We start from the raw sequence: 127,738 nt of genomic DNA, 5'->3' as shown, positions 1-127,738 counted from the left end.
TTTCTGTTATCTCTTCTCTTATTTTCTCTTTTCTTTCTTACCGCTATTTTTTATTTTTCTTCTTCGTGCTACCGCTATTTTTATTTTTATTCTTCGCGACAGGGGTTTGCTTTGGCCTGGGGAGTTAAGTTCAGCATTCGCTTTAAAGATATCTGGCGCTATCTAGTGTTGTGAATGGGTATAATGTCTAGACCCCGAATGTAAGACGACCCCCACTTTTTCAGTCTTATTTCAATGCAAAAAAACACCGTCTTATATTCGGGCCAATACAGTGTGTATATATACATATATATATATGTATATATACATACACACACTACATACATTTTTTCTTTTGCACAATTTATTTATATTGTTCAAAATTACCAGTTTAAAAGGACTTGTACTGAAAGAGTACAACACGTTAACATGAACATATCAAGTGCTATAAATAAACATATGAAGCATATAACATGAAGTGCTGTAAATAAACATAAACAGGCAAATATTTTTAAGATTTACTGAAATTTACAAAAATGAAATAAAAAGACAAATGTAACATAACATAAATGTGAAAATGTCAAACTTCAAGAGCAAGGCACCAGGGGAGAAACACGCATTCTAAATACAAAGAGGAGCTACTCGGTATGTTGGAACAACAGTGCGATGGGGGGGCGTTCATAAAAAACTAAAAACAATTCTAAGAACTCTAAACAAAAATGTATACAAATCTTTGCTGCACCCTGGTACACAAACGAAAGTGGAGAAGGAAAAGGACTACCGTATTTATCGGACTAAAAGTCGCTCCAGAATATAGGTCGCATTAGCCATAAAATGCACAATAACGTGAAAAAAAACCATATATAAGTCGCATTTTGGGGGACATTTATTCGACAAAATCCAACACCAAGAACAGACATGAACGAGCAACAACAGGCTAAACGATAGGTATGCTAACGTGACATAAACACAAACGAAGAGCTGAGAACGGGCCTTACATAACATTCAGGGTTACTCAAATAACTATTACATAAATAACACGTTTATAAAACCATCTGTGTCACTCCAATTCATTAAATCCATCGATCGTCCTTTATGTCAACAATGGGTGCGTGCCGCTGATGGCGCTTGCACTTCAAAATATTCCACAGGCCCATATAACAATATATAAATTAGATATCAAATAATGATATAAGCAATAATATTAAACCATCTGTGTCACTCCAAATCATTAAATCCATCAATCAAATTCCTCGTCCTTTGTCAACAACGCCGTGCGTGCGCCCTGATGTTAGCCTCGTCGTTATTCCACAGATCTAGTATATAACTATATTGTAGCGTTAACAAAGTACAAGGAAAGACGTGGGTTTGGTAAACGGCTCTTTATTTAACAAAACAAGAGTTCAACGAGCCAACAACTACTGAACTGTAACGATAAAAACATATACACGTTGCTACACGAAATAAAATATATCAAATAACTATAACATAAATAGTTCACCGCCACACGGCCCCAAGCACCGGCGTCGACTTCCAGGCGTGTGGCGGCGTGGACTTCCATCCCCAGAGGTGGCACTTCCAGCCACGGAGGTGGAAGAGAGCTCCATAGAATAGGACCGGGCGTGCGTAAAAGCCATGTCCGAGCCCCATCCACCGTTCCTGGACAGCTACGCGGCCATGCGCCGGCCCCCAACTTCCATCCACTGAGGTGAAAGAGAGCTCCGTAGAGTAGGACCGGGCGTGCGTAAAAGCCATGTCCGAGCCCCATCCACCGTCCCCGGACAGCCACCCGGCCGAGCGCCAGCACCCGACTTCCATCCACGGAGGTGAAAGAGAGCTTCGTAGAGTAGGACCGGCCATGCGTAAAAGCCATAATAGTTTTTGAAACCTTCTGTGTCACTCCAAATCATTAAATCCTTCAAACTCTTCGTCCTCCGTGTCACTTACAAACAAAGCCGCTAATGATGCCGGGAGTACGTGGGGCCCTTCGTCATCTTCGTCATCCCGTGATCGAATCTGTCGTTCATGTAAACAACCGCCGCGCCGTGCTGCTGACGTCACTTGAAATTCAAATTACAGTAATCCCTTGCTACATCGTGGTTCGTTTATCGCGGTTTCACTTTTTTTTTTAATTTGGAAAATTTATGAAAAAATTCACATATAAGTCGCTCCTCAGTATAAATTGCCCCCCCACCCAAACTATGAAAAAGAAAACGCGATTTATAGTCCGAAAAATACGGTACTCTGACGACCTGCTGTCCCGCACAATGTTTGATCAAGTGAATATATGTTCAGAGCAGATTACTGTGAGCAATCTGAGATTTATCACAATCACTAATCGTAATCATAAAAATGCCCATCCTTTATAACTTGCCTGCTTTCTTACAATACACTTGTTGTACAGTTGAAATCAGTCAAGTCAAAGTTATGTGTGTCACTTCAACATCCAGTCCTCACAGCGGGCATGCTGGAGCTTATCTCAGCCAATCGCAGAGCACACAGAGACAAAAAAACATCCACACTCGCACTTACACCTATGGGCAATTTGGAGTGCTCAATCAGCCTACCAAGCATGTTTTTGAGATGTGGGAGGAAACCGGAGTACACAGGGAGAACATGCAAACTCCACACAGGCAGGGCCAGAGGTGGAATCGAACAAGCATATGATATTGTTTATTGTAATCCAGATTATTTTATTTATTGCTTGTGTTTGTGAAAAAGAAATACACCAGAAGAGAACTCTAAAAAAAAATCTAAATCGCAATATTGGGGGGTGGTCACAATTTGATTATTTTTCAAAATAAATAAGCCCTAGATGAGAGTGCGGTGTGGATGAACCTGACAAGCCTGCACAGAGTCCTGACTTCAACCCAAAAGAGAAGTTTTGGGAGTGTAGATTGGGGAAGATTAGTCAACAATTCCTGTAGACACACTCTTAAAACGTGTGGACAGCATTCCCAGAAAAGTTGAAGCTGTTATGGCAGTAAAGGATCTATCGGACCAGCACCTGAAAACAATTGGATTCAACATTCAGCTCCCAGTTATTGACTTGAGGTTAAATAAAATAAAATTTGCATCTTGTGCTTTGCACACCAAACGCTCACCGTTTTTGCCATGTCAGCCACCCATTACGGATCCAAATAACCCTACTAAGACAGTGTAGTACCATTTCACTTTATACTACACTCAACGAAACGAAAGGCATACTGTGACGTACAGACACAGAAAACTTAAGTGAACTGTGTGGAGGGATTTACTGGATAATTATGGTAGCAATGACCAAGCAGTAGAAGTTACTCTCAAAACACATTAGCCTAACAGCAGTAATCCGTCTAAACCCAACCACAATCCGTGGCAGCTAATGAGAACAAAGACTGCTAAAGTCTAAAAACCATACACTTAAGGTTTTAATGACAGGCAATAACATAAACTACTTGTCAGATATTAGTTATAAAACTTCTTCATGGGTAATACAAACTAGTATCTACCACCCACTCTGCCTAGTACTACCTGTTTTGTTGTGCCATAATGGTTTACCTCACAAGTTGCATTTTTAATTGCAGTCAATTCTGTTACTTACACAAGCTGCTGGTTGAATGACACATTCTTTCACTAAGTAGACAACAATGTTGTGAGTTATAAAGCCCCATAAAGCAGAAAACATTGACATTATGGAGTAACAACACAAAATTAGATATGGGGTCAGCAAAACAAGAATTTCACTGTCTTTGTTGGTCATCTACTCATACGAAATGAGAAATGTTAATGCCAGCCCCGTCATGTCTTTTTTTGTTTACAACATAGAGCCAGGCCTGCTAACGTTTGCTGACCAAGCTGCATGAAACACTCATCTTTAGACCTTGACATGTCTTTGGATGAATCTAGATGCCGCCAACGTGTGGACCCGTCACGTGGGTTTTCATTTGTTGCTAATGCCTAACGAAATATGTGGAGAAACCAGACGAAATGACAGATGTGACGAAAGATGGTGGGGATGACGCTAGCCACAAATGCCTCACTGTTTTGCAGGCGGTACAAGCAACACAGTACACATTGCACCCGTCAAACACTACTTGACGCTAAATTACGGATTAATTTCCTCAATGTGAAACCGATTGCGCAGTTGCAAAGCCTGATGGGGTAGCCCGACTAGTTCCACCGAATCAAAGAAATCCAGTTTACCTGCTCATCAAATCTAGTAATCACGGCCTGGACCCATTCCACTGGTTTGTGAGCCGCCATGGCCGGGCGGAGAGACACCACAGCGCTTGTGTTGCTAAATCCACGGTATGGGGATGGGTCTGTCAAGCTCAAAAATGGGTGGAAAGCTGTCCCGAATCAATGGGAGTGGACCAAAGGGGCGAGTATTTTTCTTTTCGTGTAGAATTCACCATGCCACCGCCATTAAAACACCACCGGAAGTCTTCTTCCGAGGAATTGATAGGAGGCGTTGGAGAACAGGATGGCGCTGACTTCAATAAAAAATACTACATCCATGCTGAGTCTTCAAAATAATTGACTCGTCCAGCGGTCCATAACACTGGTTTTCAACCTTTTTTTTCAGTGCCGTGCCACCTGTAAAATGTTTTTTCAAGCAATTTTGGATGGGAAAACAACACTTCATAACAGAGTGCTGTGTCATCAGTGATTTATTCAACTCAATCTGTTGTGGTATAAATAAAATTAAGAACAAAACAGAGAAACAAAGAAATAATTACCTAAATTATAAATAAATATTTCATGCTCATATTTCGGCCATGTCATTAAAGAGATGTATTCTCACTAATCATTGATCTCGTTTTAAGTAAAAGCAGAAACTACGTGTGTTTGTTTGTTTGTTTGTTTGTTTGCTAGTACATTGTCACCATTCATCACAATTTCATTTCATGCACTGTTAACAGAGGACTTACCGAAATGGGCAATAGAATTAAGCAATTTTGCTTATCTAGTCCCACCCCGATTTCAACCAGCAATTTACATCACCTAGCTCCATAATTACACATTCTATAAGTTACTTTTGCTAAAATAAAAAGAACAAGAGTGACATTCCAAGTCGTATTCAGCAACAACATGGTTTTTCTATATACACACACACACACACACACACACACACACACACACACACACACACACACACACACACACACACACACACACACACACACACACACACACACACACACACACACACACACACACACACACACACACTAACAACAACAACCGGAGTGCCTGGAGAAAACCCACACAGGCACAAAGCGAACATGCAAACCCCACATGGAAGGCCAGGGCCAGAATCGAACCTACGACCTCTGGTTTGTGAGGCAACTTGCTAACTTACAAGTCTATTTGAAATTATCTATGTCCGTTTTTTGCTGCAGAAGTTGTCAAGCTCAGTAGAAAGAAAAAAAAATCGGTAGTATTCGGGCAAATAGGTAACCAGAAATATTCAGTTAAAAATACTGTTGCACTGTAAAGTTATACACAGAAAAAAATACGTACCGTATTTTCCAGACTATAAATCGCAGTTTTTTTTCATACATTGGCCGGGGGTGCAATTTATACTCTGGAGCGATTTATGTGTGAAATTATTAACAGATCATTATATAATTTCACGTTATTTTTACACTAAACCGCAAGAGGGCGCTCTAGAACGGTGTTAATAATTCCAAAACTTCAGTCTGACGTAAATAACGTAGAAGAGGAGCGGCGCATCTTCTACCTCCGAAGTAAACGGAGTTGTTTAAAAGTGACACAGAGAATAAAGATTTCATTGGATTTTGTGATTTTTAGAGATACGGGTGGTTTGGTAAACTTGTTAGCATGTTAATTATGCTATAGTTATCTGAATAACTCTTAATAAGTTATGTTAACATACTAGGCACGTTCTCAGTTCGTTGTTTATGTTACGTTAGCATACCGTACACTAGGCATGTCCAAACTCCGGCCCGCAGCTTCGGTCTTATAATGTATTATTTATGGCCGGCCCGCACTGTTAAATTGAATACAAAAAATCATGAAACTTGAAACTATAATTCCTCCTTTTACCAAAAGGTGGCAGCACAACTTTAATGATATCAGTCTGCATCCGTGCAGCGAACACCTCTCCGCTCTTTTCTGCCATGCCGACTGCAAAAAAACGAGGAAAGTTGACATTGAGGGCCGTCGCTTTCAAGAGAGATGGGAATTGTAATATTCTCTTAGAATATGTTCGGACTGCCAGTCCAGTAACGTTAGCGTATCGTATTGGGTATCTACCAATCTACTCAGTGGCCTAGTGGTAGAGTGTCCGCCCTGAGACTGGAAGGTTGTGGGTTCAAACCCCGGCCGGGTCATACCAAAGACTATAAAAATGGGACCCATTGCCTCCCTGCTTGGCACTCAGCATTAAGGGTTGGAATTGGGGGGTTAGATCACCAACTGATTCCCGAGCGCGGCACCGCTGCTGCTCACTGCTCCCCTCTCCCCCAGGGGATGGATTAAAATCACACTGGGATGGGTTAAATGCAGAGGACAAATTTCACCACACCCAGGTGTGTGTGTGACGATCATTGGGACTTTAATCTTTAATCTTAATCTTTAAATGTCTTGCCTGATTGGTCCGTAGCATTAAGATGACGCAGCACGTAGTGACGGATGTTGGAAGCATACGCCTTCCTGAATGCAGCATGTTTTCCTGCTCCTGCAATCTTCATTAAAAGATTAGTCTTGCATGTCGCCGTCCTTATACATTTTGTACCTAGCGTGAGTACAGAATATTACATGTTGTCAGAGTAAAACACGAAGATAATAGAAGAGAAGAAAGGACAAGTGGACATCGCTGGAGTCCCTGCACCAGTCATGGACTGGGATGCTAGCAATCTGCCCGAAGCATGGCGCAAGTTCAAACTCCACGTTTCTTTGATGTTTTCTGGTCCGTTCAAGGCGAAAGAAGAGGAAGACCGGTGCAGCTACCGACTTCTCTGGGTCGGTGACAAAGGTAGAGATATCTACTACACTTGGACACTCACAGAACGTGAACGGAAGGTACTGAAAACATACTATGATTGCTTTGAAGCATATGTTATAAAAAGTTAAGTTAAAGTCCCAATGATCATCACATACACATCTGGGTGTGGTGAAATTTGTCCTCTGCATTTAACCCATCCCCGTGTGATTTTGATCCATCCCCTGGGGGAGAGGGGAGCAGTGAGCAGCAGCGGTGCCGCGCTCGGGAATCATTTGGCGATCTAACCCCCCAATTCCAACCCTTAATGCTGATTGCCAAGCAGGGAGGCAATGGGTCCCATTTTTATAGTCTTTGGTATGACCCGGCCAGGGTTTGAACCCACAACCTTCCAGTCTCAGGGCGGACACTCTACCACTATGCCACTATGCCGAAAAAGAATGAGATTTTTGCACGTTACACATTTTCCGAGAGGAAACAGGCACCAAATGAGCCACTAGAACAGTTTTTGACAGAGTTGAGACTGCTTGTGCAAGATTGCAATTATGCAAATAGAGATGAAATGCTAAGAGACCGGTTCGTTTTGGGAATTTACTCCCCCAAACTCAGAGAGAAGCTACTGAATGTAGGCTTCACCCTAACGCTGGAGAGAGCAATAGACATTGCCAGGTCGCATGACATGGCACAGGCACAGCTGAAAACCATGGCTAGCGGCAACACATTCCCACAAACTGTTCATGCAATCAGTCGGAAGACTTCAAAGAGTTCTCCATGGAAAAAGCGGCAGGACAGCACAAAGGGACACGTAGAGCGCAGTTACACCCCTAGACCAGCGGACGGAGCCAGAGGACCACAGAGAAACGCAACCTGTGGCTTCTGTGGTTTCCAGCCTCACAAAGACAAGAACCTTTGTCCAGCCAAAGGTAAACAGTGCAAATTCTGTTCCAAGTGGAACCATGTTGAATCTGTGTGTCGTTCCAAACAAGGAAAAGGAGTACATACAGTAGATGAACATACGTTAGACATGAATGCAGACAGTGAGGACCTGTTTATTGACACTTTAACACAAGCAAGTAGCACCAATGAAACGGAGCAAGCTTTGGCAGATGTGCAAATTGGCCCAGACAGGACTGTACTTAGCTTCAAGCTAGACACTGGGGCCTCAGCTAATGTCATTCCCACACGCACCTTCAGAGGACTGGGAATACAGCCCACGTTACAACCCTTCAATCACCCACTGTATGGCTACGGTGGTGAACGTCTCACTGTCAAAGGCAAGTGCAACTTGAAGTGTAAATACAAGGACAAAGACTTGATGCTGAAGTTCCACGTCGTCGACACGCAGGCACCTCCAATTCTAGGACTGAAGGCATGCCTGGACTTTGGACTCATGCAGCTCATCCTGTCCGTATCTAGCAAACCCGAGATCCCGATCATCGACGAGTTTAAAAACGTTTTCACTGGAATCGGACTGTTTCCTGGTGAGTGTAAAATTCACATTTACCCCAACGCAGTCCCGGTAGTCCACCCACCTAGGCGAGTCCCACACGCACTCCGTAGCCGCCTCAAAGAGGAACTTCAAAACATGGAAAAACAGCAGATCATCGTGAAAGTCACGGAACCAACTGAGTGGGTCAGTTCAATGGTCGTAGCCGAGAAGCCACGCACCGGCAAGCTGAGATTGTGCCTCGACCCGAAAGATCTCAACAAGGCCATCAGGCGACCGCACTACCCCTTACCTACGCTCGACGATGTCACGTCCAAGTTGGCAGATGCCGGCTTCTTCAGTGTTATGGATGCCAGGTCTGGTTACTGGGCAATCAAACTCACAGAGGAGTCTTCCAAACTGACCACATTCAACACTGTGTTCGGTCGGTACCGTTTCCTCCGTCTACCGTTTGGACTGATATCGGCCCAGGACGAGTTTCAACGCAAGGTTGATGAGACCTACGAAGGCCTCCAGGGAGTGACTGCGATCGTAGATGATGTGCTAATCTACGGGCGCACAAAAGAAGAACACGACAGCAACCTCCGCACAATGCTGAAGCGCTCCAGAGAGCGGGGAGTAAAACTCAATCCAGGTCCTACTGCAAGAAGAGAAACCCATCGGCTATGTATCTAAATCGCTAACAGACAGCGAAGTCAACTACGCTCAGATAGAAAAGGAGCTGTACGCCATTCTGTTTGAATGTAAACGCTTCCACCAGTACGTGTATGGCCGCCACGTCATTATCGAAAGTGACCACAAGCCATTGGAGTCCATCATGCGGAAACCTCTCAACGCAGCGCCTCCAAGACTACAGAGGATGATGCTTCAGTTACAGAGGTACGACTTCAACATCATCCACCGTCCAGGAAAAGACATTCCTGTGGCGGACACCCTCTCCAGGAAGTCCCTGTCTGAAAAGGACGACAGCCTGCGGGATGGCATGGATATGCAGGTTCACACAGTCTACAGCAGGGGTCACCAACTCCGGTCCTCAAGGGCGCCAATCCAGCCTGTTTTAGATGTATCCCCCCTGCAACACAGAGCCCCTGATCAACCACAAAATCCCAGGCAGGCCATCGCAAACAGTCGCCACTGACCTCTTCACCTGGAATGACGACTACATAGTCACCGTGGACTACTACAGCAGATACTTCGAGCTGGACAAGTTAAACAACACAACATCCTCTGCTGTGATACACAAGATGAAAGCTGCCTTTGCCCGGCACGGAATACCAGAGACTGTAGTATCGGACAATGGACCCCAGTACAAGTGCAAAGAGTTTGAGGCCTTCGCAAATGCCTGGGAGTTCACCCACCTCACAAGCTCACCGTTCTTTCCACAGAGCAATGGTCTTGCAGAGAAATCTGTTTCCATCTGTATATCTCTCATGGAAAAGGCCAAAGCTGATCATCGAGACCCCTATTTGAGCCTCCTGGAGTATCGGAACACCCCAGTGGATAACCTCCGATCACCAGCCCAGCTGCTTATGAGCCGACGCTTACGCTCAGTCCTCCCCAGCACCCACCAGCAACTCCAGCCCAAGGTGGTCAACCATACAGAGGTTCACGCCAGGAGAATACACCAGCAGCAGCATCAGAAAAGATACTACGACAGATCTTCGAAACCACTGTCACCGCTGCAGGAGGGCCAAAGCATCAGAATGCAAGAGCGTGGCTGTTGGAAACCAGCAACCGTCATCCAGCCAGCGGGTACTGACAGATCATACCACGTCCGCACAGCTGAAGGACATGAGTATCGGCGAAATAGACGTCACCTCCTGGACACAAAAAAGACACACAACATGGACAATGACTTGGATCCCGGCATTGCTACACCCCTCACCTCAGAGGCATCTGAGGCTGTCCCTTACACTGTTCCCTACCAGGCACGGTATGGACGGGAAGTCAAGCCCAGACGGGTTCTGGACTTGTAATACTATGTAAAAGGGTGTAGGCGGATCGCTGCCCTTCAGAAAAAAAAAAATCGTGTCACTGTTCTTTTGAGTGCTTTGAATGTAAAAGAGTTCCAGATTCATTTGTGATGTGATTTTGGTTTAATGGTCTAATCCAGAGGTCCCCAACCCATGGTCTATGGACCGGTACCGGTCCGCGCAAGAAAGAAAAAATAATTGCATTATTTCCGGAATGATCTTTTACCGTAATTTTCGGACTATAAGCCGCACCGGACTATAAGCCGCACCAGCTAAAATCCGGGGATATTTTAATTTTTTTCTTATATAAGACGCACCGGACTATAAGCCGCACGTGCACACGAGTTTTTTACAAAGAAAGACAGTACACAGAAAGCCTTTTTAAAGTTTTAATAACATACTTTAACATGTCTTTCTAAACATTGCCTGTGACGCAGCAGTAGTACCGCAGCAACACGGAAGTGTGCACGCGAGTTATTAACAAAGAAAGACTGGACACAGAAAGCTTTTTTAAAGTTTTAATAACATACCTTAACATTTCATTCCAAACACTGCCTGTGACGCGGCAGTAATACCGCAGCAACACGGAAGTAACACAGCACTAATAGGGTTTGAATAAATAAAACATACCGGTAAAAGTCACTGAGACGCGGCGGTAACACAGCAGCAACACGGTAGCACAGCACTAACAGGGCTGATTAAAAAAGCATACAAGTAAAAGCAAAAAAAAAGAGCTTCATCGTCTTCATCTTCCTCCTGTGCATTGAAACCATCGTAGTCTTCCGATTGGAATAGCGTTAGTTATCCTTTGCCACACACTTTCTCAGTAGCTCTTTCGTCGTCGGTTTTATGCATTTCTTCTAGCATTTTCCATGATGAGGGTCTGTTCATGCTAATTTTGTTCATGCACGAAGCGCTAAATTACATTAAACTAGCGAGCGACACGTATAGCTCCAGAGTAGACGGGACCACGAAATAAAGAAAAGGGTGACGCAACACAATGTCATCAACATCGACTGCCTTTAGCTTAAAAGCGGCATCATATGCATTTCTTTTGTCCCCCATAATGACGGTTTGTGTATAAAAGCTTCCTTTCAGTAATGTCCGTCTTGATCTCGTTCTGTCTCTTCTTTGTGTGAATTATACGGCACTATTTGCCTGGCGGATGGACATGCGATCAACACACCACTTTTCTCCCCAGTGACCGTGTCCATATATCCCTCCGCCCAGCAAAGCGGTGCCGCACAACAGCGGTCCACTACCTTTTTACGAGTGTATAAAAGTGATCAAGTCATCACAAAAATCATGGAAAAAATCCTACATAAGCCCGCCATAATGACGGTTTGTGTATAAAAGCTTCCTTTCAGTAATGTCCGTCTTGATCTCGTTCTATCTCTTGTTTGTGTGAATTACACAGCACTATTTGCCTGGCGGATGGACATGCGATCAACACACCACTTTTCTCCCCAGTGACCGTGTCCATATATCCCTCCGCCCACCAAAGCAGTGCCGCACAACAGCGGTCCACAGCCTTTTTACGAGTGTATAAAAGTGATCAAGTCATCACAAAAATCACGGAAAAAATCCTATATAAGCCGCACTGGGCTATAAGCCGCAGGGTTCAGAATTTTGGAAAAAAGTCGCGGCTTATAGTCCGAAATTTACGGTATTTTGAGAATTGACCGGATTCTCTCCTACATCTCGGTCACGCGAACGCTAATTTGTCACCCACAAGCTAGCAAAATGAATAAAAAACAAACGTCTTTAAAAAGTTTCGTTGTGAAGGGGAAAAGGCCCAGTGATGAGACAAAACAAGAGCCGACGACTCCCAAGAAAAAGAAACTCGCATTCAACAGACTATACCAGGAGTCCTACTTAAAATACGGCTTTATTGCAACAGGTGACGCTCACGCACCGAGCCCACTTTGCATAATATGCGGCGGGCATTTCTCCATTTCATTCGCTATATATTTGTTTTTGTGTTGTCTGAATCTTATTTGTTCATCCATGTTTAAACGTTACCATAGCGACCAGAGTCAAAGAGTGTTCGGGGCACAGTGGATATTACTTGTTTGCACAATGTTACGACGCTGCTAGTAAAGTTGCATTGAAGTTGTTTTTGTGCCAGTTGTATCATTTTACTTTATTGTATTTATTCGCCACACCTTAAAGGCCCGTAGGCCCTAAAAAAGAAATTTCCAAGAATAAGAAAACTGGATTAAAATCAAGGTAGAATATCTCGAGATCGCCACAAAAGCAATGAAAACCCTGCTTCCCTTTCCAACATTGTATCTTTGTGAAGCGGGATTTTCTGCGGTTACAGTAACCAAAACAAAGCTACGGAAGTAATGGTGAGTTTTATTTTTATGCGCTTCGTATTTGGTTTTATGCCAGTCGCATCATTGTATTTAACCGTATTTATATATTTATTATAAACGTATTGATTACATAAATGTATTATTCATATAAATGTATTATTTATTCAGAGAACTTATACATACGTAGTTCATTTTCAGTCTTTTTTCAGGATTCACGCCTCTTGTGATCAAAGAATTCTGGGGTGATGGTGAAGACAGTGAGATGCATTATTTTTTCCACTCCACTTTGGTTCCTTCTGCTCTTTCTCCCTGAATATACAGCAAAGAAACCTTCATACACTTCTATTGTTTCTAAACAAACAAATAAACACAAGATTGATCTGAATCCTTGCTATGAATATCATTGGGAAAATAGATTTGTTAATTGTAAATACAAATTAATCCTTACCTGATTTTAAGTAATTATCACTACTCATGCAGCAGAATTCTTAATTTTCTGTATTTCATTCAAAAAACAAAACAATGCAAATATTTTTAACAATTTAAAATGATCTTGATGATTATCATTTTATCTCAATAATGGTTGTCATGTGAAAAACTTCAAGGACACAATCACAACTGTCACGGAACAGAGAGGGGCGACCAAGTGCAGCACGATCCTTTACTGAAAAGGGGGAAAGGGGAAGTGGAACGCTGGACTTGCAATCTGGCTGGCGTGGCTGAGCAGCAGAGCACAGTGCGTAGTCATAGTCGGAGGCAGGCAGCTGGTCGAGGCAGGCGGCGATCAGAAGCGTGGTCAAAGGACGGGCAAGTAGTCGGGGCAGGCGGCGATCAAAGCGTGGTCGGTCAGTTTACGGAAGCAGTTGGCAACAGCGATCGTTCAGGGGACAAAAAGGCAGTGGTGTCACGGGCAGGGTAAGCAGACGAACTGACAACCACTGGCAGAATACAAAGGTTAAGTAGGGGACCTAACGAGCTGTAGCAGGTGCTGGCAATTCCTTGATTGGGGCTTGGCTGGAAGTCAGGTGACGCAGGAACGTGACAACAACATATTAAACCTAAAATGGTACACATTATTTATTAAACAGAAATACTACATTTTAAGGCACCTTAATACCATTCCCCATAAGAAAAGTGACCAACAGGTAAGATATCAATAATTTAACTGATAGGAGTCGGATAACATTCATATTCCATATTGACACATTTGTGGAGCATGCTTTGGTGATGGTAACAGCAAAACAAATTCTTCCACAATTTTCCTTACATTCAATATTATACGTGAGAGTTATAACTTAATATTCTCTCAACAATGCTTTTCATTCATACATTAAGTACCCGAGTGTAAGTATTGTCCGAACAGCGGTAACGTGCAAGACTAGTCTCACATTGCTTTGAACAAGTCATGATAGAAAGACGTACACTTCGACTCTTCTCATTCAACAACTCTGGTCTAACGTTGAAATATGCATGAATCATTTGACAGGCAGAATACTGTCTCATTTTTGAGACAGTGGGAACACAAAACTATCAGCTGTTTTTTTTTTTATTATTCCCATTGATTCTTCTCTTTCCAGCAGTATAAAGCGAAACAAACTTTATAAACTTTATGAACTTTATAAAAAAAAAATAAAAAAATCAAGCACAGCAGAGTTCCAATCTTTTCCTCAAGAAAAGTCTACTCGGTAGCATCAGGCCTGGTGGCCACATAGACAAAGACGATGATGAGCAGCACAACTAGAGCCAGCGTGGGCAGCACAATAGTAGCAACCTGTTGTCGTGCTTCCTGCATGGCCTGCTTTCGCTCCTTCTTGTCCTTGGATGTCTCTTTTTTGGGTTTTCCTTTCAGCTGCCTCATAATGACCACAGGCCCGTCGTCTTCACTGTGCTTGCAGGACCCTGTAAAACAACAACAAAAATTAGTTGCATGTCAAGTCATTTTTCAGACAAATAATTATCACTTTTAAACAGTGACAAGCCATTTTTTGGGTTCTTCTTAATAAATACGTTGTTTGTTCTGCTTCAGTGCCATTACCTCATTCACTGAACTATGAATGAGCACAAATGAATTGTTGACTGGTTAGCAGCATGAATTTATGTGCCCCTAAATATATTTCTGACATTGAGTTAAAAAATGCATTTATTTCTTTTATGGAACACAACATAGCTTTTTTTCCCCTCGTTATTTTCATCTTTTTTTTATTTCTTTAATGTTTCTATAATATTTTAAAAAGCTAAATTTATGTATGAAAAGTATTTAAAATGAGGGGCACCGTTGAGGAGGATGTCATTAAATTAATCTCCTGGAAAAAAAAATAATTCTAATTTAAAATTTACTTTTTTTTTTAAAAAAAAAAAGGCAACTTCTACTTGGTACACTTCACTTAATGCGGACATTTTTGGAACGAAACCCCGTGATTATCGAGGGAGCACTGCACTCTTCGTTAAATCACACCCATTTTTTTGCAATCCAACTAGTTATAAGGAGTAGCTAATTGTACTCGCAAATTCAAATATGGGTTAGTGTCTTTGTTACATTCAGATTTTTATTAGAGATATTCCGGTTAAAATGCGTGCTACACTATGGACAGGATAGCAAATTGCAAACGTGCTTGCCATAACACTGTCAGGAAACTGCTTACGAAGAGTTATGTGAGTTGAAACGAGGTTATCTTACTAGTACGAACTGCGTTGGAGTCCCACGTATTTAAAAAATACCCTTGTCAACTTCTCCGTGGTTTATTCCAGTAATCTACTATATTGTTTTCAAATTGGAATAGTAACTCCAAACACGCTGAGAAGTTGAGTAGAACGCTTGACGTGGCATTCAGACGCGCTCCATATGAAACTACTTTTAGAGTTAAGTAGAAGGACGTCGAAGGATGTCGAAGGCTGTCGGCTGGGTAACTTCCTCTCCAGCCTTTCAACATAAAGACCACCTAGCAAAATTGGATGAATGGCGTAGCCAATAAATGAATGTTTTGTGTTGGCGGAAACACAGCGGTGCGGTGAAAATATGACTTTCTCTCACACTGCATTTTAATTTTTAATACAGACCAGTGATTAATTTTCATCATGACGCTCATAATCCTTGTTGTAATACTTTAAAGTTTGAAAAATTTATTCATGTATCTGACCTGAAAATAAATTACAGTCAAACCTCGGTTTTCGACCACAATCCGTTCCAGAAGGCGGTTAGAGAAGCGAATCGGTCGAATTCCGAATCTATTTTTCCCATTACAAATAATGGAATTTTTTAAATCCGTTCCAAGATAAAAAACAAAACAAAAACGCCTTTTTTAAGCATTTTTTCATTTGCGCATTTTTGTCCGATCGCGCAACTGCAGCGCACCGCCGAACGCGCAACCGTAGCGCGCCGCCGACCGCGCAACTGCATCGCGCTGATCGCATTATTGTGACAGAGCCGTCGCTGAAATTTAGAAAATATTTTTAAAGTCCTGATGTACTTTCCAAAATTTAAGTGGACCTCAGTGCGCAGGGAGCTTAATTTGGTTCGATCGCGCAACCGCAGCGCGCCGGGCGCTCAGTCTCGCATTGCTTTAAGACCGTCTTTGTGTTTTAGGATGGCTTTACTGCTCCCACTTGCTTTCTTTGGAGGCATGATTAGGGGTTAATACCAGGGACGTGCGGTCAGAGGAGGCAGGGGAGGCGTATCATGAAAAGGGGAAAAACAAATTAAATTTTTTTTATTATAAAGTCATTTTCCTTTTAATTTCAATAATTTTGTATCATTTTGAACCAAAATCGTAGAATTTCTATAGTTATTTTAAAACCGAGGACGATTCGCTCGGAGGAGCCAACGTCACCTGTCGAGCCTCCTCTGAGGATTGCGTAATCACACGGCTGCCTATGTTGACAGGCTATGCAGTTAGACTGAACTGCTCTCTGTCTTTATGTCGCTGTTCAAACACTGTGGCTATAATGAATTAATTTCGATAGTTAAGCTGGTGTACATAACATCTTGTGTTTTTTTGTCATCTGTCTGTAACGTCGTGGTTCTTTAGATGAACATAACGGCTTTGAAAAGAGATCTTACGGGGGCTACGAAAAAAGGTTCTCCAGCCTTATGGCAGGGAGTGCTAGTGATCCCGGGATGCTTCATGCGCCTACCTGTAGAATAAGAGATCTCCAGTTCAAATTTACAGTGAACAACTGAGGAGCAGTCGTCCATTTGTTTCGTTTTACATTCGTTAACGGTTCATGACGTTTCATTCCCCAATCACTACCAAAAAGTGTATTCTATAGGCTCATATAAAAATGCAAAGGAACTGGTTGCCTCTTAAAATGCAACAATGTTGTACAAATATTATCTAACTGCAGTGTCTAAACCTGAGTGAACAATCCAGCTGCTTTAGAACCATTTTTGTTCATACATCTTTGAGCTTTTATCTCCTTCTAAGAGGAGATATATTCATATGACAGATTGCAGGATCAAATTTTTAGCCCAGGATGATAAATTTGTCAACTTTATCTGGCTTGAGAGTAGCAATTTACTATGATGCCAACAGTGCTAAAGACTTGTTCTGAGGGACCGTGATGTGGATGGAGGCTGATCATGAGCTTGTGCATCCAGCATATTATTGGAATTTGAAGATGGAATCAAGAAGAGATGCCATGTTCAGCAGGGCATCAGTGGTGGGATCCTGGTATTTTTCTGTAAGTAGTTGAAGATAGTTGTCTTCATCATGTTTGTCTTCATCTGTCGTCATCATCCAGGTTAAACTTTCAGCAGGTGCAAGACTGCCTTGACATAGGAGACACTCACATACTGTACTCCTTCCCTGAAAGTACCACTGTGAAATCTCTCAGTGGACAAAGGGCCTTCTTTATGGACTCCATTACATCAGTGTATACACTTGATGTTCCATATCAAGTGCCTCGTCTACTTATGGTCCTTCAGGGCCTGAGAAATGACCTTTTCTTGGTTCAACACTCTCTTAGGGAAAGTTTGGAGCCCCGTCAAGTTGGCAACTCTGTGGTGAGTTTGTGTTGTGTTAGTTTCATTTTGGTTTGGTTTGATGTTGACTCAAAAAGTCAGTTACCACTTTCTTGCTGACAGAAATTGCACTTGTTACGCGAGGATCTTTGGCACTTTTGTCCGAAAGAAGAATACAATACAGTTTGATTATATCAAACTAAAATCAGGTTCGGTAAATGGTGACATTGTCTTTTGTTTTTTTTAGACATAGACTCAAATGTATTTATCTTTTGGATTGCTCCCTCAGGAAATTCTGGTTCTACAAACCAGATTCGGTTGAAGTTGGGAAATTGTGTAAAATGTAAATAAAAACAAAATACAACGATTTGAAAATCCTTCTCAACCCATATTCAATTGAATACACTACAAAGACTATATATTTAATATTCAAACTGATAAACTTAATTGTTTTTTGCCAAATAATAATTAACTTAGAATTTCATGGCTGCAACACGTCCAGTAGAAGTTGGGAAAGGTGGCAAAAAATACTGAGAAAGCTGAGAAAAGCTCATCAAACACCTATTTGGAACATCCCACATGTGATCAGGCTAATTGGGAACAGGTGGGTACCATGATTGGGTATAAAAAGAGCCTCCCCAAACATGCTCAGTCATTCACAAGCACGGATGGGCTGAGGTTCACCACTTTGGCCACTACTGTGTGAGAAAATAGTTGAACAGTTTAAGAACAACATTTCACAAGGCAAAATTGCAAGGAATTTAGGGATTTCAACATCTACAGTCCATAATATCATCAAAAGGTTCAGAGAATCTGGTGAAATCACTGCACGTAAGCGCCATGGCCGGAAACCAAGACTGAATGGCTGTGACCTTCGATCCCTCAGACGGCACTGCCTTAAAAACCGATATGAGTGTGTAAAGGATATCACCAAATGGGCTCAGGAAAAGTTTCGAAAACCACTGTCAGTAAATACAGTTCGTCACTACATCAGTAAGTGCGGGTTAAAACTCTACCATGCAAAGCAAAAGCCGTTTATGAACAACATCCAGAAACGCCGCCAGGTTCTCTGGGCTCGAGCTCATGTAAAATGGACTGATGCACAATGGAAAAGTGTTTTGTGGTCTGATGAGTCCACTTTTCAAATTGTTTTTGGAAACACTGGACGTCGTATCCTCCGGACCAAAGAGGAAGCGGACCATCCGGACTGTTATCAACGCAAAGTTCAAAAGCCAGCATCTGCGATGGTATGGGGGTGCATTAGTTCCCATGCCATGGGTGACTTACATTTCTGTGAAGGCAACATAAATGCTGAAAAGTACATACAGATTTTGGAGCAACATAAGCTGCCATCCAAGCGATGTCTTTTTCATGGACGCCGCTGCTTATTTCAGCAAGATAATGCCAAGCCACATTCTGCACGTGTTACAACAGCGTGCCTTCGAAGTAAAAGAGTCCAGGTTGTCCCCTGGCCCGCTTGCAGTCCAGACCTGTCTCACATTGAAAATGTGTGGCGCATTATGAAGCGTAAAATACGACAGGGAAGCCCCCGGACTGTTGAACAACTGAAGCGGTTCATCAAGCGAGAATGGGAAAGAATTCCAAATGAGAAGCTAAGAGAATTAGTCTCTTCTCTTCAAAACGTTTATTGAGTGTCATTAAAAGGAAAGGTGATGTAACGAAGTTGTAAACATGCCCTTTCCCAACTTCTACTGCACGTGTTGCAGCCATGAAATTCTAAGTTAATTATTATTTGAAAAATTAAATAAAATTTGTAAGTTTGAGCATTAAATATGTTGTCTTTGTAGTGTATTCAATTGAATATAGGTTGAAAAGGATTTTCAAATCATTGTGCCGTATTTATTCTAATTATCGCCCATATTCTAATAATCGCCCATTGTGAGTTAGCGATGACATAAATAAAAAACATTGATACCTCTAATTAACGCCCATGCTGCTAAAAATTTCCCCCAAAACTTACATTTTCCTCTGAGACCGCATGCCGACATCATTGCGCAAGTTTAAATATGACTGATTTGACAGCACGTCGAATGCCCCTTTTAAATTGTTTTTCTCCATAAACTATGACACAATTACACTCGTCACTCCACTACAATATCCTCACACAATTACGTTCTCGGGGCATGCGCTCGAACAAGACGATCGTGATAACATGACGTGCGCAACATGTGATGTGCGACGGTAACGTGTCGCATCGATGGAGCGTCAATTGACGCACCTCGCTGTTAGAGGTAGATCAAGACCTGTCTCCCATTGAAAATGTGTGGCGCATTATGAAGCGTAAAATACAACAGGGAAGACCCCGGACTGTTGAACAAGTGAAGCGGTTCGTCAAGCAAGAATGGGAAAGAATTCCACAAGAGAAGCTAAGAGAATTAGTCTCCTCTCTTCCAAAACGTTTATTGAGTGTTATTAAAAGGAAAGGTGATGTAACGAAGTGGTAAACATGCCCTTTCCCAACTTCTACTGCACGTGTTGCAGTCATGAAATTCTAAGTTAATTATTATTTGAAAAATAAAATAAAGTTTATGAGTTTGAGCATTAAATATGTTGTCTTTGTAGTGTATTCAATTGAATATAGGTTGAAAAGGATTTTCAAATCATTGTATTTTGTTTTTATTTACATTTTACACAATTTCCCAACTTCAACCGAATCCGGTTTGTAGTAGCGTACACAGGAATACGTAGTACAAAAGAGAATATTGCACGTGAGTAATAAACAAAGATGTGAGTAATAAATAAAATGTTGAGTACGATGAGTAAAATTGAGTAAAGGTTTTACAAGGTTAAAATAAAACAGCTCATTACATTATGTGGTCTGATACAAACATTGTCTCTTCGTTTAAAGATTAATTTTAATTAAATTATTACATAATAGACAGGCCAAATTGTTGTTGATGTTCTTAGTTTGAGTTGTTTTAATAAAAGCTTATCATATTACAGACTAAAAATAAATTACTATGTTCTGTGTTTATCTTATTGATGTATTTTAAGAACATGCAAATTGAATATGCAGAAATGCACCAATAACGATTTCAGTTATTGCCTGTTTTAACCTATTTGGATTTTTATATGATACTTGGCTGAATTTTTGCGTGTCTCTGGTCATAGCGCCAGAGACACATTTACGAAGAGTCACAATTTTTCACGAACAGTCACACTTGAACTAGTGCACGTGTCAAGTGAATTTCTGAACGCGCCCATAGAATGGAAATCGGATTTATCCCACTCAGATTTTCACAGTTTTGACCTTAAAGCGTTCGATGCAAATGTCAAAAGCATTCATTTCATTTCACAAAATAACTTCATGCAAGTGGATCTCTTCACACAGTCAGTACTAATCACGCTGTGCATGTGAACTTATTTTGAATAGCTAAATTAATGTAATAATAATGAAACTAAATATATACGGCCATGCTTGATATTGGGGATGGTATCCTTTGAGGTCATATTCATCATTTGTCTTCCCCCAAACAGGTTGATTTGAGTTGCGACCAAAGAGATCAATTAGTGTTTTGTAGCCCATTACAGCCTTGTGTATGTCAACAAATTTGTCCCTGACTTCTTTAAAGAACTCTTTGGTCTTGGCCATGGTGGAGATCTCACTGAGTCTATGGGCAAGTGTTTTTTATACGGGTGACAATTTAGGACAAGTGTCTCTCATGCAGGTAATGACCACTGAGATGAAGAGTATGTCATTGGTCTATGGGAGGCAGCATTGCTCATGGTTAGCATGGGATCAAATACCGTAATTTTCGGACTATAAGTCGCGTTTTTTCTCATAGTTTGGGTGGGGGGGCGACTTATACTCAGGAGCGACTTATATATGGTTTTTTTCACAAATTGTTACTTGATCATTAACACATCACTTACTTACAAGTATAGTTGACCACTTTACATGTTATTTTTAGTATAGTTGATCACTTCACATGCTTTGATATCTTTATCTTGAACATATTCAAAACATGAAAAATAGAGAGAAAAAATCAAATGAAGTAACACTTTAAAGCGCCATATCCTCTGGACATGTCCTCTGTCACCAGGATGACATAAAGGACGAGAAATTTGATCGATGGATTTAATGATTTGGAGTGACACAAATGGTTTGATAATATTGTTGTTTATGTGATAGTTATTTAAAATATAGTTTATATATCGTTGTATGGGCCTGTGGAATAATTTGAACTGCGGCGCGGCACACGGCATTGTTGACAAAGGACGATCGATGGATTTAATGAATTGGAGTGACACAGATGGTTTTATAAACGTGTTATTTATGTAATAGATTTTTTTTAAATAACTAAATGTTACGTCAGGCCCGTTCTCAGCTCCTCGTTTGTGTTTGTCACGTTAGCATACCGTATCGTTTAGCCTGTTGTTGCTCGTTCATGTCTGTTCTTGGTGTTGGATTTTGTCGAATAAATTGCCCCCCAAAATGCGACTTATACTCCGGAGCGACTTATATATGTTTTTTTTCACATTTTTGGGCATTTTATGGCTGGTGCGACTTATACTCCGGAGCGACTTATAGTCCGAATATTACGGTACTTATTTTCCACAATGAAATGCCAATTAATTTTTATTTTTCATTTGATGTAAATTTCTTGGTTTTTTTGGATAATATTTCTATAAATGGTCAAATAAAGCTGCCATAAAATTCTGAGACTGTTCATTTATTTAATTAGTGGGGGATCAAATATTTATTTCCTCCACTGGATGTTGCAATATTGTTGTAATCTGATTTTTTAATATTGATTTATGATGACAGCACACTTAATTTTTTGTAGAATTTTGTTGTCTTAAAAGACTGCAAGTCGAAGTGTTTACTAAGTTAACAACTAACTGAAGTACAGTATCTCACAAAAGTGAGTACACCCCTCTCATTTCTGCAATGTTTTAATTATATATTGTCATGAGACAACACTGAAGAAATGACACGTTGAGACAATGTTAAGTAGTCACTGTAGAGCTTGGATAGCCAAGTAAATGTATTGTTACTTCAAAGTAACTCAAAATACAACAATGAATGTGTAAAATGCTGGCAACAAAAGTGAGTACACCCCAACCGAAAATGTCAAAATTGGACCCAAATGTCAATATTTTGTGTGGCCACCATTATTTTCCAGCACCGCCGTAACCCTTGTAGGCATGGAGTTCACCAGAGCTTCACAGGTTGCCGCTGGAATCCTCTTCCATGATGACATCACGGAGCTGGTGGATGGTGGAGACCTTGCGCTCCTCCACCTTCCGTTTGAGGATGCCCCACAGATGTTCCATAGGGTTTAGGTCTGGGGACATGCTTGGCCAGTCCATCACCTTCACCCTCAGCTTCTTTAGGAAGGCAGTGGTCATCTTGGAGGTGTGTTTGGGGTCGTTATCGTGTTGGAATACTGCTCCGCGGCCCAGTTTACGGAGGGAGGGGATCATGCTCTGCTTCAGTATTCCACAGTACATGTTGGCATTCATTGTTCCCTCGATGAACTGTAGCTCCCCAGTGCCAGCAGCACTCATACAGCCCCAGACCATGACGCTCCCACCACCATGCTTGACTGTAGGCAAGACACACTTGTCTTTGTACTCTTCACCTGGTTGCCGCCACACACGCTGGACACCATCCAAACCAAATATGTTTTTCTTGGTCTCATCAGACCACAGGACATGGTTCCAGTAACCCATATCCTTAGTCTGCTTGTCTTCAGCAAACCTTTTGCGAGCTTCCTTGTGCATCTTTTTTAGAAGAGGCTTTTTCCTGGGACGACAGCCATGCAGAGGGTGTCCAGCGTGTGTGGCGGCAAAGACAAGTGTGTCTTGCCTACAGTCAAGCATGGTGGTGGGAGCGTCATGGTCTAGGGCTGTATGAGTGCTGCTGGCACTGGGGAGCTACAGTTCATCGAGGGAACAATGAATGCCAACATGTACTGTGGAATACTGAAGCAGTGCATGATCCCCTCTCTCCGTAAACTGGGCCGCGGAGCAGTATTCCAACACGATAACGACTCCAAACACACCTCCAAGACGACCACTACCTTCCTAAAGAAGCTGAGGGTGAAGGTGATGGACTGGCCAAGCATGTCCCCAGACCTAAACCCTATTGAACATCTGTGGGGCATCCTCAAACGGAAGGTGGAGGAGCGCAAGGTCTCCAACATCCACCAGTGCCGCGATGTCATCATGGAAGAGGATTCCAGCGGCGACCTGTGAAGCTCTGGTGAACTCCATGCCTAAAAGGGTTACGGCAGTGCTGGAAAATAATGGTGGCCACACAAAATATTGACATTTGGGTCCAATTTTGACATTTTCAGTTGGGGTGTACTCACTTTTGTTGCCAGCATTTTACACATTCATTGTTGTAGTTTGAGTTACTTTGAAGTAACAATACATTTACTTAGCTATCCAAGCTCTACAGTGACGACTTAACATTGTCTCAAAGTGTCATTTCTTCAGTGTTGTCCCATGACAAGATATAATTAAAACATTGCAGAAATGAGAGGGGTGTACTCACTTTTGTGAGATACTGTAGATCAGGGGTGCCCCAAACTTTTTCAGCTCGCGAGCTACTTTTGAAATGACCAAGTCACAAAGATCTATATATATATAGAGGCTTTGCAGTCACGTGGTTTTATCACGTGATTTTGTGTTATGCCGCCATCTTGGCGGTCAACTCGTCAGCTCGTTCCTACGTGTTTGTATAGACTGTTTGATTTCTGCGCTACATTTTCACCGATTTCATCCGAATTATGGCTGATTTGCTATCCAACGAAGTTGGGCATTTGGATGAAGAATCCAAGAAACGTTACAGAGAGAAGTTGAACCTTGTTGGCACAACGGATCCGTACCTTTTACCGAGAAGCATGCTAAAATCGCCCGAGCATTTTGCAACAGCCGACCTGCCTGAACTCTCATATCCAGATATTTATAATTACCTCGTCGATTCACCATCTCCGTATACTGAAAAGGACCTTAAGGCATACAAGTGTCTGGATGCCTACAAGTATTTTACAGCAGGTTTTGTGCATGATGGGCTGATATGGCAGATCCTAAACAAGAATCGATTTCTTCTCATGACCAAGGTAAGGAAAAAGCACACACGTGGCAGTAACAGTGTGATTGTGAAAAAACTACTGAAGTGATTCTAATGAAAACTCACATTGTTAAGCTTTTTTTTTTATTACAAAAGGCCTCTTGTTCAAAAATGAATGATTCATGAGAAAACTTACCAAATGGCAGGTAAAATATGCATAAATGGACAGTAAGAGGTCTAGGCTTGTATATTATATCCAAATTAGGGACTGATAATAATATAAGGTATGTCATATTATCTGTTTCAGGTAAAACACTCAACGGATGAATGATCCTCCCCTCAGACCTTGGGTAGCAATAGCGAAAGATGGTCAGATCCTGCTGTGCTGCCACTGTACCTGCATGGCTGGATTGGGTGAAACATGTTCACATTCAGCACTCAGTAATTAATATATATATCATAAATAATTTATTGTTCTCCAACCTGTTACAAATCTAATCATAGTGAAAACAATTTTTATTAAAATGTTTTTCAGATATCTGCGGTTGAAGAAGAGTCCAGGGGCCAAGCAACATCAACAACTTGGTTTCAACAAAGAGCTGGGCGAATTACGGCCTCGAATTTTAAGGCAACGACCAGGACCAATGTCTCAAAGATTCTTCATTCCATGTACAGCGTTTCAAACTGTCCTTCAGTTCATCAAGTTCTGCACGCAGATTTTTACACTCTGCAGTGAGGGAATCCATTGCTTCCCCAGTGATAGCCGTCTGTGTGGCAGTAGTCACCATGCCTTCTTTTCGAATCTCAGCGTGCACCACATCTTCACCAGCGGGTAGTTGATCATTTTCACAAGGGACAGACTGGGAAATATTGACAAGTGCTGCTGCTGCTGCCAATGCCCTCTCGCGGTCTCTCTTGCGCTGCTTGAGATTTTGTCTTCTCTCAAAGATCTTCATTGAACATTTGAGTTTTCGTTTGTGAGGTGACTGGGTATGCTCAAATATATTTGGCACATAGTCTGGGGATAGTGGATCTTTGGTTTTTGCACCTGAAACAATTAAACAATCACATTATTCATCATGACTACCATAAATAATTAAGCACGTTGTTGAAGGGGATATACACAGTTCAATTTATTTTGTAATGGCATTTCATAACTTGACATATTAAAAAACTGAATAGAGTGAAATCATTCAGATACTGTACCTGTCTGTTCAAGTTGCTACCATTTTTATTTTTTGTTTATTTTTGCATGATGCCACATCTGATTGGCTTGAAAACTTAACCAATAAAAATTTTAACCTTGTGCCAATGGCTTGAAAACTTTACCAATGTAGATTTTACCTTGTGCCAAATGAAGTAACAAAAACCCTCTTGTTAAAAAATGCTACATTAAAAAAAAACTGTTTCACAAGGTTCATAATAATTTTTTGGGAAATTTCCTAATGCATTCACTCGAGAATTAATTGTTCAATTCCAATATGAAGTTCAATATTTACATTGATAACGTTTTCAAGCCAATCAGATGAAGCATCATGAAAAAATAAACACAAAATAAAAACGGGGGGGTGAACTGAAGAAATCATCCCATTCCCTGCCTTGCTGCTCTTGCTGCCTTTCTAAAAATGCACCCAGCATTTTCAACAATCATATTTGTATCATCCCATATTGTATTATTTCACATTTTGTGAAACAAATCAGGGGTGAATAGTTTGTTTACATACCTGATATGAAGTCCTCATTGCATATCCTTGTGTAAATCGTAGGTTTCCATCGTTCACGACGAATATCCGCGATCCATTTATCACGTTTTTTCATGTTCGCCGGAAATCTATAGAAGCTAAGATTTGGTTTATCGCCTCGTCTATTGCTACATCCAACAGCACAGCAGGTATCCGGCATTTTTAAGCTCAAATAGCAGCAGATATAACAAGAAAGCGTGTGTGAGTCGTAGACCGGCACTGAAAAGTTGACCGCCAAGATGGCCGCCAAGCTAATGTGGGTAGCTTGATGACGTCAGCTGCAAAGCCTCTATACAGTGCCTTGCGAAAGTATTCGGCCCCCTTGAACCTTTCAACATTTCGCCACATTTCTGTCTTCAAACATAAAGATATAAAATTTTAATTTTTTGTCAAGAATCAACAAGTGGGACACAATCGTGAAGTGGAACGAAATTTATTGGATAATTTAAACTTTTTTAACAAATAAAAAACTGAAAGGTGGGGCGTGCAATATTATTAGGCCCCTTTACTTTCAGTGCAGCAAACTCACTCCAGAAGTTCAGTGAGGATCTTTGAATGATCCAATGTTGTCCTAAATGACTGATGATGATAAATAGAATGCACCTGTGTGTAATCAAGTCTCCGTATAAATGCACCTGCTCTTTGATAGTCTCAGGGTTCTGTTTAAAGCGCAGAGAGAACCATGAAGACAAAGGAACACACCAGGCAGGTCCGAGATACTGTTGTGGAGAAGTTTAAAGCCGGGTTTGGATACAAAAAGATTTCCCAAGCTTTAAACATCTCAAGGAGCACTGTGCAAGCAATTATATTGAAATGGAAGGCGTATCAGACCACTGCAAATCTACCAAGACCCGGCCGTCCCTCCAAACCTTCATCTCAAACAAGGAGAAGACTGATCAGAGATGCAGCCAAGAGGCCCATGATCACTCTGGATGAACTGCGGATAACTACAGCTGAGGTGGGAGAGTCTGTCCATAGGACAACAATCAGTCGTGCACTGCACAAATCTGGCCTTTATGGAAGAGTGGCAAGAAGAAAGCCATTTCTCAAAGATATCCATAAAAAGTCTCGTTTAAAGTTTGCCACAAGCCACCTGGGAGACACACCAAACATGTGGAAGAAGGTGCTCTGGTCAGATGAAACCAAAATCGAACTTTTTGGCCACAATGCAAAACGATATGTTTGGCGTAAAAGCAACACAGCTCATCACCCTGAACACACCATCCCCACTGTCAAACATGGTTGTGGCAGCATCATGGTTTGGGCCTGCTTTTCTTCAGCAGGGACAGGGAAGATGGCTAAAATTGATGGGAAGATGGATGGAGCCAAATACAGGACCATTCTGGAAGAAAACCTGTTGGAGTCTGCAAAAGACCTGAGACTGGGACGGAGATTTATCTTCCAACAGGACAATGATCCAAAACATAAAGCCAAATCTACAATGGAATGGTTCACAAATAGACGTATCCAGGTGTTAGAATGGCCAAGTCAGAGTCCAGACCTGAATCCAATCGAGAATCTGTGGAAAGAGCTGAAGACTGCTGTTCACAAACGCTCTCCATCCAACCTCACTGAGCTCGAGCTGTTTTGTAAGGAAGAATGGGCAAGAATTTCAGTCTCTCGATGTGCAAAACTGATAGAGACATACCCCAAGCGACTTGCAGCTGTAATTGCAGCAAAAGGTGACGCTACAAAGTATTAGCGCAAGGGGGCCGAATAATATTGCACGCCCCACTTTTCAGTTTTTTATTTGTTAAAAAAGTTTAAATTATCCAATAAATTTTGTTCCACTTCACGATTGTGTCCCACTTGTTGTTGATTCTTGACAAAAAATTAAACTTTTATATCTTTATGTTTGAAGCCTGAAATGTCGCGAAATGTTGAAAGGTTCAAGGGGGCCGAATACTTTCGCAAGGCACTGTATATATATATATATATACTATATATATATATATGTGTATATGTATATATATGTGTATATGTATATATATGTGTATGTATATATGTGTATATGTATATATATGTGTATATGTATATATATGTGTATATGTATATATATGTGTATATGTATATATATGTGTATATGTATATATATGTGTATATGTATATATATGTGTATATGTATGTATATGTGTATATATATGTATATGTGTATATATATGTATATGTGTATATATGTATATGTATATATATGTATGTATATATATGTATGTATATATATGTATGTATATATATGTATGTATATATATGTATGTATATATATGTATGTATATATATATATGTATATATATATATGTATATACTCACTCATTTTTATACCCTTTCTTAAGTTTAAGAGAAAACACAGGGTTCTGACAATTGGAGGGAACTCGCGAGCTAGCGTGTTTGTGTTGTTAGCGCCGTTGTTTGTACACGCGTCAAGTGCGAAAAAATACAAAACATTTTTAATATCACGCGATCGACCAATAGTGGCTTGGCGATCGACCGGTCGATCGCGATCGACGTATTGGGCACCCCTGCTGTAGATAAACCGCCTTAGATATTCATTAATCGGCCATTTGACTTTATTTTAGCGTAAACCTAACCTACAAAACCAAAGCATTTACATGTATAATAAATCAGATATTCTTCAATGTAATACAGATTAATCTATTTCTTGCGCTTGTTTAAAAATACACGAGAAGAGGATCTTAAAAAAACGATCGTCTACAAAATCGCAGTTTGAATATGGGGGGTCGAGTAGTCAATAAAAAAAAAAAAATCAAAATCGTTCAGCCCTAAAATATATGAAGACAGTTTCCATATCTATTAAAAGTGGCTTTCCTGAAGAAAGATTGAATTTGATATTCACGGTAATGGAAGAATCGATGTATGTCAACGTAGTATCAAACAGATTGTACTGACGTATAAAAACCGTGACTCGTTTTAGTCAGTATTACGTATTTTATGTTACTCACTGTCCAACAAAGTGCCTTGCTCTCTTTACGCATCAAAGGGACATTAGAACGCAGTAACAACACTGTCAGGCAGCCCGCGTAAACCATTGGCCACCTTGAGTGTCAATCAAGGAGATTACAGCAACATCATGACGCTGCCGTCGCCTATTGGTTGACCGCCCACTATAATCTTACTGTCCAGTTACAGAGGTTTGGTTCACCATGTTGGATCAAATGTTCATCATTATATCGCTCGGAGTATAACAGTCTATCATGCCGGTGACAAGTGCTCGTCGTGGGTTAACAGTGTAGATCTGTCACGGTGCCTTCCCGTTCCATCGATGACAGCAGGACTCCGCGACACGTTCTCGAAAGAAAGGAGGGATTACTGTTTTGATTTGGAGACACCCAGTAGCTAACACTGAGCTGTCAGGTTCAAAACAGCGGTCCTTTTCAGTCTCAAGAGTCTCCAGGCAAACGGTTTAAAGGATTTAACTTTTCCTTAACACTATCCAGTGGCTCTGGGTGAACTTTGTCGAGTCCAAGAGGACAGCGGCGTGTGTGTTAGAAGAGCCAAAGACTGTCGATGGGGGAAGTAAGTTGCCACTCAGCCCGTCTGCGAGGATTTCTCTTCTGCTATTTTGATGCAAGCTCGATCCTTGTTCGCTGTCAAAATGTGGAGGATTTCTGAGAAGACGCCTTGCGCTTCAGTTCTGTGTAATATGTGAGTGAGGTGGGTCACCGAGGCCTGGGCCTGCCTGCTGTAGTGGGGCCTGGGTGAAGATATACCTCCTCTGTACCGGATCAGCAGCGATAATTAGGGCTTGGAGATTACCACTGTTTACGGAGTAGCTGTTTGGCCTGCACACACTTCCGAGAAGAGGTAGGCTATCGTTTGGGAAACAAAATTGATGCGATTTTCAGGCAGCCTGGAGCCCAGCTGGCAGCAACGGCAACAGTCCTGGACCAGAGCGTCTGGCAAACTTGGACACTTCAAAAAGAGGAGAGCTCGTTTTCTCATGTGACAAGCGTCAGACCACACTGTAAGGAAGCAGACTTAAAATCAGCAGGGTGGGTGGTGCCAACACCATCATGAGGGACATTTAGGGCCTTTGTTTTATTTATTGAGGGGTGGGCGGGTTGTTTTCAGGTTATTTTTTTTTTTTTTTTTTTGTCCTTCCACTAGTGGTACTGGAAAAGCAAGACACTTATGTAGTCATATTTTTACATGCCTGTTATTTTCCAAGATCCTTGTACCAGAATGGTAGGACTCCCAGTAGATGAAAGGACAGTTGAAGAATCTGTTCCCCTTGAGTTTCATTGATTGTACTATAGGAGCCTGGTAGCCACTATCATCACTTCGACTCTCGATTAGTGAATGACTCTTTGTGGCACAACAGCTCCAAATGTTACAAAAATGATGGCTGCATACAATGGTGGCTCTTCGGCCGTGGCTGCCCATCTTCCTCATCACCACCACCAGCTGCAGCATCTTCCACCTCCACACATGCATCACCACCACCACCACGTGGGCCAGCATCACTTGCAGCACCCGGGCTCTGCTGCTGCCGTTCACACTATCCAACAGCACACCTCCACGGCTGCTGCTGCTGCTGTGATGCTTAACCCCGGTCAGCAGCAACCGTACTTCCCCTCTCCAGCCCCTGGACAGGCCCCCGGGCCCGCGGCGGCAGTGGCTCCGGCCCAAGTTCAAGCCGCCGCTGTCAAAGCTCACCATCATCACCACCATCATCAGCAGCACACACACCACCTGCAGCAGCAGCTTGATATAGAGCCTGACAGGCCTATTGGCTATGGTGCGTTTGGGGTTGTCTGGTGAGTACACTTTGATGTTAATAATTACACTTTGATGTTAAAGAGAGCTTCATTCAGAACATACCACACACAACTATTCAAAAAATATATAAAAAGAAAATACACAAATTGGACACCTAGAAATGTTTCTAACAGTTTACAGAGTATAACAGTTTACTTCAGAATATATTTCTCTCTCTCGTCTCTCTATCACGTCTCTCTGCCGCTGTCTCTTGGCTGCCACACACAATTATTATGCTTGTCGAATTCTCTCAGCTTTAACACAATTATTATGCTAGTCAATTTTTCACCAACAATAGTCACTATTGGTCAACTAATCGATTAGTCAACTAATCACACACAAATCACGGCATATCACACCAGCAAGCAGCTGCTCTCATCATTAATTTACAGATAGAATTTCAAGGCAGTGACTCCCAACCTTTTTTGGCTCATGTACGTGCCCAAAGATTTTTGTCATACAATGAGTGCCCCCTCACTCTGTTTTTGATGGTTCTCCCAAAATAGGAACTAACACAACTGATTATTAAATGAAAATCACTTTACATCATAAGCGTGATTTGAACATTTAATTCTTAGGTATTGGCTTTTTTTTTTTTTTTTTTTTTAGCTCAAATTAAACAATGATTAATAAGTTACCTTGAAATAAATAATATAAATTAAAACAAGGATCGGAAACTAAAACTAAACCTGCCTTTGTTGTATACATACATACTGTTATAACATTTACTCCTTTGATCAGGCTTTCTGCCTTTCAAGTGAGTTTTGTCCATTTCTTTGTTTTGACACTTATTTTGTTAACCATGCTTTTATTTTGCCGCAAACAATGTAAAGCAGGAAGTGTTGGGGGGTTTGTGGAATAAATCCACAAAGTAACGTTGTTGAGAAAAGGACAATAAATGAATCCATGTAATAAATTTTCAATCATTGATGTCACAATTTAAAAAGATACAAACAACTAACTATCAGGACACCTTGTGTCTCGTGCTCTACTCTGAGAGTGGGTGTGCTTGTAGTGTGTGCTCCCGATCACAGCCAGGCTCTGATTACTTGTGTGGAAAAAGTAAGTTAGAGTAGTTGTTAGTCAAAAGTCTGCATGTTTTAAAAAAATGTGACCTCTATGAAAAGCCAGAAATGGGAAGACGTTTGAAAAAATGGCTGACCTCCTGTATAGTTTGCCATATGGCTCCAAGAGACATCATTGTAAGTCTTGGCCTGTTGTTACATACAGTGCCTTGCGAATGTATTCGGCCCCCTTGAACCTTTCAACATTTCGTCACATTTCAGGCTTCAAACATAAAGATATAAAATTTTAATTTTTTGTCAAGAATCAACAAGTGGGACACAATCGTGAAGTGGAACGAAATTTATTGGATAATTTAAACTTTTTTAACAAATAAAAAACTGAAAAGTGGGGCATGCAATATGATCCGGCCCCTTTACTTTCAGTGCAGCAAACTCACTCCAGAAGTTCAGTGAGGATCTTTGAATGATCCAATGTTGTCCTAAATGACTGATGATGATAAATAGAATGCACCTGTGTGTAATCAAGTCTCCGTATAAATGCACCTGCTCTTTGATAGTCTCAGGGTTCTGTTTAAAGCGCAGAGAGAACCATGAAGACAAAGGAACACACCAGGCAGGTCCGAGATACTGTTGTGGAGAAGTTTAAAGCCGGATTTGGATACAAAAAGATTTCCCAAGCTTTAAACATCTCAAGGAGCACTGTGCAAGCAATTATATTGAAATGGAAGGAGTATCAGACCACTGCAAATCTACCAAGACCCGGCCGTCCCTCCAAACTTTCATCTCAAACAAGGAGAAGACTGATCAGAGATGCAGCCAAGAGGCCCATGATCACTCTGGATGAACTGCAGATAACTACAGCTGAGGTGGCAGTGAAAAATAATATTTATCATATGAGCCCATATTGTAACTTTTCTTGTTTTAGATGTGATGACGTTTGTTGCCTTGCTCTCTGGTGTCATCAGAATTACTAGAGGTGTTTAGAAATATATGAAATGTAAATCCTGCCTTTTCACAAAAATGATTTATTCTGACTGATAACTTTGTTTCTTCGCTCAGGTCAGTCACAGATCCTAGAGATGGAAAGCGAGTTGCCCTCAAAAAGATGCCCAATGTCTTCCAAAACCTTGTTTCTTGCAAGAGGGTATTTCGAGAACTGAAGATGCTATGTTTTTTTAAACATGAAAATGTGAGTACTGCCATATTTAAATCCCATAAAATTTTAAATATAAACAGAATAAATACATGAATAGTAAACCTAAATCCTTTATAACAGTGATCCCCAACCTTTTTTGCGCCACGGACCGGTTACGTGTCAGAAATATTTTCGCGGACCGGCCTTTATATAAATAAATAATAGATTTATATAACTAAATAATACATTTATATAAATAAATAATACATTTATAACAAATATATGAATACGATGAAATAAAATGATACGACTGGCATAAAAACAAGTATAAACGACATTAAAATAAAACTCACCATTACATTGAATTAGTGGGAGCACTGAGCTTGTTTCTCAGAAACGAGCCGGTCCCATCTAGGCGTAATCGGAGACAATGAGACCCGAAGTGGTTAAGGTTTGTCTTTTAATGCAGGATGCTTGGTCTCCATGTGCCGAAGCAGTTTTGAGGGCTTCATTGCCTCGTTAGCTAGCCTGTCGCCACATATTATGCAGAGTGGGCTTGGCGCGTCATAGTCTTTTAAATGCAGCTTTCCTTTTCTTAGAAGTCGTAGCCTCTTCTTCTTCCGTCTCCTCATTGGGCTTTTTTTCCCTTTCCGAAGAAGCTTTCCAAACATCTCTGTTTCTTGCTCATTTTTGCTTGCTTCGCGGGCTCAACTGAGGTGACATGTCACGTGACCGAGACGAGCGTCTTGACCTGAACCGACGGATGTAATTGGGAGAGAATCGCCAATTTTTTTATATTTTTCAAAATAAATACTTACCGTATTTTCCGCCCTAAAAGGCGCACCTAAAAACCTAAAATTTTCTCAAAAGCCAACAGTGCGCCTTATAGGCCAGTGCGCCTTGTATATGGATCAACTGATGAATTTGTTGATCCATACTGGTTGTACACAGTGCTCTGCCAAAATGTTTCAGTACGTTTTAGTACGACTAGTAAATTACAAGGTCGCATCGCTTCCCAGCATTACGGCAACTGTAGTCAGGGGGCGTCACCGAATAGCTGTTGTACCCGCGAGGCTATTTCATGTCAAAATAGGCTGCTCTGTTAATGTTTCGAGTAAATCTACGGATCGATATGGAAGGGAAACATAGGTAAGTAGTACCAATGCGTTAGATCGAACTTTAGTCAGTTCCGATCATTTTATAGGAGATCGTTTGAGAAACGCGATTGTTTACACTTTGCTGAGGCTCATGGGAGATTGCAAGCTGAGGCTCGTGAGACTTTGCGGATGGCTAATGCTATTGCGATAGCTGCTATACGTACCAGGCTATTTCATGTCAAAATAGGCTGCTCTGTTAATGTTTCGAGTAAATCTACGGATCGATATGGAAGGGAAACATAGGTAAGTAGTACCAATGCGTTAGATCGAACTTTAGTCAGTTCCGATCATTTTATAGGAGATCGTTTGAGAAACGCGATTGTTTACACTTCGCTGAGGCTCATGGGAGATTGCGAGCTGAGGCTCGTGAGACTTTGCGGATGGCTAATGCTATTGCGATAGCTGCTATACGTACCAGGCTATTTCATGTCAAAATAGGCTGCTCTGTTAATGTTTCGAGTAAATCTACGGATCGATATGGAAGGGAAACATAGGTAAGTAGTACCAATGCGTTAGATCGAACTTTAGTCAGTTCCGATCATTTTATAGGAGATTGTTTGAGAAACGCGATTGTTTACACTTTGCTGAGGCTCATGGGAGATTGCGAGCTGAGGCTCGTGAGACTTTGCGGATGGCTAATGCTATTGCGATAGCTGCTATACGTACCAGGCTATTTCATGTCAAAATAGGCTGCTCTGTTAATGTTTCGAGTAAATCTACGGATCGATATGGAAGGGAACCATAGGTAAGTAGTACCAATGCGTTAGATCGAACTTTAGTCAGTTCCGATCATTTTATAGGAGATCGTTTGAGAAACGCGATTGTTTACACTTTGCTGAGGCTCATGGGAGATTGCGAGCTGAGGCTCGTGAGACTTTGCGGATGGCTAATGCTATTGCGATAGCTGCTATACGTACCAGGCTATTTCATGTCAAAATAGGCTGCTCTGTTAATGTTTCGAGTAAATCTACGGATCGATATGGAAGGGAAACATAGGTAAGTAGTACCAATGCGTTAGATCGAACTTTAGTCAGTTCTGATCATTTTATAGGAGATCGTTTGAGAAACGCGATTGTTTACAGAGGGCTCGTTGGTTATTGGCTAGTGGATGCATACCGCAACCCTAGTCAACCTCAGTTTGATGCAGTATAGCTTCTATTTTATGCGCCTTATAATCCGGTGCGCCTTATATATGGACAAAGTTTTAAAATGGGCCGTTCATTGAAGGTGCGCCTTATAACCCGGTGCGCCTTTTAGGGCGGAAAATACGGTACTCATTTTTGCTAGCTTTGCGGGCTCGACTGGGGAAACATGTCACGTGACCGGGACGAGCGTCTTGACCTGAATTAATTGATCGTCGATTAAAACATTTTTTTTTTTTTTTCTGTGTGGCTTGGCGGCCCGGTACAAAGTGACCCACGGACCGGTACCGGTCCGCGGCCCGGTGGTTGGGGACCACTGCTTTATAAGATTTGCAGTTGTGCACGCCTTCTGTATTTGTGGATATTGCTCTTTCAGAATGAACCAATCGCAAAGTTACGTAGGCTACTGTATATAATTAAAAGGTTGAACTGAGCTAGCACAATTTCTTGTCATCTAAAGCATGGTTGACGCATAATTAATAGAGATGCACCGATCCGATATCTGGATCGGATATCGGCCCAGATATCAACAAAATTGATGGATCGGGTATCGGAAAATGCAGCCGATCTGTGAGCCGATCCTTTCCTTAATCTATTGGGACGCGGGCTACGTCATACGTCAGCAGCACGTGTGCCGCGGGACGCGGCTACGTCATACGTCAGCAGCACGTGTGCCGCATGCCACGAGAGTTTTCTAAACAAACGCAAACATGGAGCGAACGAAAGAGTCAGCTGTGTGGAGGTACTTTAAACTGAACACGCCAACTAGCTCGACGGCAGTTTGTAATGTCCGCAAAGCTAATGTTGCCAGGGGTGGTGGTAGTACTGCCAGGTATAGTACTAGTACTAAGCGGAGCTTGTTTTCAGGGAGCACTTCTCATTGCTGCTTAAATGAGCATTTAGAGCATCAACAGGTCATGAGTGATGTGGAACGGCACCTAATGTTTACATGTTTACTATTTATTTTAATATTTGGTTACTGTGTGCTTGATCACCCTTTCTATATTTGCCCAGTGCAGTTTCAGCTGCAACATTTGTATTTTTTTTTTAAGAAGTTTGTATCCTAATTTACTTGAATTTAAATGCTGATACACTTTATTGCTGCTGTTGCACAATTTATGTTACAAATAAATAGTTCATTGCATGAATCTGCTTTATCTTGTTACATTTTGTCTTAGGAATGAACTGTGTAGTCATGCCTGATGCCATTGCCTTTAGTCTTTTCTGTTCCACATGTAGAGGTATGTAGCTTGTTAAGTCAACCATAATATCGGATCGGTATCGGGTATCGACCGATACGCAAAACCACGGCATCGGTATCGGTATCGAAACTGAAAAAGTCGGATCGGTGCATCTCTAATAATTAACCACTAGAGAACCCACAGATTGTAGTACAAGAAAGATCAGTGCTCCTGTAGTGTGTTGTGTGAGTGAAATGACCAATGCATATACTTGGAAAGGGGAATCTGGCTCAGAAGTGTCCCGCATATCTTTGTGTAGACTTGGCATTACAGCAAAAGTAATGGAGCACTCAAAAGGCTAAGAAAATGATAAAGTTGAAGAGCAGTATCCTCTTTAACTCATTCGCTGCCATTGATGCATACGTATGTACACTGCTCAGAAAATTTAAGGGAACACTTTGAAAACACATCAGATTTCATTGGTGAAAAAGAAAATGTTGGATATCTATACTGATATGGCCAGTTAAATGTCTCAGGAACAAAAGGATGCCACATCTTTTGATGGAAATAAACGTTTTCAGCCTACAGAGGGCTCAGTATATAGACACCCCAAAAATCTAAGTGAAAAAATTATATGGCAGGCTCGTCCATTTTGCCTAAATTCAATTTCTGCAGCTCAAAATTATTTTCAATATCTTGTGTGGCCCCCCCGAGCTTTTATGCATGCTTGACAACGTCGCGGCATGCTCCTAATGAGACGACGAATGGTGTCTTGTGATATGTCCTCCCAGATCTGTCTAAGGGCATCAGTGAGCGCCTATAAAGTCTGAGGAGCAACCTGGCGGCATCTGATGGACCGAAACATTATGTCCCAGAGGTGTTCTATCGGGTTTAGATCAGGTGATCGTGAGGGCCATTCAATTGTGTCAATTCCTTCATCCTCCAGATACTGTCTGCATACTCTTGCCACATGAGGCCGGGCATTGTTGTGGATCAGGAGGAACCCATGACCTACTGCACCAGCGTAGGGTCTGACCATGGGTGCAAGAATTTCATCCCGATACCTAATGGCAGTCAGACTGCCGTTCTCTAGCCTGTAGAGGTCTGTTCGTCCCTCCATGGAAATCCCTCCCCAGACCATCACTGACCCACCACCGAACTGGTCATGCTGAATGATGTTGCAGGCAGCATAGCGCTCTCCTTGGCTTCTCCAGATCCTTTCACGTCTATCACAGGTGCTCAGGGTAAACCTGCTCTCATCTGTGAAAAGCACAGGGCGCCAGTGGCGGACTTGCCAATTCTGGTGTTCTATGGCAAATACCAATCGAGCTCCACGGTGCTGAGCAATGAGCACAGAGCACACTACAGGACGTCGTGCCCTGAGGCCACCCTCGTGAAGTCTGTTTCTGTTTGGGCAGAGACATTCACACCAGTAGCCTGCTGGAGGTCATTCTGTAGGGCTTGGGCAGTGCTCAACCTGTTTCTCCTTGCACAAAGCAGCAGATATCGGTCCTGCTGATTGAATGAGGACCGTCTACGGCCTTGTCCAGCTCTCCTAGAGTAACTGCCTGTCTCCTGGAATCTCCTCCATGCTCAGGAGATTGTCCTGGGAGACACATCAAATCTTCTTGCAACAGCACGCATGGATGTGCCATCCTGGAGGAGTTGGAGAATCTGCACAACTTCAGGAGGGTTAAGAAATTGCCTCATGCTCCCAGTCGAGATAATGACTCTAGCTAAAGCCAACACTTGTGGAAAAACTGTTAAAAAAGATCAAGAGGAGGAACTTGATATTGCCTCCACCTGCAAAACCAGTCCTGTTTTGGGGACCATCTCATTGTTGCCCCTCTAGTGCACCTGTTGTTAATTCCATCAACACCAATGCAGCTGAAACTGATTAACAACCCCTTTTGCCACGTACCTGACCAAAACCTTATCAGAAAAGTCTAATTGAATTCATGCCATACCCTAATAAAAAACTGTTCCTTTAATTTTTTTGAGCAGTGTATATACGTCAAAAGTCGATTTGAACTGATTTAGTGCACAGCATACTAAGTGATATTTGAATAAGTCTAAAGAACATTCATAATAAATGTACAAAGGCTACTTGAACAATGTCTTAAAAAGAATTACATGTCAGTGTCAATGCAAAAATGGTAAGTATTGCTGACTAAAAAAATTAAAAAAGTGAATATGAGAACCAGGGTATCATTTTTAGGAGGGATGAGCTTGGTTTTGATCCAATCACACCGCACATAGAGTAAAAAAGTGAGGCAAATGTGGTCTCAACCGTGTGTTCATGCTCTCTCCTCAGGTGCTCTCTGCTCTTGACATTCTGCAACCTCCACACATTGACTACTTTGAAGAAATGTATCCTTCATAATTACAATTGCCTTGACATCTTCTGTTAGTAGAACTGAAACTTTAAGGATCTGTTTTACAGAGGATTTTGTTAACCATAACAGGCTTGTTTTCAGTCTCTTACTTGGATGTCTCATAGTAATGACTTTTATTCAAGATTCAAGAGTTTTTATTCGCCTTGTTTGAGCGTGCCAAACAAGGAATTTGACTTCGGTAAATCACAGCCTCTGTTCAACATTTAGGTGACTAACAACACTCAGGACATGTGAAAAATGGCAAATTTTCTCAAACATCCCCTGATCTTAAACTCCCAAGAGGGCAAGGAAAAACTCAAAACTCCAGCTAGGGGAAATGAGAAACCTTAAGAAGAGACCACAGATGGGAGGGTCCCTCTTCCAGGATGACCAGGCTGCAATGGATGCAGAGAGGACACATAGTACAAACAGTGTAGACAATTAAAAAAAGGTGTGGAGAGCAGGATGTTATTGCACAGTAATGACTCTGAGACTCTAAGAGTGGTGTGAGTTCATCAGAGCAACAGCCTGGGGGAAGAAGCTGTCTCTGTGTCTGCAGGTTTTGGCGTACAGAGCTCTATAACGCCGTCCGGAGGGGAGTAGTTCAAACAGACTGCAACCTGGGTGAGAAGGGTCTGTAGAGATGTTCCTTGCACGTTTCCTGGTCCTGGACAGGTACAAGTCTTGGACAGATGGGAGGTTGATTCCAAATATCTTTTCTGCAGTCCTGATTGTCCGTTGCAGTCTGTGCTTGTCTTGTTTGGAGGCCGATCCAAACCAGACAGTGATGGAGGTGCAGAGGACAGACTGGATGATGGCAGTGTAGAAGGTCTTCAGAAGCTCTCGCGGCAGGTTGAACTTCTTGAGCTGTCTCAGGAAGTACAGCCTCTGCTGGGCCTTCTTCCGGACAGAGTCTATGTGGCCGGTCCATTTCGGGTCCCGCGAGATTGTGGTTCCCAGGAACTTGAAGGTGTCTGTGGAGAGAATAGTATTACTGCGGATAGTGAGGGGTAAAAGTGGTGAAGGGTCTTGCCTGAAGTCCACTGTCATCTCCACGGTCTTGAGCGGGTTCAGCTCCAGGTGGTTTTGGCTGCACCAGTGGACCAATGGTGTGCTTGCTGAAAGTGAACGGTGTAACGACCTACTTAACTGATGTGAGCCTCCTGGGGTTTAACCTTTAGCATTAATTCCAGCATCTGTCACGCGCAGTAGCGGTTTTAGGCACGGGCGACACGGGTGGCACCCCCCACCCCCAAAAAGAAATTATTGTGTGCCGCAAAGCGGTTTTCTATTTTGTCTATCGATCTATCTATCGATATATCTATCTTCGTATGATCATTTTCAAGATTTTCCTTTATAAATCATTGGTTCTTCGGATCAGTGGTTTCAGTTGAATATATCATATAGCAGACAAACGCAGTGATATTTGAGAAGTGAAATGAAGTTTATAGGATTTACAGGCAGGTGCATAAATTGGGGCACCCTAGTTGTTTTACTGATTTGCCCAGGGAGTTATTCAGTATAGAACCGCCACTGGTCATGCGTGACTGACTGATGACACATAGAGTTAAGTCAGTTCAATTAAGAGTACTTTTTAATATTAATAAATACCTGAAACATGTTATTTACCGTAATTTTCGGACTATAAGCCGCACCGGACTACAAGCCACACCAGCTAAAATTCGGGAATATTTTAGTTTTTTTCTTATGTAAGCCGCACCGGACTATAAGCTGCACGTGCGCACGAGTTATTTCCAAAGAAAGACAGTACACAGACAGCCTTTTTAAAGTTTTAATAACATACTTTAACATGTCTTTCTAAACGCTGCCTGTGACGCAGCAGCAGTACCGCAGCAACACGGAAGTGTGCACGCGAGTTATTTACAAAGAAAGACGGTACACAGAAAGCCTTTTTAAAGTTTTCATAACATACCTTAACATTTCTTTCCAAACACTGCCTGTGACGCGGCAGTAACACAGCAGCAATACGGAAGTAACGCAGCACTAATAGGGCTAGTTAAAAAAACATACCAATAAAAGTAAAAAAAAGAACTGTCTTCATCTTCCTCCTGTGCACTGAAACCATCGAAGTCTTCCTCCTCAGTGTCCGATTGGAATAGCGTTAGATATCCTTCGCCACACACTTTCTCAGTCTCTTTTGTCGTCGCTTTTATCCATTTCTTCTAGCATTTTCCATGATGAGGGTCTGTTCATGCTAATTTTATTCATGCACGAAGCGCTAAGTTACATTAGCTCCAGAGTAGACGGGACCGGGAAATAAAGGGTGATGCAACACAATGTCATCAACATCGACTGCCTTTAACTTAAAAGCGGCATCATATGCATTTCTTTTGTCCCCCATAATGACGGTTTGTGTCTAAAAGCTTCCTTTCTTCAGTAATGTCTGTCTTGATCTCGTTCTGTCTATTCTTTGTGTGAATTATACGGCACTATTTGCCTGGCGGACATGCGATCAACACACCACTCTTCTCCCCAGTGACCGTGTCACACATGTATCCCTCCGCCTAACAAAGCGGTTGCCGCACAACAGCCTTTTTACGAGTGTATAAAAGTGATCAAGTCATCTCAAAAATCACGAAAAAATTCATAGATAAGCCGCACCGGACTACAAGCCGCAGCGTTCAAAACTTGAGCAAAAAGTAGTGGCTAATAGTCTGAAATTTACGGTAGATGTTTATCAATGAAAATATACCCTTGAAGCGATGCTTAGGGACCATTAAGGACTATATATAAAGCTCACACAATTTAAAGTGATATTCAGTATTCATTACTCCAAAGCTGTTATCCAAAATATACCTTTCATGTCAGAAAGTTGTTATGAATGTCATCTCTCATTAACTTTTTAATCACGTGCATCCCTGTCTAACCTTTGGAAAAATATATAACACAATGTGCAGAGTTCTCAAGGTCTCTCCATTTGTTATTTTGGGATTGTGGACTTGGCACAGCTGACACTCATTCAACGAGTAATTTTGGCCTTCACATATTTGATAGTAAGATGTCATCTCTAGTGGAACACCCTCTAGTCCACTTTCTAGTTCCCCAATTGGAGAAAAGCAGATATTCATTGAGTAGTAAATTCCAGAATAAATAGACGCAGATTCCTGTTTGATACCTCAAGCTGATACCAGTCACAGAATGTCTCTCTCACCAACCCCCGCCTCCTCCCGCCCTCTCTGTCTTTATCTCTCTTGCTTTTGCTCTCTTTTTCTTTCTCAAACTCGCGCTCTGGTTCAGTCTGGCAAGCAGTGTTGTGAAAACTTAATATGCCGCATTGCACTGCAGTTTGGAGTCAACGTGAAGCATTCTCAATCGTACATTAGTCAATCAATGCAGTGCTAAAATGTTTTCCCTTTATTCGTCAAGTTCAGTAGAACCAACTATGACTTTTTTCCTAGACTCAGTAAATTGATCAATATTTTCTATTGTATACCATCAGTTTACCTCGAAGAACAAGAAGAGATGTGTAATGTAGGGCTATTGAACATTTGTGGTATTATTTCATTGATTACCGTATTTTCTGCACCATAAGGCGCGTCGGGTCGAAAGGTGCAGACTCAATTGCAGGCGAAAGAACCTAATCCACACATAGGGCATACCGCATTTTAGGGTGCATGCGCGTCAAGCTTTCTTCCAGGTAGAAAGTCTAGTTTTCTTGAGTGCCCAGCCCTGCTTTCTGTTAATACTTGATAAAGACTTACTTTTCAACTTTAGTGTCATGTCTGCTTCTGGGTCCGTATCCAGCTTCACACGTGAGAAGAAAGTCTAGTTTTTTTGAGTGCCCATCCCTGCTTTCTGTTGATACTTAATACAGTGCTACGTCGCGTTTCGTTTATCGCGGCTTCACTATATCGCGGATTTTTTTTCCCAAATTAAAAAAACATTTAAAAGTCAAAATAAAACAGCTAAATTGAGGAAACGTGTCTAACCTTTAGGACAATGTAGTATTGCTCCAAATGTTCGTTTACATTGCTTTACAAGTCCGTTTTCGCGTGTTAGAACGATCGCGAATTAGCATCTTTCCGCTAACTCGTTACCCTGCCCTGTACTTCTTGTTGGAGACCGTACTTCGCGGATTTCACTTATCGCGGGTGGTTTTTGGAACCAATTATCCGCGATAAACGAGGGATTACTGTAAATACTTTTACTTTTTAACTTTCGTGTCATGTCTGCTTCTGGGTCCATATCCAGCTCCACATGTGACCATTTTGCTGTGTGTATATGTATGTATTCATCCATTCATCCATTTTCTATTTCTTATCCTCACTAGGGTCGACTTGGGCAAAAGGTGGACGCTTGACACTTTTTCCTGCTCGTATGCCTGCTCGTATGCTCTTGATTATGTTTTCTAATTTGCCTTAACTTCCAATTGCCCAGATATGTGGTGACTGAACTGATGCAAAGTGACCTCCATAAGATCATTGTTTCACCACAGCCCCTTAGCTCAGACCATGCTAAAGTTTTTCTCTATCAGATTCTACGAGGTAGGATTTTTTTTATTTTTTATTATGATTGGTGCTAATGACTCCACTGATTTAACATTTACAAAAAAACGTTTCCACACGTGTTGTATGGGTGCTTCAAAATACTGCACTGTGAATGTGTTTTGACATTTCATTTTTGTGGTCAACTATCACTAGGACTGAAGTACCTTCATTCTGCTGGCATTCTTCACCGAGACATCAAACCTGGCAATCTTTTGGTCAACAGCAACTGTGTATTGAAGGTTAGTGGGCATGGGACACAATGGAACAGTAAGGCAGATTCCGTAAATTTTGCTGTATACCGAAACCATTTGGGTTTGATCCTAAAGATTAGTATGATAAATCTTGAGAGATTTTTGCGGACATTATGTGGACCTATGAGACGGAGATGAACCTCTTCCAAAATGATGGAAAGAACAAAATGGAAAAAGAGAGCATCTGCTCATGATCTTTTGAGCTTACACACTGATCTTTGTTCTTGTGGGACTGTCTCAATATTATTATCTCCCTGGCTTTTGCACATGATAGCTGTAGCAGCAGTGAACTCGGACGACAGTAAATTTCTTCACTCGCTATTTGTTTTGTAGTTTAAGGAAGGTATAACTGAACTGACCGGGAGAGCCTCATCCTCCGACAAAACAGTTGTATAACCCTGGAAGTAAAAACTGCAGTGTTGTTCTCATATTTTGTTGTTTAAAATCTACCGTAAATGTCTTCACTTAACAGCAAAAAATATGGAATTGAAATTGTAATATTTGCTTCATTATTCTGCTTCAGATCTGTGATTTTGGCCTGGCACGAGTGGAAGAGACTGATGAGTCGCGGCACATGACACAGGAAGTGGTGACACAATACTACCGGGCTCCAGAGATCCTGATGGGAAGCCGTCACTACTCCAACTCCATCGATATCTGGTCTGTGGGTTGTATCTTTGCTGAGCTGTTGGGGCGAAGAATCCTCTTTCAAGCCCAGAGTCCCATCCAACAGGTAAACAATGGAACTTAATATACACATTGTGTTCACTATATGCATATAAAATGTAACCTAAACAACTGCATTGGTTTCTTTCATTTGATCAATGTCAGACAAGTTTGATAGTTTCCCTGGTGAGCCTATTGAAAGGAGAATTACTAATGAGGTTGTTCTTGCCTAAGCAATTTAAGCAAGCCTGTCTTTATGTTCTATCTAATCTAATCTAATCGAAGAGGGAGGAAGATCTTTCGGTTGATAAAAAGCACAAAATAGTCCAGAGCCTTGTGAAAGAATGAAAACACCAGACATTTTGAGAAAACTAGGTCCTCGTACAGTTAAAAATGAGCGTGAAACTCAGCGAAAATGGCTTCATTCTGATGAAAATTTAAGGAACGCTGTGGGTATAAGCAGACAATCTCGTGGTGTTGCCCCCATCTCCTGACCTCAACCCAATTGAAAGGAAGCTCGATAGGGGTGCACAGCACAACATTTTATTCGTTCTTGCATCCTCCAATGAGGTACATGAATCAACTCTGCATGGACTTAGAATCTCAATGAATGGGAGTTGATAAAGCGATATTCACAACTGCCTGAACCAATCATTGAAAAATGAGTGATCAATAATTGGACACACTTCTGTTTTATGTCTTAAGTAAAGAATCAACTTTTCTAGCTTCTCTAAAAACAACAGGGGTGTCAAACTCTTTTGTCGTGGGCCGCATTCTAGTCATAGTTTCCCTCGGAGGGCTATTAAGACTGTCAACATCTTCTATATAGTACACACAATAAAGGCTACAAAATCAATGAACAAAACCAGTAAAAATATTTCAAATATTTTAAAAAGACAAATGGTAATACAAAAAAATGCTAGCAATATCTCTATTTTTTAAAAGTGAAGACAATTTGTAATTTTAGTAATGACACAAAGTCGATGTCAAATTTGTCTTCGTGGGCCACATAAAATGATGTGGCCGGCCATATCTGGCCCCTGGGCCTTGAGTTTGAAATTTATGGTCGAACCGGAGGTTTGGGCCATTAACACCTATTTACCGTATTTTCACGTTTATTAGGCGCGGATAAAAGTCTTAGATTTTCTTCAAAATGTGCGGCGCGCCCTAACATGCAGTGGTCCCTATGTGTGTTGTTGTTGTAAGGCCGACGTATTAAAGAGTGCCATGAGAACGTTAAAGGGAGAATTGTGGCCGTGGATTTGCAGTACGCCCCGCCCTGTGTGTGTGTGTGGTGTTGTAAGGTGGACGTAGTAGAGAACGCTATGAGAACGTTAAAGGGGGAAGTGTGGGCGTGGATTGTATATAAAAGAACGGGTACACGCGTCATGCAAAGATTCGTTGTTGTAACAACTGTGAAAATGGCAAAGAGACACGCTTATCAAGCACCGTTTAAACTGAAGGCCATCAGCTACGCGGAGGAGCATGGAAATCGAGCAGCCGCGAGAGAATTTGAAATCAACGAATCGATGGTTCGCAAGTGGAGGAAGCTGGAAAACGAGCTCCGACAGGTCAAGAAGACGCAGCTGAGTAAGGCAAGGTGGCCCGAGTTGGAGGAAAGACTCGAACAGTGGATCATCGAGCAAAGAACGAGTGGGAGAAGCGTTTCGACAGTCACCATTCGACTAAAAGCAGCAACTCTAGCAGAAGAAATGAAAATTGAACATTTTCAAGGAGGTCCGTCCTGGTGCTTTCGTTTCATGAAACGGTGCCATTTTTCCATCCGGACCAGGACTACGTAGGCGCAGCAACTTCCAGCGGATTATAATGAAAAGCTGGCCATCTTCCGCTCCTACTGCAGCAAACGCATCGACGACAAACACATCCAGACCAGCCACATCACCAACATGGACGAGGTGCCGCTCACTTTTGACATCCCGATGAATCACACTGTGGAGAAGAAAGAGCCCAAGACGATAGCGATACGCACAACGGGATGCAAAAAGTCTTCTTTTACTGTTGTGCTTGGCTGCCATGCTAATGGACAGAAACTGACTCCTATGGTGATTTTTAAGAGAAAGACTTTGCCTAAAGAAAAGTTTCCAGCAGGAGTCATCATTAAGGCAAATGAAAAGGGCTGGATGGATGAGGAAATGATGACTGAGTGGCTGAGGGAGGTGTATGTAAGGAGACCAGGTGTTTTTTTTCCACTCATCACCATCGCTGTTGATCTGTGATTCTGAGTGCCCATCTCACAGCTGATGTGAAAAAAACAAGTGAAGCAAATGAACGCCGAGCGTGCTGTCACCTGTGCTGAGGTGTTATGGATGCCCAGGATGCTTCAATAGCGGCCTTTAGCTCATTTGCGTTGTTGGGTCTGGTGTCTTTCAGCTTCTTCTTCACAATACCCCACAAATTCTCTTTGGGTTTAAGATCAGGGGAATTGGCAGGCCAATCGAGGACAGTAATGCCATGGTCAGTACACCATTTACTGGTGGTTTCGGCACTGTGGGCAGGTGCCAGATCATGCTGGAAATGAAATCATCATCTCCATAGAGCTTTTCAGCAGACGGAAGCATGTAGTGCTCTAAAATCTGCATTTACTCTGGACTTGATGAAACACAGTGGACCAACACCAGCAGCTGGCATGGCTCCCCAAACTATCGCTGACTGTGGGAACTTCACACTGGATTTCAAGCAACTTGGATTTTGCTCCTCTCCAGCCTTTTCTTCAGACTCTGGCGCCTTGACTTCCAAATGAAATACAAAACTTGCTTTCATCTGAAAAGAGGACTTTGGACCACTCTGCAACTGTCCAGTGCTTCTTTTCCATAGCCCAAGTCAGACGCTTCTTCCGTTGTCTTGAGTTCAGAAATGGCTTGACCATGGGAATACGGCTATTGTAGCCCATTTCCTGGACACGTCTGTGAACAGTGGCTTTTGATACCTGGACTCCAGCTTCAGTCCACTGTCTTTGAAGCTCCCTCAAATTCTGGAAGCGACTCTTCTTCACAATGCGGTTAAGGCTGCGGTCATCTCTTTTGGTTGTGCAGCGTTACCTGCCACATTTCTCCCTTCCAACAGACTTTTTATGGATACGCTTTGAAACTGCACTCTGTGAACAGCTTGCTCTTTGAGAAATTTCTTTTTGTGTCTTACCCTCCTGATGGAGGGTGTCAATGATGGTCCTCTGGACAGCAGTCAGATCAGCAGTCTTCCCCATACTTGTGATTTAGTTTACTGAACCAAGCTGAGTGTTTTTCAAGGCTCAGAAAGCCCTTGCAGGTGTTTCGAGTTAATTAGACCATTCAAGTGATTAGTTGAATACCTTACTACAGGGGTCTCAAACGCCAGTCTTCGGGGGCCGCATTCCTACACGTTTTCCAAGTTTCCCTCGTTAAACACACCTGATTCAAATGATCAGTTCATCCTCACGTTCTGCAGGAGCCTGATAATTGAATCAGGTGTGTTTAACGAGGGAAACTTGGAAAACATGTAGGAATGCGGCCCCCGAGGACTGGAGTTTGAGACCCCTGCCTTACTAGTATACTTATTCATGATATTCTAATATTTTGAGATAGGATATTTAAATTTTCTTAAGCTGTATGCCATAATCAGCAATATTAAAATAATAAAAGGCTTGCAATATTTCAGTTGATTTGTAATGAATCCAGAATGTATGACATTTTTGTTTTTTTAATTGCATTACAGAAAATAAAGAACTTTATCACAATATTCAAATTTTCTGAGACAGTCCTGTATATAAAACCCGTGCCCTATTATCCGTTGCGCCCTATGTGTGTGTTAAACACAGTCATGGCACACAACTGAGACTGTGCCTTTTATTACGGTGGGCCTTTTGAACGTGAAAATACGGTAATATTTAGATTTGGGTCTTGTTTTAACATAAAGGCTGACTTAAGGGAGCGCTAATAGTCAAGTCCCTTGACTTTTTTTTTTTTTTGATTGGTTTCCCTGGCATGACTCTTTTCTAATGTGCTATATCTATGTGCCTAAATATTGTCACTGAAATGAAATGAAAATTTAATTCTCTTTCTCAATAGCTGGACTTGATCACTGACTTGTTGGGGACTCCTTCTATGGAGGCGATGAGGACGGCGTGTGAAGGAGCTCGTGCGCATATTCTCAGAGGACCTAACAAACAGGTAATCAGGAGGCTCTTGTAAGGAATTAGTTTTTCTGTCTGACATGCTGTGTTGTCACATGATGTCTTTGTTTTGCTAAGAACCTTTGGACACTTGAACAATGAATGTCAGTACACCTAAAGTGCAAGTATAACACCGGTGGTTCACTATTGCAGAATACATTTCTTTGCTTTTTTTCATTTTGCCAGCACTGTTATTTGATAAATATTTAAATGTATAGAGTATTGATTCATATATGTGTTAATCTGCCTCTTGGTGTCTTATGACCAATAATACATATGTACAGATTTGAACTTAAATCAACAAACTAAGTGATGCGATTGAATTAAACAAAATATTAGTTGTCTTGTCATTCAGTATTTCATGGGAACTGCCATTGGGCGTGACCAATAATGTTTGTCGTGTCAGACCAATACATTTCACTAGTGGGGTTTTGTTTAAAACAATGTGGGTTGGCTTCTACTCTCACTTGTCTATATCGCAAAGTTGGGCTTGCGACTAGAATTTATTTTTTTGAATTAAGGATTAGTTGTGTGTAATAAGCACTATGCAGAGGAGGATTACAGAGGCTTCAAAATGGAACTGTCTCTCTGACACTGCACTGAAGCCTGGGAACGGTGTCTCTTTCTCTTGGGTGGAGGATACGGAAATGGGTTTCCTGCCACTGTTCAATCAGCTCTTTGAGGCATATGGAAAGACTTCCAGTGTGGAGGATGATGCGGAGGAGTCGACTAAGACCTTTCTAAAGATAGTTGGAGAACTACCATGACGATGACTTCCCGCTGCTCAGGCTTTGCGACCTGTCCCTTTTAGTGGTGGAGGCCCTGGTGACTTATAAAGTGTTGTGGGTTGTAGCTTCCCTGATGGTTTGTGAGGCTATTTACACTTATTGCAGAAATGGCTGCTGCTTCATGATAATAATAATAATAATAAATTATATTTATAACGCACTTTATATTCGGGGGAATCTCAAAGTGCTACATGGCAGATAAAAAAACAAGAAAACAAAACGAGGACAAGTATAAAACAACTGGACGACAACCAAGATATGAGAGAAATTACGGAAATGCTAAGGTAAAGAGGTGAGTTTTAAGTCCAGTTTTGAAAGAGTCAGTGGATTGGGGTGCTCTTAGGTGGTCGGGGAGGGAGTTCCACAGTGTAGGGGCTGTATGGCAGAAGGCCCGGTCGCCCATGGTGCGCAGCTTGGTTTTCGGAAGGTGGAGAAGGTGTGAATTGGATGAGCGGAGGCTTCGGGTGGCAGGTTTTGGGGCAAGGAGTTCTTTGAGGTATGGGGGAGCATGTCCGAGGATACAATGGTGAGTGAGGAGGGCGATCTTATAATCAATTCGGAATTTGATGGGGAGCCAGTGCAGAGAACGGAGGATGGGTGTGATGTGATTGCTTTTCCGCACCCTCATCAGGATCCTAGCAGCGCTGTTTTGAATGTACTGAAGCCTCTGGAGGCTCTTGCTAGGGATCCCGATGAGTGCGTTACAATAGTCTAGCCTTGAGGAGACAAAGGCGTGGACAAGTTTCTCAGCATCCGTCGGGGTAAGTGTGGGGCGGAGTTTGGAAATATTTCTGAGGTGGAAGAAGGAGGTTTTGCAGATGTGTTTTATGTGTGACTCAAGGTTGAGTTGAGGGTCCAGTTTCACACCCAGGTTGGTGACAGTGGCTGAGAGGGGAATAGTGAGACCGGCGAATAAGATGCTTGTTATTGGGCAGGTATGGATCTGATGGGGAGTGCCAATTAACATGGCTTGGGTTTTGTCACTGTTAACTTGCAGGAAGCTGAGATTCATCCACGCCTTTATCTCCTCCAGACACAGGGAGAGGATGGATGAGGGAGATGGAGAAGGCTGGGTTATGGAGGGCGGGGGGGTCAAGTTTGAGGTATAGCTGGGTGTCGTCCGCATAACAATGATATGAGATGCCGAACTTCCTGATTATATTGCCGAGGGGTAGTATGTAGAGAGTGAAGAGGGTAGGACCGAGTACAGATCCCTGGGGGACACCGGAGGTGACAGTGTGAGTGTCGGATTTTTTCCCCCCCAGGGAAACGTACTCGGTCCGGTTCGAGAGGTAGGACTGAAGCCAGGTTAGAGCAGTGCCAGAGAATCCAGTGAAGTGAAGTTGGTTAAGGAGGATATTGTGGTGGACAGTGTCAAATGCAGCGGATAGATCCAACAGGATGAGAAGTGACGGGGAGCCTGCATCGGCAGCCATGAGAAGATCGTTGGTGACCCTAACAAGTGCTGTTTCAGTGCTGTGGCCAGAGCGAAACCCGGATTGAAATTTCTCAGCGATGTTGTTGCGGGTGAGATGAGTGTGAAGTTGGGCAGCTACCACTTTTTCCAGAACCTTGGAGAGGAATGGGAGGTTAGATATTGGTCTGTAGTTGGCAAGGTTGTCCGGGTCAAGTGAGGGTTTTTTGAGCAGGGGGGTAATAATGGCAGTCTTCAATGCAGGGGGTACAGAGCCAGACTGGAGTGAGAGGTTGATGACATTGGTTATTAGGGGACTAATGGCTGAGGTTTGTTGTTTAATGAGGGCTGAGTGTGGTTTAATTGGGTTTAGGTAGGATAATGCAGGTGCTACAAAGGGCTGTTAAAACTTGAATTAGGGCGGGGGGATTACCGTATTTTTCGGACTAAAAGTAGCTCCGGAGTACAAGTCGCATCAGCCATAAAATGCACAATAAAGGGGAAAAAACATATAGTCAAAGTCAAAGTCTGCTTTGTTGTCAATTTCTTCACGTCAAGACACACAAACAGATCGAAATTACGTCCCCACTATCCCACGGTGACATAGTACACAATTTACATACAAGTAAACAACACAAAAAGTAAAAACAAGAAGGCACAAACAATGAATAAATAAGAGTGATGAATAAATAATAAATAAACAAATAACATAATAAATAAGAGGAGCAAAAATGGAGCAAGTGTGCATACAGCAGACAGTCAGAATATAGCGCAAAAGTACAGGACGCTACGCAGAAGGGGGGCGAGAGTTCAGGATCCTAACAGCCTGGAGTATGAAGCTGTTGGTGAGTCTGGTGGTGCGGGAGCGCAGGCTCCTGTACCTCTTCCCAGAGGGTAGAAGATCAAACAAAGAGTGAGCGGGGTGACTCACATCACTCACAATCGTGGTCGCCTTGCGGGTGAGATGGGAGGTGTAAATGTCCTTCAGGGAGGGGAGTGAAGCACCAATAATCTTACCAGCCGTGTTCACTATGCGCTGCAGGGCCTTCAAGTTGTATTCAGTGCAGCTACCACCCCAAACAGCGATACAACTGGAGAGGACGCTCTCAATGGTACCACGGTAGAATGTAGTCATGACGGCCGGAGGAGCACTTGCTCGCCTGAGTTTCCGCAGGAAGTACAGGCGGCGTTGAGCTTTCTTCGCCAGTGATGCGGTGTTAGTGGACCAGGAGAGGTCCTCACTGATGTGCACCCCCAGGAATCTGGTGCTGCTCACTTTCTCCACCACAGCACCGTCGATGGTCAGTGTTGGGTGTGACCCTTCCGGAAGTCAACAACAATCTCCTTGGTCTTGTTGACGTTCAGCAGGAGGTTGTTGTCCCTGCACCACATGGCCAGAAGGTCGACCTCCGACCTGTACTGAGTCTCGTCACCCCCGGTGATGAGACCCACCAGAGTCGTGTCGTCGGCATATTTCAGCACGCGGTTGCTACTGTAAGTAGCAGTGCAGTCATGCGTCAGCAGGGTGAAGAGCAGCGGACTGAGCACGCAGCCTTGGGGGGCCCCCGTGCTCAGCGTGATGCTGGCGGAGATTTTGTCGCCAATACGTACCACCTGAGGCCTCTGACAGAGGAAATCCAGTAGCCAGTTGCAGAGGTAGGTACTGAGGCCCAGCTTGTCGAGTTTGCAGATGAGTCGTTGTGGTACAATGGTGTTGAATGCAGAACTGAAGTCCACAAACAGCAATCTTACATACGAGTCCCTTCTCTCCAGGTGGGTGAGGGCTGAGTGGAGAGCAGAGCAGATGGCATCCTCAGAGGACCGTTTGGCTCAGTACGCAAACTGGAAGGGGTCTATGGTGGGTGGGAGAATGGATCTGATGTGCTCCATGACAAGCCGCTCAAAGCACTTCATGATGATGGGTGTCAGTGCCACGGGGCGGTAGTCATTGAAGCAGGACGGAGCAGGTTTCTTCGGCACAGGTACGATGGTGGCAGCCTTGAAACACGAAGGGACGATGGCCTGCTGCAGGGAAATGTTAAAGATGTCCGTGAAGACACCCATCAGCTCCCCAGCGCAGTCCTTCAGCGCTCGACCCGGGATGTTGTCAGGGCCCGCCGCCTTACGGGTGTTGATAGTGGCAAGCGCCGTCCTCACGCTATCGGCAGAGAGGCACAGGGGCTGCTCGTGCGGAGGGGGAGGGGTCTTCAGCAGGCAAGTGCTGTTCTGAGCGTCGAAGCGAGCAAAGAAGCGGTTCAGAGCGTTGAGCAGACGGATGTTGCCCTCACAGCTCTGCGGTGCGGGCTTGTAGTCCGTGATGGTCTGAATGCCTTGCCATAGGCTCCGTGCGTCCCTGCTGTCCTTGAAGTGGGCGGTAATCTTGCCGGAGAATGCCTTTTTCGCTTCCTTGATGCCCCGGGACAGGTCGGCCCTCGCTGTTCTCAAGCCAGCCTCATCCCCCGCTCTGAAGGCTTTGTCCCTGGCCCTCAGCAGCCTGAGGACAGCCCCTGTCAGCCATGGCTTCCAGTTAGCCCGAGTGACGATGAATTTTGTGTGGGTCACATCATCAATGCACTTCGTGATGTAAGAAGAAACAGAGTCAGTATACTCCTCTATGTCCGTCCGATTGTTGCAAGTGGCCGCCTGCTTAAACATTTCCCAGTCAGTAGTATATATATAAGTCGCACCGGAGTTTAAGTTGCATTTTGGGGGAAATTTATTTGACAAAATCCAACACAGTACAGTACAGACATGAACCAGCAAAAACAGGCTAAACAATACGGCATGCTAACGTGACGTAAACCCAAACGAGGAGCTGAGAACGGGCCTGACGTAACATTCAGTTATTCAAATAACTATAACATACATAATATGTTTATCAAACCATCTGTCGCTCCAAATCATTAAATCCATCGATCGAATTGTTCGTCCTTTATGTAAACAACTGCGCGTGTGTGGCGCGCCGCTGACGTCGGACTCGTCGTCAGTTGTAGTTGAAATTATTCCACAGGCCCATATAACAATATATAAACTACCGTAATTTTCGGACTATAAGTCGCGGTTTTTTTCATAGTTTGGGTGGGGGAGCGACTTATAATAAGGAGCGACTTATATATGTTTTTTTTCAAAAATTTTCCCAAAAAAAAAAAGTGAAACCGCGATAAACGAACCGCGATGTAGCAAGGGATTACTGTAATTTGAATTTCAAGTGACGTCAGCAGCGCGACGCGGCGTGGCGCGGCGGTTGTTTACATAAAGAACAAAGATTGATCACGGGATGACGAAGATGACGAAGGGCCCCACGTACTACCGGCCGGCATCATTAGCGGCTTTTTTCTAAGTGACATGGATGATGAAGAGTTTGAAGGATTTAAGGATTTGGAGTGACACAGAAGGTTTGAAAAACTATTATGGCTTTTACCCACGCCCGGTCCTACTCTAAGGAGCTCTCTTTCACCTCCGTGGATTGAAGTCGGGGGCCGGCGCTCGGCCAGGTGGCTGTCCAGGGACAGTGGATGGGGCTCGGACATGGCTTTTACGCACGCCCGGTCCTATTCTATGGAGCTCTCTTCCACTTCCGTGGCTGGAAGTCCACGCCGCCACACGCCTGGAAGTTTGTTTTGTTAAATAAAGAACCGTTTACCAAACCCACGTCTTTCCTTGTACTTTGTTAAGGCTATAATATAGTTATATACTAGATCTGTGGAATAACGACGAGGCTGACGTCAGGGCTCACGCGCGGCGTTGATGACAAAGGACGAGGAATTTGATCGATGGATTTAATGATTTAGAGTGCACAGATGGTTTGATGATATTATTGCTTTTATAATAGTTATTTGATTTCTAATTTATATATCGTTATATGGGCCTGTGGAATATTTTGAAGTGCAAGCGCCGTCAGCGGCGCGCACACATTGTTGACAAAGGACGATCGATGGATTTAATGAATTAGAGTGACACGGATGGTTTTATAAACGTGTTATTTATGTAATATTTTTTTTTTTTTTAAATAACTGAATGTTAAGTCAGGGCCGTTCTCAGCTCTTCGTTTGTGTTTATGTCACGTTACCTATCGTTTAGCCTGTTGTTGCTCGTTCATGACTGTTCTTGGTGTTGGATTTTGTCGAATAAATTGCCCCCCAAAATGAGACTTATACTCCGGAGCGACTTATATATGGTTTTTTTTCACTTTTTTGGGCATTTTATGGCTGATGCGACTTGTACTCCGGAGCGACTTATAGTCCGAAAATTACGGTATATATCAAATAACAATAATATAAACAACAATTTTATCGAACCATCCGTGTCACTCGAAATCTTTAAATCCATAGGAATCTTCTTGTCACTTAAAAAAAAAGAAAAAACACAGCTGTTGACGTCAGACTAGATATGTATCAAATAAATGTAATATAAACAATAATTTCAACGAACCATCCGTGTCACTCCAAATCATTAAATCCATCGAAATCTTCATCCGCTGTGTCACTTCAAAAAAAACAACAACAACAGCTGTTGACGTCAGCCTCGTCGTCAGTTGCGGCTCCAATTATTCCACAGATTTATGTATATAACTATATTGTAGCGTTACCAAAGTACCAGGCAATACGTGGGTTTGGTAACCGGCTCTTTATTTCACAAAACAAGAGCTCAACATATGAGCCAACACAGTGCTATAAGCAAGCGCCCTGGATCGCTCTTCCCACAGAACCCAAAATCACTCCCAGAGGTGCCTGGCTGCACCTTGCATGGCAGCAGCCTCCCACTAGTGGAAAATCTTCCTTTCTTTGTATACCAGTTGTACAATCACATTAAAGGCATTCTTCTTCTAAAAGCAGTGTGGGTCCTGCAGCAAGTGTGAGGTACATATTACTTTGCCCCTCCCTGAGCATGCTTTGAGCTGTTTAATGACACCCTAGTTGAAGTTTACTATAAAACTTAACCCATAACAAAAACAATTACGCATATTGTATCTATATTTGCACTTCATGGAAAGCCTTTTTGACTGACTAGCAGAAATGTGCATGAGACCTCACCGCAGGGATTTTCCTTTAAGGAATGAATATTCACACACAAACACTGTGGTAACACGTACAGACAAGTAACATAATAGATATATTCTTCCTAATAAATAATAATAATAATAATAATAATAAACTTTATTTGTATAGCACCTTTCATACAAGAAATGCAGCTCAAAGCGCTTTACAACAATGAAAGAAAAACATGAATACATAAAAACAAAACATTAATGTATGCATACACAATTAATAAAGTGAGCTTAAAATAGGAGCACGCTTTAATAAAATAAAGAATATATCTTTAAAAAAAGGTAAAAAATGAAATAAAGATAAAATTTGGCTTAAAATGAAATTTACAAAACGTAATTAGAAAAATATTTACGGTGGAGTCCCGCATATTTGCGATTCAGTAGCCATTGATACACTCATTGGCATTTTTGTGTCTTATTTTTATTTATTGTTTGTGCAGGGGTGCACTCGCCTGACTTGTGTGTGGGCACCGTGGTATCGTTTCCCGCTCAGTGACGGTGTGCATGTAGGTGTGACTGGTTGTTTGTCTCCATGTGACTGGCTGTCGACCAGTTCAGGATGTAGTCTGCCATTCGCCTGTAGTCAGATGGGGTAGGCTCCAGCACCCCCCGTGACACTGAATAGGATGAGCGGTGTTGAAAATGGAAGCATGAATGGGTTGGATGGATGGATGGGTGTTTTATTTTGTAATGAGGCTTTAACATAAAAAGTGGGAAAAGTGATGTGCTGTTAGTATTTTCTGGATGCAGTGAATATTATGTTGCAATGATTGCTGTATGTCCTGTTTCATTTTTTTTTTTTTTTTATTTTTGCTTGGTTTACAGCCATCCCTTCCTGTTCTTTACACACTGTCCAGTCAAGCAACTCATGAAGCTGTTCACCTTCTCTGCAGAATGCTGGTGTTTGATCCGGTGAGTTATTATATTGCACTGGATTGTATAGGTTTTTCATATTGTTCGTTGAGCACTGCTCTGTGTTTTATGAGAGAGTTTCTACTTGACTTTACCAACTTCCTCACTTGATAGCGCGAGAACTACACTTCATTATCCAGTTCTTAGAGTACCTGAGTACCCTTCTCTGGTTTCATGTTTAAATTGCATTTTTTTAATTTAAGTCCTAGTAAGATAGATTACCATTTATTATCAGAATCAAAATCCTATTCAAGTTAAAGTATGCTGTACTTTCAAAAAACTGAATTAGACCAAAAGACTTTCTACAAAAATCGCAACACCCAGCCAGATTTTAAACTTGCTAACAAAGGACATTTTGTAAGTATTTGCTAACAAAGGACATTTTGTGGGTATTACTTCTGTTTCCATCAATAACAATATAGCAGACCAAAAATGGGTGGTAACACTGCGTTTAATGCAAGTACCGTAATATCTGGACTATAAGCCACACCTGAATATAAAACGCACCAACTAAAATTAGGGGAAAATCCTGCTGGACTATAAGCCGCAGGTGTTTTAATGTTTAATTTCTACATATAAGAGCATATGCACAAATCATACAGTATAATACAAATCATGAAAAATCCATAGATAAGCCGAACTGGACCGCAGGGTTCAAAGCTTGTGCAAAAAGTAGCGACTTATAGTCGGGAAAATACTGTAGCTTTCATATCTTCATCTTCAAATGGTGTCATGAGTAAAGTGTGTGTACTTCATAAAGAAGGGCACATTATGCTGATGTAAACTTCCTCGGGGTATTTTATAAAAAAGTGTAACCAAATATTTCAGGATGTGTGCATTTACATAACTGTATAAAATGTGTTACATTTGGAGTTTGATTGAGAACACGTACACCCGTAAAACTGCTGGGTTAAAAATTGGACCAACCCAGGAATTTGGGTCAATTTGACCCAACTTTGGGTTGTTTTGCAAAAGAAAATGGGTTGTGTTGGGCAAAACAATACAGGAAGTTGTTGTTGTACTAAGTTCATCTTGTTTTTCCTTTTTAATCACTTCACTGGTTCTTTTATATCAAACAAATTATTTTAGGTGCATTACCTGACATGTTTCGGCGGGTACTTCCGCCTTCATCAGAGTGTCACTGATGTGGTTGTGACGCGTCTTTATCAGCTGATGGATGAAGGCGTGGCTCACCTGTCAGATTTGACAGGTGAGTCACGCCCTCTGCTATCCGTTCACCTCTCCAAAATGCTGTTCCAGGTTGTAGAGAGCATGTAGGCTCCCTCGTCCCTGTTGATGGTCCTCGGGCCCCGCTTGCGGATCTCAATGGCCTCCCTGATCCAACGCTGATGTTTGTTTTCTTCAGTGCGGATGACTCTGGCCTTTTCCCAGTCCATGATGTGATTTTCTCTTTTACAGTGGTCAGTAATGGCTGACTTGTAGTGTTCCTGTTCTGCTTGTCGTTTTATTGCTCTTGTTTGTCTTGTTGCTGTCTCCTTCTCACACTCCTTCTTGTGTTCTGTTTTTCTTGTGATGAAGTTCCTCCCTGTCTCCCCGATGTATGATTTATTGCATGATTTACATCGAATCTCGTATATAGAATTGCATTTATTTTCCGGCTTGACTCTGTCTTTTGGGTGGACCAGTATCTGACGGAGTGTTATGTGGTTTGATAGGTGTGTTTATGTTGTATTTTTTCATGGCTCTTTTGATGCGTTCCGTAATTCCTCTCACATACGGCAACGTCACCATTCCGCTGGGTTCTTGTTTCCATGTTTGTTTCTTTCTTTCCCCCTGTGTTTTGTATTTTTTGTTTTTTACCTGTTCTGCACCTTTGGTTATTGCCCATTGTGGATACTGACATTTTTTGAGTGCGTGTTGTATGTGGTTTGATATGTATTTTTCTTCCTGTGTTATGTCCTCCGGATCCGTGATTATTGTTGTGCGTTCGTATAGTGTTCTGACGACTGACAGTTTATGTCTAGTGGGATGTTCTGATGTCCAGAGGAGGTATTGGTCGGTGCGTGTGGGTTTTCTGTGTACTTTTATTTTTATGTCTCCGTTGTCTGTGTGGTGTATGTTGATGTCTAGAAAGGCTATGGATCGATCTGTTTCTTCTTCATGAGTGAATTTAATGTTACCGGTGGTGTCTATGGTGTTGAGGTGGTCTGTGAGGTGTTGTGTATGTCCTGTTTTTGTTTTTTCTAGAATGTCATCGACATAGCGTCTCCATAGCGTGGGTTTGTGTGTCCGGGGCTGTTAAGAGTGCCTTTTGTTCTAAATCCTCCATAAAAAAATTGCACATGATGGCAGAAAGAGGGTCTCCCATGGGGAATCCCTCTTTTTGCCTGTAGATTGTGTTTCTGTATTGGAAGTATGTGGAGGTGGCGATGAAATGGTGTAGTTGGGTGATGTCCTGTGCTGTTAGATTTGTGCGTTTCTTGAGTGTCCTCTCTGCTGATAGTCTGTCATGTACTATGTGTATGGTGGCCTGTGTGGGTGTTTTTGTGAAGAGTGAAATGACGTCGTGTGATATGAACATTTCATCTTTCTGTACCTTTATGTGTGTGAGTTCTGTGGCGAGTTGTTTCGAGTTTTTGCAGTGTTGATCCGTGAGTCCTAGTAGTGGTTTTATTATTTCTGTGAGTGCTTTTGAAAGGTTGTATGTGACTGACCCTATGCTGTCTACGATGGGGCGGAGAGGTGTACCTGGTTTATGGGTTTTTGGTGTGCCATAGATTCTGGGGATGATGTTTGCTGTGGGTATTAAGTGATTGTATGCCTGTTTGTCTATTTTATTTTCAATGAGTAGTGGTTTGAGTAATGCTTTGAGTTTATTTTTCTTGTCTTCTGTTGGGTCTTTTTTTACTACTTCGTAGGTGTCGTCCTGTAGTACCTGTTGCATCGATTCTTCGTAAGTGTCTGTGTCCATAATTACTGTTGTTCTGCCTTTGTCCGCTGGGAGGATTGTAATGTCTTTATTTTTTGCTAGTGTGATCATTGCGTTTGCTTCCTGTTTTGTAATATTACTGGGTGGTGATTTAGCCGTTTTTAATATACCTGCAACTTCATTGCGTAGTGCTGCTTTTTGTCCTGGATTATGTATTTTTTTGCATGCTAACTCCGTAGTTGAGTCCTTTTGCTAGTATGCTGCGTTCTGCCTGGGTGGGTTTGTGGCGTGACATATTGTGAATCCATTTATCGTTGATGTGTGTGTGGTCCGGTTGTGCCTTCTTTTGTGCGATGAGTCTGTCCAATTTCCCGATGTGTCAGTTTTTTGTGGCGGCAAATTCCTGTTCGTGTATGTTATCTAAATGTCCGTGTAGTGTTGGGTCCGTGTTATTGTCGAGGGCATACCGGTGTTTGAATTGTTCCGTCAGTCGCTGTAGTTCATCGTTGATGTTGTTGAGTTTGTTGGTTGTGCAGCATATCCGTTCTTTGACCAGAGTCATCCGCACTCTCCTGATAATCCTTTCCGCGTTCCTGGTCGGAATTGGGTTCTTGATTGTCAGGCTGGCCGGCGTTACTTCTTCATCCCGGCAGCGTAGATTGAACCTCAGGTGGTTCCTGTAGCGAGCTCGTTTTTTCGTCAGCTTTTCAAGGAGGCGAAATTCCTTGACGCAGTTCTCTCCATAACGTCTTCGTAATAGTTGTACTAAGTTCATCTTGTTTTTCCTTTTTAATCACTTCACTGGTTCTTTTACATCAAACAAATTATTTTAGGTGCATTACCTGACATGTTTCGGCGGGTACTTCCGCCTTCATCAGAGTGTCACTGAGTGTCTGCAGGGACGAGGGAGCCTACATGCTCTCTACAACCTGGAACAGCATTCTGGAGAGGTGAACGGACAGCAGAGGGCGTGACTCACCTGTCAAATCTGACAAGTGAGCCACGCCTTCATCCATCAGCTGCTAAAGACGCGTCACAACCACATCAGTGACACTCTGATGAAGGCGGAAGTACCCGCCGAAACATGTCAGGTAATGCACCTAAAATAATTTGTTTGATATAAAAGAACCAGTGAAGTGAATACAGGAAATTGGGTTAAATTGACCCAACTTCTTGAGTTGGTCCAATTTTCAACTCAAATTATTATTTTTTTTTAACCCAGGGAAGTTTAATAAAAAAAAATAAAAAAAAGGCATAACCAAGGAATGTCATAATAATAAAAAATAAACAAAAGTACAAAATCAGAAGGGCCAGAATAAACAAAAACTAGGACTACAGCTTGGAACATGAAGCGATAAAGAGTGACAAGACAACATGACTAGGACATACAGTTTAGCCTCGATTTTACATGGACTTTGAGGTCCAGAATTTGGGAATCACATTAACCCCGAAAGTGCGTTATATAGAAATTCTTGGAAAGGGAAAAAGTTTAGATCCATGTATGCAAGTGTATCGGGAAATTGCAGTCGGGAAATACAGTATCGTTAAAAAGTTTGGGGTCACCCAGACAATTTAGTGTTTTCCATGAAAACTAACATAATTGCATAAGGGTTTAAGGGTTTTCAAGGGATTTCTTATCCATTAGCCTTGTAACACAATTAGTAAACTCAATGGACCATTTGAACGCTGGAGAGATGGTTGCTGGAAATGGGCCTTTATACAACTATGTAGGACAGTATTTTCTGCACTATAAGGCACACTGGATTATAAGGCGCACCTTCATTGAATGTTTTATTTTAGAAATATTTTCATATATAAGGCGCTCCGGATTAAATGGCGCATAGAATAGAAGCTACTGCATCAAACTGGGGTTGACTGGGTTTGCGTTATGCATGCACTAGATGGAGCTGTGCTAAAGGGAATGTCAAACCAGTCAATGAGGTATTCAGTCAAACTTTATTTACAGCAAACATTATATACAATACGACATACAATACAAAAATTGCACAATAACACAACATTGTTCAAACTATAATGTGTGTCTTTACATATCCCCATCCACAAATCCCTCAAACTTTATATATAGCAAACTTTATATACAATACGATATACAATACAAACATTGCACAATAACACGACGTTGTTCAAACGTTAATATGCAAATTTACATATCCCCGTCCACGAATCCGTCGAATTCTTCCTCTTCCGTGTCCGAATTCAAGTTTTTTTGAACAGTCGAACGATATACAACACAAACATCGCACAATAACACGACGTTGTTCAAACGTTAATGTGCATATTTACATATCCCCGTCCACGAATCCGTCTAATTCTTCCTCTTCCGTGTCCGAATTGAAGAGATTTTTTGAACAGTTGAACGATATACAATACAAACATTGCACAATAACACGATGCTGTTCAAATGTTAACGTACATATTACATATCCCCGTCCACAAATCCATCGAATTCTTCCTCTTCCGTGTCCGAATTGAACAGTTGGCCGAATGCGGCATTCATTATGCCCGGCTCCCTCTCATCATTATCCGCGTCAGTGTCTCTGCTATTCCCTGCCAGTTCAGTTATTATTCCTGCCTTCGCGAAAGCTCAGACCACTGTTGAGACTGATATATCAGCCCAGGCGTCCACAATCCATTGGCAGATAGTGGCATGCGTGTCATTTTGGCGTCTTTATACACACAAGTGGTGTTGGACTAGGAGTAAGCACAGTATGAGTGCTTACCGCTATTAATTCGGTGACGCCCCAGACCCCGGTTGCCGTAATGCTGAAAGCGGTGCGACCTTGTAGTTTACTAGTCGTACTGAAACATTTTGGTAGAGCGCTGTGTACAACCAGTATGGATCAACAAATTCACCAACTGATCCATAAATAAAGTGCCCCGGATTATAAGGCGCACTGTGGTTTTTTGAGTACCGTATTTTCCGCCCTAAAAGGCGCACCGGATTATAAGGCGCACCTTCAATGAACGGCCCATTTTAAAACTTTGTCCATATATAAGGCGCACCGGATTATAAGGCGCATAAAATAGAAACTATACTGCAACAAACTGAGGTTGACTAGGGTTGCGGTATGCATCCACTAGCCAATAACCAACGAGCCCTCTGTAAACAATCGCGTTTCTCAAACGATCTCCTATAAAATGATCGGAACTGACTAAAGTTCGATCTAACGCATTGGTACTACTTACCTATGTTTCCCTTCCATATCGATCCGTAGATTTACTCGAAACATTAACAGAGCAGCCTATTTTGACATGAAATAGCCTGGTACGTATAGCAGCTATCGTTATAGCATTAGCCATCCGCAAAGTCCCACGAGCCTCAGCTCGCAATCTCCCATGAGCCTCAGCAAAGTGTAAACAATCGCGTTTCTCAAACGATCTCCTATAAAATGATCGGAGCTGACTAAAGTTCGATCTAACGCATTGGTACTACTTACCTATGTTTCCCTTCCATATCGATCCGTAGATTTACTCGAAACATTAACAGAGCAGCCTATTTTGACATGAAATAGCCTGGTACGTATAGCAGCTATCGTTATAGCATTAGCCATCCGCAAAGTCCCATGAGCCTCAGCTCGCAATCTCCCATGAGCCTCAGCAAAGTGTAAACAATCGCGTTTCTCAAACGATCTCCTATAAAATGATCGGAACTGACTAAAGTTCGATCTAACACATTGGTACTGCTTACCTATGTTTCCCTTCCATATCAATCCGTAAATTTACTCGAAACATTAACGGAGCAGCCTATTTTGAAATGAAATAGCCTCGCGGGTACAACAGCTATTCGGTGATGCCCCCTGACTACAGTTGCCGTAATGTTGGGAAGCGATGCGACCTTGTAATTTACTAGTCGTACTAAAACGTACTGAAACATTTTGGCAGAGCACTGTGTACAACCAGTATGGATCAACAAATTCATCAATTGATCCATATATAAGGTGCACCGGACTATAAGGCGCACTGTCGACTTTTGATAAAAATTTTGGTTTTTAGGTGCGCCTTATAGGGCGGAAAATACGGTAAATTAAATGCTTTTAAGTGCAGCTTATAGTGCAAAAAATACAGTATATTATTTATTATTTAACTATTTATTGCATTAAAAACAAGATGTTTTCAGCTAGAATAGCCATTTACCACATTAACAATGTATAGAGCAGGGGTCAGGAACCTTTTTGGCGTGAGAGCCATACCATTTAAAAAAAAACGATGGGCTAAATACAATTAAATGCATGTATTTGAATTAAGACCAACGATTTCTTGAGTGTACTAATGTATTCTTTTTAAAAACGTTTTTACATTGAAGCCTAGAAAAAAAAACTCACCATTAATGAGACTTATGGGGCTGCATCGTTTTGCTGATGGCTTTGTAGTCCGGGTGATATGCAGTGAGGTTTAGCTTCATGCAGGCTTTGAGGCTCTCATCAGTCATAATGGCCCGATCGTAAACGGTTCTTGCTGACAGAGGCATGTCACTTATCCGTTTGAGTATCTTTTCTTTATCCGTGAAGTCGTCAAAAAGTTCATTAGCCACATCAAGCATAAATGTTGAAATACTCGCCATCAGTGAATGGCTTTCCGTTCCTCACAATTGCTAATGCGCCAGCAAAACTAGCTGAATTAAAGTCACCTTGTCTGGTCCATACACGGAGTTGCTGTTGACTAGCTTGGACCTTCCTCTGGAGCTCTTCACACGCCTTCTATCTGCTGTCCCCAGCTGGGTATTTGGTTGCAAATGTAGCATGTCGTGTCTCAAAGTGGCGCTTGATATTGGAGCGTTTCATTGATGCAATTTTGTCATTGCATGTGAGGCACGTAGCAGAGCCTCCTCTCTCCACAAATGCGAATTCTTCGGTCCACTCACTCTGAAATGTTCGGTAATCTTCATCTTTTTTTCTCTTAGCCATCTTTCTTGCTTGCCTGGCACACACCAGCTAGCTAGCTGAAACTTTAAATAAAGCGGATGGAATTTTTTCTCTCACGGCCCCGTATTATCCAATAAAAATCGCGCTTTTTTTTGTCCGACCTAGCGTCACCCTTCTGTACACCGAAAGGCAGCTGGGATTGGCTGATATAACGCAACCATAGATTTCAGTGGTAGAAAACAGATGGCATGGATTGCAAACGTGATCATATTTTATATTTTGAAAGCTAATTTAACATTTTGATTTCAGTAGGTCTATTTTTTACTTTGATAATATAACAAAATGATTTATGACTTCAATTGTGTAAATAAATGTCAGAGTTGTCCGCGAGCCAGACGCAGTCACCAAAAGAGCCATATATGGTTCGCGAGCCATAAGTTCCCGACCCCTGGTATAGAGTGTATTCCTGATTAGTTTATCCTCATTGAAAAATAGTGATTTTATTTTTAGAAATAAGGACATTTCTAAGTAACCCCGAAATTTCGAACGGTAGTATACGTAACACTCGTTTGCATTTTGGGAATAACATCATTGTTCAGGGTGAAAATTAATATTAAATAATTATTAAAGATTATAAGAAGTCTTTACAAAAATGTATTTGGAACCAAACTTCAAAACATAAAACTAATGGACATCGTATTATTACAGCAAAACAGAGTAAAAACAAAGTCATAAAAACACGTGTACTTAAGAAACATTATTTGAAATGAAAATGTTCGATCTTGGAAACAGAGAGCGACCATAAACTGTGATGTGTAATGTTGCGTGTTACATTCCCTAAACGCATTGGACACGGTCATGACTTTATAATTCCAAAAGTCCATGTTTAAAATAGTCCTTTAGTTTACCAGCTTTAGGCCATTGCTTTCTTGCAAAATCGAGGATGTCTCGAAGATCAATCTCTTTGATGGAGTCCACGTCCTGAGTGTCTAACTATTCCGGGTTCCTTTTTAGGGTGACTATACACCGTAAACTGTATATGATACCGCGTATTACGGTATCATAACTACTCCAACACAAGGGGTCCGAGTGAGCTGATTGGGTAGCATCAAGGGTAGGGAAAACGAGCATAGGTGCACACAATAACCTAACGAGACGGACAAAGGAACACAAATAAAACACGAAGCAATTCTCAATTGTAATTGTACTTTTATTATCACTCATTGAATTGGTACTGAAGTTTTTGACATGTACAATACAATACATATTTATTTTCTCCCATCTTTATTCATTTCTTTTTGTTTTTTTTGTTTTATGGGTGGGCTAGGAGGGAGCTAGTCGGGGACGAAGCTTCCTGCCTTGTTCGTTTTTGTGCGGTCCATCCGGCAGTCATTGGGTTTCTCAAGCTTTAATGCTGTTCAGCTATGTCCTTGCCGTGGCGGAGGAACCAAGGCAAGTGGGTGATGTGCTGCGGCACAGCCGCCACGCTCGCTTGCCCGCATGGCAAGGCAGAAAACCAAGTTGATCCTGCCAGTAGCATGTGTTTGTCTCAAACATTAAACCATGTAAGGCTAAGTACCCAGTGCCCATGGATCTATACAATGATAATGTGAAAGGCTCATTAGATCAGTTATGATTCTTTTTAGCAATCTGCCATTAATTGGATAACTGAGATTCTAGAAATAATAACATGCAAACACGAATTGAACCCCAGAGATGCATTCATTTATCAGACCCAAAAACATGCGGGGCCCTTCTCCCTCGGGGCTAACTCTAGATAACCCCAAACCAATCACTGATTCTCCATGGCAACAATGTATTATGTCTACCATAGTGACAATGGGTGGATGAAACAAACAGTTACAACAGGTAATGCAGAGAAGCTTCTTTTTATAAAAAAGAACCATACCCGCTCTTTATTTAAAGTCCAGAGTCAAGAGTATTAAATGTTGTTATAGTGTCTTTTCATTTGTCATGACACATTTTTATTTTATGCAACCCCAATACTTTGTGGTCTTTAAAGTGCTAGTAATGACAAGTTGTTGCTGTCAAGTTCTCAATTGGACTGGAAGGTATACTATCAAAATAACCTTCTGGGGTAATACCTTATACCTGAAATTTATTATTACATACGTACATAATTCCAAGTAATCTGCCTATGTGGTCCTCAGTCGAAGCGGATTTCAGCAAAGGATGCCCTGGCACACCCGTACCTGGATGAGGGTCGATTACGCTACCACACGTGCATGTGTAAATGCTGCTACACAACATCCTCTGGCCGCGTTTACACAAGTGACTTTGAGCCTCTCACCAACCCCAAGTTTGATGATGGCTTTGAGAAGAATCTAAGCTCTGTGAGACAAGTCAAAGGTAAGTTGAAGACCATTGCACTTTTTATATAACCTTTTGATTGAGTGTAGACTGGACCAGAGCTGGACTGGAATAATTGATGCTTGATTATAATTGCCTTTATTAATATTTTAAAGTTTAAAACTTTAAACCATAAACCACACGATATGATTCCAAAACACTTTAATAGCAGTTTAAATGCTTATAAGCATGTTCAAACATTGCTCTACCCCTAAAAATGTTGTACAATACAGCTACACAATGCATAGTACGCCTACATATTACACATTAACAATTATGATTATAATGAATTACTGAGACATAAAACAATGAACAATGACTGCACAGTAAATTAGAGGAGTTATATCGATCGTGCTGATGCTCTCATGCCTCTCCTGCTCCACTCCTGCTCTGTGCTGATGGAAAAGTCCGCTGCTTCATAGGCCAGTGGATCGGCTTTATGTCGGTGTTTTAATCAATGGATCTACGCAGTGACATCACAAACTGGCTGTCGTATATGCTTTGCAATGTTGAATAATGATCGGTGGTAGACCCACATTGCTAGTTGCATATAACGCTCAAGTTGTAACCCTCAAGTTCCGTGTTACAGTAGAGGTGGGGTTATGGAGACTCATGCAAATTGAATCAAGTCATTACTTGGTTCAAACAAGTCATAAGTCAAGTAATACAATTTTGATCACAACATAATGTAGTAGTGATGATCAAAAATCTTCTTCACTGATTATAACACAAAAAGTACATTTATGCCTAAAAAACTCAAAGGGATCCTTATTTACAGTGAAAAATTATTTTCTCAACTAATCTGATAACTTTATTTTTTATGTACATATAATAACTATCGTGCCATGTGTTAAGAGTTTTGATTTGTCAATGTTCAGTCATTTTAAATCAGTGCTTCCTAACCTTGTTGGAGGTACTGAACCCCACCAGTTTCATATGCGCATCCACCGAACCCCTCTTTAGTGAAAAAAATAAAATAAAAATTCAAGACATGTTTTTTACTGGTGCACAAAAAGAGGCATGCATGAACATCACCTTGTTCAAAGAACATAACCAATACAATGCATGAACTCACAACAAATTACATACCGTAATTTTCGGACTATAAGTCGCACCGGAGTATAAGTCGCACCAGCCATAAAATGCCCAAAAAAGTGAAAAAAAACATATATAAGTCGCTCCGGAGTATAAGTCGCATTTTGGGGGGCAATTTATTCGACAAAATCCAACACCAAGAACAGTCATGAACGAGCAACAACAGGCTAAACGATAGCTATGCTAACGTGACATAAACACAAACTAAGAGCTGAGAACGGCCCTGACGTAAAATTCAGAGTTATTCAAAAAACTATTACATAAATAACACGTTAATAAAACCATCTGCGTCACTCCAATTCATTAAATCCATCAATCGTCCTTCGTCAACAATGCGTGCGCGCCGCTGACGGCTCTTGCACTTAAAAATATTCCACAGGCCCATATAACGATATATAAATTATATATCAAATAACTATTATATAAGCAATAATGTTATCAAACCATCTGTGCACTCTAAATCATTAAATCCATCGATCAAATTCCTCGTCCTTTGTCAACATCGCCGCGCGTGCGCCCTGACGTCAGCCTCGTCGTTATTCCACAGATCTACTATATAACTATATTGTAGCGTTAACAAAGTTCAAGGAAAGACGTGGGTTTGGTAAACGGCTCTTTATTTAACAAAACAAACTTACAGGCGTGTGGCGGCGTGGACGTCCAGCCACGAAAGGGGACGAGAGCTCCATACGATAGGACCGGGCGTGCGTAGAAGCCATGACCGAGCCCTATGCACCGTCCTCGGACAGCCAGCCGGCTGAGCGCCGGCCCTCGACTTCCATCCACGGAGCTGAAAGGCAGCTCGGTAGAGTAGGACCGGGCGTGCGTAAAAGCATTGTCCGAGCACCATCCACCGTCCCTGGACAGCCACCCGGCCGAGCGCCGGCGCCCAACTTCAATCCACGAAAGTGAAAGAAAGCTGGACGAGTCGATCTTTGTCCTTTATGTAAACAACCGTCGCGCTGCTGACGCGCGACGTCGCGTCGCGCTGCTGTCGCGCTGCTGTCGCGCTGCTGTCGCGCTGCTGTCGCGCGTCACTCGTCCAGCTTACTTTCACTTTCGTGGATTGAAGTCGGGCGCCGGCGCTCGGCCGGGTGGCTGTCCAGGGACGGTGGATGGTGCTCGGACAATGCTTTTACGCACGCCCGGTCCTACTCTACCGAGCTGCCTTTCAGCTCCGTGGATGGAAGTCGAGGCCCGGCGCTCAGCCGGGTGGCTGTCCGAGGACGGTGCATGGGGCTCGGTCATGGCTTCTACGCACGCCCGGTCCTATTGTATGGAGCTCTCGTCCCCTTCCGTGGCTGGACGTCCACGCCGCCACACGCCTGTAAGTTTGTTTTGTTAAATAAAGAGCCGTTTACCAAACCCACGTCTTTCCTTGAACTTTGTTAACGCTACAATATAGTTATATAGTAGATCTGTGGAATAACGACGAGGCTGACGTCAGGGCGCACGCGCGGCGATGTTGACAAAGGACGAGGAATTTGATCGATGGATTTAATGATTTAGAGTGCACAGATGGTTTGATAACATTATTGCTTATATAATAGTTATTTGATATATAATTTATATATCGTTATATGGGCCTGTGGAATATTTTTAAGTGCAAAAGCCGTCAGCGGCGCGCACGCATTGTTGACAAAGGACGATTGATGGATTTAATGAATTGGAGTGACGCAGATGGTTTCGCGCTGCTGTCGTTACTTGAAATTCAAATTACAGTAATCCCTTGCTACATTGCGGTTCGTTTATCGCGGTTTCATTTTTTTTTTTTTTTTTTTTAAATTTTTTGAAAAAAAAAAAAACACATAAGTCGCTCCTGAGTATAAGTCGCCCCCCCACCCAAACTATGAAAAAAACCGCGACTTATAGTCCGAAAATTACGGTACTCGCAAATCAGCGTGACTTCTGCTGTTGCCTTTGCGAGACCAATTCAGATATGCGTCATCATGAATTTACACGATAAATGAGGTGTATTCGAACCTCCGTAGCGGAGGCTCTGCCGAACTTCTGAGACTGACTCACCGAACTCCTAGGGTTTGATCAAACCCAGGTTAAGAACCACTGTTTTAAATCCTATCAATTTCAGTAATGGCCAAAAAAAAAAGTTATCACATCAACGTACATTTTTTTAATTTAATGGTAGGTGTTAGAGTGAGCACGGTGTTAGAGTGGTGCTCACTCTAACCTATTTTTGCAGGAACCACACGGGAGACAGTATGCCCTTTTTAAGCACTTGCAAGTGGAGAGTCATTCGTCGCTGTGCGTACAGCGATGATCGAATGAGGTCTGACTCAGGCCTCTTGCAAGAGCATTTTTATTGAGAGAAACAGGGTGGGGGTGAGAGTGGACAGGATGGGGTTGAAGCCCCTGACCTCTGGTCAAAGCATAGCAGTTTTTTTTTTTTACGACGTTGTGTAAACAGAACAACTTTGATTGCTTCCTCTGCATCTGGTCAATCAGTTCAAAAGATCTTAGCACTTTGTTCTACTACTTTTGTTAAGACAGGACAAGCTAGGTTAATTATTGCAGGTTATATTCCAACATAAGCATAGGATCAAACTACCGTTTTTTTCCCATGTATAATGCGCAAAATTTAACTAATTTATTGTCCTAAAATCTGGGATGCGCATTATACATGGGTACATTTTTTTTATTTTTTATTTTTTATTTTTTTTAAATCCGGATATCATACGGAGGCCGCCATTACAGATGCGCTTTCTTCTCTGCTGTTCACTTCAAACACGCTCCATACGAACACAATGCTCTCATATCAGACGCTTGCTCGATCACCTGCTCGTTTGCTGTCACAATGTACCCTACACAAATCCGAAACATTTCTTCGCTATTGAGTTTGCTAGCGCATGCGCAGTGATACTGACCGGCAGAATAACATCCGGTTGTTCCCAAAGATGATCTTTTTCTGAAATAATTTTACGTTTACGGACTTAAGTAGGAGTCAAAATTTGGGTGCGTATTATACATGGGTACAGGCTTTTTTCCAGCATCAACATGCCATTCTTAGGGTGCGTATTATACATGGGGGCGCATTATACATGGAAAAAATGGTAATCTATCAACCCTAACATATCCCTCCTGTTTATCATATGATTATGTCACCCCAATCAACAAACACGAAAATATAATGAAGAAAGAAGAATCGTAAAAATAACAATAAAAAAGATCAATAAAAAACACAAACAGTACATCATTGTATCCATCACTTGCGAGGCATTTTCGATGGTCAAATCATCAAGTTTCTGTAAAACATGCTCGGCTAAACAGCATCTACGCAATCCACGTTTCGCAGCACATTATAGTCATCACATCCGTCATGTCTGAGAAGTTGTATACGTGCTTGTGCTACGGTAGAAGACACAACCCTCGTCACAGCAGACTTCAAACATGGGATAACACAGGTCGTAAACAAGCACAACAATACCAGCACAGCAAGCACAGGAACCACAAGTTTCAACAGCAACTGCCACCAAGCGCCAGAGAATAGCCATGAAAAGAAATCCCATTGATGTGGGATTTTATCCTCCGACATGGCCTGCTGTAAATTCCTCAGTGAGTTCATGGCATCCTTGATGTGCGTGTCGTTATCTCCTGGAATGTATGTGCAACAGGAAGTCCCAATGATGTGGCACGCACCACCTTGTGCTGCCCGTCATCAAGTCCAGACCCATCCTGTTTTGCAAGACCATCAGTCGAATAGCCTGAATCTCTCTATTTTGTCCATCGTTGACTTGCAGTGAGAGATTCACAAAGGATTGAAAACGATAGTTCAGTGTCTCGATGAAAAGTGATTGTTTTCCAACTCCGATCCAAGGAAAAAACGCATGAACGATTTTATCACCGGCGGACCACACTTTATGGCTGTCAGGGAAATTCGTGCCCCAAACGGGATCATGTGGTTCAAAGGCTGCAACAGCGCTGCGTCGACGTCCAGAAGAGTTGTGTGCTGTCGTCAGCTGATGATGTTGTATCCTGTAGGTATGGTCTGTCACCCACACAGGTGCACACACTCCTGTCCAGTTGGCGGGCAACATCCGATAAACCTTGTGACCACAAAGCCACCTGCCATTCTGTATAAAGTATGTTCCGTTTGATGGTGCAGCCATGTTTGTCGGAGAGCCCTCACCACTTGAAATGGCTCTCTTATCCTGCTGACACTCAGCGGTGATGTCCAAAGCTCCCATCCAGTTTCCTCCTGGAGAGCAGTCGTTAATGCATTCGTGGGCTTCATTTTCTTGGATGAAACACGTGCAGTCCATTCCAGGTAGCCTTTTTGTTTAGGCCACTTGTGGCATCTATCGTCCTTCAACAGTCACATTGGGACTAATCCAAAAGAGTTCGATCACAGGTTCTTTTCTGTGAGTCCAGGGCGGTAGGAGTAGCATCACTGACTGTGACAGCACGGAGTTGAAATCCAACTCCTCCCACAGAGGTCATGCATTTCGCTTCGGTGACAGTCATTGTTCTGGCCTCCAGGTGAACTTGTGTGGCGGAAGGGGGGTTTTGGAACACACAAAGCATCCCTTCTGTGTGTGGGATCTCACAGTGAACGTCACACCCCGGTACCAAGTGTTGGTTTCGTGTGGGTTTCTGGGGTCCCATGACCAGTCCTCAAAGTTCTCATCACGTGACCATCATTTCCCTCGGTCGACATTGTCAATTGGTCTATTCAGATGAGTCCATAGACCATAGCACGCTCCAACCACAACGCAGCAGAGGATCCACCTGGCGTGTGGAGCCCCGTTGCTACTAGGATGGCAGAGACACCGATATTTCCCATTGCCTAGTCAGAGTGGGGATCTTATGGATTCCATTCTTCACCAACATTGAGACGCCCCGCCCTAAACGACCCCTTTGTAGTCAGACTTCCCCCCACTCCGAAAATGGGGTACAGCACTCTCTGTAACGTCCAGTGGCTGAGGTGAATCCAGCTGGGCCTTCCAGCAATGTTCAGTGCAGTGGGGGTAGTCAGCAAGACTTGGAATGGCCCCTCCCACCATGGCTGGCCCAGTTTGTCCTTTTTGACGACCTTCATGTCGTCCCAGTCTCCTGACTTGGAGCGGTTGTTGACCTGTGGGGAAGAAAGATCAGGCGGCAGTAAATTTGCATTTGACACATCTTTCAGTTTGAGTGCTCTGATCATGCTATCTGCCAAGGACTGTTCATGTCTGCTTTTTGTAAATCTTGTATCATTCACCAATCAGTTGTATAGCCCTTTTGAACTGGGCAAATAGGAGCGTTTGCAAGAAGAGTTTGAGCACTTCCTAATGATTCCTCCTGACCAAAGACCATTTATGACAGGGGCTATCCCATTTATTCCCTCCTGTTTTAAATGAGATTCTCTGATCTTGGTTACTGGAGGAATGGACTAAGTCCTGTAGCAGATGGTTCCTTTTCTTATCAGTCAAACAAATGTTGATTAGCCAGGGAAGCGCATAAGCGCGTGCCCTTCCAAACAGCTACACCACTTCCTCATAGCTTCTTTAGTCACTTTTCAATCATCTTCCGATTGCTTACAGCAAAAGTTTGAAAAGTTTGAGAAAATTTTAACCGAATGGTATGACGCCAAATGTATTAGAGAATCCATATGTCGTAAAGTGTTGTATTATTCCTATCTTTCACTATCTGTCCTACTCCCTCCCTCCTTCTGAGGCTTGGCGATGCCCATGCAAACTTTTTGGGAGGATGTGTTCTTTACTACATATGATTCTATCATCATTTAATTTGACTTTCTTTCCAAAATGCTTCTCAGTTTCCCAGTTCACACATCTGCATGTGTTACTGGTTCTCTAGTTTCTATCTCTAGTTAATTATCAATCCAAAAGCAACTTTTTTTTTCTTAGCATTTAACTTACTCAAAATCACTCTTTCTTCAAAGGTTTTCTACTAATTTTCCATAGTAGTCTCCAACAACTTCAACCATACAACCTGTATATTCCTTTCATTCAGGCGATCATTCATCCTTGCTCATTTGCATCTCACACAGTCTCCAAAAAGGAGTCTTTTCATCACATATTGGTCCCACTCTTTTCAAGCTCTTCACACAACATTCATATATCATACTCAACACAAAAAAACTACTGGCAAATTAATCAGGATTTTTCTTTGTTTTTAAATTTAACCAACTCAATCTCTCGGATTTAACTCGCATATAAAAATTTGTATAATCTTATAACACAACCAATCAATTATTCCTATTAAATGTAGCATTGCAATGTCTTAAATTCACAATTTTGCCTCATCCAATTCCTGAAAGCATGTTAAATCGTTTTTTGGTTTTTTTCCCCAATTTCTCATGAGGGCTCGACACTTAAGATCAGTTTCTGCCCGCAAACAGCTTTTTTTGTTCCCTCTCTTTTTTATTTTTCAAAATTATTTCAGTTTTGCGGTGCAAATTGGATAGACCACAGTCTAGCAAAGTTCTTTGCACTAAAAGTTTAGCCAATTTCATCATTTTAACACATACGCACACACATGCACGGCTCTCACGCACGAGGGGTGGGGCCCCAGCACCAATGATTCGTCACAGGCTGGCCATTCCCTGCAGTCGATCATGAGCTGGTCCCTACCACGCACGCTAGGACAGCACATTTTAATTTTTTATTCATCTTTTAGAAGCAATTTGCATTTCTTTACCACTTGATTTGCAAATTTTAACTTTAGTGTGCACACAATTTGATCTCTGGTCATTTGTCATTGGGCATACAAACAGCATTGTCATACGTCTTGTATGGACAGGAGCTCTAATAATCTAAAAAATGTTCTAATCTGACAATGACATGTTTTGCTGTATGGACATGTATTATTTCTTTCTCTGTATGAGCATGAGCGGTCAAAGGGGAGGAAGCTTGTCATGCTGAAAATTTGACTTTTCCTCTGCCTCTTCCTCCGCCCTTGGATTGGTTTTGTTTTGCCTGACGACACTCTCTTGCAAAGTGTCCTCGTTTCCCACAGTTCCAACAGGTCTCTGTGTCTGATGGGGATTTTGAATTATATGGCGGCCTGCGACCTTGTTGGCCTCTACCTCTTCCTCTGCCCCTTTGGGAACTTTGGAAGAAGACCGTTGTATCTTCATCTAGATCATTACCATCATCATCTAGATCAGGGGTTCTTAACCTTCGAATGATTCCAGACCCCCAATGGATTGTCCAATATGGTACCATACCCCCTTCACTTGACTGTTGAAATAATTATTAACCCTAACCCTAAAAAAAAGAGCAAGAAAGAAGAGCTTTTGACCTCATATTTACTTGCCTTATTATTCCTTCTGTGTTAATATTTTCCTTAGGGGAGGATGGGTGTGTTGTGGTGTAGTGAGTGTGATGCAGGACAAAATAACTGCTGTGGTGTGGGAGTGAGGCGTGAATATGAATGTTGTGGGTGAGGGGGCGGACGGCTTTTTGACGCTACAGCGATGTTGTGGTCAGTTATGCTGCTTGTGGTCCCGCCAGAGCTCAGCTGATGGCCACAACACCCACTGCCTGTGCTGTCAGTGCTGCCATCTCTACAGATTAATCGTTAGGTCTGCAGATTTTTACGTTCATTTGAGATTGTCAGATTTTAACTACTTACAAGCATAACGACAGTGAACAAGAACATAAGCGTAACTAAAAAAAAATAACCTGTGAACAATAATAGGTAAAAAATAGAAGAAAATAACGAGAGATACTAAAAAAAATACCTGATTACGAGAGATCGAGTCCCATACCCCCAGCATTTGGGTCCCATACCCCCAGGGGTATGGATACCCCCGGTTAAGAACCCCTGATCGAGATGAAATACAACAGAACTTTCGCCTTTTTTGATCACTTTGTCAGCGTCTCTGGCCCACTGCATGGTCGTTGTAACACAAGCAGTGTCCGCTTCCACCAAGTGTTTCCTCACCCAGTTGCCTAAGTCAGGGCGGAAACCAGTGAGGAGCGCATTTTTAAGCTGTTGCTGATAAGCACTCTCAGCTGAATCATTGAATGGGATGCCACTATGCACCCTGAATTCTTTTTCAAATCTTAAGCGAAAATCATCAGTATCTTCCCCAGGCTTCTGTTTTATTCCTGCCAAATGACCATAATTTGCTCGTCTTTGAAATATAGTTCTCACTCTTTGCACAAGATCATTCCATTGTGCTGCATACTCCCCTCCCAATTGATTTCCCTCAACGGGATAGGGAAAAGGCCCTTGGTTATTTCTACCTGTATAATTCCCTCTAACCTTTGCCCAGTCTTTTCCCAAAGAAGACATTGCAGCTTCTCCTGTCTCATGCCCATTTAATCTGTAGGAATGTATGTATGATTCCAGCTATGTCTTCTGCCCATTTATCTGGGTCTTCAGCAACAGGGGTAACCCCTTCAACTGCTTTTCTTGCTTCCTCCAAAGTCCATGGCCGAAAAACATATGTATGTGGAGGGTGGCCTTCCCCTACAATAGGGTTTGGCACCTGTATCATTGGGCACACATCAACATTGTCTAAATTTTGGGAAAATCTAGCAGCAGTGGTCAAACCTCGTTTGTACAGGACTTCTAATAATGTGACCCTGACTTTTTTTACTATTGTATGGGGGAGGGTGCAGGTCTGTTAAATTTGGATACAAGTTTTGCATAAGAGCGGAAGGCCCCTCTTGGTCCTCTGCTTGAGCTACGCCTTGAGCTGCGCCTTGAGCAACGGCCTGAGCAACGGCCGGGACAGCGGCCTCATTGTCTTCCGGCCTGACATAGTTGCGGCCTCATCACTTTTCACCTTTCTATCTTTTGTCTTTTGGATTTGTTCTCTTCTCTCTTGCGAAGCTTTCAACCACACTCTAGCACAACTCAATTCTCTCTCTTTTCTTTCCTTTTTCAGTCCCTTTCTCTTCTTACCCACACTCTCCTCCAAAACTTCAACCACTATCTTCCACATTTCAACTTTCAACTTCCCTTCTACTCCATACTTTTTCTTCCACTTAGGCATGTATCGCCTACAATTAAGAAATCTACTCGCCATGTACTTCTCATCTCCTTCAAGAGCTAGAGATTTACCGTTCTTATTTCCCATCTTAATTTTAGTAGTTTTAGTTTTTCCAATTTTTTTCAAGTTTTTTTCTTTGAGGATCCTCAATGCAGGTTTAAATTGACCTTTCAACAAACTACTAGCCTGTGTTATTGCCGTGGATCAATGCTAGAACTGCTTTTTAGTCAATTTATCCTACCAGTCACACTCAACCACACAACTTTCATGCAAACAGCTTGGAAAAACGGGCAAAAAAGAATCTACGCCCTTCTTCAATTAAGAAAAAGAAGCTCTGTTTTTTTTCCTAGCCCGTTTCTTCCACTGGGAGTCGAACCCAAGCTGTTCTTTGGCCGGAAAAATGGACAAAGAAAAATCTACGCTCTTCTTTGATGAACAAAAAAAGAAGCTTCGTGTTTCTTAGCACGTTCCTACCACTGGGACACTAACCCAAGCCCGATCCCTCAGCTTGGAAAAACAGACAAAGAAGAATCTACGCACTTCTTCGATGAACGAAAAAGAAGCTCTGCTTTTCTTAGCCTGTTTCTTCCCCTGGGACTTAAACCCAAGCTATATCTCGTGCACCTCTACCTTTTACGCGTTTCACAACAACACAATCACACAACTTTAGGGCTTTAACTTACTTGTCCCCTGGTTCGTTGCACTGCCGGATCCCGTCAATCCACCTCTGTCAGGCAAAGGCAGACCTAAGATGCTGGCCCAGCAAAGAATTTCCTTCCCAGGTCTTTCTTTACCAGGTCCGGCTAATGGACGCTGGCCCGTCGACGGTGTACAGCGTGTCGTCCTCCGTCGGCCAGATGCGGGTATGAGAGAATCCGGGTCACGGCACCAAAATGTTAGAGTGGTGCTCACTCTAACTTATTTTTGCAATAACCACACGGGAGACAGTATGCCCTTTTTAAGCACTTGCAAGTGGAGAGTCATTCGTCGCTGTGCGTACAGCGATGATCAAATGAGGTCTGACTCAGGCCTCTTGCAAGAGCATTTTTATTGAGAGAAACAGGGTGGGGGTGTGAGTGGACAGGATGGGGTTGAAGCCCCTGACCTCTGGTCAAAGCATAGCAGGGTTTTTTTTATGACGTTGTGTAAATAGAACAACTTTGATTGCTTCCTCTGCATCTGGTCAATCAGTTCAAAAGATCTTAGCACTTTGTTCTACTACTTTTGTTAAGACAGGACAAGCTAGGTTAATTATTACAGGTTACATTCCAACATAAGCATAGGATCAAACTAATCTATCAACCCTAACAGTCGGCCTCGTGATATCTACCGTCTTTTTCCATGTATAATGCGCAAAATGTAACTAATTTATTGCCCTAAAATCTGGGGTGCGCATTATACATGTGTACATTTTTTTTTTTTGAAGAAGAAGAAAATCTCCCTCGAAATAAAACTTGAAATCACCTTTCTTCTTGTTTGTTGTCAATCGCGCATCGCATTCAGCCATCCTGCCCAACACACTTAGTCAGTAAAATTCATAATTGACGACACATCGTTTGATGCGATGGTGCAATCCTTGATGGTGTGTTATTGTCAAATATTGTTTGTTTTTTAATCTCCATCGCAAACCGGATATCATACGGAGGCCGCCATTACAGATGCGCAGAACGGATGCGCAAGACACGTCAGCTATATACTAAAGAGCGAGAGTTCAGTTCTAAACCTAAATGCGTATTACAGGTAATATTTTATTTCACAACACTTTGCCTTGTTCCTTTCGTCTCTGCTGTTCACTTCAAACACGCTCCATACGAACACAATGCTCTCGTATCAGACGCTTGCTCGATCACCTGCTCGTTTGCTGTCACAATGTACCCTACACAAATCCGAAACATTTCTTCGCTATCGAGTTTGCTAGCGCATGCGCAGTGATACTGACCGGCAGAATAACATCCGGTTGTTCCCAAAGATGATCTTTTTTCTGAAATAATTTTACGTTTATGGACTTAAGTAGGAGTCAAAATTTGGGTGCGTATTATACATGGGTACAGGCTTTTTTCCAGCATCGACATGCCATTTTTAGGGTGCGTATTATACATGGGGGCGTATTATACATGGAAAATTACGGTATATCACCTCACCTCACAATACAGGATGTTGACATGTCTTGCCGCCATCTTTCTGCTACGGCTCCCCAAAGGACTCAAACATAGCAAATCGCTTGCAATGTGTGTTCTCTCTGTGGCACCATAGCGCGCGTGTTTCAAAATGCATGCGGTTTGAATTAGGTCATTGCATTCTATTATATCCCAGATGTGACAAAATAATCCACACAATTAAAACAATGTTAAACATAATATACCGTATTGGCCCGAATATAAGACGAGGTTGTTTGCATTGCAATAAAACTGAAAAAGGCGGGGTCGTCTTACATTCGGGGTCTAGACATTCGGGTCTAGACATTTGGCGCCAGATTAAAGCAAATACTGAACTCAACTCCCCAGGCCAACGTGAACCCCTGTCACGAAGAATAAAAATAAAAATAGCGGTAGCACTAAGAAGCAACATAAAAAATAGCGGTCAGAAAGAAAAGAGAAGAAAATAAGAGAAGAGATAACAGAAAATGGAGAAACGTAGTGACAATCTGGATAAAAGTGGGTCGAAGATCAGCCAGGTTAATCGGCGTCTGAGGAGAAGTTACGATGCAAACTTCAAGAGGATGGTGATAAATGAGGCAGAGTTTTCAAACAATTGCAAAGCGACTGTGAAATATGGTGTCACAGAGTGCAATGTACGGAGATGGAGAGCTAAAAAAGATCGCCTAAAAAATGCTCACAATCAGAGAAAAACTTTCCGTGGTCCTCAGAGCGGCCGCTTTCAAGAGCTCGACAGGAGGGTGTCCGCGTACGTGGAGGAGAAACGAAAGGACGGGATGCCCATCAGCAGAGCTGTCATTCAGCTCAAGGCCGTGGAAATAGCCAAAGAGCTAAACATACCCTCCGCTGACTTCAAAGCAAGCCTCGGCTGGTGTAAAAGAATGATGCGGCGTAACGGACAAATGCTGCGATGCAGAACAAGTCTAGCCCGGCGCCTGCCCTCTGACTTTTTTGAGAAAGATTCAGAAGCCTCCGGTACGTTTGCTCTGTGAGTGGATCCTCCACGCATGGGATGCAGTTTCCCCAAAGAGCGGGTTTAAAAAATGTTGCATATCAAATGCCCTGGACGGCAGTGAGGATGACGTGCTATGGGAGGAGCCAGCGAAGCCAGAGGATGGGAAGGAGGACAGTGACAGTACAGCGAGGCAGAGGATGTTTGTGAGTAATGTTCTGACAAGACAGATCTCAGCTACTCTCAAGTTTAAACCAGTTTGCATTATTTTATTGCAATGTTTTTCCTTATTCAGATTTGATTGTTAGAGTTCACTTTGATGGTTAATGCAGTTATTGCAATTTTGTTGTTTTGTCACAGTAGATTGGTTTAGGTATTTACATTTCAAAAACCAGAAGCCATTCGTTTACAAATGTGATTGCACTTTAGTTTACAAATTAAAATATTCAGATATCAAGATGTGATAGACAGTTTTTGCATGGTTTGTATAAAAATTAAAATTGGTGTTCAAAAAAACGTTTTTCAAACTTGAGTCTTGAAAAAGAGGGGGTCGTCTTATATTTGGGCCAATACAGTAGCTGGCCGCCATGTTCATTAAACACATCACTAGATAATCATGCATGCGTGTCAGCTTTGGATGAGACTGAATAATGCATATAAACACCTCTATAATATTAATCCTGAAAGAATGAAGCCATATCGTTTCGAGCTAATACTATGAAATCTACTGAGTGAGATTCCACTTTTGATGCGAAAGCTGCAGCGCCGGATGGTCTTTTGATGGCACAAAAGACACTTTGGAGAACTAATAGACCAGAAAGCGTGGGGGACAGCCCCTTGTCTTCACTCGCTACATACGCATTGCTGTAATTAATATCTCCTCCCAACTCATCCGCATGAAGATAAGGGTGCTGCTTTGGTCCATTGTCTCACTGGTTTAAATTACGGTCACGGACTCAGCTCGAATTATGTATATAACATCCACAATCCTGCCGCCTGCGCCAGGAATGGCAGACAGTTAACTCATTCAGTGCCATTGACGGCTATAGGCGTCACAGATATTAACTGGATTAGCAGTGAATGTGTTAAGACAAACCACAGCCAAGCTTTAATGTCACCTGCTAAGTCATCTTTCCAACTGTAAATCACTCCTTGTCTTGGAAATGTTCACGACACATGCTCGCATGCTTGGATGTACTGCACGTGCAATGAAATGACAGTGCTACCATGTTTGCTGTTTCCGGTTTGACCCCTGGCAGTTTTTTTCTTTGCGTTGTAGAATTAGTTTGCCGTAATTTTCCATGTATAATACGCCCCCATGTATAATACGCACCCTAAAAATGGCATGTCGATGCTGGAAAAAAGCCTGTACCCTTGTATAATACGCACCCAAATTTTGACTCCTACCTCAGTCCGTAAACGTAAAATTATTTCAGAAAAAAGATCATCTTTGGGAACAACCGGATGTTATTCTGCCGGTCAGTATCACTGCGCATGCGCTAGCAAACTCGATAGCGAAGAAATGTTTCGGATTTGTGTAGGGTACATTGTGACAGCAAATGAGCAGGTGATCGAGCAAGCGTCTGATACGAGAGCATTGTGTTCGTATGGAGCGTGTTTGAAGTGAACAGCAGAGACGAAAGGAACAAGGCAAAGTGTTGTGAAATAAAATATTACCTGTAATACGCATTTAGGTTTAGAACTGAACTCTCGCTCTTTAGTATATAGCTGACGTGTCTTGCGCATCCGTTCTGCGCATCTGTCATGGCGGCCTCCGTATGATATCCGGTTTGCGATGGAGATTAAAAAACAAACAATATTTGACAATAACACACCATCAAGGATTGCACCATCGCATCAAACGATGTGTCGTCAATTATGAATTTTACTGACTAAGTGTGTTGGGCAGGATGGCTGAATGCGATGCGCGATTGACGACAAACAAGAAGAAAGGTGATTTCAAGTTTTATTTCGAGGGAGATTTTCTTCAAAAAAACAAATGTACCCATGTATAATGCGCACCCCAGATTTTAGGGCAATAAATTAGTTAAACTTTGCGCATTATACATGGAAAAAGACGGTAATTTGTTTCCTCTTCATTGTCCAATGCGTGTTTATTGTTCAGCAATAAATTACACACATTGCGTCTCATTGGAACCCCATCGTGTGTTGAAAGTGTTGCCATAAAAGTGAAATATATCAATATGTACAAGTGTATTATTCAATTCTTATGCATTTTTCCTAATTACTACCAATCAAGCCAGACATGTAACATCAAAGAAGCCCTCTTTTTAAAACACAAAAACTACATTCTCTAAAAATTAAATAACTTAAGTGTAAATTAATTGTACGATACTGTATTTAGAAAAATGCTCATTTTTATTTATCTTTGCACGAGTGCCTGCAGCTTCGAATGTATCTAAAACCGTTAGAGCGATAATAAATGTTGAAATATGAATGAGTTTAAGTGTGAATTTGACTTACCTTTTCTGTAATTACATTATCTTACATTGTTCATTTGTGTTTTATATGGAGTAATACTCCTTGATGCCAGTTAGGCTCAAAAGACAAGACTTGTGCCTTCACCATTTTTGACAAAAAATACCCGAGTTTCTTAATTTCTGTGTTTCTGTTTCCCCCTTCCACAGAGATTATCCATCAGTTCATTTTGGAACAGCAAAAGGGGAGTCGAGTACCATTGTGCATCAACCCTCAGTCGGCTGCTTTCAAGAGCTTTATCAGGTGGGACGCTAGAATGATCATTGTTATAGTTCAGCATCAATAGTTCTCATCTAAACCTGCTAGTCAGCCTAGAAACAATTTCAAAGATGGTTTTGGAAAAGTCACTTCATTGTGATATAAGTAGGGATGTCCCCATCATCAGAGGTTCACATTCCGGCACCTGACGTGAGGTCCCTCAACCCGTCACTGACAGACGGCAATGTTGCTGACGAATGACGAGAAATTAAAGGTAATTGACGGACTAAGCATTAACGGAAGTGGGTTTTCTTCCGTCACTGGATTTGTCACCAACTGACCCTCTCAGTCTGTCACTGACTGACTCCAGTTTCACTGATGACTGACGGAAATTGTCTTTTTTGTTTGCGTGTGTGAATACATGCCGGGGTTTCTTCGAGTCGACTGCAGTTATGATGAGCTTACATTACATTCCACTATTGCCCATTCCTAGGTCCTCGCTTCTCTGTTTACATGCAGAGATTCCATCAAAGAGGGAGGAGTTGACAAAGGAGCGGGGACAAGGAAGAAAGTTTGGGCATAACTTACCTAATGAACCAATCTTGAGTTGTATGCTGTATGCAGCTGTCAATATGCGGAAATTGGCACCTCAAACACCAACATTATATCACTTGACATGAAGAGACATGACATAGAGAGCTTTTTAAATCCCCCTTTTTATCTTTTGTTACTAACCGGAAGTAAATAATCAGCCAAGTCATCTGTAATAGTCACCTCCAATGTCGACGTTCGACTGAGACCTCTGCTGAAGGTTTCACGTCATTGACGTATCACAAAGGCATCGTTTGTGTGTTGGAATTATTACTATCACCACAAATGTCTACTTAATGCTTTGTTTCAAGTCAGTTTAATTGCGACATTGCAATTAATTTGAATTGCAATTTTCTGGCGCTAGTATTACATTGGATTGATTAGCATGACACAATTCTACAGTCTTTGTTTGAGTCTAATATTTTATGCATGTGTATTTATTTTGTAAATTGACCTTTATGGGTATGGTTTTCTGTTAAACTTTGTCAAAGATTTTCTAAACAATAAGTTCTGGTCACATATGCCAGATTGCACAACAGAGTCAGAGAGCAAAAGACGAGCGTAATGTCATGTGATGGACTAATTATTATTATTGGTTTCAAGGTGCACACGATATTTTTTTTTTTCAATATTTGAGTATTTGCAATGCTTTTATTCAATGTTTGAGTCAAAGAGATGATTGTAAATGTTGAATGTAAATACTGTGGAATATCTTTGTTTTAGTTTTCAGTACGAGGTGGTTCTTTACTAGAATAGATACACCACTTGTGCTGCAACTGCGCGTGCTGTAGTAAGAAAAGGGAAGAGATCTTTCGGTCCTAAATTAGTGGTGATGAACTGTGAGTTAGCGATGATGGAAGTTGGTTAAAGTAACAATGGCCAACTGACAATGACACGTTAGGTTGGCTTGAAATAATGACAGACTGACTTTCTGGCTCTTGAATTGTGGTGACGAACAGTTATTTAGCGATGACGGAAGCGCGGTAAAATACCGATGACGATCTGACGATGACACATTTGGTCGGCTTGACATAATGACTGACCGACGATGACTGATGAGTGACCCCACTGCTGGCGCACCCATCTGCTGATACCTCATCAATGCATTAAGAATAAAAAAAAAGAGTGCATCCAAATTGTCTTATTGGGATCATGCATAATCCAAATAATTTGTCATAATCCAAAATGAACTTGACTCATTTCCTCACATGCAGTGCGATATAATTTATGCTATAGCTCAACAATTATTAATGATAACCACCAGCCTGTCCAATGATGAAGTGATGACACACCCAAACGAACCAAAGAACAAGTTCATTTCCAGTGGGCTTTGAATGGCCCACTGTCAATATGGCCTCGATTGAACTTTATGCCAGCAGACCAACTTTCAATCTTGGACATACATGTTGGATGTTTTTAACCCAAAAAGTGTTAATAATGTCATTTACAAGAGCGCTGATTTCCACTAAGGCCAACTGTAAAGAAAATGGAATTAAGCCTGCCACATTTGATTTTCTCTGTCAAGTTAAAAGCATCTCTCTTCTTGAAATGTGTGGTATTGAAGCAACTTCCCTGGCCCACAACCAAAGCCAGCATACAGTATGTCTTGAAGGAATATATACTTGTGCATTGCTAATATTAACTTCACCCACTTCTTGCTTGCCATCTCAGTTCCACAGTGGCACAGCCCTCAGAAATGCCTCCTTCTCCACTGGTGTGGGAATAGCTGCTGTTGTGACTGCGGTCATCTTTGCCAACTGTGAAGATGCTAAAATGGAATCATGAAAGCAGCGTCTTCTGTGCTCTGGGTACCGTTTCACTGGTATAAAATGGAAGAAAAAAAATCCACCAACTACCGTTTAGAAGGTTGCAAATGTAGGAAAAATACTCTGTAGACCAAATCAGAATGTGGTAAATGTCATGTATCATTCACTAGATTTAACACTACACTTCTCCAGAATGAAGTAAATTTGTTTCAATGTATAGATTTTAAAAACTGATTTGTAATTTAAAAATGTACTTTTCATAAGATTTGCTTCTGACATGACTTTCCCCCTGTGACAAGGTTTGTACGATTACAACTGTCTTTCCATCTGCACTCAGTTACCAAATTGGCATGAAACTAATATTCAGACAATCGATTGTAGCTGTATCATCAGATTTTTAGGAACTTTCAAGTTCCCCGTTTTTATACAACGATGTTCCTGAGTACGTTAGTACATGGAAGTGATACTTGTAACAGGACTTTCTTCTGTCCTGTGCACCTCCACAAATTTTTAACCTGTTGTAACTATTGTTTACCAAAGATGATGAGACATACACACACGCCAAAATATTACGATTGTGGGTAAAACGAGTGTGTTGTTGCATATCAGGCCAATTTTAAAGTAAGTATTCTTACAAAGAAAAGTGTCCACTCATGAATCACACTATTTGTATTGGTTTGAGAGCAAATTTTGATTAAGGAAATATCAAATTGATATCCCAAAGATGCAGGAATGCAATTATTTTGAAATAGTAAGTTATACACTCAAATTGTATGCATGTTGTGCATGCAATTTCAGAGATGATATATGCAAACAAATTTTGTCAGGCACCTTCAATTATTTATATCATTTTTGATTGGTTACCCACGATCACACCAAGTCAGACAGCAATGAAAAATATTTCTTCAATGGGCGAGACGATTTCATTCGGAGTTCACGTTTCTAATGAGATTAGCATGCCAGCGTACTATATAAGTTTTGTGAGTTTCAAATGACATGTATAGCTAAGGCCATGCATGCCACGTGAAGAACAAAATTGGCAATGATTAAGAAATAGGTTTGGGAAGCGAAATGGCTCATATATGCAAGTATATATATTTATAAAAAATGTTAGAGTAACATTTTAAATTTTAAGTTATAGATGAGTAAAAATAGCAACTGTTCTGTGTCAGTTCATCACGTGTGCACCTTCAATTTAAAGCATCGTAATCTTGAACTCACTTAAAAGGAGCACATTACAAGCTCAAAGAGAGCAAAAAGAAAAATCTAGTACCTTGGCCCTCTTGAGTTTTTCCTTGGCTCACTAGCGGTTATATAAAAGAGGTCAAAATCCTTTTGATTTTATCTGTGTTCCACCATTCATTGCTTTATCAGGCCATTTCATTGCCATCTGTCGGTCCATCTTTACATGGTAGAATAAGTTTTTGTATCAAACGAGCAACGGCCAGTAAGGGGGGGACTGAAATGTTCGTCAACATTATTCTTCCCTAAAACACACACACACAAAAAGCAATGTAGCATGTTTTCTATTAATCTAATGAATTGAGACCCTTTTGAAATTTTACAAAGACAAATCCATCCTGCAGGACTACTTCTTATTGTTACTTTATAACGCCTACAACAGGATTAAAATCTACAATTAAAATCAAATTCCCATTTTTAATCCTTCCTTTCCCCAGTCGGTGACATATACTAGTGATAAAATCATTTTAGCTCAGATGATGGTTGTGCATATAAAAGGGAGTCCCACAAAAGAACTTCAGAGAACTTTAAGTTTAGAAATAACAGAAGCTGAGAAAAGAGTGGTAGATTACAGCTGGCAAGATCCAGTCTTCCTTTGTAAACTGCCTATTTTAAACCATTTCTTCTATGCTTGTTGCTCTGAGGACCGTGTTGACAAATGGAGACTTGTCACCAAAAAGAAAATGCACTGAGCAAGAAATCAGTCAAACCAGCAATAGCATTCTCTCAAGGTTGTAATTAGTGTATTTGACTAAATTGCCATGTACTTTGACTAGCTCTCTTTATTCATGAATTGTCTTTAAAGAGCATAGACAGGAACTAAGTAGCATATTAATAACATTTTGTTTGTAAATGGTAATGACATGAGGTTTCTGCCCTCCTTGTACACTGTATTCAGAAAAAATAGCTTTGAAGTAAATTATTTAATATATTTTTAGAATTATTTTTTATCCTGTTCTTGTCCTAAGGCATGCGTTCTCCTCACACCTCAAAAGTATGGTTTTGTATATGTGTGTAATAGAGAAGCTAATATACACACCAACTTAAAATGTACCACTGTATAGAAATTGTATTAGCCTGCACATTTCTAAGGCTGTGAAGTTAATTTTATTTTTAAACCTTGCATACAAATGTATATATATTTTTTCTTTTTACCCTGCAACTAGTAAATCTAGAGGACAAACTATGCTGTCCAGTGGTGTACACAGTAATGTCAGCTGTATGATGTGTGTACAGCAAATTTGTAGATAAATATAGGGAGAAGCCTTGTTTTGTTATTAATGTTCACTCTGTCATTGCAGCAACACTGCGTGAATATGTATATAAAAGATTCACCACCGCGTTGGTCTCTACCTCTTGAGCTCTCTAATTTGGTTTTGTTTACCTCCAAACGTTCATGGAGATGAGTCAAAAACACTTGAATGTCCATCCAAGCTTTTATACGGAAATGATCAAAACTACGGCCCCCACCCCCACTATCGCTTATGTTCTACTAAACATTCAACACCAAATTTGACTCATCAAATGTGTGTGTTGTTGTTGTTTTCTTGCATTTCCCATCAGTAGCCAAGGGTTACCCGACTGTTAGCAAATTTTATAATCATAAAAACAATAGGACATTAACGTTTGGCAAGGAAGAGTTACTTCTTAACCCTCAATGGCGGTGTATTCAAAACTCAAATTCAAGAACGTAAACTCTTCAGACTCTTCAGTGTGTGTCAATTTTTGTCAAATTCTGCTTCATAATTTTTTCTTCCCATTATTATTATTTTTTGTATTCCTACAGTACAGTTTTTTTTATATTAAAAATAGAGCATAAAATATTTTAGGAAAATTAGGGGCTTTGGAGCAGAGGAGTGGCATTTTAATTTATATCAATGAGGAAATCCATTTGAGATGAGGCATGGAACAAATTTGACTTGTAAGTCAAGGCACGATTGATACATAGTCTGAACATAGATAGTCTGAAGATGTATTTAGCACACACTGACTAAAGTTGAAATATTACAAAGTGGTCATCTTAAAAGAATCACATTTTATTTTGGGTTACTAGAGCGGTAACTTCTAATATATTGAGATATTGCCAATCAAACAAAACATTTGAGCCTAGCAGTCATCATATCTGGGATTTTTAAGTTTTTGTTGTAATTGATTTGATTCTTTGAATTCTATTACCATATTTCTTTCATCCATGTCAGTGTGGCCTTAACAATCAATTTCTATCGAACATCTTGTTAGACTTAGATGGATCTAAATTGATTTCAGTTAAGATTTGAAAGTGCACACACAAGGCATCATAGTTTACGGATTGAAATTGCTTTTTGCAAAAGGATGCAATATAATTTTTCATACAAGCAGGTCTGAATGCATAATAAATGAGGTTCTGGCTGGTGTTTGACTACTTTTCATGCCAAGCTAGACTGTAGGCTGCTTGTATATTTACTGGAGTGGTATGGTGACATCCAACTTTTTCTTCAGTAAAACTTTACTGAAAGACAAAGATGCAATTGAAAATATACAATTTTGACAAAATAGGAAGCAGTATTACTTACATGAATAATGTAAAGCTATACATGGAAACCTATGAAACTTGTCCAGAAGCCATAGCCACACTTTCACTCCATCAGTACTGGTTTTGATAGATCATTGCCTTTCATAAATTTCAATTTTCAGTTTCAAATTTCAAAACATACTGCACGTGTTAATTAGAAACTGAAGTGTAATTTCTCAGGAATGAACACAACTATTTGTGGTCCAAGTTGTCACTCTTCCTGGCCATCGCTTACATGATAATCTTGTTGATAATGCCTTTTGCGCTGTGTTGGAATGAAGTACTTGAATCAAATTATACTCATTACAAATATTTGTTGAGTAATAACTGACATACATACATCTATGTGAAACTAACCACAATTTTACAACCACTGGATTTGTTTAATTTGCTACTTTGAAAATGTTTGTATGATGTGTAATATTTTAATCAGATGCACTGTATCCTGAATAAATCTATACACACACACACACACACACACACACACACACACAGAACATACACACATTCATATATCTATTAAATCAGTGGTCCCCAACCACCGGGCCGCGGACCGGTATCGGGCCGCGGACCGGTATCGGGCCGCGGACCGGTATCGGTCCGTGGATCACTTGGTATCGGGCCGCCAAGCCGCACAGGAAAAATAAATGAAAACTTTTTTTATCGACGTTCAATTAATTCAGGGCAAGACGCTCGTCCCGGTCGCGTGACATGTTTCCCCAGTCGAGCCCGCAAAGCTAGCAAAAATGAGTAAGAATTTATTTTGAAAAATATAGAAAAATTGGCGATTCTCTCCAAATTACATCCATCGGTTCAGGTCAAGACGCTCGTCTCGGTCACGTGACATGTCACCTCAGTCGAGCCCGTGAAGCAAGCAAAAATGAGCAAGAAACAGATGTTTGGAAAGCTGCTTCGTAAAGGGAAAAAAGCCCAATGAGGAGACTGAAGAAGAAGAGGCTACGACTTGTGAGAAAAGAAAAGCTGCATTTAAAAGAAAATTTCTGGAGTACTACTTCAAATATGGATTTATCGCCACAGGTGACTCTGACGCGCCAAGCCCACTCTGCATAATATGTGGCGACAGGCTAGCTAACGAGGCAATGAAGCTTCCAAAACTGCTTCGGCACATGGATACCAAGCATCCTGCGTTTAAAGACAAACCTTAACCACTTCGGGTGTCATTGTCTCCGATAACACCTAGATGGGACCGGCTTGTTTCTCAGAAGCAAGCTCAGTGCTCCCACTAATTCAACGTAATGGTGAGTTTTATTTTTAGGTCGTTTATACTTGTTTTTATGCCAGTCGTATCATTTTATTTCATCGTATTTATATATTATAAATGTATTATTTATTTATCTAAATATATTATTTCTTTATATAAAGAAAATATTTCTGACACGTAACCGGTCCGTGGCGCAAAAAAGGTTGGGGACCACTGTATTAAATGATTTCCTTCTGAACTGTAAATCAAGGTTAAAATTCAGTATCCACTTGATGATTGTCAGTTTGGAGATGTGAAATCTATCCAAAAGATTCATCTGGAAATTGGTATCAAAATTAAATGTGACATTTAAAAAAAAATCCATAATATTTCTGGCTCTTATTTGTATCTTGATCAAACTGCTTCATTTTTATCTGAATCTTTCAGTCCAAAAACTTGGAATTAGTTTTGTTTCTAGCTGACTGAAACAAACTTAATTTTAGAGTCTGCCAAAATCTTTATTGACCCAGTGCCAGTGTGAAATTTATTTTAAAATGTTTTCATCCAAAATCTCCTTTAACCTTCAGCTCCTGCTTTGGATGGATTGGCTTACTTCATTTCCATGGTGGCGTCACAAGAGAGCATCACCAAACCTTTGTGGCTGCACAAAACAGTAAAAGCACACTTAGTTTTCATATTTCAAAGGCTGAGTATTCATGTTTTAAACGATTGTAGATATTCATTGTATAATCTAAAATAAAAAAGAAATACGTAAATGATCAATTAAATCAAGTGAAATAAACCAGCAAGAATTCTGGCTTCCACAAACCGGTAACATGATCCTGAGGCACACAGACTAGTCCTGTCATTTTAAGAACATGCACATTTAAGTAAAACGGTAAATGGAATGCACTTGTATAGCACTTTATCTACACCACATGGTGCCCAAAACGATTTACAATGCCTCACATTCACCCACACATTCATACACCAATGGGAGGCTGCTGCTATGCAAGACGCTGCCAGGTCCACATTGGGAGCAAATTGGTTTGGTTCAGTGTCTTATCTTTGTCTTCTTGTCTTGTCTTGGACACTTTGACATGGTCACCAGGGTTGAGGTTCAATCCCACAACCTTAGAGTTGAGAAGCGAACATTCTTCCACTGAGCCATGCCACCCCTGTGCAACATATATAAAACTGTCCACAGAACGGTATCTTACTACTCCATACTTTCTCCCGCTATTGGCAAAACAAATTGCTGTCAAGGACACCAAGATTGATTGTAGATCAACACTTGACTGGATTGGGCTACACGGCCCTCAGTAAGAAGCTTGATGAACATCCGTGTGATTGCAATTCGAAGAACAAAACAACCAATCACCTTGCTCTTTGCAAGATGTCTTCAAGTGACAGACGCATTAATGAAAAAGAAAAAGGATCGGCTCAGAAATTGTTGGGACCACAGTTACCAGGTAAACAAGTCAAACATTGTCATAACATAATCTGCGGCACCTGCAACGTGTCAAACAAGTGTACATGTTTGCAAATGAACATGAATGATTCAGAAGTCTGGGAGAAATTGAACTCTTTGGCATCATAAATACGCTCAGAAAAATGCTGACTGTGACCCAAAAACATCACCAAATGAATTAAAATTGAACGATGAAGTTTTATTTTAGTTGGCTGAAGAAAGAGAGTGACTACTCCATGAGAGGGTCTGATCGGAGGGGTCATGTACCAAAGAATCTAAAACGACAAACTTTCAGTGACAAAGTTGTTGGTCACCTCCCTGACAAAGGCCCTTTGACCTCGATTGCTCAGTTTAAACTGGCAAACAGCTTGAGGAAGAGTTTTGTAGTTCCATTCTTCCAATATGATGGACAATGGCACTGTGGTCATTGGTACTTTAAAAGAAGTATGAACCTTTCATAGCCCATTTTGTGCATTGAGAGAATTCTCTTCCTGAGGTTCACAGACATTTTCTTTGACTTCATGCTTAATTTGTGCTCTGACATGCTGTCAATGGTTGAACCTTTACAGTGTATATACAGTTGTGTACCACTGCAAACCACGTTGAATGAACACATTTAGCACAGATGGGCTCTTAAAATGAAGAAACATCTCAGTTATGGATACAGGGTTTATCTAAGCTTCATTGCAAAGCCTGTGTATCTTTGAGACAATCAAAGATTCCAAAAAGCAAAAGTCATTTTGAGGTAATGTGTAGAATTTTTAAAGAGGGATTCATGTTCAAATAAAATGTGGAATTATGTGCAAGTGTCCAAGTCAATTGAGTTTTGCTGAACGATAAAATTTCCCTCAATCATAAGTAAATTCAAGTTTATTTTTCCCCTCTAAGTCCGTGGGTTTGAACTGTTAAGACGTGCAGACGGTTGAAAGTAGAGATGATGCAATACCTGTGCTGTTTGAATTCCGATCTGACCTAGGACACAGTCATCCTGGTTTATGAATTCATCATGAAAAAACAAGGGGGAAATACCAAGCTGAAGAGAAAACAAAACAGCAAAGAGGCCATTTCTAATACATGTATGATTATTATTTACATTTTTTTTGCAAAGTACAATGTAATGGAACCTACCTCTTTGAAGAGGCGTCTCCCTGGTATCGATATAGCGGTAAAGCTGACTCTCGTACCACTTTTCCGAACCCTTTGGACAATATCCTCATGCTCCATGCACTCTACTGGTTCTCCGTTGACCGCCAGCAGTAGATCTCCAGCTATCATTCCTGCCTCTTCTGCTGGACTCCCCTTGTCCACCTCCCTAAGAACATGAACTGAGCCATATAGACAATTCATTTTTTTAGAACAGAAAAATGGTTTCGTTGTGAAAGATTGGAGTAAACATTGTTTTGACTGAACAGCTATTATTTCAGATAGCAATGAAAATCCACAACTGTTGCACAGCTATTTACCAACCCCACCACCAAATGGGCTTCAATAACATGAGACCATGGATAAATATATATATTGACCCTGAATATATATGATGTATTTAGAGAGATGTAAAATCAAATGTCACACATGAATATTTCCTATGATCAAACAAACTTAAATATGAGTCAAAAACAATACAAGTAAACAAACTGATGCTATTTATAAAATGCTATTTTAGATTATGTTTTATTATTAAGGGAGAAAACAAATCAAACCCTCATGGCCCTAAAACTTGTTGGGTGATAACAGCTGAAATCAAGAATTTTCTATTACTGGCAATAAATCTTTCTATATCTTTGGAGATACAGTGAAGCCTCGGTTTTTGACCACAATCCGTTCCAGAAGGCTGTTCGAGAAGTGAATCGTTCGAATTCCGAATCATGTTTTCCCATGACAAATAATGGAAAAACATTTTTATCCGTTCCAAACCAAACAAAATGCTTTTTTAAAGCATTTTTTCATTATTTTACACCATATACTGCATAAATAAGTGAGTAGGTAATGTATAAATAAATAATATAAATAATAAACTGAATTAATAGAGTAGGCTAGGCTGGGGAATGTATTGCCGTATCTGTAGCAACTCGCTTGTGTGTTTCACTCTAATAGTAAAAGATATCTTTTTAGATTGTGAGGGGGAAAAAAAGCACATCAAAACGTTTTTTTATTTTTACCAATGAAAGACAACAGAGTGCTCGGTGGCGCACTGGGTAGCACGTCCGCCTCACAGTTAGGAGGGTGCAGGTTCGATTCCACCTCCGGCCCTCCCTGTGTGGAGTTTGCATGTTCTCCCCGGGCCCGCGTGGGTTTTCTCCGGGCACTCCGGTTTCCTCCCACATCCCGAAAACATGCTTGGTAGGCCGATTGAAGACTCATAATTGTCCCTAGGTGTGAGTGCGAGTGCAAATGGTTGTTTGTCTCTGTGTGCCCTGCGATTGGCTGGCAACCAGTTCAGGGTGTCCCCCGCCTACTGCCCGATGACAGCTGGGATAGGCTCCAGCACGCCCGCGACCCCCGTGGGGACTAAGCGGTTCAGAAAATGGATGGATGGATGGAAAGACAACAGCAAAAACGTTTTCTTAATTTCAACAAACAAAAACAAAAAAAAAATGCAGAAATTCTAATGAAAGATAACATACAGTATACGTACTGTATCAAAGTTCGTGTACAGCAAAAACAGCAAAAACATTTTCTTTCTTAATTTAAAAAAAAAAAAAAACTGCAGAAATTCTAATGAAAGATAAAGTATACGTACTGTATCAAAGTTTGTGTGGATCGAGCTTATTGTCGATTTTGTCATGCAAAACTCCCGCGCAAACTCTGACACGCACACCGGACTCATATTTTGCGATTAATTTTTTAAATTCAACCGTTTTGCGCACTATTTCCTCTTTTCGCCATGATCAGCTTTACTGCTCCCACTTGCTTCCTTTGGAGGCATGATTAGAGTTGATGCAATCCTCAGAGTAACGAGAATGTAATAACGAACGGAGTCAGTTGGCATGCATGTCCTCTCGGGTCATCTCGCGACGTTCGACAAACGAAATTTCGTCCGACATCCGAAACAAAAAATTCTCTAATTTTTGTTCGAATACCGATTTGTTCGAGAACTGGGACGTTCGCAAACCGAGGCTCCACTGTATCTAAATATATTTTAAAGAAATTCACTTGCTGATGTTTTTTGTTTTGTTTTGTTTTGGTTTTTTCTGTCATTATGCAGATACCAAATGCGCTTTAGCGTGAGGTTCGCAAACTGAGGGGCAAACAGGATTTCTGGTAATTCATGGTTTCATCAATCACTGCAAGTCATCCAAAGCCTGTCGAAGTAAAGCAGCCCCAGACTATCACACTACTACTCCACACAATGTTTGACTGTTGATATGGTTCTCCCAAAAGTGTTGTGAATTATTCAGATGTGTTTTGCTAAAAAAGAAAAAAAAAAGCGAAGCGAGGAAGGCCAGTGGGTCATTAGACATTGTCCTGGGGTGATTTGTGACCTCAATGAGCCGTCGTTCTGCTCTTGGGTTCATTTTTGTAGGCTGGCAACTTCTCGCAAAGTTCCCTACTGTTCTATGTTTTCTCAGTGTATGAATAATGGCCCTCACCTTGATTTGTTGGTGTCCTAAAGCTTGGCAATGACTGTAACCATTTCCAGACTAATTGATGCCAGCTACTTTTTCATCTGTTCTTTTGAGGGGTTTTTTGCATCTTGTCAATTAGTTGAAGCTTTTTGCAATCTTATGACAGATGCAATTTTTTCAAACAGGTTGTATTTAAGGGAGTTCCTGATTGAATAGGTAATCAGACATGGATGTGGTCATAGAAAATTAATTGATAAATAGGATTAACCACAGTAAATAAGTTGGGCTAATACATTTTCACACAGGGTCAGGTAGGTTGGATAGCAGTAAAGATCAAATTGTTCTTTGTCCAAGGACATACCGAGATGAGGCTATTTTTATTCAATTTTCTCAAATGACTCCTGTTATTCCCGTCATGAATGTCTTACCTGTTCGTTGTATATCGAGAAGCTTCTCTTGCCTCAGCAGGAAACCATATCCATCAGGTCCTTTAACCAGATGCATTGTCTTTGCTGAGTATGGAAGATTATAGTCGACTGCCAGCACAGGCAAGATGGGCATTTTCCTCCTGATGTAGCAAGACTCGCTTTCACCATCAATAACCAACACAGTCACAGAGTCTGCACTCTTCTTCAACTGAGAAACAAAACACACTGAAGGACTTATAATACAGTAAATAAGAGAAAATAATTTCTTACTGATTTGTTGATGAAGTTGTGTGTGAGATTGGATGTCCTGACACCATTTATCCAGACCAATCTGTCCCCACTTCTGACTCCAGCTTTCTCTGCTGGACCACCAGTTCCGATGCTCAGTATGCAGTGTCGTTTTAGAACTGCAGACACATTAAACTTGAGTGTAATTTAACTGCAGGTCTCTTGATTAAAGCGGGAAACTTCCACATTATTTCAAAGTACGTACGTTCGTAATTTACACCGAGCTGTCTATTTTAATGCTGTAGTTTTGATAAATACTGCATATGTTTCATGTTTACGTAACCAATGAGCTATATTTGATCAGTGTTTTTTTAAATATCAGATTCAAATCAGATTTTTTATCCACATTTGGAAGAGGCCTAATTTTGACTTGAAGACATCCAATTCTATTTGGGGTTTTCCTCCTATGCCAATAGCCAAGTTGTTCTGTACAGCATAAATGCAGCCTTTTACTCCATTCCCTAAATACTGGATTAGTGAGGCCAATCGATAGTGGATAAGGTTTGGAAATTCATTCAATTCATTATTGTCTCCCTTTTTTTTTTTTAGTTTCCAAAACCCAGGTGTTTGAACAGGAGTGTGTAAACTGTTTATATCCATTGTAGCATCCAGATTTGATATCTGTCTCGCTCTGTCTCTCTCTCGCTCTCTCTAGGTCGTCCACAGCCGAGTCTTCCATCGTTGCTTCCAGTCATCCCGATTCTCCATACATCTGGCCATTTTGTTAGTGTTCAGGGCTCCTGCATCCCTCTTGAGTATGTCCACGTATGCTAGTGTGGGACGTCGTCTTGACCGATGTCCATGTATTGGTTCCCATAGCACCAGTTAGCTGGCTGGCAGCTCTCGATGCCTTCGGCAATGTCCTGCTAGTCTCATTCTCCTCACAGCAATCTTGTCGCTCACCCTAAGTCTTCCCTCGTACAGGATTTTGTTGGTTACATATTTGATAGAGACGATATATCAGGCAGCCGATTGTGCAGCAGAGCAAGGTTGCAGAACTCCAGAAAGTCGTCGTCGAGATCACAGTTCCTCAGGACCTCTGGTGGTATGTCATTCGGACCAGTGCTTTTTCCCACTCTTACTATAGATTTTCCCTGGCCAGCTCTCCGAGTGTGAAGGGACCATCGTTGATGTTCAGGTTTTGGAGAACTGATGGTATTTTTCTCTTCCTCAGCTGCTTCTGCTATTTCTCCCAGCAGCCTTTGGAAGTAGCTGGTCCAGGTTGTCACCCTCTCCTCCGGGCTGTGTCCCTCCACCTGTCCCTCCTTGGTCCTCTTCCTTAGAAGGCCAGGGTCGTTTGTGAAAGCTTTCCAGTTACTATATCGGATGTTGGGACCTTGTTTAGGGACCCTGAGGCTCAGGTGAACTCTCATTGAGACCATGCGGTGGTCTGAGCCCTCAGAACTGAAAGTGCTCAGCGTTCATGATGGAGTTCCTCCACTTCTTCCTCACTAGTATGTAATCTAGCTGCCGTAGCCTTCCTGAGGGTCGGTCTCGGAAGGGCCACCTCTTTCCTGTTCTCTTCCGGAAGATGGTATTTGCCGCCAGTAGCTTGTGTTCTGTGAGGAAGGCAGTGCGGTAGGTGCTGCAGCAGTAGGTAGAGTCATGGCAGGGAAAGGGTGCGTCCTCAGGTCCTAGCCTTGCATTGAAGTCCCCAAGGATTGCCAGGAGCTTGTGGCTGGGATGTCACGGACCGCTCTTACAAGGTCCTCAAAGAACTTTTGCCTCATGTCAGATGGCGCCACGTTTGTGGGTTAGTACACGACTATGACTGTTACTGGTTTGCTGGGCCTCGTTCTTCCACATAGATGCAGTGATGAACGTGCATCTCTCGACTGCGATACAGTATCACGCCGGTCATCAGTATGCACTCTCCTGTGTTCTTGGACCCTCAGGATCTCCACACCCTGTTCCTCAGCACAGTGTGCAAGTTCTATTAACCTTGCCTCTTCTATCGCTGTGCATGCATTGAAGGTTCCCATAATAAATGGTCTCCGACAGCACAGAGTGCATTGGACGGGGTGCTGTGTGGCTTCGTGGGGGCACTGCAGGAGTCTTGGTGGTGGAGAGGCTGTGTACCGACAGGAGGAGGCTTACGCACTCTGCTCCTCTTTTCACTCCAACTAGGAGGGCAAGCAGGTGGCAGTAGCTAAAGGCAGAGAGTAGCAAGCAGGAGCAACATGTAACACACAACATGCACTAACTACAAGCACTTCTACACAATACCGCGTCACACGCACCCTATGCGCAAGCGCACACAGATTTGATGGTTTGTGGTTTTTATGTACCGTAATTTTCGGACTATAAGTCGCACCGGAGTATAAGTCGCACCAGCCATAAAATGCCCAAAAAAGTGAAAAAAACCCATATATATGTATATAAATCGCTCCTGAGTATAAGTCGCCCCCCCACCCAAACTATGAAAAAAAACCGCGACTTATAGTCCGAAAATTACGGTATGTTTATAGTATTTATATACCGTACACGACGACCCTGATTATAAGACGACCATCTCTTTTTCAAGACTCAAGTTTGAAAAAAGACTATTTGAACACCACATACATTTTTTATACAGAAAATGATTACATCTGAAATAAATGATTATAACAATATATTCGAGAGAAAAAGCATGTTATTTTGCCTCATTCAAATCATGCAAAAACTGTCTATCACATCTTAATATCTGAACATTTAAATATGTAAACTAAAGTACAATCACATTTGTAAATGAACAGCTTCTGGTTTTTGAAATGTAAATAAACCAATCTACTCTGATAAAACAACAAAATTGCAATAAAGTCATCAAAGTGAAGTTTAACTGTAACTGTAGTCTTGAAAGAAATCTGAATAAGGAAAAACATTGCAATAAAATAATGCAAACTGCTACCGCTATTGTTGGGGAGCCTGAGGACTGTATCGGGGGTTGGCTCGGATGGTTATGCTCTTTTCGCCCCCGGGTGTCGGTCAGAACACAGGAGGTAAGACGTGGTTCAGTTTTGATTGCTTTACTGAATTATTGGCAAAAAAGTAACAGGCACTGTTGCTCATAGGGGCATACAGGCAAACTGGCAAAAGGGTATAGGCAAACGTTTGGTCGTATGGATGTGAGAGCAGGTGTGTAGTGTACATGGGTGAGTCTTTTGGTGTGTGAATGTGATTCTTGTGTGTGTGATTATTGTATGAAGGGCGTGTGTGCGCGTGTGTGGTTCTGCAAGAGACAGAAATACAGCACGTAAGTCAACGCTCAACTTCTGATGTCACACAACACTAGTAGACGGCACACATTACATAACTAACTGCGCGTAGCGGTTCCACTATAGTAAATAACCATGAATGAAATACTCTCGGCAACACACCAAACATAAGTCATCGAGACAACAAAATACATTTGCTGGCGACCGTTAGTCACCGTGCCACTGCGTAACGGCTGTAGTCATGCGTGTACGATGCGAGGGAAACTTAAAGGAGCGCGCCGGAGCTGTCAATCAAACGGTACGCACACGAAGCAAACCGCGATTGGATAAACAGCACAACAGTGGACAGTAGTAACAATGAGATGTATATACTCACTTTGTGTCAAAGACGCACACGATCACAGCAACATACTCAGTCGATACCAGCAACCTTTAACTTACCGCTGCGCACAAGTGAATGGGTATAATGTCTAGACTCCGAATGTAAGACGACCCCCACTTTTTCAGTCTTATTTCAATGCAAAAAACATTGTCTTAAATTCGGGCCAATATGGTAGTTTTTGCAACTATGAACTGTGACAGAACAGTTCCATCAGCATTATAGACCACCAAAGTGCAGTAGGTGATTCGTGGTCACTGTTAGGTATGATTATTGATATATTTTGTGCTGGTACCTTTCACTGAGCTCAGGGTCATCCCCAGGCCAGAGTGCTGGTGCCGGTTGATGTGACACAGTCTGGGCCGACAACAAGGGCCTCCCTTGTAGGCTGTAGCCAGCATCTGTAGGTCCACACCTGAACAAACTGCCTACATTGAACACAGACAATTGAACGTGTCGAGAAAGTATGCATAGCAAACAAGGGAACTGTCAGGAAACACATCTGGCACCTACTCTACCTAACACCCAACAGTCACAAGACGTGAAATCATACACTTTTGGTTTTGTTGTTTATAAAAGTGACCCTAACCCATGTTATAACAACTGTAAAATGTGTATTTCTGATACCTGCTCATAGTCAACTCTTTTCAGCACCAGAAGAAACAAATGTTGGCCGCATGACTGGATCTTCCTTGCCACCTGTCAGATAATTTGCAGTGTGACACTTTGGCGAGCAGATGTTATGCATACAAATTAGTAGTATGGAATTCATTTGAAATTTGTTATGGTTGCAGTTTGCTGGTCTGTCAAAATACACTGCATCATGCAGTATGTTTTTGGCTCCAAAATGTCTTTCAAGCTTATTCAGAATTTTGTGACTGAGGATCGGGTTCAAATTAGTATCGAGGGTAGTTCATTTGTTTTGGTAAGACTTTGGGGAGAAGAAAGCTTGGACATAAAGCGAAAGAATGCAAACATGAACTTCATGGTATCTTTGACAAAGCAGAAGAAATTACATTTTCTTGTGTTTTGATAAGAACCATTAGTATACTGCAGAGTAGACCCTGTGATGTCACTTTCAGGGTCTCTACAGGTGCATGCCACATATTTTGAATACATCCATTTATTTCAATTTGTTTCAAAAAGTGAAAGAAACTTGTGTTATATTAGTTCTCCATGCTCAAAGTGAAATATTTAAACCATCCATCCGTGCATTTTCTATACCGCTTGTCCCCAAGGGGGTCCCTTTGTTTAAATTTTAATGATTATGATAGAAACACACACATGCATGCATAGACACACACATTTTCAGATGAAACATTGTGTTGAGTTGTTTTTGTCAATGCTAAAGTAAAAAAATCATAAAACACTGCAACACAAGACTACATGCAAATTTTAATAATTATTATATATATTTATATATATATATATGCATACAAATGATATATACTATATATATACACACACATACACACGCATATATATATATATAATAGTTAATCAGACATCTATTTAATTATGTAATGGTTCATTTATTTATTTGATTTATTTAATTCCGTATTTATTTAATACAGGAAAATTAATGAATGACATTTTTTACTTCATGATGCACTTACCGTAATTTTCGGACTATAAGTCGCGGTTTTTTTCATAGTTTGGGTGGGGGGGCGACTTATACTCAGGAGCGACGTATATACATATATATGGTTTTTTTCACTTTTTTTGGGCATTTTATGGCTGGTGCGACTTATACTCCGGTGCGACTTATAGTCCGAAAATTACGGTATTTATTTAATTTTGGCATGTTCGATCCTCCATACATTAGAGAGAGAAGTAAAGTATATCACTCGGGAACAGCAACGTTCTTTGATTTAGCAAACTCTTCATCGATTCCCTTGAAGACAAGGTTGTATTGTTTAATAATATGAGAGTTGTGGCTTCTGTTTTGACTAGACTTTTAAAGGAACACAATTGTAAATGGAATGCTAATGTAACAGTTTGCTCTCAGGAAAAAAAAAAACTCTAACCTTGTAGAAGTCCATGTTGACCACATATTCATCATTGACCTCCAACACTCGGTCTCCCTCTTTAAGTCCACTGTGCTCAGCTGGGCTCCATGGGTCTACATCTGTGATCTGCAAGCCTTGGTTATCTGTGGCCCTCTGCAAGTAGAAGCCAAAATTCTGTCCCTCTACACGCCTCAACTGGTGGAGTTTGGGCTGAAGATTTTGGTCTAATTCTGGACACAGGTTTATCAAAAAAGTTCAGCATGGCAGGGTGCAGAGTGATGCACCATAACTTAACATGACCTTTTCATAGAAACCATACCAAAATCATCAGTGATGACCAGAGCCGGATTATCGATCCCCTCCTTCGGATTGAAGGTAAAACTGTCAACACAAAAGTGGAAAGAAAAGTCATTGCTGCTTTACATAGAGATACATGCAACATATAGATACATCAAGGACAGTGTTTACAAAACCCATCTGCTAATACGGAATCAGTAGCCTAGCAATATAGCATATATTGCTCATTCTCTCTCTCTCTCTCTCTCTCTCGCTCTTCTGTCTCTCTCTCCCTCGCTCTTTCTCACTCTTCTCTCTCCTCTCTCTCGCTTGCTCTCTCGCTCTTGCTCTCTTCTCTCTCTTGGTCTCTCTCTCTTTCTGGCTCTCTCACTTAAACACTCAACAGCAGACTTGAAGCGGTCGAGATGAGAATCAACATTAACAAATTTGAGACCATGGTACTTTGTTAGAAAACCATGGAGTCCCAAGGACTCCTATACTCCAGAGAAACTAGCTGACGGTCAGCCTTGGAATGCCTTGGGCTGCCCGGGATGAATTTGCTGGGGAGAGGGGAGTCTGGGTTTCCCCTACTTTAAGTTGTTGCCCCCACGGCCCAACTAAATGGATCGACAGGCAGGCGTTTGCTGGAGTCACCGTTGGATCATTAATCAGTATATACAGTATGGGGTATATTTATGAGAGACATGGCTGGTCTCTTAAAATTGACTAATTTTCAGCAATACAAGCAATAGGGACTGTAGAATGTTACAATATTTTGACAAAAGAATGTGACAGACAGATGTTATTTAAAAAAAATTGGGTACTGTTTTAAAATTTGAAAATACGAGTCCTTTAAGAGATTTGCGTCGCTTCAGATTTGGAAAACTTTAATTGTTAAAGACACTGAGTTCTCTGCTCAGATAAGAGCAATCTTACTGTTAGTTTAAAGTTTAACTTGATAAAAATGTCATCACAGTTACACTGTATGTGTATGCAAAGAACGCAGCGCACACTGACATCAGCTTTTTGTGTAGCTTGTTTTTGGAGATCAATGCTGACAGAGTGTTTATAATGGATCGTGGTATTTTTAAGTCACACGTAGCGGACACTTTATTATCATATAATGAGAGCCATAGATGTTCTGGCTTTATTTTGCTATTTTGCTTAGCCAAATAATTAGACACATCTGTCAGTGCAGCTCTAAACTACAGAAACAATCACATATAATATTGTTTATTTTTTTATATTTTGTATTTTTATTAGTACCACTCAGACTGACAAATGTGGTCAGACATTCACCATGATGTTTGCAGTTGATATTGCTCGTGGAAGAAATCCTAAATATATAATGAGAGCCATAGATGTTCTGGCTTTATTTTGCTATTTTGCTTAGCCAAATAATTAGACACATCTGTCAGTGCAGCTCTAACCTACAGAAACAATAATATATAATATTGTTTATTTTTTTATATTTTGTATTTTTATTAGTACCACTCAGACTAACAGATGTGGTCAGACATTCACCATGATGTCTGCAGTTGATGCTGCTCGTGGAAGAAACCTGAAAGAGGAGGCGGTATGTACTGGAGTGTTGATGGATGGATGGATGGATGTCAGTTACAGCATTACACAATGTTTCTGAATGAAAGGGAAGCAACAGGAAGTGCACAGCAGAGGTGAAAATAGAGAAGGAGCAGGGAGATCATTTAACACAAGCTATCAAGCAACCGAAGCATCAGCTCTGCGTGATGCAGTCATTGGGTAATGAAATGGACGATATGAGAAACTGAATGACTATTCAGTGTGAGATAAGGTTATGTTGTGTGTGTTCTTCTCACTGAAATTTGGCTCCCAGACAATGCCCTGAACTCAGCTTTGTTGCTGCACAACAACCACTCAACAACAGTTGGTATGTGGATGTGCTAACAGTTGAAAACACCGTTAAGCTGATATCAAACGTAGATTGTAAAGCGCAGAACGTTCTACTTGTTTATTCCGATGTAGCTACTCTCTCAGCTCAGGTAATGGCACTTTCGGATTTGCATGCAGCAGACGCCAAAATGACGATTATCAGGGATGAGAATCTTCCGCGGATTTCCGCGTTTTTTTTCGTCGAAAGTATCATTTTCGTGAATCGTGTAGAACCGTTGAGAAATTGTTTTTATATGGGGGGCTGGCAGCAGTATTGCGACAACAGCCGCCTTATTTTCGGCAGCATTTTGGCGCTACTTTCGTCACATCATTTGCCTACTCATTTGCCTAATTAGCAAAAGTTTTAGCCAGCATGGCGAAAGTTTTAGAGAAAAAAGACGAGGATCGTGCCAGGGAAATAGACAAGTTGAAAGGAATCAGGAACTGCTTCAGATGGGCAGGGGCTTGAGAGCAGCGTCATCTTTCAACTCGGAACACAAAGACGCTCTTAAAGCAATGCGACAGTGAGCGCCCGGCGTGCTGCGGTTGCGCGATCGAACTAAATTAAGCTCCCTGCGCACTGAGGTCCACTTAAATTTTGGAAAGTACATCAGGACTTTAAAAATATTTTCTAAATTTCAACGACGGCTCTGTCACAATAATGCAACCAGCGCGGTGCAGTTGCGCGGTCGGCGACGCGCTACGGTTGCGCGTTTGGCGGTGCGCTGCAGTTGCGCGATCGGACAAAAATGCGCGAATGAAAAAATGCTTAAAGTCTTGGAACGGATTAAAAATCTTCCATTATTTGTAATGGGAAAAATAGATTCGGAATTCGACCAATTCGTTTCTCGAACCGCGTTCTGGAACGGATTGTGGTCGAAAACTGAGGCTTGACTATACTATATTCACCTTGGTAGCCCACCAAGCAGGAATATTTTTTTAACAAAACTGTTGAAATTGAGTGATGAAATTAATGGTTTTGGGGTTGCTATACTGCCAAAATCCAGGAGTTTCCAGGGAGCTTTTCCCCCTGAGCCCCCTCCGGGACGTTGCCCCTGGCCCCCTGTGGCCCACCTCTGATAGAGATACATCAGGCCCTGAGCAGAATCCACCCCCAAAAGGCAGCTGCAACAGACACCATTCCGAGGCGTGTGCTGGGAACTTGCTCATAGGAGCTGGCCACCATCCTAAAGGATACCTTCAACCTGTCCCTGGTGCAGGCATTTGTCCCCAGCTGGTTTAAGTATGTCCCAAAGAATACCCAAGTAAGATGTCTCTATGTCTAATGTCCAGTGTTTGCGGTGCTATATATAGTGTAGCTACCGTAACGAAATATTACCGTAATTTTCGGACTAAAAGTCGCTCCGGAATATAGGTCGCATGAGCCATAAAATGCACAATAACGTGAAAAAAACCATATATAAGTCGCTCCGCAGTATAAGTCGCATTTTGGGGGGAAATTTATTCGACAAAATCCAACACCAAGTACAGACATGAACGAGCAACAACAGGCTAAACGATAGGTATGCTAACGTGACATAAACACAAACGAAGAGCTGAGAACGGGCCTGACGTAACATTCAGAGTTATTAAAAAAAACTATTACATAAATAACACGTTTATAAAACCATCTGTGTCACTCCAATTCATTAAATATATCGATCGTCCTTTGTCAACAATGGGTGCGCGCCGCTGACGGCGCTTGCACTTCAAAATATTCCACAGGCCCATATAACGATATATAAATTAGATATCAAATAATTATATAAGCAATACTATTATCAAACCATCTGTGCACTCTAAATCATTAAATCCATCGATCAAATTCCTCGTCCTTTGTCAACAACGCCGCGCGTGCGCCCTGACGTCAGTCTCGTCATTATTCCACAGATCTAGTATATAACTATATTGTAGCGTTAACAAAGTACAAGGAAAGACGTGGGTTTGGTAAACGGCTCTTTATTTAACAAAACCAACTTCCAGGCGTGTGGCGGCGTGGACTTCCAGCCACGGAGGTGGAAGAAAGCTCCATAGAATAGGACCGGGCGTGCGTAAAAGCCATGTCCGAGCCCCATCCACCGTCCCCGGACAGCCACCCGGCCGAGCGCCGGCCCACGACTTCCATCCACGGAGGTGAAAGAGAGCTCTGTAGAGTAGGACCGGGCGTGCGTAAAAGCCATGTCCGAGCCCCATCCACTGTCCCCGGACAGCCACCCGGCCGAGCGCCGGCCCCCGACTTCTATCCACGGAGGTGAAAGAGAGCTCCGTAGAGTAGGACCGGGCCTGCGTAAAAGCCATAATAGTTTTTCAAACCTTCTGTGTACTCCAAATCCTTAAATCCTTAAAACTCTTCATCCTCCGTGTCACTTAGAAACAAAGCCGCTAATGATGCCGGTAGTACGTGGGGCCCTTCGTCATCTTCGTCATCCCGTGATCAATCTTTGTCCTTTTTGTAAACAACCGCCACGCCGCGCCGTGCTGCTGACGTCACTTGAAATTCAAATTACAGTAATCCCTTGCTACATCGCGGTTCGTTTATCGCGGTTTCACTTTTTTTTTTTTTTTTTTGAAAATTCTTGAAAAAATTCACATATAAGTCAGTCCTTATTATAAGTCGCCCCCCAACCCAAACTATGAAAAGAAACGCGACTTATAGTCCAAACATTACGGTAGTTACTCATCACTGAGTCCCACAACGCCTTACAGCTTCTGGACAACAATAGAAATCCAATTTCAGAATTATTACAGAGAATCAGTCTATGGCATTATTTACAAAGTAAACTGTTTATCGATAGTCACCACAAGCAAATTTTAATTTCAAATTTTAATTACAATTAATTACAAATTTTTATTTTAATTAATTACATTTTTTGGTAATCAGGTAGCAGCATTGATTACATTGTCCAGTCTGTTCCCCTACTACTTCATTGTTTATAAAGACACAATTCAAAGGTCACTTAGTTGTAATTCTCTTTACTACATGGACTTGACTTGAAACAAATTACATCAGACTCTCATTTAATGAGGTGTAGTAAAGTTTGTCTGATTGGAGTAGCCGTTCCGTGACATCAGCAGCCATTGCAGGTCTTCCGCTCAGAGCAAGAATGATTTTCGTCTTGTTGGCTAACAGCCAATTAGAGTGCTGTTTCCCCTGCAAAATATGCTGGGACTTTTGTGTATTTTCCGATTTCCCCAACAGACATTTACCCTGTTCCCTGTAGGAAACATACGATAAATGTTTCTGAGTAATTTTTGAGGTTTGTAAAAACAAACACAAACATGTTTTGCGGAACCCCTGAGATATTCTTGGCAGACCTATGGCCTCCCCACGGAAAAAACATCCTCGCTCAACAGTGAGCCGGATTGAGATGGTTTGGACATGTGCAGAGAAGGGACAGTAGATATAGTCTTGACAGAAGGAAAGAAGCAAAGCACAGGAACAAATGCAGCTGCCTGGTAAGAGGTAGACTGAAGAGGAGATTTATGGATGTTGTGAGGGAACACTTGGACTAAGCTTGAGTGAGTGCAAAAGACAGGTGAAGGAGAAATAGAGGAGGATGTGTTTCTGTGGCAACCCTTGCAAGGATAAAGCCAAAAGCGAAAAAATAAATAAATACAGTAATCCCTTGCTACATCGCGGTTCGTTTATCGCGGTTTCACTACATCGCGGATTTTTTTTCCAAATTTAAAAATGTAAAAGTCAAAATAAAACTTCTAAATTGAAGAATTATGGAACAAAACTTGCCCACACGCCAGCAGAAGGCAAGGAGTGCCCACACAATTGCAGTGTGTGCACTTGTACCACTTTATAAAAAATTGTTATAATAAGAGTTCTAAAAACATATTTACAGTGTTGTACCTTGTTATAGAAAAAATGTTTTAGTAATAAAAGAGTTCTAAAAACATTAAATTCCTTTAGAGGTCCGTTTTCGCGTGTTAGCACGATCGCGAATTAGCATCTTTCCGCTAACTCGTTAGCCTGCCCTGTACTTCTTGTTAATATGTTACACGCACACATGTATAAAATTTATATTTTCAATATTTATACAAAATTTTCCGTATGTTATTTATATTATTAATGTATTATTTACATGTTACATTATTTAATGTTCTAATAATAAAATATGCACTTAAATGGTTTCATATACATTTATTGACACAAAAATGTACGGATAAAAAAAAAAATTACAGATGAGAGGGTGACCGTACTTCGCGGATTTCACTTATCGTGGGGGTTTTTTGGAGCCAATTATCCGCGACAAACGAGGGATTACTGTACATAAATTAATTAATCAAAGATGAACCTTTTGTCAATATTGAGCCTGCAAAATTGCGAGAATAACTCAGATTCAGAGGCGTAGCCAAGCCGGGGCGAGCCGGGGCGGCGCCCCGGTTAGGGCTCCCTGCGCCCCGGTTGGAAAAAAAAAAAAAAAAAAAAAAAAAAAATCGAGCTTTTTCGATTCTTCATTTTCATGCCGTTTTTTTCTTTCGGTCTTGCGCGAATGTGCTTGCGCTATTCTATGTGCGCGATGTTATCCATTCACCGTTTGCTTCCCGGACGTTGTTTTAGCGATCAGCGAACGGCGTGGGTGATGTTCGATTTTTTTTCCTGTGGGCGTGCGCCCCTACTGGAAAAATTCCTGGCTACGCCTCTGCTCAGATTTGTTAGAATTGAGTAGACAACGTCCAGCATATCGAATGAGCAAACAGGCGGCGGCTGCTAAGGTGGCGCCAACAAGCCTGCAGGCAGTGGGCTTTCTCCCCCCTCATATGGAGGCTGAATGAGGTCACCTAATGATTAAAAAGAGATTTTTCATCCATAGGCAAGCGATCTTGCGATTACTCAATAGCGGCCATGTCAACATCATGACGTCATCAATTCCAACATGGCGCCATGCATTAAACGGTCGAGAGCGGCATTATTTTGGCAAATACAAGACTACATACAAAAATGGGGAAACCAAACTAATGGGGACACCAGAGATTCACCAAACTTCACAATATTGCTCCCTTTCCCCATCAAGACCTCATTGTGGGATCTCTGGAGGTACACTTTAACACTGTACCATTCTGAAGCATTGTCACAAAAACCATTTACATTATAAAGGCATAACTTGATTCAGTCCTAACCCAAAACTGCTCCTGGGTAGCACATTCCGCTCACTTTGACTTCTCAATCGTAAACTGAATTCTGCCTCTAAGAAGTTGACACCAAGAATTTACTCACCGTGGAAGCTCAATCACATCCTGGCGGCCTATAGAATACAAAGAACAATAGTAAAGGGTATCATCTACACTTGCTCGAAATTTATTTAGCAACTAATTGGAATTATGTAGATTAAAATACAATGGATACCTTGTTATTACCACATGACAACTGTACACATCTACCCACATCTTCAGCTAGTTTAATTGGAAGCAATTTACCACAAAGATTAAATACTAAAAAAAGGTAGACAAAGTGGCCTTACGATACAACACGGACCCATTTACTCTTGCTGTCCTTATCTAATGACTCACCTCGAGATTATATTGTCACGGATCGGAATGGAGCAGGGCGACCAAGTGCAGCTTGGACCAGGGTTTATTGACGAAAACAAACTAACAGACTCGGTAAACTGACATAACTCACTAACAAAACCAACAACAGGACTGACCGACAAAGACGTGAAACAAAAAGACAGGGTGACATTAACAATGATCCGACAGGGGAGTGACATGCAGACAGGACTTAAATACAAGACAGGTAACAAGAGGCAGGTGACTGTGATGAGAACATTGATTGTGAGTTGACACAGGAAGGGAGGGGCGAGTACACAGACGCGGACAGAAACCATGACAACCTACATATAAAACAACCAGGGACGAGTCGTGACATATATTTTTGTGACTATGTGCTGTACTGCAATCAAATAAAACCAATGAATGGATCCTCCACTTCTGATCACTCTTGAGCCCAATTAGTAGTATTTTATCTGCAAACTTACTCTAAATACGAATACTATTTTAAGCAGTATGATAATGATATTTATGTTCAGGTGAAGTAAGGGCAGGGCAGTTTTTGCTCATTTGCAAAATGGTGATGACGAGACTGACAATGTTGAACTGTCATGGTGTGTGCCAACAGTAGAGGGAATGATCATGTATTTTTCACAAAATTGAAACCCAACAAACCCCATAAACTATCCATCCACCCATCCATTTTCCTTCAATAATCAAAACAACATCTTGCTGCGTTGCAGGGACATCATTGCCAGCACAAACGAGGCATATCACAGCCATGCACGTCAACAACTTACTTTTACTGAAAGCGGCTTTCAGTTGAAATAGTGGGAAGTGCTTTGCTCAGGAAAAAAGTGAAAGAGGAAGACAGAGCTTACCAGAGATGGACCTCATGCTGTTCCAACTGTGCTATCGGCTAAGACTGAAGTGGACTTGAGAGACTGTCTTTGGAGTTGAGGGATAATAAAATACTTTATCAGCAAGTCAGTTGGAGACTCCTTTCTCAACAACCGTGTTGTTCAAATATTTACCAACCGTGTGGTTCAAACAACTCAGAGCCGTGTGCTCACTGCTCAGAGTGAGTGTGAAAGAAGCAACACAATAAAGGTTCATTTTTGATCATGCTCGGACTTTTTTTTTTTTCAAGACAAATACAGAATGACACTGTTTATGCATTAAAGGGAACAAAATGAATGGATGAACAATTTGGTGATAAAAGTAATGAAGAGTAGACAAGGAAGAAATCATTGACAGACTTGACAAACTTGATAGGCGAGTGATAGTCACTTATGTATACTTATTGGATAAAGAATATAAAGGAGAATAGAATATAGAAAGATGTGACAGCAATAAGACACATATAGAAGAAGCATAGAACAGACAGAAGGGGCAACAAAACAATGCCCCACACTCTGAAAACTGCTGGGTTAAACATTACACAAAGTGCTGGGTGCAAAAAAACTTTGGAGAAAAGCTGAGTATTTGTCCCAGATGTTGGGTCAAAACTTTGGGGTAAAAACTAAAACAATTTCTAAAAAGAAACAGACAGAACAACATTGGTTGCATTTCCTGACACAACCTACCCAGGTTTATCCTGGCTTGGGACCGACAGTGGCTGGGAATCAATGTATGACCTTGCCTTGGGTCCCAACTGAATGTTACCACCTGCCTCAACTGGGATTTGAACCCCCTTATGTCCAAATTCTTTTATTTATTTATTTTTAATTAATTTATTTATTTAGACAAGACAGTACCAGTTTGATGAACACTAAAGATATAGACATATATACAAACATCCCAGTGTAAAACCAGTCGGAATTAGCCGGAACTAAATTTCATCCGTTGTCCTCGTGACATAGAACATAGACAGGACAGACACACAATAGACCAGGGGTGGGCAAACTACGGCCCGCGGGCCACATCCGGCCCACGGGACCGTTTAATCCGGCCCGCCAACCCTGAATTAATTGTATGATTAAACTTTTTTTTTTGTCATTTTGCCTGCAATGACTGCGTTTCCCCAGTAGATGGGGAACCGCTCGCCTGCGCATTTACTACCGGAAGCCGTGTCAGAAAGCTCGGTGCACACTCACAAGTGCGTGTACGTACGTACTCAGTAGTACACATGGCGCACTCGCGCTCTATTTGTATCAGTCCCGAATTTAGAGCGTGGGCTGTGACGACAGCATTCTTGTAATTCGCTCGCTGAGCTTTCAGATACAGTTTTACGCTAAAGCCACCCACAAACCTTCCCCTGGAATCCTTCCATTAAAATGAGTGGCCCGAAGAAAAGAAGTGAGTGCCGAATGTTAAAAGAGTGGCCAATTTGGCTCGACGTACGCGACGTGACGTTCAGCCACATCAACCCGTCACAGATCGAGGTAAACGGATCTCTCCTAAGAATTGCCATAACAAATTTTACTCCAGACTATGATGCACTAGCAAAAAAGGGAGACCAACAACACTGTTCCCACTGAAAATGAAGGGGAGGCTCTCAAGTTTGTTGTAAAAAAATGCATTTTGAATATGATTTGTACACATAGCAGGGATTGAAACTAGCGACCATTCTCATTTTCAAACAATGCAGGATGCTCAAGGACATTGATGCACCACCTGTTTGCGACTAATCTTAACCTGTAAAGTTCTTAAGGCTTACTTTAAGGAAGTGTTTCCCGTTTCCTCACCTCTGTCACCAGGTGTTTGTGAGTTAAAACTCTGCTCTGATGTTCAGATACCCCTCACCGTGTTGCCGTTTTGATTACTTTATTTGGATGTATGCTTTCACCGATTCTTCAAGATGATATATTTGGTCAGAATGTTTGCTGTTTGATGTGATCTCATAAGATAAACATTTTTCATTAATCTGACCTGCAGGCACTGAAGTGATGGAGACTGTTATTCATAATAATAGTGTCGTATTTTATGAGAATCACTGATAGCAGTTTTTTAGTGATTTTTTTTTTTAATGCTGTTAATAAATGCATTTGTTTTCAAAAAACTTGTTTGGAATATCCATGCTTTACTACCTACTAAAGGCCAAAATCTTTTATGCAATGACCTTTACAGGTCGCTTATATTACTTCACACAAACACTACGTCCATCTGCTCCTGGTTCGGCCCTCCGGTCCAAATTTAGAACCCAGTTCGGCCCGCGAGTCAAAAGGTTTGCCCACCCCTGCAATAGACATTAGACATTACATTAACTCAGCCCGACAGAGCAGACATACGGATAGACAGACTAATACATTATAGGGAGATAAAAAAATAAAAACATAGTATAAAAGGTTATATCCACACTGTGGAAAAACTATTCTAACCGTCCCAGCAGACTACTTACTAAAAGTGGTTACAGGTTTGTGAGCTTTTTAGCCACTGTTTCAGTCGCCTTTTAAAAACATCAAAAGAAGGGATCTCTCTAATTGAGGCAGGGAGTAGATTCCAGTATTGACAGCCATTTATGTACGCTCTTAACAAAAGCATCCATCCATCCATCCATCCATCCATCCATCCATCCATCCATCCATCCATCCATCCATCCATCCATCCATCCATTTTCTTCCGCTTATCCAGGGTCGGGTCGCGGGGGCAGCATCTTTAGGAAGGACTCCCAGACTTCCCTCTCCCCAGCCACTTCAACCAGCTCATCCCGGGGGATCCCGAGGCGTTCCCAGGCCAGCTGAGAGACATAGTCTCTCCAGCGCGTCCTGGGTCATCCCCGGGGTCTCCTACCGGCGGGACAAGCCCGGAACACCTCCCCAGGGAGGCGTCCAGGAGGCATCCTGATGAGATGCCCGAGCCACCTCATCTGGCTCCTCTCAACGTGGAGGAGCAGCGGCTCTACTCCGAGTCTCTCCCGAATTACCGAGCTTCTCACCTTATCTCTAAGGAAGAGCCCGGACACCCTGCAGAGGAAACACATTTCAGCCGTTTGTATCCGGGATCTTGTTCTTTCGGTCACGACCCATAGCTTGTGACCAGGGCTGTGGACTCGGACTCGGGGACTCGGTCGGACTCGGTCATTTTTGCCGGACTCGGTGCTGATTTTGACCGAGTCCACCGAGTCCGACAATAAAAAAAATACGTTCAATTTTATTTTCATCATGCTGCTGAGAATGCGCGTAGGAATACTGTCCACAGCCCTGCTACGGTTATTTAATGTTTTGGTTGCCCTGGTTACAGAGGCGTTGCTACACTAAAGGGAGGGGAGATTGTGTCTGTAGCAACGCTGATTAGCTAAAGAATGTAGTGTGGTGTAAATTAGCACTCAACCAGCTGTTCGTCTCCTATTGTTGGCTGACTCGTCCGCGAGTGAGATCAGATAACTTGAATTGCCGCTTTCCTGTGGAACAATGCAACTAAACCTTTGCTAGACTTTATCTACTTAGTAAATTAACACACAATAACAATAAGTAACTTGTCCTAAACACTTAAACAAACATTGAGTAAATATGGGATAACTTGTACGCAACTACTTCAAACTGTATATAACGCTTGACAAAGAAAAACAGTTCTGACCAACAACAATCTATGAACCAAATCAGAACACTTCGCCTATGCAAATATGCTCTGCTCATTGTTGGTGAAGGCCTCTTACAGGAACAAAAACACACACACATAACAAAAGGACAGTAAGGACTCGGAGACAGATGGCTGACAGGGAACAAAAGACATCTCTGTCACCTAAAGAGGAAGAATTTAAATAACAACCCGCGACGGTGAGATTAAAATCAAGACTCTTGCCTCAAGGACACCGACGGGGGGCATGACAGTGAGGCGGTCAAGAATGTCATCAACGCCGTCATCAAGGATTTTGACCTGCATGTCCTCTCCATCGTCGTCGATAACGCAGCGACCATGAGCAAAGCCGTGCGGCTCATCAATGAGGACGACGAAGATGCTGATGATACTGAAAACGAAATGGATGAGGACGAGGGGGGCGTCAATCTGGACGATGAGGTCCAGCTTGAGAAGTTCGCTGGGATTCAGGATGCCGATTTTCGAATGATTCATCACATGCGCTGTGCTATTCACACGCTGCAACTGGCAATTCGTGACGGATTGAAGGCGGAGCATGTCATGAAACTACTGGATAAAGTCCGACGGGTGGTGAAGAGACTGCGGACCCCCAATCTGCTTGCTGTCCTCCGTCGTCGAGGAGGTCTTCTCCCTGTCGTCGATGTGCCCACCCGTTGGGGAAACACCTACCTCATGACAAAACGGCTCCTTCATCTACGAGAGCATGTCCAGGACTTGGCGGCTGCTTCTCCGGAACTTCTCCTTAACGAGTCAGAATGGAAGAAGCTTGAGACCTTGGCCACGATCCTCAAGATGCCATACGATGTCACGGTCAAGCTCCAGTCGGCCTCAATCACCCCCGGCAGCTTTCTCAAGGAGTGGTCGGCCTTGAAGGCAGCGTTGCGCAAGCAGCCCCTTCTAGCTTCACCAATCGCCAATTCAATGGAGCAACGAGAGGACAAGCTCTTCGACAATGATTTTTTTCTGGCAGCCGTCTTCATCGATGCGCGTTACCGCATTCTCCTCAGCGAAGAGCAGATGGAGCACGCCAAGAATGGCCTCCGTGCCGTTGTGAGGCGAATCTGGTCTCGTACCCACCAGCACCTGGAGGGGCCGTCGATGGAGGCCGAGGTTGATGGCTCCACATCGACGGAGGAGGATGAGTTTGAAAAAGAACTTGACAGCATTGAGCGCCGCCAGCGTTTGTCGGCCGCCACCTCGCCAACCGACATAGATGAAGAAATTGGGGCAATGTTGGCACTTGGTCGAATGAAAGAGAGCCCATTTGTTACAGCTGATCGTTATCCGTCCGGCCTCAAGGCAGCGACTCGGACACTAACAGCAATGCCAATCAGCCAAGTCAGCGTAGAGCGCCTGTTTTCCGGGCTCAAGTTTATCATGTCTGATCAGCGCGGCGCGATGAAGGCTGACTTGGTTGAGGCGATTTTGTTCCTAAGAACAAACTCAAGTCGTTGAATTGAAACTGGAAAGTATCTGTTTATTGTATTTCGTTTATATGTTTAATAAAGACAAAGCCATCACAAAACTGTTGTAATTATTTAGATTTTGATCTAAATTAGCCTTGAATAAAGACTAAGCAGTCACATGAATTAACAGAAAAAATGGACAGCCGGACTCGGACTCGTGGTCAAGAGGCCGGACTCGGACTCGGTGCAAAAATCCGACCGAGTCCACAGCCCTGCTTGTGACCATAGGTGAGGGTAGGAGCGTAGGTCGACCGGTAAATTGAGAGCTTTGCCTTTTGGCTCAGCTCTCTCTTCACCACTACGGACCGGTACAGAGTCCGCATTACTGCCTACGCTGCACCGATCCGCCTGTCGATCTCGCGCTCCATCCTGCCCTCACTCATGAACAAGACCCCAAGATATTTGAACTCCTCCACTTGGGGCAGGATCTCATCCCCGACCTGGAGAGGGCATTCCACCCTTTTCCGACCAAGGACCATGGACTCGGATTTGGAGGTGCTGACCCTCATCCCGACCGCTTCACACTTGGCTGCGAACCGCTCTAGTGAGAGCTGGAGATCACGGCTTGAAGAAGCTAACAGCACCACGTCGTCTGCAAAAAGCAGAGACGCAATACTGAGGTCCCCAAACCGGACACCCTCAACGCCTCGGCTGCGCCTAGAAATTCTGTCCATAAAAATTATGAACAGAATCGGTGACAAAGGCCAGCCTTGGCGGAGTCCAACCCTCACTGGGAACGAATCCGACTTACTGCCGGAAATGCAGACCAAACTCTGGCATCGGTGATACAGGGACCGAACCGCCCTTATCAGTTGGCTCGGCACCACGTACTCCCGAAGCACCCTCCACAGAACTTCCCGAGAGACACGGTCGAACGCCTTCTCCAAGTCCACAAAACACATGTGGACTGGTTGAGCGAACTCCCATGCCCCCTCGAGGATCCTGCCGAGGGTGTAGAGCTGGTCCACTGTTCCACGGCCAGGACGAAAGCCACACTGCTCCTCCTGAATCCGAGGTTGGACCTCCCGACGGACCTTCCTCTCCAGCACCCCTGAATAGACCTTACCAGGGAGGCTGAGGAGTGTGATTCCCCTGTAATTGGAACACACCCTCCGGTCCCCCTTCTTAAAGAGAGGAACCACCACCCCAGTCTGCCAATCCAGAGGCACCGTCCCCGATGCAGGTTCAGGGATTGCCGCCACGACAGGCATCAACGAATTTACGGCCACAGCTACAGTTGGCTGCCTCAACAATGGAGGCGCGGAACATGGTCCACTCGGACTCAATGTCCCCCGCCTCCTCCGGGACGTGGGAAAAGCCCTGCCGGAGGTGGAAGTTGAAGCTCTTCCTGACAGGGGATTCTGCCAGACGTTCCCAGCAGACCCTCACAGTATGTTTGGGCCTGCCAGGTCGGACCGGCATCTTCCCCCACTATCGGAGCCAACCCACCATCAGGTGGTGATCAGTTGACAGCTCTGCCTCTCTCTTCACCCAAGTGTCCAAAACATGCGGCCGCAAATCCGATGACACGACTACAAAGTCGATCATCGAACTGCGGCCTAGGGTGTCCTGGTGCCAAGTGCACACATGGACACCCTTATGTTTGAACATGGTGTTCATTATTGACAATCCGCGTCGAGCACAGAATTCCAATAATAGAACACCGCTCGGGTTCAGATCGGGGGGGCCCTTCCTCCCAATCACGCCCTTACAGGTCTCACTGTCATTGCCCACGTGAGCATTGAAGTAACCCAGTAGAACGATGGAGTCCCCAGAAGGAGCGCTCTCCAGCACTTCTTCCAGGGACTCCAAAAAGGGTGGGTACTCTGAGCTGCCGTTTGCTGCATAGACACAAACAACAGTCAGGACCCGTCCCCCCCACCCGAAGGCGGAGGGAGGCTACCTTCTCGTTCACCGGGGTGAACCCCAATGTGCAGGCACCCAGCTGGGGAGCAATAAGTATACCCACACCTGCTCCACGCCTCTCACCGTGGGCAACTCCAGAGTGGAAGAGAGTCCAGCCCCTCTCGAGAGGGCTTGTACCGGAACCCAAACTGTGTGTGAAGGCAAGTCCGACTATGTCTAGTTGGAACTTTACTGCCTTGCACACCAGCTCGGGCTCCTTCTCAGCCAGAGAGGTGACATTCCATGTCCCAAGAGCCAGCTTCTGCAGCCGGGTATCGGACCGCCAAGGTCCCTGCCTTTGGCCGCCGCCCAGCGTACAATGCACCCGACCCCTTTGGCCCCTCCCACAGGTGGTGAGCCCATGGGAAGGGGGACCCACGTTTCCTTTTCAGGCTGTGCGCAGCCGGGCCCCATGGGCGAAGGCCCGGCCACCAGACGCTCGCCTTCGAGCCCCACCTCCAGGCTTAATAAAAGTTGTTCTTCTATATTCAATTTCACAAACACCCCTGGATGTTGACCTGGTACTGTCTTTTTTATGGATGAATTCCATAAGAGGAGGAAGAGCCAGGACATTTAAACATTGATATATTAAGCAAGTTTTCAAAACTGAGGAGATGATACTTTTCCAGAATATTACAGTGGTGATAAGAGTTGGGTTTTTTGTCTAGTATTTCGATAGCCCTTTTAAAAACCTGTTCAATCGATTTGATGATTGTCACGTTTGCAAAAGACCAGTTTGTAAAACAATATTCCATGTGCGAGAAGATCATACAATGCAGATGTTTTTGCTGTTTCTGTTGTGAGATAGGGTCGAATTTGTTTGAAGTTTCGTAAATTGAACTGAATAGTGTTAGTTATTTTTTTAATTTGTTTCTTAAAGGTTAGATTGGAGTCCAAGATCACACCGAGATACTTGAAGTGCGGCACACACTCCAATTCTACTCCCTTAGAGAAAACACCAGACCTGTCAATGGTCGTTGGTCTTTTGCTGAACAACATGAACACTGTTTTCTTTACATTGAGCATGAGGCAGACACTCGTCTAGCCAGTCATGTACCCTTTCAAGTGCACTAATTAGACTGTAAGAGACCTGATTAGTAGTCTTGCCGTGGACAGTGATGACCGCATCGTCGGCATACATTTCAACATTGCTATCAGGGCACACATCAGGTAGATCGTTAATATACAAAGAAAACAATAAAGGCCCCGGGATTGATCCCTGTGGGACTCCTACTGGATTGTCAACAAACAGGGACCTAACGCCGTCAAGCACCACACACTGTATACGATTTAATAAGTATGATTGGATCCAGTGAATCACATTTGTAGAGAAGTTGAAGTATGACAGTTTTGTGAGGAGAACACGGTGGCTGACGGTGTCAAACGCCCGCTTGAAATCCAGGAAGATCGCGCCTACATATGGGTTTGTATCCAGACTCTTTTTGGTTCTTTCAATGAATACGCTATTTGCCGTTTCAGTTGAGTGTTGTGTTCTAAAACCAAATTGCATTGGGTGGAATGGTGTCTCACCCTGATTGAGATGTTTAATCATTAACTTGGCCACCGACTTCTCTGCGATCTTGGATAGGCAGGGGAGAATACTGATGGGTCTGTAGTTCTCAACCAGGACTTTGCTACCTGATTTAAAGATGGGAGTAATTAGGGCTACCTTCCAGGAAGAGGGGACCATGTTTTGTCTTATGGACTGATTAACCAGAATAGTGATGGGTTTAGCTAGGGAGTCACTGTGAGTCTTTATGAAGTTGGTATCAAACCCATATGCATCCTTAGCTTTAGATACCTTCAGTTCTGCAATAATCTTTTTTACCTCACTCTCCTTTATTTCTTCAAACTCCAGGATGGGCTGTCAACGAGATCGGACGGGGAGAAATATCAGGGGGGGAAAACAGTTTAGTTATATCAGTATAATTATATACTAGACAGAAAAAAGTTGTTTAAGGCAGTGATCCCCAACCTTTTTTGCGCCACGGACCGGTTACGTGTCAGAAATATTTTCGCGGACCGGCCTTTATATAAATAAATAATAGATTTATATAACTAAATAATACATTTATATAAATAAATAATACATTTATAATAAATATATGAATACGATGAAATAAAATGATACGACTGGCATAAAAACAAGTATAAACGACATTAAAATAAAACTCACCATTACATTGAATTAGTGGGAGCACTGAGCTTGTTTCTCAGAAACGAGCCGGTCCCATCTAGGCGTAATCGGAGACAATGACACCCGAAGTGGTTAAGGTTTGTCTTTTAATGCAGGATGCTTGGTCTCCATGTGCCGAAGCAGTTTTGAGGGCTTCATTGCCTCGTTAGCTAGCCTGTCGCCACATATTATGCAGAGTGGGCTTGGCGCGTCATAGTCTTTTAAATGCAGCTTTCCTTTTCTTAGAAGTCGTAGCCTCTTCTTCTTCCGTCTCCTCATTGGGCTTTTTTCCCTTTCCGAAGAAGCTTTCCAAACATCTCTGTTTCTTGCTCATTTTTGCTTGCTTCGCGGGCTCAACTGAGGTGACATGTCACGTGACCGAGACGAGCGTCTTGACCTGAACCGACGGATGTAATTGGGAGAAAATCGCCAATTTTTTTATATTTTTCAAAATAAATACTTACTCATTTTTGCTAGCTTTGCGGGCTCGACTGGGGAAACATGTCACGTGACCGGGACGAGCGTCTTGACCTGAATTAATTGATCGTCGATTAAAACAAATTTTTTTTTTTTTCTGTGTGGCTTGGCGGCCCGGTACAAAGTGACCCACGGACCGGTACCGGTCCGCGGCCCGGTGGTTGGGGACCACTGGTTTAAGGTACTGGCTAGTGATTCAGGGTCAGTTATAGTGACCTCATCTGTTTTTAGTTCAAGCTTGTTTGTACTCTGAGCAGTTTGCTTTCCTAGCAGCTTGTTTAGTACTGACCAGACCTTCTTTGCAACACCGTTTGCATTCTCTATGACATTCATAATAAAGTCAGCTTTTGCCTTCCTTAGAAGCTGTGTTACAGAATTTCTGTCTGAAACATATTTCTGTCTGTCCGTTGGTAGACCAGATTTGAGACTCTGCTTTAATAGGTAGTCTCTAGTTTTCATCATATTTCTGCAGTTTTGATCCAGCCAAGGCAGAACATGTTCTCTCCTAGACTTATTCTGCCCTTTTGTGGAGAAAGAGGCCAACAGCTGTTCTAGTTTGGATACAAAAGCATGGCTATTTGTTTCAATGTCAGTGTGAGAGAGAGTGCTTCCCCAGTCAACTTGACTCACTGCAGCCCCCAGCTCTTCCAGCTTGTTTTTGGGTATGTAGTGAGTACATGACGGGGGTTTTTTGGGTTGAGATGTGAATCTCTTTTTTGAGAGTTTCCTAGTCAGGAGTATTACGTTATGGTCAGATAGACCGGTTAAAAAATTGTACACTTTTGTTATCCTCTCTGCTTTGTTGGTAAATACTAGGTCAATTTTAGTTGAGGATTTATGTTAGTCTAGTTGGCTTGTCAACTAGCTGCACTAAGTTAAAGGAGTCTGTGATTTGTTTTAGATTTTTCCTGCTTTGTTTGTCATCCCAGTTTACATTCCAGTCACCTGGATAAATCATTTCGTTTTTTGATTCCCTAGATTTAGAATAGAATAGAATAGATCTTTATTGTCATTGTCACACATGTACAACGAAATTTAAAAAGTGCCAACCGATCAGTGCATAAAATAAAAAATAAATAGAATAAAAAGATAAAAAAATACAAGCTAAAAACCCGCAGAAGAACATACACAGACATAATCATCCCTTTTTAGCGGCATCTAATGTGACTACCGCTGTAGGGTAAAAACTGTTGGCGAATCTGCTAGTCCTTGACCTAATTGATCTGTAGCGTCTGCCTGATGGCAACAGTTCGAAAAGGGAGTGGCTAGGGTGGGAAGTGTCCTTCAGAATGTTCAGGAGCGATTTGAGTTGGTCATAGAATTCGTTCTTAGCCGTAGGTTCCCGGTACAGACATATAATGGTGAAAGACATTTCTTCTGATAGAGATACTTCTACCCCTACACAATCGAACTTAAGATCAGAAGGGTTCACAATTTCTCTGCAAGTCAGAGTGTCTTTGATGTACAGAGCTACCCCGCCCCCCCTCCAAGCCCCCCTGTCCTTTCTGAACACATTGTATCCTAGTCTGTTCACCAGGGCTGTGGGGGACTTATTGGACAGCCAGGTTTCAGACAGTCCCAGACAGTCGATGTTAGACTCTGTGAGAAGTTGGTTCATTTTGTTACCCATGCTTCGAATATTTATGTGTCCACAGAAAAAGCCCTTCGGTTTGTACCGGGGGTCCCAAACAGTTCTAGCATGATTTAGAGTTTTAAAGAGTTTGGTTTTACGTACTTTTTTTAATACCGGATTCCTAGGGCCTCTTCAAGGCACGATGGTAGTGGCCTCGGGAGCTGTTGTTCTCGAGACGTTATCCCGCTGCCCGGGGCCTCTAGGCACGGTGGCCACGGTCCCAGGTGGTGGTGTTGCGAGGTCGATGTTCAGCGGCCTGGCTCCGAAGCAGAGTCTTCCAGGCGCGATGGTCGTAACCTCGGGAACTGTTGTCGAGCCGTTATCCCGCTGCCCGGGGCCTCTAGGCGCGGTGGCCACGGTCCCAGGTGGTGGTGTTGCGGGGTCGATGTTCAGCGGCCTGGCTCCGAAGCAGAGTCTTCCAGGCGCGATGGTAGTAGCCTCGGGAGCTGTTGTCGAGCCGTTGTCCTGCTAGGCGCGGTGGCCACAGCCCCAGATGGATCGCTGCCGACAGGCGTCAAAGCAGCAGGAAAGAGGACACCAAGCCATGCATGGAACACGGCCGGAGGCATATGTAGCCACGCTAGCAGGTTAGCTGCTTCAAATGGAGTTGCCGGCCAGCGCAGCAACTGCCGCATCGCGTCGGTCATGATGTTATTGATAGCCCCGTTTAGCCACTTTAGCCACGTTAGCAATGTTAGCCACGTTAGCTTGCTCGTCACTCGTCGCCGACGACAAGGAGCGTTTGTGTGATCACGCTAACAATCACTTGCGGTAGTTTTCGGACTCATTTTAAAATGCCATTATTAAAATAGAGTTTAAAAAGAGTGGTTCTCAAACTAAAACTGTCTTCTGCTGCTTCTTGAGAGGTTCGGGATTCTGGTGTGATTCAGCGGTTAGGTGATCAGTTCAGTGCTGCCGGTTCCCTCTGTCACCAATATTTGAGTCCATGTTGAAGCCTTCAATGACAATGTGATATATCTGCAACATGTTAATAGAAGGTATTCAAAGATTGTATGATCACCAATAAATTGTGGATTTTTTTTTGTTGATCGAATCTTGGTACGCCACTGCAGTTCCAGAAGTGCCTGCTGTGTTTAAGTATGCAAGGTCAGTCTTCGACAGCGGAAGTCCATCCTCATTCAAAATGGCACGCGGGAGAGACAAGTTTGTTCACATCATTCAGCATTAAATCAATTTTAAATATCCAGAAAAACACAGTCATTAAAACCCAATAATCTGCCGGCACTGGAAGCTTTGATCTTAACAGTCGTGTTTTTTTTCTTCAACGTCACGTCTGCTCTTCGCTTGGTTATTTCAAACTATCTGTTTGCTTAGGTTTGCTCCGTCAAAAAAAAGCGCTTGAAGCGACTATAGCGCAGTGGGTAGTTGGCTGGAGTATCCTTGCCTCCTGCTCCTCGGGGCTCATTTAGGTAATCAATTAAAGGTAATTTGAGTAAATTTGCTATTTCTGAAATGTGTATCCAACTGGTAGCATTAATCTACACTAAATCTCACTTCCAAAAAGGTTGGTGACCCTGTTAATAAAAAAAAATACTGTAAAGATAGAAACAATCACAGTGGCCCTCGTTTACTAACATGCGTGCGCACAGATTTGTTTGGAAAATGTGCGTAACAAGTGATTCATCAATTTCTTTATACTTGTATTTGTGCGTATTTTGCAAAGAAATGTAGAACATCGTCAGACCCTGCGTTTGCACAACTAATGAAAGATCAGATACTGTCCAAACGTCAAAAAACACATACCCAAGGTGCAAAACGTATTGGGACTACAGTTGTTCATATAAACAATAATCATTTTAACAGTAGTTTTTTTTTAACAAAATTTTCAATATGTCCGAAATAAAAAAGGTGAAAGGGACACTGCACATTTACGTTCAAGTGCTTGGAAGTGCTTCTGTACTGTATGTGACAGTATTCGCGGCGCTGTGTGTCAGTTGACCACCTCTTATGCAAGAGCAGACCCAGAAAATCCATCGAGTCACTCGCATGAATCCCAAGTGTCAGAGTCCTCGTATGAATGCAATAACCAGGACATTTTCACAAATTTACAGTTGACAAACGACAACCGTCAATTAGATCATATAGGCCCACGCATCGCGAGTGGCATGAATACAAATGTGTCTATGCTCTAATATACTATATCTATTCCTTGCAGTCGATTTGAAATACTTTATTGATCGCCACATAATTCATTTTTTTGTGTTTTCATTCTCTAATTTAAGTTTGAAATGAATTAAAAATTATTTATATCTTTATCATGTTGTGAAGTTCAGTGTTTCAGCAAGTTTTCCGATTACATGAATATTTTGATATGAACCTTTTGAACCTAGAATAAAGACTGAGGAATTTATGATCGTCCTTTTTAACCCACTTAACCCTTTTATTTTTGGGGGTGTCATGTGCTATTCAAATAGGTGTGCCGCATGCACACACTGTCGTTTAGAATGAATTCTGATTAACAGTTGTGCAAACGAAATGGGCTAGTACACATGTGTCCGGAATCCGACGATGATTTTGTGTTTATATCAATGTATGCTCAGAGCACGAACGTTGCTATGCATTATTTTAGTAAATGAGGCCCTTTGTCACCGAGTAGAAAATGTCAGGTGAGTGAACCGCTACTTCATTGGAGAATTCACATTCTTATTTATGGGTACATTATTATTTATGGTTACATTTTGTGTTTAAATCTGAGCAACTTGGGACATCAACCATCACCAAAAAAATAATAATAATCTGTTCCAATGTTTGGTGGTTCCACAGTATATGTGACATGAATGAATGAATGAATGAATACTGATGGAGGACTACTACGAGTTAAACTTCTGCCAATTAAACCTATTCCAAACTAAACTACACACTCATACACACTCAAGGTCGCACTGACTCAAAGGGAGTCATTTATTTTATTTGGTTCACAGCTCTGGCAAAGCTGAGGACAGAAGAATTCAGTATCTCACCAGGTGGTGCTGCGTTATGTACTATTTAATGCAGAATACTGATTCAATTGAGAAAGAAAGCAATGAGGGACTCTTTATTGAAGATGCACAGCTGAACAGATTTAAGTGTTTACATTAGATCTGTATTCTTATAATTTTTTTTCCAAACAATAAGGCAAAATTGTTAATTGCATAGGATTTGCAGTAAAAGTTGGACAGATAGTTGTTTTTCTGAATACAGCAAAGGACATGCATCACAACACTTATTAGACCACATTGTATCCTATAATAGAAAGAAAGGAATGACATATAATGCAACACTGGACCATTTTAGTTGTTCTTCTGCAATCCATGGCAGTAAATACAGATAAGAACTTGTTACTTATAGAAAAAAAAATCTACAAATTAAAAGGCCCAAAAATATTTTCCAGTAACGGTGCACCAAAAAACTGAAGGACGAAGGCAATGATCTATGCTATGTGAATGCTTAGTCGCATGATAACACATCTTTACAATGTTTAAAATGATTTAACAGAAATTACTTAATAAAACTACATTGTGTCTGCTTTTAGCTAAGTTATTCAGTATTCCTGATGTTTATTTTCATTTTAAATTATTCATTTTGAAATGCAGGTCCAAGCGTTACGATACTAGAAAGCAAAATCAATCAGTTTGTCAGTATGTTAATTTAATGACAGGGATGAGAATGGCAAATGTGAAAAGCACGGAAAAGTAGCGATATCCATCCGTCCATCCATTTTCTGTACCACTTTACCCCCACGGGGGTCGCGGGCGTGCTGGAGCCTATCCCAACTGTCATCGGGCAGTAGGCGGGGGACACCCTGAACTGGTTGCCAGCCAATCGCAGGGCACACAGAGACGAACAACCATCCGCACTCAGACTCACACCTAGGGGCAATTTGGAGTGCTCAATCGGCCTACCAAGCATGTTTTTGGGGATGTGGGAGGAAACCGGAGTGCCCGGAGAAAACTCCACACAGGGATATAATATATATATATATATATATATATATATATATACATACATATATATATATATATACACACACACAACACACACACACACACACACACACACACACACAGTGGAGCCTCGGTTTTCGAACACAATCCGTTCCAGAAGGCTGTTCGAGAAGTGAGTCGTTCGAATTCCGAATCATATTTTCCCATTACAAATAATGGAAAAAATTTTTTATCCGTGCCAAGCCCAAAAAAACCAAAAACGCATTTTTTAAGCATTTTTTCATTCGCGCATTTTTGTCCAATCGCGCAACTGCAGCGCACCGCCGAACACGCAACCGTAGCGCGTTGCCGACCGCGCAACTCGCGCTGGTCGCATTATTGTGACAAAGCGGTCGCTAAAATTTAGAAAACATTTTTAAAGTCCTAATGTACTTTCCAAAATTTAAGTGGACCTCAGTGCGCAGGGCGCTTAATTTGATCCAATCGCGCAACCGCAGCGCGCCGGGCGCTCAGTGTCGCATTGCTTTAGGATGGCTTTACTGCTCCCACTTGCTTCCTTTGGAGGCATGATTAGAGTTGATGCAATCCTCAGAGTAACGAGAACGTAATAACGAACGGAGTCAGTTGGCATGCGGGTCCTCTGGGCTCATCTTGCAAGGTTCGACAACCGAATCTCGTCCGACATCCGTAGCAAAAAATTCTCGAAGTTTTTGTTCGAATACCGATTTGTTCGAGAACCGGGACGTTCAAAACCTGAGGCTCCACTGTGTGTTTGTGTGTGTGTGTGCGCGTGTGTGTGTATATATATATATATATATATCATTGAAGATTTGTTCTTTAACGATATCATGGCAATAGCCTAACATTAGCTTACATGTAACATCATGTTACTTTCTAAATCCACATGCTTGTAACAGTAAAAACGTAGCTTTGTGTTTTTTTGTTTCGATATGCTACCCTGCCCTGTACACTGCATCATACCATAGAAATCTTTTTTTTTTTCTGTGGCCAAATGTTTCATTTCTTTTCCAACGCACAGCAGACTCCCTGCAGCTGTCACGCGCATTAAACACATTCTTACTGATATACTGTACGAACCCGCTTCAACCGACAAAAGTGCTAAACAATTAGCCAGCTTTGAGCTGCTTATTCTATACAGTATTTTTGATCTTTTATAAAGAATGAAATGCAAATCATTTATTAAATCCACTTCAAGACTCTCAACCTGTGCATGTGTTCATGCATGTTAAATTACTCTTAAGAAAAAAGCAAAAACGCCTACTGAAATATACTTTAAGTATAAGAGTTGGGATTTTCAGAAATATTTTTCCTTTGATTGTTTTTCCTGTAATGTATTTCTTTTAGACATATTGCTCATCTTATGAAATATGTTCATCTTATGAAGAGGCAACCCTCGGCTGTGATATACAGAGAATGTCTGCTAATTGTTTTTCCTCCAAATGGGTGTTTGTGTAATGACACGAACACCCATGTGGAGGACCACACCGAATGGTGGCTTTCAAAATGAATAATTAATGTTAAGAACTAGTATTATTGAGAGAATTCCAGTTATTGGCTCATGCAGATGGAGGTGCCGTGTCTTTCTCCAGCATGTGTAGCGTGTGACGGATGCCTTTCTCCACCCTTCGGAAGTGAAGCTTTTTCCAGAGGCTCTGCTGCTGTTGACGTCCCCATTCCAGATCTCTTAAGAACACCTGCACAGGAGAGGACCATTTAACTGACAATGATAAATGAAATCACATCACCTTATCAAACACAATCTAACTCATAAATTTAATCATTCTACTCTGAATCATGTGACAGGGTGCTTATGGAAGACAAGATTGAAGACTTTGGACCGCTCCGACAGGACTCAATGACATTGCTGACTTCCTGTGCAAAGTCTTAGGTACGTAGCTTATTCACCCTGTGAGCTAATCTGAACCGACGTCACCACAGGGTGGGCATTATGAGACAGGGCTGGGCGCCCATAACATTACAGTCAATGGAGTACAGACTCATTTTCAAATGTCAGAGATGAATTAGAGAGAATTGTGCCGTGTTCAAAAAAACATTCAGTCTGAGTCATAGCCACGTTACTAAGGCTTGTAATAAACCAATCTGTTTGTAAATCTGTCAAGAATTCATCAAGTTACGAGTATTTAATTAAGTAAATCATCCAATTTACCACCGACTAAAGCACAGCGCACCAGAGGAGTCCTCTGGTCGAAGATGGCTGACCGGTGGTGACACCCTTTTGAGGCAAGTTCCCAAATTT

The 127,738-nt window shown here is 42.0% G+C and overlaps 4 protein-coding genes and 1 long non-coding RNA gene across 13 annotated transcripts in view; 1 reads left to right on the top strand and 4 right to left on the bottom strand.

Moving 5' to 3' along the window:
- Positions 1-4,432, bottom strand: part of nf1a (neurofibromin 1a) — a 145,385-nt gene extending 140,953 nt beyond the window's left edge. For all 3 annotated transcript variants that reach the window (XM_037267697.1, XM_037267699.1, XM_037267698.1), the window contains exon 1: positions 4,162-4,432. In XM_037267697.1, the coding sequence (XP_037123592.1) occupies positions 4,162-4,221 (60 nt within the window). In that variant the 5' untranslated portion in view covers positions 4,222-4,432. The remainder of the gene's footprint in view (positions 1-4,161) is intronic.
- A 9,283-nt stretch (positions 4,433-13,715) lies between these two features.
- Positions 13,716-15,548, bottom strand: LOC119132789. Its single transcript, XR_005099939.1, has 2 exons — positions 15,341-15,548; positions 13,716-14,562 (listed from the first exon to the last, which is right to left on the bottom strand). It is a non-coding gene; the product is annotated as an uncharacterized LOC119132789 (long non-coding RNA).
- A 13,953-nt stretch (positions 15,549-29,501) lies between these two features.
- Positions 29,502-91,165, top strand: nlk2 (nemo-like kinase, type 2). Of its 5 annotated transcripts, XR_005099956.1 has the most exons (12): positions 29,514-31,176; positions 33,262-33,391; positions 39,132-39,187; positions 43,591-43,697; positions 43,854-43,939; positions 44,475-44,684; positions 48,682-48,783; positions 56,860-56,946; positions 66,891-67,089; positions 82,900-82,993; positions 83,138-83,222; positions 85,211-87,903. XR_005099956.1 is itself a non-coding variant. In XM_037268419.1 (11 exons), the coding sequence occupies exons 1-11, from the start codon at positions 30,719-30,721 to the stop codon at positions 85,263-85,265; spliced, it is 1,584 nt and encodes a 527-aa protein (XP_037124314.1). In that variant the 5' UTR covers positions 29,517-30,718; the 3' UTR covers positions 85,266-87,903. The 5 variants fall into 5 exon arrangements, 3 of the variants coding, with proteins under 3 accessions (XP_037124316.1, XP_037124315.1, XP_037124314.1); XR_005099957.1 differs by lacking the exon at positions 66,891-67,089 and having other exon boundaries at positions 29,502-31,176; XM_037268419.1 differs by lacking the exon at positions 83,138-83,222 and having other exon boundaries at positions 29,517-31,176.
- LOC119132866 (Na(+)/H(+) exchange regulatory cofactor NHE-RF4-like) lies at positions 90,693-110,394 on the bottom strand. The gene is made up of 11 exons (XM_037268440.1): positions 110,202-110,394; positions 109,049-109,076; positions 101,954-102,015; positions 101,653-101,864; positions 100,253-100,324; positions 99,921-100,053; positions 96,035-96,171; positions 95,765-95,972; positions 92,899-93,095; positions 92,717-92,803; positions 90,693-90,960 (listed from the first exon to the last, which is right to left on the bottom strand). Exons 1-11 carry the CDS (start codon positions 110,215-110,217, stop codon positions 90,931-90,933), a joined length of 1,182 nt encoding a protein of 393 aa, XP_037124335.1. The 5' UTR covers positions 110,218-110,394; the 3' UTR covers positions 90,693-90,930.
- Positions 110,395-126,371: 15,977 nt separating this feature from the next.
- nlrx1 (NLR family member X1) overlaps positions 126,372-127,738 on the bottom strand; it is a 34,607-nt gene continuing 33,240 nt past the window's right edge. For all 3 annotated transcript variants that reach the window (XM_037268393.1, XM_037268395.1, XM_037268394.1), the window contains one exon: positions 126,372-127,175. In XM_037268393.1, the coding sequence (XP_037124288.1) occupies positions 127,038-127,175 (138 nt within the window). In that variant the 3' untranslated portion in view covers positions 126,372-127,037. The remainder of the gene's footprint in view (positions 127,176-127,738) is intronic.

Source organism: Syngnathus acus, chromosome 13 (genome assembly GCF_901709675.1).
Source record: "Syngnathus acus chromosome 13, fSynAcu1.2, whole genome shotgun sequence".
NCBI classification, from domain to species: Eukaryota; Metazoa; Chordata; class Actinopteri; order Syngnathiformes; family Syngnathidae; genus Syngnathus; species Syngnathus acus.
This window is presented reverse-complemented; position numbering and strand designations above follow the sequence as displayed.

What these genes read in the sequence shown, in the direction of transcription:
- nlk2 (XM_037268419.1), top strand. Translation starts at nt 30,719, where the DNA reads ATGACTCTTTGTGGCACAACAGCTCCAAATGTTACAAAAATGATGGCT. An exon ending in GGTGCGTTTGGGGTTGTCTG is followed by an intron (nt 31,177 to 33,261) that starts GTGAGTACACTT and finishes TTCTTCGCTCAG; the next exon opens with GTCAGTCACAGATCCTAGAG. An exon ending in GAATGCTGGTGTTTGATCCG is followed by an intron (nt 56,947 to 66,890) that starts GTGAGTTATTAT and finishes TGTGGTCCTCAG; the next exon opens with TCGAAGCGGATTTCAGCAAA.
- LOC119132866 (XM_037268440.1), bottom strand. An exon ending in GGTCATCACTGATGATTTTG is followed by an intron (nt 101,865 to 101,953) that starts GTATGGTTTCTA and finishes ACCTGTGTCCAG; the next exon opens with AATTAGACCAAAATCTTCAG. An exon ending in GGAGACGCCTCTTCAAAGAG is followed by an intron (nt 92,804 to 92,898) that starts GTAGGTTCCATT and finishes TTTTCTCTTCAG; the next exon opens with CTTGGTATTTCCCCCTTGTT.